The sequence below is a fragment of the Elaeis guineensis genome, chromosome 9, assembly GCF_000442705.2.
Source record: "Elaeis guineensis isolate ETL-2024a chromosome 9, EG11, whole genome shotgun sequence".
Classification (NCBI taxonomy): Eukaryota; Viridiplantae; Streptophyta; class Magnoliopsida; order Arecales; family Arecaceae; genus Elaeis; species Elaeis guineensis.
The window spans coordinates 25,454,963-25,592,263 of record NC_026001.2 but is presented as its reverse complement, the minus strand read 5'-3'; the positions used below and the strand labels follow the sequence as shown (position 1 = coordinate 25,592,263).

Genomic DNA, 137,301 nt, shown 5'->3' with positions numbered 1-137,301 from the left:
TGCCTTCTCTGCTCCATCATTGGATTCATCCATTATGCCAGATATTTCCTCGTTGATGGTGCTTCTATCAGACTTGAGTCTCAGATTGGAGGGTATGGAGAGCTCCATTCTGAGATTTAGTGGCAGAATCTTTGATTTGGAGAGAGAAATCAGACAGATAGTAGCTTCTCTCTTTACTGGCATGGGCACATCGACTTCTTCTGCATCACAGATAGATGACCTAGCTCGAGAGATAGAGAGACTACACAGTCAGCTTCATTCCTCTCTTGAGCTGCTTCGGACAGACATCAGAGACTTCTGAGACTTTCTATCTGCTGGTCTTGATGGACTCCAAATTATTGTGAGAAAGATCTTATCCTAATTTGATGCCATCAGGACTCAGCTTCAGTTTAGACCCTCTGCATCTAGTGAGCCAGCCTTTGTTCAGCCTATTACTTTCCATCCTCCTGTATCCTCTTCTCAAATCAGACCCTTCGATCACGAACGAGGTTGATTATGTCTCATCTTTCTGGATCTTGTGCTCGATGTCCAGTCTCTCTGATTTTATTTTGTATTAGATTACTTAGTTATATTTTATAGGTTGGATGTATGAGAGCTTTATGTTCTTATGACTCTTGTAACCTCTATTTTGGTGTATATGAATAAGGTTGTTTCCTTTCTACTCATGTCTCTTTGGATGAATATTTATTATCATATCCCTTTAGTTGTATGAATGTTTTTTATTATGTCTCTTTGGATGAATGAATGCTTAGTATCATTTTTTGTTGGATGGATGAATGTGGTATCATGCTCTATTTTCTTGCTACTTGACTTAACACTATGAACATCCTACTCTTCTAGTTTATTCTTTTTAATGATGTCAAATAGAGAGAGAAATAATGGATCAAAATATATATATATATATAATAATGATAAAGGGAGAGAAATAAAGATAAATGGAGAAAATCATGCATTTGAGGGAGAAATAATGATAAAGTGTGAAAATGATGTAGTTCTTAAAATCTTTTGAAAATTTTTTGCTCTTTTTAAGCTTTTTAATAATTTTTACTCTGATACAGTATTTTATACTAAATGGTAAAAGCTCTGATATTGTTTTACCTATTTTCTAAAAAAAAAAAAGCTCTGATACTGATTCATAATTTTTTTTAAACTCTGATACATCCATTTTTACATTCATTTTGATACTATTTAAAAAATTACTCTGATCAACCTATTTATCTTAAATGCTTTACTAATCTTACTTTTGCACTGATACTCAATTGACTCGATACATTCATTTTTGATTCTTGCTCTAATTGTCTCACTCTTGCTTTAACATCAAGACAAGAAAAAAAATATATATAACTTCTCATATCTATTGCTCTGATACTAGAATCAAAAAAAAAATTTATATACACTCTTTATATAAGAAAAGAGGAAATTTGTTTTCAAATAATCAAAATAATCTAATCCACACAAGAAAGAAGAAGATTTTGATTGAATAAGGATAATCTTTAAAAATTCTCTAATTTATTCATAAACTGTTTGAGCTAAATGAGTTAATTCATTAAAGTTTGTATATCATGATCCTTTATGATTGAACTCTTGGCATAGTTCTTTTAGTGCTTCACAAATCCAAATTACTTGAGCTTTAAAGATATTTTTTATGAACACTCAAATATTTTGTCATCATCAAAAAGGAGGAGATTGTTGCTTCAAAAATTGATTTTGATGATCACAAACCATTTGAAGAGACTACTAATGAGTTTTCTATGTTTGAAGATTATTTTTATAATATTTCAGGTAGTCTAAGAGATTGGATTTGAAAAATTTCATGAAATATGTTAAAAGTTGAAGTTTCAATAAGTTGGTGAAGTTTGGAAGGTTTTTAAGAGTGTCCAAACTGATTTGAATTTATTTGAGAGCGTTTGGATGAGTTCTGATAAGTTTCGAACTTTAAATGCATGAAAAACTATGTTAGAACATGATAGGACGACCCACCTGGGTCATCCCCTTCAGTTGACAGCCGGCACACAGCATTTTGGATCATGGCATGCTGTGGGATGACCCACCTGGGATGTCTCATATAATTGGGATGACCCCCTGAGATCCTGAGACCAAAATAGAAAGCAGGACTTTCTGTCTGGCCATTTGGGATGCCCAAATGTCAGTGGGACACCCCATTCTGGGTGAGTTGTACAACGACTAGTTTTTAGTCTATTTTTTATGCATTTAATATGTATTAAACATACTCCAACGGCTCTAAACCAGCTCTAAGACATTCTCAAGGGTAAATGGCAACTATAAATGCTCTATTCAAGTGAAAAATTAAAAGATTTTTGAAAACTCAAAGATTAAATTCGAGAAAAATCATTTTCTGCCTTAAAAGAGAGATTGAAGCATTTAAGCACCTCACCAACCACTCTCCAACAGCAATCAAATGTGGAATTCATTGAGAGTGTACAGTAAAGACTTCCACCCCTTAAGTATTATATTTCTATTACTTTTATTGTATGTATTTAAGGGGTTTGTGTGCTGAAATTTGTATACTCTATTTTTCTCAAACAGTTTTTAGGTGTTTGAATTTTGGGAGGTTCCAAAACTCATTTGGATTAATCCGAACTCTGAATCGGAGTGTTAAGGGTTGGTTTGTACCTGAAAAATAAGTATTCTTGCTTGGAAGGTAAGGGTCAGAGGTGTTCGATGTGGTGTAATCCATTGTTATCCATTTAGTGGATTGAATTTTCAAGTAAGAACTTGAAGAGTGGATGTAAGTACAAGGTTAGCACCGAACCACTATAAATTTTTTGTGTTTATTATGCTTGCTTCTCTTATCTTGTTCTTTGTGCTTATTACTTACTTACTTCTTATTTGTGTTTGATTTTGTTTCTATTGCAAATTGATATACTTCAATCTTCACCTTGGCACATTGCTTAAATAGTTTAATTTTTAAAATTTTAAAAAGATCCAATTCACCTCCCCTCTTGGGCTCCATATCTAAGCAACAGGAGCGCTCGTTAGCTATGTCGCTGGCCTTTACTTAACTCGTATGAGGATAAGGAGTATCCGTGGTCATGTCGCTAGCCTTCACTTGACTCGTACAAGGATGAGAAGTGCCTGTTGGCGATATCATGTCACTGGCCTCCGATCGACTCATTCGAGGATGAAAGCATCCATTGGCCATATCGCTACTCAACTCATACAAGAATGAGGAGCATCCATTGGTCATGCCATGTTACTGCGCTCTGCTCGACTTATTCAAGGATGAGAAGCATCTGTTGGATGTATCGCTGGCCTCTGCTCGATTCATACAGGGATAAGGAGCATCCATTAGTCGCATTGTATTGCTGACCTCTGCTCGACTCATTCAAGAATGAGGAGCATCCATTGGCCATGTCGCTAGCCTCCACTCGACTTGTATGAGGATAAGGAGTACCTGTTGGTCGTGTCATATTGCTGGTCTTTGCTCGGCTCATTCTAGGATGAAGAGCATTCATTGGTTATGTCGCTAGCTATCGCTTGACTCATACGAAGATGAAGAGCATCCATTGGATGTATCATGTCATTGGCCTCTGCTCGACTCATTCAAAGATGAGGAGTGCCAATTGGCCATATTTTTTGGCCTCCATTTGACTCATCTAAGGATGAGGAGAACTAGTTGGCCATCTTTTTTGGCCTCCACTTGACTCGTCCGAGGATGAGTGCCAATTGACCGTCTTCTTTAGCCTTTGCTCGACTCATCCGAAGAGAGGAGTGCTAATTGGTCATCTTTTCTAGCCTCTACTCGACTCATCCAAGGATGAGGAGTGCCAATTGGCCATCTTGAGGGATCCTCAAAGGGTTAGCCCCTTCATTGTCATCCTTGGCTGCCATTTTGCTGTTGCCATAATCCAGCCTGATCAAGACCATCTGGAGGGTACTATTGGATCTGTGGTTATGAAAAATAATTTATATTGGAGCCATAGATTTGTACATAAAAAGAATGAAAATTTTCATCAGATTGGCTCCAACTGGGCCCTCTAATTCCTAAGTCAAGTCAGGCTTAGGAGTACAGTAAAGAAAATGATAGATGATTAGAGTCATGATACTTTGTTCTTGTTAGTTTGCCTCTAGTCTGCCTTCTCAGGTTGGCATTCTCAAGTGAATCTTTCACCTTGACCTCTAGAGCTCAACTTTGGGAGCTCGGCTTTGGGAGTTCGGCTTTTAGAAGCTCGACTTTGGGAGCTTGACCTTTGGAGGTTGGCTTCGAGAGCTCGACCTTTAAGAGCTTGATCTTGTGGAGCTCAGCCTTCTTAGATCGGTCTTGTTAGATCAGCCTCCCGAAGTTGACTTTGTGCCTTAGCCTTTTGATGATTTGATCTTCTCAGGTCGATCTTCTCATGACCTTGGCCTTCTAATTATCTCAATCTACTCAGGTCACCCTTTTGATGACGTCGGCCTTCTGGTGACGTCAACCTTTTGAGATTAGCTTTCTTATGATCTCAACCTTCTGATGACCTCAGCTTTAGACTTAGTTTTTACCTCGGCCTTAGGCTTGATAACTCATCTCCGTCTTAAGCTTCATTTCGACATCGAACTTCACTTCAGCCTTTGTCTCAATCTTCACCTTGGCCTTGAGCAGTTCACCTCAATCTTGATCTTTATCTCTTTATCTTCACCTCAACCTTGTGTTTAGTAGCTCAACCTTGATCTCGATCTTCTAATGTCCTCTCCCTTCTGATGATCTCAGCCTTGGATCATCTCCTTGATCTCGACCTTGGATCTCACCTCAGCCTCAGCTTTAGGTTTCACCTCGGCTCAATCTTGAGTGCTCATAGACCTATGGATCTGCAAGAAGGAAAGAAAATAGAATGATGGATGAGGGCTTGAGAACTTCTCACAATAAGAGCTTTGAGTTATGGGAGTCACTTCCTGATTGCGAGGTCGGTGAGTGCCTACGTTGTTCTTGATCAGAGCTCCCAGGTCGGCTATGTCGACTGTGCCCCTACATCAAACTATATGGAGGTAATTGCTAGATTATCAGTCTAGTTTGTTCTCGACGTGAAGCATCTAGTGCAGGTTGAGTTGCAGCGACCTGCTATATTCCTTATACTATAGCAGTCCTGGCCTGCACCTATTGGATAGATTATTGAATCGATCGTTGGAGACCACTGGCATAATTCTCTCTCTCGAAACAGGCTTTTGATAGTGGTGGGTGTGCCCTCCTTCTAATGCTAATATGTTATTGCCAAATCCCAAATCAAAGAGGTTGGAGCTGGAAAGCTATGCAATGGACTCCTTGGCTGAAAACTCCTCAGAAGAAGATAAGGACTAGAGGTCTTTGGCAGAAGATGAGGTAGAAGAGTTCTTGATAGAAATGAGGTGACAGGATCCTCAGCAGAAGATAAGGCAAAAGGGTTCTTAGCAAAATATGTGATAGAAGGATAGATTATATAAAAGATCATTAGAGAAATTGTAAGATTATAAAATTCATTCATATGAACTATATACAATAATTAAATATAAAATTTCTTGGCTATAGATGCACTAATATGTCAAATTTTAAGAAAATCCTAAGGACCTAAGGCATCAATTTGCATTTAAACATTAGAGTTTAATCAGGAAAAGAAATAGAGAGGAGATTAGGACTTAGGTTGCATTTGGTAGCGGACAATCTATCCAGATTGCTGATAATTTAATGTAGTAATCTGGATTACTGCGTATGGTATACTTTTTGGATGGTAATCCAGATTGTCTTAGCAATCTAGATTGCCTCATGAGAGGCAATCTAGATTGCTTTGGGGAGAGGTAGCTATCTAGATTATCATTTCTTTGGCAATGTTGCAAAAAAAAATTGGACAAAATTATCTCTCAAAAAATCGCACAAAATTCATTGCCCAACCCTCCCCCTCCCCTATCTTCCTCCACATGCGTCCTAACCCGCGGCTCCTCCATCTCCCTTTGCTGTTCGTGGCTCCTTTGCCCTTATCCCCCATACCCCCCTTCGGTGGCTCCTCCATGTCTGTCCCCATCACCATCATGGCTCCACACGCGCTGCCCCCGCACCCCCACAATGCCTGTGGTTCCCTACACCCTCGGTGCACCATTTCTCTACGCCACTACCATACCTTATCATTCCTGTTACTTTCATTAGGAAAAAAAAAACATCATGACAAAATTATTGAGGATATTTTAAATTTTATTTCACATTATCAATAATCTGATTGTTATACCAAACATATCGATCAAGATTTTAGTAATTTTACTGTAATATTATCTGTACATACTAAATACAATAATCAACATTATTGACAATTTAATGGTGGCAATATATCCTAAAAGCAATCCACATTATCTTCCAAGATTGTCTGGCGATACACCAGATGCAACCTTATATCAATGGAGATCAAAGAGATACCAAATTGATGCAGCTTACTCACAATGTAATGGAAGAAATTATAATGGTGCGAGAGCAAGGAGTTTTCATAAAGAACTGATGGGAGTTAGGGATTTGTGCGATGGAAGTCTGTCCATTTTTTTTTTTCTTTATGATGGGAGATGGATGTCTACCCTTTTGGCAATATGAGATGGATGCTTCTATGATATTTTTTTAGATAGCTGATGGAGTCCAAAACCTAGTAAAAAGCCTTCAAAAGTTTGGCGTGAATGGGAATCCCTATCTCGAGATTTTTTATATTGCACGATGCCTTGCACTATTTTTCCCTTGTTTTTTGGAGATAGGTGATGGATGCATGTGAGGTTTTTTCTTCTTATTTTTTGGTGATGGGAGATAGGCAAGCCTATTTTTTGTGATCAAAGATGGATGCACATTTTTTGAAAGGAAGTCTATGATAGATGCGGATGGAGTCCTAATCTGAATAGAAGTCTTAGGATAGGAAGTTCAGCATGAATGAGAGTCCCAATTTTGAAATTTTAGTTTTATATTTCATGATTCATGTGGGATTTTTTGGAAATGCTGATATGTGGAGAGAGGGATGCACTTTTCCTTTTTTCCCTTCTTTTTTTTTTTTTGCGATGGGAGATGGATGTGCCTTCCTAAGTCTACTTGGATGGAATCCTACTCCCAATGAAATTCTTGAGATAAGAAATAGGCATGGATGGGAGTCTTAATTTCAGATATTTTTCATTTATATTGTACGACTTCTTGTGTGATTTTTTCTCTTATTTTTTATATGATGGGTGATACATTGGCAAGATTTTTTCCTTATTTTTGTGCTATATATGGATGATGGTGGCAAGATTTTCTTTTTTTTTTAGCGATAGAAAGTAGACGCATGCATATTTTTTTAGATGAAAGTCTACGTGCCTTTCTTGGATGGACTCTTAATCTTGTCAGAATTCTTATGTGGGAAGCTTTGTGGATGTGAGTCCCAATCTAGGACTTTTTTTTATATGCCATGATCCTTATTCAATATTAAATAAAATCTCCATTGAAAATGCACTCATTTAACTTGGAAAGATATCATTATCCATGCAATGATTAGAAATGAAAGATTGAAGAATATGCTAATCTATCATCGAAGAAATAATTCACTATAATTTTTTTTATAGTAAATTATTTCTGAGGAATCAAACTAAACAAATTGGATACTAATCATCAACATAGAGATCGAATTATAGTAAATCTTACTTGGAGAAGAGATCATGGACAAATAATCATGTTTTTTTGGATGGGAATGAAATCGTGCTTCTTATAGCTGCATTTTCATTTTATGCTAGCAAAATATATATTTCTCATTTATTGATTGGTCAAGTAATAACATCTATGAACTTATGCCAGAATTTTATCATTAATATGGGACAAAATATAATTTTTCAGTGTTTTTCATAAATATGGCAAATTAATGTCATGAAAAAATTTATACCTAGCATTTTATCATAAATATGGGGTAAAATCTGAGTTTTCAATATTTTTCAAAAAAAAGCTAAATTAATATCGTAGAAAATAATTTTTTTTGTAATGATATCCTTAAGATATAAAGTGGGATAAAATCTCTCCATATAATAGCACATTTATTTGCTATTCCATCCTCCACTTTAACCAATAACCCATATTATCCTCAAGAAAAAAAATGACATTGTTGAACTTCGACAACCTACTAAGGTCAGGCTAAATAATTGCATTAATGTATTCTCAAAGAAAGAGGTGATCATTGAAGAGGATTAGCATTATCCATGGTGCAAAAAAAAATGATTGACCAAACTTCATTACCCCATGATGGGATTCCTTTAAAATCATCAAATGATCTTAAATCCATCATCAATAACTGTACCATTCATAATGGATAGATATTATTCATGTAAAGCACTAAAATATTAGAATCTTCTGACTACCCATAAGAAAAGATGAGTGTTTCCCTCTCTTTTTTGTCAAAAAAGGCAAAAGTGCTTAAAAAAATTTGTTGGCTGGTAGAGAAATACATGTTCTTAATGACCATCACATAGGTATACCACCGACACCGGATTAGCTCGAGAGGAGGATAATAAAAGATGATGATATTAGTGGCATGATCTTGGCATCTAATTTTTAAAAACTGTCATTGTCATCACACCACTATTCAAACGAGAATGATGTTAAGTGTGGCTAAGATTATGAGATATTATACTCCAACCATTATAGGTAAATTAAAATTCTATTAGAAAACTAAAGTATATAATCGAAAGGTAAAAGATAACTCAACAACAAAGATAAAGTGAACTTATTCAATTGATTTATGAATATATAAAGATAAATTGGTTTGGTTGATTGGCGAATGGTTCTTTTTTACGGATTATATTTCATTATTTATAATGGAAGCCAAATAATTCAGGAGGTGTTTGGTTGTAATCGAAATCAAAATGGGAATCGGAATGGCTAAATCCTTCGAAGCGTTTGGTTCGTGATTAGAATCGGAATTGGAATTGGAATTAGAATGAAAATTTGAATCCATATAGGAGGATAGGAATTGAGTTCTATATAGATTAAGCCATTCCTATTCCATTCTGGAATTGAATCGGAATGGACTCCTCCCAACCAAATGGGTGGAATGAGAGTCACCATTCGGATTCCAATTCCAAGCCTCCACTCTCCTAACCAAACATCCCCTCAGTACTAACCACTTCTAATAGTATCAACTCATATCTCTTCTACTTCCGACAGTTCTGACAACTAACACCAACTATCCTCCACTATTTATTTGTCATAATAGTCAGATTTGATATCATCTAACAAATTGATAGTCATACTCAATCAACCTTAAACCTATCATAATTAGTCTTTATTCAGTTTAGGGGGTGTTTGGTTCGTAACCAACATCGGAATGAGAATGGAAATCGAATGACTTGAATTGGAATCAAATGGTCAAATCCTTCGAAGCGTTTGGTTCGTGATCGAAATCAGAATCGGAATCGAATTGGAATAAAAATTTGAATCCATAGAGGAGAGCAGGATTGAGTTCTATATAATTGAGCCATTCCCATTCATCCTAGAATCGAATCGGAATGGAACTCCTCCCAACCAAATATTGGAATGGGAGTCACCCATTCCAATTTCGATTCCAGACCCCCACTCTCCCAACAAATATTCTCTTAATATATTTGATTGATCATAAAAAAATAGAATAAGAAACCACTTTTGAAATGACTTATTTTAGTGGAGCATTTTTTTTTAAAATATTATATAAAATATCTTTTATGCCTTAAGAAATTGATTGTGCTGAGGAAAAGATATAAACCACTCAAAAAATCTGGTGTGAAATAATTTCTCAAGCTTTGGGTTTGAGCTTAAGCTTTTTTTTTTTTTTTTAAATCAACCATGCTCGATCGAGGTGCAATCGGGCTAGCTCGATTTAAAATCTTTAGCCCGGCTCAATAACGAATCTGCCACTACATTTCTTTCCCTATTGGTATATGATATTTTCCTCTTGCACCTTGTCAAAGGCCTATGCAGATATGAAATAATGTTAGCTATTGACTTAGATAGAAAAAAAATAAGGATGATATATGGAGCAAACTTTATCATTTTTATGGATTAAATGCCTAGCAACATTATGCAGGTCAGATGGCCTTTAAAATTTATGTTAGAACTTGGATCAAATTCTTTATACCCTAAGAAGAAGTCTGCTTAGATAGAACTCTTGTATAATACAAAATGCTAGCATGTGCTGACATCCAATGAGAACTCATTGTTTGTAGCTGTGATACAAAATGAGTCATAAATAAGAACCAGACCTTGATGGCATCTGATCACCTACACATGTAATAAGCAAATTTGAAGACTAACTTCCAACAACACAAACTTATATCCATACAAAAAAATCACTATAATATCAAAGGCATCATTATTAATTATTTACTAGAAAATTTTAAATGGAAAATATCCAAGGATAAAAAAAAATCTCGTCTTTTGTTTAAAGAAAAATCTTTCTCTAATATAGAGCAACAAAAGGCATTTAAATACTTTTGTTGGTAATAAAAAATTAACAATATTATAAGTGTGTCTTATAATAAAAAAAATTCAATCATACATTCAATAAATCCAAACATGAGAAAGCAAAGCAATATTATATATTAACTACATTAATTTTTTCTCATTAACCCATCAACTTTTGCTCAAACATAGTAAAATAATTCAGTAATTACAATTATATTTCACCTTTCTATTGTTTCCACATGTAATTAAAAGAATAAATATTTAAGAATATGTGCACAAAAGAATAAGCATCTACGATCATAAATATGTATATGTACCATGAAACTTGCAATGGTTCAGCACTAAATAAATAATCATAAGAAATTTTCAGTAAATCTTTGTAACTTCATTCCTTCATCTCCATTCATCATTATTGTGAAAACCTACATTTGAATAAAGTAAATAATTAGATATGAAGAAATTAAATATGAAAACTTATAACTTTATATAGATAAAAAAAATTATAGAAATGATCATCAAGTATTCATATCCTAAATGCTCGACCAAATTGGGTGCCATCATCCTTATTTAATTTTAAAAATTCAAGCTACTTGTAACTGTTCATACAAATACCATCATAAATTTTTGAAATATAAGTATAATAAGCATTCTATAAATTTAAAAATTCATATACCTTAGCATTTACTTTGCAAAGTCAATCTTTATATAAATCAAGACCCTGATGGTAGATGGGTCAAAAGAACTGGATACTAATCCACAACTTTACCACCAATATTAAATACTGACTCTAATAAAATAGTCGAAATGTAAATAATAAGAATATTCGAGCCATTCTTGATAGTACAAGATAGACTATGCATTCTATTTTATCATACTAAGATATCAAATCTTTTATCCTCAAAATTAGAAAGTGCATCATATCCAAATAATTATCTAGATCTGATCTCTTTAGACATTTTGAAGAACTTTGACGTCTAAATTGAAAAAATCCAACCAAGTTTATTTTCTCTAAGCTAAATAAAGAAACTGAATTTGTATCACTAGTACACCAAATTTAGATTTATTTCACTTGAATCTATAAAGGACTGCACTCTTACTGCATTTGCCTACTTATTATAAAGTCTATAAAGACAAGCATGAATATCATCAATTTTTTTTGTCTCTTTTTTATTAAATATCTTTTCATAATAAAACTATATAAATATCAACTTCGATTGGGATATAGAATAGAAGCAAATTTTTTAGTAAATAGAGTAATTATTAATAAATTATTGCACTCAGAGTAATATTTGTTGCACTTCTTTTACATCTTGTTCATTAATTATTTATTATTTAGTATCTGTACTCACATCCACAACAACATCCTAATTTTTCAAACTTCTTTTACATACAAATTAGATGTGAATATTTGAACCAAAAAATACTTTAATATTATTGAGAAAGGCTTCTAAGAATTTAAAAATTATATCAATCTTTTTCTATTCATCATTGGTAGGTATACACATGAATGCTTAGTTATATATCTAATAAAAACATTTTATAGCTAAGTGCATCATACAATTTTTGATATGTAGAATTCCATCTTATAGCAATATTGAGAATAAACTTTTTTTAGTCGAAAGTCTCGTGTGTTATGCAATTTCAATAAAAATTTATATTCAGATGGGTTGCAGATATATGTCTAGCAATCTCTCTTGTATATTAAATAGTTTCATGAATTATTTTTGTCCCTTCTGAATATAATATCTGATATATGTGCACATACTCCTTACCAAACAATATTCATAATAAAAATGATCTTGGATCCTTCAAATTACAATATCATTTTAGTGCAATTATCCAAAGAAATGCACATATTTTAGAATCCAGTCTTATTCAAGAAGACACTTTATAATAGCATTTCAATTGTAAAATTGTGTGAGAATATGATAGTTTCTTGAAATCAATTATTTTTTTATATAGAATAAAATTCAAATTAATATAATGTTCGTGAATGACATGTAACTGATTTTTTGATTTAATATCTAAATATCCTAGTAAAACTAAAGCGAGAACTTAATTTCTTAAATTTATCATACATTTTTTTCTCTCCTTGATACAAATAATACAATTATTTTTTTATAGTCTTACGGTTTATAATATTGAATAATGGCTAAACGGATCTTATAAGATTCCAAAAAAATAGAAAGCTTAATAATATGAAATAAAGGCCAAATGCGATAAATTTTGCAAAAATTTTCTATTCTTTTCTTGATTCATTAGATCTTTTAAACTTACTACTATAAATATTTGATCAACCGGATTCTTTTGATATTTTTGCAAATATTTTCAGATGACTTTTGAGACGGCTTGTTTCTTCTTTAGTACTGTTATTTATTACATTTTTATAATATTTGCAGGTAGCTATTGATATACCAGATTTTTTTCCTCAATAAAGTGTTCTATATCTAAGATATTTTTTAAAAATTTTGTCATAATCAATTTATTATTTTTATCATTCTCATCCCTTATATATTCAATGGTTTTATTTTCATTTGAAATATAGTAGAATAATATATCCAAATAACAATATAAATTACTAAAAAAATTAATATTCGCAAAATCAATATTTAGTTAATCATATATGCAAATTAGATAAAGAGATGAGATATTTTTCTTGTAAAGATAATAACAAATCTATCCATGTATTCTAGTAACTAATCTTGAGTGCATATTAAGTTTCCATGTTTCTTTCTTCTTTCATATTTTTATGAAGTTCATCCAAATTGAGTGAATGGATGACTAATTCTTGTACATTAATAGAGCTTCAAAACTCAGCCAAAATAGGCTAGATATATATTAATTACAGGATAGTCATGCATCGAAATAAATCCCTTTTGATGATAGGATAATTATTTTAAAAAAAATGACCTTTTTAATATAAGGATGGCCTTCCTAAAATTTTAGAAAATTATGTGTCTATGTTAATAACTTGTTATATAGTTAATCAAGCAATTTTTAGGTGATAAGATAATTATTAAAGAAAATATGATCTTTTTGATATAAGGATGGCCTTCCTGAAATTTTAGGAAATTATGTATCTATGTTAATAACTTTTTATATAGTTAATCAAGCAATACTTGATGGACAAAACTTCCTTGTCTTTGATCATATAGATTTTGAAGAATTATTTAGCCAATCATTCTCTCTTATACCTATTGACCATATCTGAAATTAATCATGTCATGAAATCAAATCCTTTATTATGCATGTTGATTAGCTGCTTTCTTCCCAACATTTAAGAAAGTAAGTAGCATAGCAAATACATCCTTTATTTCAAGTAATAGATATTCTTAATAAAGTTAAGTATTTGATCCAAGGAGTTACCTAATGGTCAATTCTCATAAGACAGTATTAATCATCCATTATTTAGTAGTGAATTACATTATCATCTCAAAGTCAATTTATTAGATTGTATAAACATTCGCCTTAGAAAAAACAAAGGCTTTACTTGAGTTAAATAAAGTTTGATGGCAGAAAATAGATGTTGGAATATTAAAAAAGAACTTTGTAAGTAATGTATTTTGATGTTCAAATTTTTCAAGGAGCCATCAATCGGTGGAAATTATGATATCCATTTATGGTTACTCATCTGGTTGTAAAAAATTCGAATTCAAAATAACACAAAATATAAAAATGTCTTTCCAAAAAAAAAAAGTCCATTACTAAAGCAGGAATAGATGATAGTTCATCCTATGGGCATCTTGAGATGGAAATATAGAGTTTAAGAAATCAGACGTATCATGTCATATTATAGATAGCAGTAATAGTAGGAGCCAAGATAATTAACTGCTGCTGAAAGCCAAAAATTTGCAACTTCCCATCAATAAAGAGTGTAGTTTCCAAGCAAATTCTTTTATCAATTTCTCAGTAGTCTAGGACATGGAATTGCTAGATTCCTTTGTTATAATAGTTCTATTCCAAGTATATATCTTGTAATTTCAAGAGCCCATTCTTCATTCAAAATTTTCAAACCAATTGAATTAGAGGTGAGTAAGAAAAAGCTCTGGTCACTTCTCAATTGAGCTTTCATGCTGTTCAGAATCTGTCCATCAAGGGATGAGATTCAGCAAATTTTGATATGACCCAATAAAAATCAGCTCCATGAGAAATGCTAGTCCAACACCAAGTACAGTGAATAAAGAAAGCATGCAGTTGCCTTCCCCAAGTATCATGAATACCAAAAAAAAAAAAAAGGAGAAATCTCGACGCTAGTCAAACACTAAATAATGGATCCATTGTCACATTTTGGCATTTCCAAACTTTAGAACTTCTTCAAAAGTAAATTAGATCTTCCACAACATAAAATTTCACCTCATTAGTACTCTTTTTCTTGTTCTGGCTTAGAGAAGTATTCTTTTGATATTATGGAAGGAAAATATGTAAGCAAAATCAGACCGAGGAAGCAAAATCGCAAAAATGGGTACCATAAGCTAGAGAGAGATCATGGTACCTTTAGGAAACTGTGAATTGAGGCAATTGATGAATGGTGATGACGGACAAGGACTTTGGAGTGTCGACCTTTGAATAGGGATGAGGGACTTCCAGATTGGCTTTTGGAGTGGCCGAACAATGGTGGAGGCAAAAAGAACTTCAGAATCCTAGAGAGAATGGGAGGAACAGCCAAATAGGGATTCCACGATTCTATTGGACTCCGAACTCTTAAGTCCATTTCAAATCGGTTAAGTCCCTAACCTAAGTCCCTGATCCTAATCGGGCCTCATACTTGACTATTGTGGACACGATGGCTGGGGATCGGGCTTGGGCCAATATTTTGGGCTACTAAACAGCTTTTATTCAGATTCAAGCTCAGGCACATTCGAGCCCAGCCAAAAATACAAATCGATCCTATAATTAGGCCCAAGAGAAATTCTTTGTGCACCGCATGCGGTGCAATAACAATGCACCATCTTTTTTTTCATTGGTCCACATAGCCACGTTTTCTAATGCTCATTAATATGCTCATTAAATACTTGTAATTTTATTTTTTAATTTAAAATTTAAATGACGAAAATATCTCTTTATGCTAACATCCTGAAGTATATTATGATTTTTTAGATTAATTTTTAATTGCAAAAATACTCCTCTCTCTTATAATTTTTTATTTTCAAAAAGTCATAATATGCTTTAAGATGTTATAACAGGCCACGGGATATTATAAATAGGAAATGAGATGTCATAATTTTTTCAACACAAAGGGATATTTTTGTCATTTCAAATTTCAAATCAAAAAGTATACCTACAAGTATTTAATAGGCACATTAATAGATGTGGGAAAGTTTGGCTACGTGGACCAATGACGTAAAACATTATGCTTTATGTCGGATTTTCTATATCGCTCGCGATGCACAAAGAAATTTTCTTGTAGCTTGTTGAGCTTGGGAAAGAAAGAAAAAAAAAATATTAGTAAAAAAAAAAGAAAAAAAAATATATTTTTTCCTTCTGTTGTGAGTTTAAAGAAAAAAAATTTCTTTTCGGCTTATTTGGAAGCAAGAAAGAAAGAAAAAGGAAGTAACATTATAATTTTTTTTACTATTATATCCCCAGTGAAAACTCTCGTTTCGTCGGTCGCCATCGGGCTTGTCATCATCATCCATGATGGAAGAGCCCATGGAGTTCGTGCCGCACCGCCCCCCCTCCTATCCATCCCACCCCTGCACCGCCTCCTCTCCTCTCCCTGACGGTCGTGCTCCACCCCACCAAATACCTTTTGCCTCCCGCAACTGCATTGCCTCCCTGCTTTTGCCGTACTGCCATCACTCTTAACCATAGTGCCCCCGCCACTCTCTACTCGTGTCGCCCTCATCCTTTCTTCTTTCTTCTTTTCTGTCGCAACACCCCCACCTCTTCTTTTCTTTCTTCTCCGCTCCACCCTATCACCCCTATCTTCTTTCTTGTTCACCATCACCCATCCACGGGTCCTTCACCCATTGGAGCTTCCCTGCCTATGCGACTCTACCACTGCACCTATAGTGCCTTCGTCACCCCCGGTAGGTCCTCCGTTCATCCGTTCTTTGTAAGGTGTTTGAAAAAAAAGAAAATCTAAGATTCGAGTGTAATATTAATTCGATTTTTTATTATTAAAAAAATAAAATAAAAATTATAAAAAATTTACTTACTTTTTTTTTTTATTTTTTCAAATTTATTTGGTTTGAAAAAAAATATAATTTTTTTAAAAAAAATTTCTCTCTATTTTTTTATTTTTTATAAAAAATTTTAAATAAAAAAATATTATTATTATTATTATTATTTTTTCTATTCCTGTGTTAGGCCTAAATCCGGTCTAACTGTTCTATGAAAGCGAGACGGCATGTTCTCTGTTTGATGAAAAGTACTGGGAGGATTTAAAAACCGGCATTCTGCCCGAGACGTCGCACTAAACCCCATAAAGGGCAAAAACCTCCGAGGGCCCGACGGTAGCCTTTGCCCGTGCTCTCCTGTCTCTCTTCCAGTCTCCTCCCATCCCATCGCCTTCCTTTCCTTCCTCTCTCGTTATGGCGGAGCCGGTCAGGCTGCGCCTGGAATTCGAGGATCGCCACCTCCTGACCAAGTTCCAGCGGTCGGAGGGCCTGAAGCGCTGCTGGGTCCTCCTGAGGCCCGATCTCGCCACCATTGGCGACCTCGCCAACCACCTCGTCGTCTGTTTCGCCCTGCAGCGCTCTTGCCCCCATGGCCTTGTCCTTTCCGTTAGTATTTCGATTCCCCTCTCTTTCCAACGCGAAGAGATGTCGGGTTTTAGGGCCTTTCTTTTCCATTGTAATAGATGGAAAATGGTTAGGTTTTTCTGGATCGTGTTCTGAGACTGTAATTTTAGATTTAACTGAAGCTATCGGGGTCCGAGAAGTGATTTCATGGGTCTGATTGAAAAAAGTTGCTCATTTTGAGGTGCATGAAGCGAGATAAATAAGAAAGGCAACTTGCTTGGGTGTTGCAATTTTTCCCTCTTTTCATGATGTACTTTGTTTGCGATAGCTGATGCCCTAGATTTTTATCATTAAGTTACATTTGTCTAAAGGCTGTTCATAATATAATATTCGTAAAAAAAGTTCTGCCTTGTAATTACAAGAGGTATAGAGGCTGATTTGCAATCCAAATTTTTTTTTTTATTTCACGTAAGGCGGAGGAAAGATGCCTTCAGACTAATTAATTGGCACCTAGTTTCCTACGTAGGTGAAAGTTAAGTTAGTTTGTGAAAAATGTATCTGTTGAGAAAGGAGTCGAGGTTTAAGAGCTTGGTTCTCTAGATATTCTGGCCCAGCCTTGGGAAAGGGATTTTCCAACAATCTTCTATTTTTTTAAGTGTTTTGCAACATAGGCTGTGATGGATAAACTTTGCAGAATTAAAATGAGATGATAATATAAGAACAATAAAGACTGATAAAAATGTTGTTTAAAGGGAAATTTATATGTAAACATTACATAAAAAAGTAAAGACGAAGGGTGTCTTTGAGCTTAAGTTATCATAATGACGTGCACCTTCGGGTATGTTATGGATAGCTCGAAGCAAGGAAAATGTTTTCAAGCTTCTGACATATTAGGAGGCTGTTGGAGGAGATTCAATGATTAGTTTGAGAGAATATAGTTCTGTCATGATTTAAGAGCAAATAACAGGGAGGAAGAGTTTAGAGGAGCATATATATTTTGGTGGAGAGGGAGGAGATTTTTTTTTTTTAATTATAAAAGAGGAGGTTTTTCAATATTCAAATATTTTGGATTTAGATGAACATAAAACACTGAATTATGTCATGGACATTTGAATGTAGGTGGCGACCAAATGCATTAAAAGAATTGATGGCAACCCTAAAGATATTTGTGAAGGAACTGTGATTTTCTCAACAGAGCATTTTACCTCTAGTGAATGTTGAGTATAGTGGGGTAGAATTTGGAATTCTATAAAGTGGGTGATGACAAGGTTGGTAGTTGGAGATGGACTTCAAGCAGGTCGAAAAGGAGAGGCTCCTATTCAAAACCAAGCAGCATTAACTAAAATGGTGTTTGGTGAAGGCTTTCAGGACATCTGATAATACCGGTGTCTTGGTTGCTTAATGGGCCTTATCATCATTATGTTAAGGTAAGAATTACATAAATATAAAAAATTTGATGAATGAACTAGCTAAAAGAGGCATAGAAAATCAAATTAAGAGCTACAGCTCTTTGGTTCAAAGAAAATTTATACTTTCTTGTCTATTGTAAGAATGTGCCTTATCAGTCTCCCCATGATCAACATATTGGGGGTTAAAATGAGGCCTAGATGGAATATGTAGTTTGTTTGGTGGAGTTTAGAAACACATATTGTCATGTAGAATGCAGGAATAAGGGGCTTACATTTTATAAACTGAGAGGTTTGGATTTAGGAATATTGTTCTGAATACTCAATGGGTTCCCAGTGAGTGCTATGCTTTAGATATTATCTATGAGAAATTAGTAGATTGTTACATTATCGAAGACTTTTATATGGTTTCACTTGATGTGCCCAAATTCAGATTTTTTTTTTTGAAACTTTAAAATATAATTGTTCCTTGTAAGGACATCTTAACTTGTGGTGCATGAAATAAAGACAACTTAGTAGATAGTTTGCTATGTAAGGATGTCCTACTTTTTGCTAAGTGTTACTTTATCTGAGTCATTATGATTTGCAACAATGAGAAATTTTAGTTAATGCTTGCTTTTGAAGGACGTAGACTAAAACCCAAAAGCAAAATGTTGTCTGTGGGTCTTTAGAAGAAATTGGTCTTCGATCTCTCTTGTAGAGTTCTTTTTTCTTCGCTGTTATTCTTGTATTATCTCTACATGGAAGTGAAAAAAGGCCTTTTTTTCATGTTCAGGGACCACCATCTTTCAACCAAGTTTTGGTGGTAAAAAGCTTAAGCAATGCTGGCTCCTTTTGGAGCTTGACCATGTTGCAAAACATTAGTGGTGGAGCCTTGTTGTTTTCCTAAGTGTTCTGTCATCATAAAAAAGCAATCAGTTCTTCCAGTGATTTGCTTGGCTTAATTGCAACAAAGATGCAGTATCTTTTTTCAAAAGACCATGACTCATGCTGCTTTCAGAAATCAGAATAACCAAGATGATGTCTTTTTAATTGAAGGAAGCTGTCAAATTTGAGACAGCTGTTTTGCAAGATTAACAAAAGTTGGCTGGGTGTTGTGAAAAATGCCTCGAGATTCGGTCCACAATAAGCTTAGAATGAGATCCAGGACGACGAACAGAATCCAACGAGACCAAATCAATCCAAACGGAGTCCAGACGGAGAAATTATGTGTGAAAGAAGACCAGGAGGTGGATTGGCATGGCACATGGATGGCAAACAGGCCCACAGGCCGGCGCGGGGCCACAGGTGTGCGGACAGGCCCAGGCCTAGCGTGCGGGCGCGTGCAAGCTAGTCACGAGCGTGCAGCCTTTACGTGGTCCATGCGCAAGGTGTGGATCAGGATGTTTCCCTTATGCATTTTGCATGGTCCATGGTGGACCGACGGCATTTCAAGGGCGTTTCTCGCGGCTCATGCATTGGTTACGTGGATCGAGGGTCGTTTTGGCGGGATTAGACGAGCACTAAAGGTCGCGATCAGGATCAGATGGATAGAAGGCTTCTTTGAGTTTTAATAGGAGTCCAGAGATTTGTTTGGACTCGGATCGGACTTCGTCTGAGGCCTTTAAGAGGCTTGTGGACAGCAACCGAGAGCAGGACCTGAGACAGAGGTGGTCGGCAGAGAACCCTAAGGAGTAGTTCGGCAGCAGCATCCTGAGGAGCGGTTCGACAGCAGCAGCCTGAGGAGCGCCGATAGAGAGCAGAGGTATAGGGGTATCTTGGACAGACTGTCAGATTGCGATCGTTTCAGGGGTTCAGGTGATCTCATAAAGAGAGAACTTTTGTGAGGGAGAGCTTTTTGTTGAGAGAGAGATTGGTATATGAGGGTTGATGGCGTGATCTCCTCTTCTAAATTCTTTTTTCTCATAGCGAAGCTTGCATGCCTCATGGAGGCGAGCTTTTTGATTGATCCACGTATTTGATTGTGTTCTTATTTTATTTATTCTTTTTTTTGCTGCAATGCATATTACTGGATCCTGTACAACAAGTGGTATCAGAGCTAGGTGGTATCAGGGCACAGGTTATGGCGGTAGTGATCAAGATTGAAGATGAAGAAGACATGTTCAATCAAGGTGGAGATCGACATATTCGATAGAAAGAGTAATTTCTCCTTGTGGCAAGTGAAGGTGAAAGACTGCTCATCTAGCAAGAGTTGATCGATGCTCTTTTGTGTGAGAAGAAGTAGATTATTATGGAGGTGCAGGATTGGAGGCGGCTCCAGATGCAGGTGGTGAGTATGATCTGCTTGTACCTTGTGGATGATGTGGTGATCCGTGGTGATCCATGTACTTGGCAAAAATTTTTCGATGACGATGTGGTCGAAGCTCGAGGAGTTGTACATAGTGAAGTCCCTCACCAGCACTCTTTCTCTGAAGGTAATTCTACCAACTGTGAATAATCGAGGGACAGAGTGTGCAGGAGTATCTCAGTCATTTTCAAAAGATTCTCACCGATCTCCTCAGCATTGGCGAGAAAATTGAGGAGAAGATCAGGACGTTGGTCTTGCTAGCATTGCTTTCCCTTTCGTATGAATCCTTGATAACTATTTTTTTAGTGAAAAAGAGTACCATCAAGATGGACGAGGTCACTGTGACGATTCTTCGGAATGAAGTTCTCAGGATGAAAATCCAGCTTCGAGCTCAGGCAGTGGCAGCTCAGCTTTGGTGATTTCTGGAGCAGACGGAGCAACAAGAGATCGCGACGAGGGCGGTCCAAGTTCAGGACGAGGGACTTGAGCAAGATCAGATGTTACTGGTGCGACGAGTTGCCGCATCTAGTCAGAGTTGCCCACAATGAAGAGATCGGACGAGGGCTACTGTAGCGACGGTCAGTAACGAGTCAGAGGATGATGTTCTAATGATATTTAATGAGGTATCTATTTCTTTTCAGTAATAAATTTTAGATTCTGCATACACATATCATGTATATTGCAGAGTAGAGTTGTTTAACTTTTTGGAGAGCAGTGAGGGCACTGTTCATTTGTCGGATGGATCGAACTGTACGATTAGAGGCATCGGAACGATCAGTTGGAGGACACATGATGGTGCAATGAGGAGATTGGGGGAGGTCCGATATATATTCGATTTCAGATGAAATCTTATCTCACTGAACAGATTGGATTCGATCGGCTCCAAGTGGAGAGCTGATGGAGGAATCCTGAAGGTTTTGCACGATGATAGGGTAATATTGGAGGAAAAGAAGAGGACGAGAGGATATTACTACCTGACGGAGAGCTCAGTGCGAGATGGAGCTTCAAGAGTCAAGAAGAGCCCAGAGCGAGATGGAGCTCCAGATGGAGGTGGAGCAGGCATGAGACGTGAGACTCGGGAGGATGAGAGGTGATATTGCAAGGTGAAATTCCTATTGCCGCAGGAGACTATCTCGAGCATGTCTCAAGTCAGGAGGAGCACAGCATACGATGGAGATGGGATCGAGCAGTCTGGCTCAACTCCCATGTTTGCCTATCTATGATTAACAGACGTTTGCCCTAGGGCAGGGGGTGAGATAATCCAGAAAGCTTTTAAAATTAAGAGGAGGCCAAATATCGAGTAAAGGTGAAGATTGTTGTGAAAAATATCTCGAGATTCAGTCCACAATAAGCTCAGAACGAGGTTCAGGACGACGAACAGAATCCAACGAGATCAAAATCACCCCAAACGGAGTCCAGACAGAGAAACTACACGCGAAAGAAGGCCAGGAGGTGGACTAGCATGGCACACGGGCGGCAGACGGGCTCCACAGCCTGCGCGTACCTGCAGACGCGCGTGGGCGTGGAGGCCGGTCGCGGGCGCGTGCGGACGCACGCGGGTCGGCCGAGTGGGCATGCCCGTGCAGCCTTCACGCGGTTCATGCACGAGGTGTGGATCGGGACGTTCCCCCATGCGTTTCGTGCGGTCCATGGTAGACTGACGGCGTTTCGAGGGCATTTCTCGTGGCTTATGCATTGGTTACGTGGATCGGGGGTTGTTTTGGCGCGATCGAACGAGCACTAGAAGTCGCGGTCAGGATCAGACAGATGGAAGGCTTCTTTGAGTTTTAACAGGAGTCCAGAGACCTGTTTGGACTCGGATCGGACTCCGTTTGAGGCCTTTAAGAGGCCTGTGGGCAGCAACTGAGAGTAGGACCAGGGACAGAGGTGGTCGGCAGAGAACCCTGAGGAGCAGTTCGGCAGCAGTAGCCTAAGGAGCGGTTCGGTAGCAGCAGCCTGAGGAGCGCAGGCAGAGAGTAGAGGTACAAGGGTATCTTAGGCAGACTGTCAGACAGCGGTCATTTCAGGGATTCGGGGGATCTCCTAAAGAGAGCTTTTGTGAGGGAGAGCTTGTTGAGAGAGAAAGATTGGTGTACGAGGATTGAGGGTGTGATCTCTTCTTGTAAATATTCTCTTTTCTCATAGTGAAGCTTGCATGCCCCGTGGAGGCGAGCCTTTTGGTTGTTCATGTATTTGATTGTTTTTTTATTTTATTTCTACTTTCTTCCTGCTTCAATGCGTGGTACCGGATTGTGCACAACACTGGGAAGCTATATATTGAAATAGACGTTTCAAGACAAGCTAGGAAAAAGGCTATGGGTTTCTTTTTCTTCATTCTCTTTACCAACAATCTTAAAAGCCAAACTAATGTCGGCAATATATGTCCTGTTCTTTATTAACGAGCTATTCTAACATTGATCACTGCAACTAATCTGTTTTCTCAATAAAATTACTCTCGTTTATGCTGGTTTCTCTTAATTTGATTTCCAAATCCAGAATTGAAGACCTCATAGGTGCTTATAACTCTTGCTAGACTTTCTATTGAACCATACATAATTACAAAAGGTTTGTGGATATTATGTGGTAATGTAACAATTATTTGAGAATTATTATTACTATTTGTTCAATTGTTGCATTTGGGAAGAGAGTTTGCATACAGATAGTTATTTACTCTTTTATCCTTTTTCTATTCTATTGCAGATGGATGAATTTGTTCTGCCGTCATTTGAGTCAACTTGTATATTCAAAGATAAGGATATCCTCAGGTAAATTACTTGAGATTGTGTTGGCTCATGGCTTGGTAATTGCTAATAAACATTTTAGGAAGAGACAAACCTTTAATTATTTTTGATGTGGATCAAATTTTTGAAAAACTAATTGCTTTTTCTAATGGAGAAGATAATCATGCATTGATTGTAACAAGTTGTGGGACAGCCTGGCCATGCAACATAAGATAGTACCTTTACAGCCATATACTCAGTGCTGGAAAAGAAATGAAATTGTTAAATGTCTAAACATAAGTTGATGGGATTTAAAAAAAGAAAATGTGACATCTCTTAACAGTAAATAATGTAAGGAAATTGGAACTTTAGCAGTACAAAACCAAATTAAATGTCATTAGCAGATGACTGGTTATTAAGAGAATTACTTGAGAAGTCTTTGGATGGTCAAAGATAAAAAAAAATATATGTAAAAAAAACTTGGTGATGAAATGAGGAGGTACAAGAGGCAATACAAGCAAAAATATACAAAAGCACGTCACCAATTCACTCCAGAGTCTGGACTCTTCTGTACATGGGCCCTTTGCTGTGCATGGAAAAGAGTGAAGAGGGGGAAAAACTGAATGAAATTGCCAACAATGGGAGATGTCTCATAAAGGGGCACATTGGGGAAATTTAGTGATATTATTGTTAGGATAAATGTCTCAATCCTGAGCAATGCAAATTTAAGTTTCTCACAATAGTTGGAGCCTGTCATGTGTAGCTCCGATGGCAGTTAACTTGATGCATTGGGTGTCCTCTGTAGTGTCTGTCTTGTTACCCACATCTCTACTCCATTATTCAACGGTCTGCTAGTCTTCATTATCCTTTTGTTTGTTCTTATGATATTGTTTTCTCAAGAACCCTCTTAGCTAAGCTTGCAGACAACACTTTGGTAATGGCGTGTAAAATTTTGCTCTCAGCTAGATTGCTGACCTACCTTAGTATTATTTTTATATTTACTGTTCTCATGTTTAAAGCTTTGTTAAGACTCCAAAACTGAAAGCATTCTTTTTTTGGTTTTGCACAGAGCTAATCAGAAATCGGAGTTTTAGAATTTTACTATCACTGACTCGTGAGACCAAATTTTAAGCATAGATTCTTCTTTGGCTGTTCCTTTGTCACATATTGTTATCTTTAATTTCCTAGAAGCATTTCTCAAAAATCAAACTTGGACTAGTCAAAATCTGAGAAAATATGGAATCATGATAGCCGCATCAATATTATGATTATCATGTCTTTAATTGTCGTCACTTAATAAAATAGTATATGAAATTTTAGCTTTTGTTCAATTATTGTCTTTGGGCTGTTGTAGCATGAAATCATTTTCACCACACAGTCGAAGGTTAGGAACAATGGAATGAACTGTACAATGATGTCTACTTCATCTTTTCACTTTTCTCTCTCTCTGTTTTTTTTTTTTTTGTGCTTCTGTTTTTCCGCTTGATTTATCCTCGTGCATATTTTGTTTTCTATTAGTTTGGCCAAAACAACTAAAACTGGAGCTGAAACTATTGAAACAATTACTGAAGCTACAATGCATTTGGCCGCAAAAAAGTGCAGAAGCTGGTGCCTTTGTGATCTATGTATCATGGTACTGCTGGGTTGTCATTCTTCTGTTGAAAATTTGGGAGTAGGTTCACAAAGAATTTGAGGTGCTAGAGATGCTAAAAATAACAGAGTTTGGTTGATTAAATATGGTGAAATATGTGGTACATGGGTGCACCCTTTGTGAGTTGACATGCTTGTTTGGTATTGTGTATTGGTAACATGCCCTAAATTCATGCCAATACTTATCTTTCTTTATATCTTACATTTAACAGGCAAGTATTATTTGTGAGCTTGCATATAGCATGAATATATAGATGACAGGCAATATCCGTTTTTCAGATCTTTTTACTGTAGAAGAATTAGCATTATTATTGTATTCCCCCCACCTTTCCCCCCTCAAGTTGGTGATTTCAACACACACTAACTTCCACCAAACATAAACTCTGTTAAGTGAGATGATAATGCTGTATTTGTGACATTGCTCTTTGTTACCAGGGTGAAAAAGAAGGGTGGTAGACAGAAGCATGTTATTGAGATACATGATGCATATTGCACTAAAGATTCTGACGTTGTGGATAAGCAACCAATACTCTCAAATGATAGGCTTCTGGCAATTAAAGATTCTCGAGACAATTCAAGTGGATACAAAAGGAAAAATGAAGAGGAAGGGTGTGCTCTTGAAGAGAATGCAATCCATAAGCAAACTACATTAAGTGGGGATACAAACTCAAAGAGAAAAAGAAAGGAGTCAGATAAGCCCCTGAGCTCAAAGTACTTCTTTGTTTGCCTTTATTTCGATATTGTTTATGTTGCTCTTTATTTTGTTATTTTTTTTCAGAAAATTTTATATTGGCATTGCAGGGTATCTCGGCTAACAGGTTGATATCAGTTCATATCGTATTTGTTTTGTATATTCCTTTTGTTCTGTTAATTCATCAGATTTGAATCTGATAATGATGAGTTTATGATATTATTTTCTTGCTCTATTAATTAGCTTATATATCTTGGAAACATAGTCAACCTTTTTCAAAGATACAAGTGATAATTCTGGGATTTGTGCTTGCATCCATGAACTGTATTTCTGATGTTACTGTGAAATGATTTTCTGTTAGGAATGCTTGCGAGAGCAGAAATATTAATTAGCTTATCTTCCACCACCCGCGCCACCCCCACTCCCCCCCCGGCCTCCCCCCCCAAAAAAAGGGGTTTTTGAAAGAACCTTGATCATCCAAAGTCCAAACTATCTAAGTTAGAGAATAAGAAAGCATTGTATTCTAAAAAAGCATCTTTATTTTGTGCAGGCTTCAATACAGCTTAATCAATTCCCACTCTAAAATCAATTTATTATTGCATTTGCTCCAATTATTCATGATCTTTTAATCATAATTTTCTTGAGATTTCATGGCATACCAGAGATTGCTCCCTTCCTCTCAAAAGAATGTGTCTGCATGCACGCATGTTTCTGACAACTTAACTAATTAATTACTAATCTTGTTATTCGCCTATGCTAAAGTTTGTTGGATAATGCCTAGAGTTAACACAACATTCTTTAATCTGTTCTCAATCTAAGGATTTTATTTCTGACCTTTTTCCCATTTTACCTGAATTACTGCTGAATGCACAAAGTTATGCTGAAATGAGTCCCATTCTTGTCTAAATGACGGCCGCCAGGACTTGAGCATGTATGCAAAATGTAATCTTGATAAAACATAAAGTCTCCTATTGTTTCGAGTTTGTCATGATTCTAAGGGGATTAAAAGCGTGTTTTGCAAATTAACCTATTGTGCTAGATGGAATAATATGACAATTTGTCAGCCATTTTATAACCTCATCATTCATGTAGCATAATTAGTATATCTAATTATGGTTTCATGATTTATTCTTGGTGGCATTTAAAAGATTAAAAAAGCGATGAGTTCACTAATTTACTGGTTCTTAACATGATGATTTAAGTAGAGTTTGAGATGCCATAGACTGAATAACTTACTGTCATGGTGGAAAGAATAAATTGGGGAATGATATACACCTTTTAGCTTAACAAGATAGCAACTTTTGTGCTGTCAATCAGAATTCACATCTACTGCAAACAATGTGACATTAACATATTTTGGCAGGTTTGGAAGTGGGTAACAAATATTTGTTTTTAAATCAAATGCAAAATCCAAATCTCATAGATCGTATTTAGGCCCCAAACCTGGGCCTAATCACACATTGCGTGATATTCTTTAGTCAAAGCTGGACATCATCAGAGCACATCCAACAAATGATAGCTCAAAATCCTGAGTCACTTAGATCCAAGTGCTCAAACACATCTTGTGGTGAACCTGATCCCACTGAGTAACTGAAATGGGCCTAGGTCAAAATTTTAGACCTAAAAGGACAATAGAATAGAAATTGCATTTCTTTCATGATGAACCAAGATCTGAACCCATTACCCATATATTCTCTACCAGGAGAGTGACAATGGGTGAAGAAAGGAAGAGGAGAAAAACTGCTCTCTTTTGCTGTTGGATTAGGGAAATAAACACAGGCCTTTTCTGATTTACGTATATGTCAGTCCATTTGCAGGGTAACATGTATCTCAAGCCCATGTGAGTTCTATGCGGGTACATGTGCATATATAGATAATCACTCTCTAAGAAAAGTTATAATATTTGTATAGAAGGATGCATTTTCATATGCATTATATAACTATTATATGCATGTGTAGGTAGATGTGTGCATTGTATGTTGATGTCTGATACCTGCTAATATGAAAGAAATTTTACCATAAAATTAATCACTAGATGTAGAAATGCAATAATAATTAGAAACTGACTTGTTCCTTATCACAATTTTAAGGTGTCGGTGATTAATCAATATTGTGTGCTGACATCCGTTGCCTGTTGACATGATAGAGCTTGCAACATAAAGTTAATTATAAGATGTAGAAATGAAATGGTAATTATGGAACTGACATGGTCCTCACGATTCAGAGATGTCAGAGACTCAGAGTATTATTGATTCATCAGTATTAGTTGATTTTTAATATAGTTAAGAATTTGGTGAATGTTATGAAGCATGCAAAATGCTAAATATTCCTTATCTTCTTTGTGTACCTTGGAGGAGGATAGGTCTATGCTCATGACTTATCTCGTGGATCCTATTTTTAATGTGTAAATCATTTCTTTTGTAGCAAGACTGATTTCTAGAATTTTTACCTTGTTATTTATGTTGGAATCGCTTAGTAAATAAAACATGGAAACTTCTAGATTGATGGCAACTCAACTCGACTAAGCCTTAATCCCAAATTAGTTGGGGTTGGCTACATGAGTCCTTTTTCTCCATTTTGCTCAGTTAGTGCCATACTTGCTGAAAATGCTAGGGTGGATTTCCCTCTTTGCTAGTTTGCCTTGATAGCAAGAATTACACGTGTAACACATGCCTTAGTTCATATTTGCTGTTAACTAAGAAAATAATGTTGGCTGTTTGGGCTCAACTTACAAGTAGGAAGCCTTTACATTCCTCAAGCTAGTTTTCTCTATAAACCCTTGTTCCTCCCCTCTGTTGCTACACTTCCACTTGAATTAGAGGTCTCACCATGTGTCATGTCTCAAGACTCAAATTTATTCGAAACTTGAGGTGTGACTATGCAGTGCATCAAACATGGATGCAGAAATAACCAATGTATCTATAATTGGATGCCATGCACATAGCAATCGGGGGTTTTCATAGTGAATAATGGATGGCATGTGCTATGTGTTCAATGCGGGCTAAAATATATTATTATTTTTCTGTGTTTTAAATTAGCTTTATGTGAAAAATAATTTAAAAAATAATCAAGTGCTATATTGGATGTGAATGCTCACAGTAGGCTGCTATAACATATCAATATATTTCTAATTATCAAAAATCAATATTTTGCATAACTTCATGCAAAACATAATGGAAACAATCAATAGCAGAGCTATAAAACATCTTTTACCTAACATCAAAATATCAGGTCAACATCCGAAAATGCCCACAATCTAATGGCAAGTATCATCATCCACCAAACATAATGACATCACTTATAGGATAAGAATGTCCACAGTTACATAACATCCACTATAAAGCAAAGATGTCCAAATCATGACATCAACCATAAAAGAAAGATGTCCACAATCATATAACATAATTCACTAAACAGACTGGCCTTCATTCTCACTTCTCTTTCTCCTGTTGACTGTTTGGCTAAGGCACACAAAGACCAGACCAGCCCATACTTTAAACAGCCTGTTGGACCTGCTGATTGTTGGACCGGTCCAACCTACTAAGGAATAAATTGCTGAATTTGAATTTGTACCACTGCAGCTGCTATAGCAGTTTTTTGCTTGATGTGATATTGAGTGCTTTATTCAAGTGCCATGTAGGACCACTATGATAGTGTAGTGGATTTGGACCAGAACTGTTATAACGGCCATAGTGGCCAATTTTTGAAACAAGGAAATATCATTAAAATTTATGGTAACCACCACCAAAAATCTCTAACAGCAATGGGAGTAAGTTCATTGTTCCAAAAAGTACTTCGCAGACATCCCACAGCTGAGGGATGACGCATGTCATGCAGCAGACGGCAAGCAACATGAACCCCAGGAGGGATGATGCGTGACATGCAGCTGGTGGCATGCAACATGAACCCCAGGTGGGCTGTTAAAATATTAGTAATTTACATTACTAAGTACTGTACAAGCAACATTTAAGATTTTATGCAAAAAAAATAATGGGAAAATTCATCAATAACTAAGTATCTTGATTAATGTGAGTTTCATAGTGTTGTAGTGTGTACTACAAAGATTTATACCACCAGAGGGTGCCAACTAGTGTAGTTGATTCAGTGTTTGGGGGTTGATACTTAAGGCCTAGGTAAGAAAATTGACCTGATCTGACCCAATTTGGGTTGGGTTTGGGTTGAGGGTTTTTTAAGATAGGATGGGTATGGGTAAAATTTGCTAACCTGAACTTTAAACAGTGTTGGATATGGGTTAGAGCTTCGGCCTAACTTGGGTCATGATGGTAGAGTTCTATTTGGGCTGCAATAATTTAGTTCAGGTTGTTATAATCTTGAATAAGAACTTTTTGAGTGGTCAGTATTTTTCTTAATATGGGTTGTTATGTTATTTTGCAAATTAGCTGGTAACAATTGTGAGGATTAGATTTTTTCATAAGTTAGGTTAGGTCTATTAGGGCCCAAGTCTTGCAAATAGATTAGATTAGGGTCAAAATGGGTGACCTGAAATGACCCATGGGTGATATGTGTCAGGAGGTCTTAACCTGATCTTAGCTTGGGTATGGGTCGATTTTTGTATATTGCTGTCGTTACTTCACCCAACCTGAACCTAACCTGATCTCACCCTTTGCCACCCCTACTAAGTTCTAGGTTTGACCTCATCCAGATACCAGCAGGGATTTCTCCTCAGTTCTCAAAAAATATAAAAAAGTATACCATTGCCTTTGTATCTGTTAGTTATTTTTCTTGACATATTTCAGGTTTAATACATGGTAATTGTTATTTATTGTTCTTAAATATTGAACACACTAAGTTTTGTGTTATCTGATGCAGGAGGAAGAAAATAAAACTGACCAGCCCTGAAATGCCAATTACTACCATTGCAGAAGATGAACATATCCAATCAGAGCAGAATCAACGATGTTCTCGTAAAAAAGATCGTAAGAAAAGTTTAGATAGGGCAATTAAGCCATCTAATGAAGATGGCAGATCAGATACATTGGTTTCCTCTCAAGATGATGTTGGTGCTAGGAGAAGAACTAGTTCTGTACCAACAGAAGATGGGTACATGTGAAACTCTGATTTAATTCCACGTACAATTAATTTAATAGTGTATTCCATTTATTTAATTTTAGATCTGACTTGTTATTTGTAGCAGTATAACCTTCTAAAATATGTGAGAATTTCAACCCTACAATGTTGTTCCAACAAATAACTTTTTGTTTATATGCCAAATAGATTATATGGTTCAGGAAAATATCTATAAGGTAATAAGAATACTAGTGTTGGGTACGTTAGATGGCTTTATTAATGGTTAAGGACCAGGAAGCTTTTGTCAGTATTCCACATAACTGTTTGCTCATGTCCAAACCATGTGATTTGCCATTCCAGAAAAGAAAAGGTTTCGTACATGAAGAACTTTGAGCTATTGGAAGCCCCTCCAATTTCTAATAATTCATTATTTTTTTTGTCACAGTAGCATAAGCAAACTACAAAAGAAAGTTCAAACAAGACATCTATTTAATTGACCAAGGTTTGCCAGCACCTGACGGCAATCGGTTCGGCATTGTGCAGGTTCATATCATGCTGTTCTGGGGTGTATTGACATAGAGCCGGAGAGGGAGAGGGAGAGGGAGGGGGGGAGAAGGAGAGAGAGGAATAGAGAGAGAGAGAGAGAGACCTCATTGAAATAGGGATCGGTTGTTTTGTTTCGAAATAGTGGATCCCTAATTACTTTTGCTGATTTCAGTTCCCTGTTTTGATGAGGGCTTTTGTTGCTCTCCGTCCCTCCCTCCCATCTCACTCCCTCTCTCTGATGCGGTGGGGTATCCTTTTGAACCAATGGAATGAATTGTGCCAGTAATTGATTGGTTTGTTTCCGTACATTCTGAATCAATTGGTTCGATATGGTTCAGCAGATGTTGATTATTGTCGGAGAGGGATTTGTTAGAATCCACTTAATAACTTATGCTATTGGAGTGGAACATGTGAACTTAGTGTGTTTGCAGCTATTATTTTGAAGGATAAAAAGTAATCTCTGAAGGGAAAGGAAACCGTTTCTTTTCAGGTAGCTCAGGTTGCATCTAAAAATTTTCTATTAATTTACATGAATAAAGATTAAATCCTTACCTGATTACCAACAGAATTAGAGATTAAATCTCTAAAAATCTGAAACAAACCTTCGTGGAGGCATGGAAGTACAGATCCTCTACTTTGCATACACGTCAGACAACGCAGGAAAGCGGGATGAACTCTGATCAAATCACCTTCGCAACCCAATCAAACGAGGGAGGAGAGGTGCTGGTGTGATGCCTCACACCAGTAAGGAGGACGCCCAAGGTGGGCCCACGGTAAGGAGAAGGGGCGGCACCAAGGGGAGATGCCAAGGAGAGGAAGGTAGGGACTCCCTCTTCTCACGCCTCTCTCTCTCTCTTTTCTCTCAATCTGATTTTTTTTTTATGCATCCATAGGTAGAGATCCTCTCTATTTATAGATGATTTCCATGACCCAATAAGTATAGGACTCCTAACTTAAACATACTTTGAATCAGTCCAATACTTATGAAAGGACTCCTACATGAGATACAATTGCCATCACATATGGCATCCACATTGCACCCATTCCCACACTTACATGGGACGCCCACAATCAGCATCATTTCAGGTGCTGGTCGGCCCAAGGGAGAGGGGAATCCCAATGCAAGTAGGATTTCTCATATCTCATCCAAAACGGATCCGATTCGAATCCAATTCGAAGCTGGTTCGAAACAATTTCGAAAAGCTATCAATCTCAAACTCTTTAGGACTTTTGTACCAAGTCTAACTTGAAATTTTGGACCCAATTAAGTCTAATTAATTCAGATCTAATTTGAAATTAATTAGCATTTAAATCCAATCTCTCATATGCTCCATGGATCATAGATCAGAAACTATTCATCTCCAGGATCGAACCTGAATTTCATGTGTAGTGCTAGCTAGACATAGTCAACTCTTCAATCCCGTTTGACCTATAACTTAATTCTCAATCAAGTTAGCTTATATGTTCAATCAAATCAAGTACTTCCAAATTGGACACATAAACATAGGCCAATACTTTTCTACGGTGTCTGACTTGTGTGTGACTCCATAGGTTCAAACACTAAGCTGGTAGCACAGGAATCGATTCCTATACTAATCGAGATACCATCTAGCAATGATTTCCGACGTCCAGATAGGTCGAATTATCGCAAAGAAATATTTCAAAATCTATGCACATGGTTACCGCATAATTCATTCTTTTGATCCTGGATGCTCTAGGATGATCTCAGATTAATTGTCAACCGAGATTGCTTCATCCACAATGTATTTCAACCTTTCAAATCCATCTTATGGATTACCTTGGACAAGACTTTACTAAATTGAAATACAGTGATACATCAACTCCAATAATCCGGAGACGTCAATCCCATCTTGATCCATGCACAGACTTCGCAAGTACTTGACTGTACCCAATAGCCTTCCGTCACTGTATTAGAAATCTAGATAGTTCGGCACCAAAGCACAGTGAGTTGCTTGCAAGTCACTATGGTGATCTCAGGTCTGAAGGATACTTATACCCATATGCTTCGCGAGCAGTTTTTGACAGCAGAAAGCTCGACAGGCGAGTCACTTGTTCAGTGACGATGTACTTCTTACTTATATGCCATACCAGTGTCACCACATTCTTTGGTTAAGAGGACAACCAACCCATATAGCACACAACGATCTCCACTCGATAAACGTCATCATCCTGTAATGACGTATCATTTGATCGCGAACATGTTTAATAACTATACGATAAATCCTCTCTTTATCGTATACTAACATAGTTCTAAGGACTTCATCACAACACAAGAGTTCAAGGAAGATGTAACTTTGTGATGAAAAATGCTAGAATAACTATTATTCATTAATTAATAATTTATATACAAAGATGAACTCAATCATCACACGATTGGTTTCAGGATATAATTCTCAACAATCTCATCGAATCCTGCTATTGTTTTCTCCTTTGCATTGCTGGTTTAGTCGTAGTCACATTCTTGCCATTTAAGGTCATTTCATGGAGAAGACAGATATAAGTAACAAATAATTAGGGAAAATTGTAGAAGCATCCTTTCAAGTTTGGGCCAATAATACTTGGACCTCCAAAACTTAAAAAGTTTCAATTAGGCACTAGAATTTTATTTTCATTGCAATGTAGCCTAGTTGTCTGTATGAATCTTGACATCGTTAATGAAGTGAGAAAAAAAGATCAAAATACCCTTAATTAAGAGAGGTCAGGTCATAGTTTTCATGCATTTCAAAGCGCTCCATCCTATCATTCATCCATATGCATAGATCTTAAAGCGCTTTGCGCTTTGCTATTTATCCACTTGCACATATCTTAAAGTGCTTCATCCTCTATCACCATCCACTTGCACAAATCTCAAAGTGCTCCATCCTCTCATTCATCTACTTATGCAGATCTCAAAGTATTCTGTCTTCTGTCATCCATCTGCCTACATAGATCTTAAAGTGCTCTGTTCTTTATCATCCATCCGCTTGCATGTCTTAAAGCGCTCTATCTCTTATCATTCATCGACTTGCACATCTCAAAGCACTCCCTCCTATGTCATTCATCTACTTGCATGGATCACAAAACACTCCATCCTTTATAACCCATCCATTTACATAGATCTCAAAGCACTCCATCCTCTATCATTCACTTGCATAGATCTCAAAGTGCTCTATCTTTTGTCGTTCATCCACCTACGTAGATCTCAAAGCATTCCATCCTCTGCCATTCATTTTCTTGTACAAATCTCAAAGCATCCCATCTATCGTTCATTTGCCTGCATAGATCTTAAAGCACTTCATCTTCTGTCATCCATCTGTTTGCATAGACCTCAAAGCACTCTATCTGTCATTTTCATTAGTTCGTATAACAGATTTCAAATCAATCAATCCTTTATCATCCATTTGGTTGTACATATCCCAAGGCACTTCATCCTCTATCATTCATCCATTTGCATAGATCTTAAAGCAATTCATCTTTTGCCATCAATTTGTCGGCATAGATCTTAAAGCACTCAATCCTTTGTTAGCCATCCATTTGCATAGATCTCAAAGCACCCTTGTCCCTGTGACTTTCCTTTCCCCCTTTCAATTCATGCCAAAACAACAGGCTCTTGCTAAGTTAGTGGGAAGGGCAATTCTAAAATTTTACAAAAGTTTAGTTATCAGGTGACTCTCATATGATAACATTTTGTAATAGGGATAGGCGACTAGGCCACATTGTAATGAATTCAAAGTTTTGTGGCTAATTGATGCTTTTTAAGTTTTGGGGCCTGAGGGTAAACAGTCCAAACTGGGAGCGGTGTCTCTATAATTTTTCTAATAATTAAGAAACGACAACAGAGCAAACATATGCATACACGAAAAGACGAAAAGAAAAAGCTAGTGATCTTTACAAAAGTTTCCAAACAGTTTATGAGCTATTTGCAAAATTGACTAGTTTTGCTAGTAGGCATACTTAATTGCTAATTATTTGACTAGAAATGATTTTGGGAAACACTTAAGCATGTTTTCAGAAACTTTTAGGTGACTTAGCATTCACACTATTCATGTTTGGTGAATTTTAGTTTCATTATTCAGGAGTGGTCGCTTCATCTCTTATCTCATGTAAAACAGAGTCTTGATATCCAGTATTTACATCCACATTTGAACGTTGACATTTTTCTAATATAAATATGAGCAAAATTAATAAAAATAAAAACATAGAAAAGACACAACCAGATGATTATTTAAAATCTCCCCCTTCATTTGAATCACTGATTAAAGAATGCAACTTGCTTTAGCTTGTCTTTGGATTTCTTGCTTGAAAGAGGATTAATAGAATATTCTGATATGTTTGGATCATTAATGTTATGCATAACTATGATCTAATAGCAGCTGTTCAAATTTAGCTTGAGAAATCATTCGTTCATAAAACCTCCTGTCAACACAATTTCTTTTAAGTTGTTTCTTAAATGTCCATTTAAATGTAACTACTACCTTTTGTAAATTTTCACCACAATGTCCTTGCTGATCCAATTGTAATTCTGTATGGCCGTGCTATCTTCTTTCTTTTCTTCCCTGATCCCTACATATCCTCCTCATGTACTTATCCCTTACTGAATCCACATGAGACTACCAACCACCATCTCGACATTCTTATATGTTGGATTTTCATCTTGTGAACCTTGGTCCTCCTTGTCGCTCAAATAACCCACCTTTCAGCCAGTATAACAATGCAGATCATACTACCATATATGTAAGTTTTGATTTGTCACGGACTGATCACATAATGCTCCAAGAGGACCCTTTACTTCAGCCAACCCTTGCATATACATTTCTGGTTCTTTTTTCTTTCTTATTTGGAGCAATAGAATCAAGATAGCATAATTATCACAGTAGGTATCTCTGGCCCATCAATTCCAAGGATGGTCACATGTTAATTACGTTCTTACTTTTCATCGCATTGATATGATTTCTGCCAGCTTCATTTTGATTTTTAAGCATGAACGTTCTGAGAGTGTTTTCGGTTCTGTCTCCATTTAAGGAACCAGTAGTGGTGCTGTTGCCCTAATAATTTAATGTAATTTTTGGTAGCAACAACCAATAATGCAGGTGTCGAAATTTTTTTTTTCAATTTTCTTTTTTGCTGGGGGCTTCCTTCTATATCTTTGCTCCAAATTGTTGCAGTGCTGTGAAGATGAAGGTTTCAGGATAATTCTTAGTTATTCTGATGCATGTTTTATGTTATGCCTTTGGGATTAATCCTTAACAAAGAGGGTCTTAACTGTGGCCAATCATGTAACTATGGCCTTAGAACACTTACAAAAAGGGGCTATTGATTTGTTGAACCTAGGAAGGAGAAAGAAGAACAAGGTTATGCAGGTTTGCCATGAAACTTAACCATGAGGATTTCGCTTTAGTGCCTTGATCTCTTTAGTTTTATGCCCTTCTCATCCATGTTAGTTGTGAAGATAGGTTAGGATGTCTGTTTCCGTCTTTCCTCCCTTTTTCTTGTTTCTCTCTTCTCATTCATGTTAGTTGTGAAGATAGTTTAGGATATCTGTTTCTGACTTTCTTCCCTTTTTTCTTGTTTCTTTCTTCCTTGCTTTCTTTCTTTTTTCGCCCTCTCTTTCTGGAAAAAGTTAAGGATACCATGACAGAATAAACCTTGATGAATGATGACCAAAGGTGCACAGAACATTGATCTAATATTGGAATAAATCTTGAGAAGCTCCAGAAAAGATAGATCAATCAAAGCCATGGTTGTAAGAGTGAGGTCAAGGGAAAAGTAAATGCAGTCATGAAATTCATCATAGATGAGGAAAATTAGAAAAGCTGAAAATAAACTGTGATTTCATTACATCTCCTTCAATATATTGAAACAGTCTTACCTCTGCATATGTAGGAATAACTGAATAAGGATCTGGTGCCTAAGGAATCTAGAGGCAAATGAAAACGGTGATTTGGCCAGTGTAATTCCAAAATGAAAATTAGATTAGAGATTAAAAACAACAATTAGTTCCATACTTCTATCACAAGTTAATAACTCTTTCAACTTGGTTTAAGCCCAGTTTCTCATACGAACTACAAACCATACATCCCAATATAGGACATACAATACCATTGTCATGCAACCAACATGATATTGGAGGCTGGTGTGCCCTCTGTCAACACATGATGCAGCTGCTGTGCCAATCTCCAGGGGCATACCATATATTGATACTGGGCAATACTGTACCAACCTGACCTATACTAGTTAGTTACCAATATGGGGTCCAGTATTGAGAATAAAAACCTTGGTTTAGATCTATCTATTCTGTGCTTGTAACACATTCAAAGCATGCCTCTCATTGTGTCGGCGTATAAAGCTGAAACAAATCCTAATTTTTAGAACATTGGTTCATTTATTGGTTTGAGAAGAGTGATAAGGAAACTCCAGGAAAGGCTGACAGTAAATACCAACTTAGTGCTTGACTGCTTCCCACTCAACTAGAAGAGCAAATTGTCGAGTGAGGCCCTCATGTTCAAGAATTCTTCCATTGACATTTCAATTAAGAGATTTAGGGCCTGAAAATGTACAGGAAATAGGCCTTCATGCAGCTTGCTGATCTTCTGGTTTATATGCTCACCCATCTGATTTTGCCTCTATTATGACAGTTCCCCTTTTTCCAGATTCTTGAATTGCATATTTGCTTGGGGTCCCAATTTGGTCTGAGTGATGACCAAAGGCAGATTAATAACCTTCATGGCCTTATTCTACTATAGTTCCCACTGCCTGTAGGTTTTATACTTTTATTCTTTATCCTTGCTAGTAGTTGCAGAGTGCTAGCACCACTAGAAGAAAAATGGCTAAGGATTTCTTGCTTTAGTGACCTGTATGTTTACAGATAGAAAGCTACTGCAGTTAAGCAGCTGCTTGCCTATGTTATCTTTTCAGGGACTTCCAACATTTTTTCACCTTGTAAAATGAATGGACATGATCTGCCATTTCCTCATTTCTTCTCAGTGCTTCCTTATGCAACCTTCCTAGCCCATAGCGGGAAAAATGAATCATTGTTGATTTTTTTTCTTTTTTTCTTTTTTTTTTTTAAAAAACTTTCACCGTGCATCATTATCTCCTGAAAGAGACCCTTTTTAGAATCTCCAATATTGAATCCCCAAACACTAAGAGCTTGCTAATTCTATGCAGAAAACACATCTGGACTTCTGTAGTGTCTGAAGCTATGTGGTTACCTCCTATTAGTTTCTTTTGTCCTAACAAATGATTTTGAAAAGCACATATACAAGGACAATACTACACTGCACATACTTTTTAACTGCCATTTGTTAGCAGCGAGCATCTAATTGATAAGTTCTAGAGCCCAATTGAGCAGTTGCTTCCTTTTCATTTCAAGTAATTTTTTTCCCTTGTTATCTGTAGCATCTTGAAATGTCTTTTACTTGCACTTCTTTTTCTAGGCATGATCCAGTTGAGGGGAATCACCAAAAAAATACATGCACATACCATGCTGATGGTAGCACAGAGAAGGTTAGTAATTATTTAATTGTTTCTGTTTTTTTTGTCTTGATAGTTTAAGTTGATGCATAAGCTGTATGACCCTATTGCCTCAAAGCTGATATTTTCTCATTTTAGTAAGTTGGATTGCATTGTACAGTTCACATTTGGATGTCTGTTTGTACACATGCACATGCATGCATTATTTAAAGAGGGAAGTAAGAAAGCATTGTATTGGAATGGTACAAAAAACAACTGAAGATTGGCCAAGTTCGGACAACAAAAGAAACCATTAAAAAAATGATGCTTTATGTTTTCTGCTATATTAATGCCTCAATATTTTGAGGGTGACCCTTGGTGCCATGGTAAGTGACATGGAGGTCAGGAGTTTAAAACATGGAAACACCCTTGCACATGCAGGGTAAGGTTGTGCATGTGACATTCCCCAAATCCCGCAATGGTTGGAGCCTCATGCACTAAGCCGCTCTTTATTAATGCCTCAATAGTATGAGAATTCGAGAAAGCAGTTGCACTGTAGTCCAAAATCTAAAACCTCTTGATTGGTAGTTTGAACTATTTTAATGCAGTTAAGACCTGCAACAATTTCATCTTAGTCATCTTGTCTTGATTGGCAAGCCAATTTGAATTTTATAGGCCTGATCTTGTTAACTAACCTTGAGCCCAGAAGCCTGAGCTGATAGGGAAAGGATCAACAATGTATATCAGGCCTAACCAGTAACCACCATTCCGTTACAGGGCCAGGACTATGCAGGTGGAGGGATAATCAAGTCAACACATACCAGAATTAGGATACACAATGGGGGGTAATTAACCAAACCTGAGGGATTTGAACTCATGATTTTCAGCAAACCTTGACTGATACGATGTCAACTAAGCAGTTGACCCTAGAAGCTTAAGTTGATAGGGGAATGACTAAAAATGTATATTAGCTTTTTCATTTCTATAAGTGGGTGCTTCTGATTTTCCTTTAGTGCTTTGTTCATCCAATCTATTTTATTCATGTGGTTTCTAGTTTTTGGTTTATTTTTCCACAATAGTTTTTGAATTCAATGCATTTGACTGGAGGGGAGTATTAGACCAACGACTTTAAAACACAAACTATTGATCTAACACCCCCCAAGAAAACAAAAATGGAAAGAAAATGATGAGATTATTGTTTTCTCGTTCGATTGCTGGATCAACTGGAGACGAACCATGGCATCATTATGACACAATAAATATACTGTTCGTTAACTATTATAACAAAACTAGATAAAAATTATAGGCATAAGAAAAAGCAGAAAATCATTTTTTTTTCATTTTTCTGACAAAGTAAAACAAATTCTTTCCCCTTTGTTTTGTTTTACTATAATTTGTGAAGTGGCATATTACGCGATCACTAGTGTGATGAAACCTAAGTAAAAAAATGAATTTATTGATAAGAACTTATGGAGGCAGTATAAGTTTAATGATCAAATTTAAATGTAGAGAGCTCTTACTGATTTTGGATTTGAACTATACAAGAACGGCAATAATAATTTGTCTAAAATGATTGTTCTTTAATTGGAGGGCAAGACCCAACCAACAGAATCGACTAGGCTTCTGGCGTTCATTGTCCCACGGAAGTTATTTGGTGAGGGAGAGAAAGGTGCTTATTCCAGTGCTACTGGGTTGAAGGACAGCTATTGGTATGGTCTTGTTGTGAGGTTTCATCAATAGGCATGGCAATCGGTTGAGTTAGGTCCAGTTAGTATTGGGTTTGATAGCAAGTATTTTTAGAGAAGTGGTTACCTGAATTGAGCCAATTTAATAATCCAACAAGAGCCCAACTTGTTCACTTGACAGGCAACCTGACCCAATCTGTGTAACTCATTTGATAAATAGGTAAGTTTTGGGTTATGTTGAAGATCATGATGGACCTACTAACCTACCTGTCTAGGTGTCCAAGTGTCTGGACACAAAAAAGGGGGCAATTTTAAGTGTTTGGGTAACATTGCCAAATTTTCAAGTTCATAACATTTTTACTTGAAATCAGATTTTATGTCTGAAAACCTTTATTGAAGACCTCCATTCTTATGGGTGGTTCATTTAATATAATAGTTTTGTTTGGTGAGCAAATAAGCAAGATGAAGCTTTTAGCAAACTAGGTTTGTTACTGTTGTTATATCTCATTTCCTTGTCCTGAATACAGTCTATATTCAATCTTGTTCTGTTTTTTTCCCTTAATTTTTATGTCTATTTCATTTTTGATTTTGATGAATTTTAGTCAATGATAGGTCTTTTAGTTTTTTAGTGGCTCATGTTCTATTTTTGGCATTTAGTTTTGCCTACTATGATCGGTTGCATCATTAGTTTCAATTGTCTAGACATGCCTTCCAGATCCTTGGTTGGACATTTATTTCATGAGTTACGGTGTCTTTCTGCCCTGTGGTTTGTGGGGGATGCCCTACTCCCAAATAGGTTGTCACATGCCCCACTTGATCATTTAAGTGCTTAGATTAGGGAGCATGCCTGATAAATCAAAGGAGCATGGAATATATGCCAAGTGTCTTGATCAGGGGATCCATGAATTCTTTAAAGAAAATCCATGGCTCTCATGACTGCACTTGAGAATGGAGGGCTGATATGGCAATCTGCGAACTGGCCCATCTCTGCTTTCTCAGCTCCTTGGTCTGTATGTCCATATACTTTTCCTGTCTCTTTCCCACGTGTGTGCGCGCGCGCATGCAAGTGAGCATGCAAGTGGTTTTCCCTGTTTTAGTAAGTCCTTGATAAATAAGGAGAAATGTGATGCTTGTCAAAGTTTCTAGGGCTGAGGAAAAAATGGACATCTGCTGAGATTTATGAGACTTGCTGGTTGCTACCTTTTTTGTCCATTTCATTGATGGTCATGGTGTTGGATACAAAGACTTATTTCTAACTTATCATTTTTGGGCTAGCTTGATCTCTGGTCACCTTCCTAGGCACTGCGTGGCCTCGTATTCTACCACTTAGGTAGCATTTGGTGACCCAAATGGTATCATCACGGTGATCTAAAATCATTGGTGATCCAAATCCTATGGTGATCTAATCAGCAGTGATCTAAGATCCTTGTGTTTGGTAGGCCATGGTCTGATAATTAAAGATCCTCGGATATCCATTAGTATCCTGTTTGGTATTCTATGAAAATCTAAAATTACCGATTATATAATACTGAAACTATTCATAATATATTCTATAAAAATATATTTCTTAATCATATGTAATATATTATAAATAAAATATTACTGTATTTATTAATATATTAATAATTAATAGATTCTACAAAAATATATTTATTAGTCTTATGAATTATTAATTCTATAAAAATATATTAATTGTTATTATTAGAATTAATATTTTTATTTATACTTATTACATATTATTTATTAATATGAATATTTACTTTGATTAGAAAAATAAGGCAAATAAAAGTAATATATTAAATATTTTTATTATATAAATATAAAGTATAATAAGATATTTTACTCTAATTTAAAATTATTATTGAATCATAATATGACAATAATATGATTAGTAATATATTATCATGTAATATATATCATAAATATAATATATAATATCAAACATAATATAATATCATATATACAATATTGATATAATATATTAACGATATATCGATATACCAATTTTTTTGCTAGATTGAGAGGTATTTTTGTCTTTATATTTCAGTCTAAGATCATTGCCTGGGGTGATCTTGGATTCCCGATATCGAGGACGGGTATCCCATCATTGGATTGGGAGGTGATTTGATGAGTGGGACTGATTTAAAATTACTACCACGTAGGATCATTATGGTGCAACTAAGCATTGTGATCTTATCACCTTCACCCACATCATCCTTGATCTTTGGTGGATTGCCTTATACCAAATGCCCCTTTACGCAGGATGCAAGTGGGTTGGGTCGGGTCATGAGTGATCCCGATCCGACCCGATTTCTTGATCGAGTCTGAATATTAGACCCAAATTCAGCCCAATAGAAGATCGGGTCGGATTGGGTCGGATCAGGTCGCGTCCATGATCAAATTTTTTGATCCAACGGGTCATTTGGGTCGGGTCAGATCCATATATAATCCGACCCCGATTCATAAAATATGGGTCTAATTTGGATCCGGGTTTGGGTCGGTTCGGGTGTAGGTTATAAATAACAAGAGCAACAAGTATCAAATAAGGGTTATGGGACTATTTTGTATAGTGACACCACTTGAGGACTTGCTTTTCTTCAGTGTGTGCTTTTTATTGTTGGCTTATGCATTAATTTTCAAACTATCAATTAAATGCTGAATCTATTGCTTGTTCCTAATCGATATCTAGTTGTACTTATGTTTTTATTCTTGTTGATGTTTCTAATAAAGTCTACGAAGCTAAAATAAGTATCATGACCCAATTAATGAAAGCATGTAAAAATGAGTACCAAGATGTTTGACATAATTTGAAAAGCTAGTGATGACAGTTAACAACCTTTGATCAATAGAATCTTGATTTTTTTCCAACCTGTGTATAAAGTTTGAGTGAATGAAGGTAGGAGAAAGTCAGGGAGTTCTATTTTATTCATTTTTAAATTAGTATGCTTCTGTCACTTTTATAATATTAGATGAATAAATATCCAATTCTACTTCCATCATGCTTCTGTTTGATATATATTTAAAACCTTGAATGAGGTTGATGGAATAGCAGAAATATGAGTTTAAAAGGATCATCTTCCAAAGAATCGAAAGATTGTAATTATGAAAATAAATGAAGAAATAAAAGAAATAAAAAGGAATAGAGTTTTGGAATTCAATAAATAGAAGAGAACGAAACCAAAGAAAGTAATCATGGTTGGGTCTTGTATTGGGTTCGGATCGGATTGGGTCAGGTCATTTATCTCAAGACTCAAATCAACCCAAAAGTCTCTACGGGTTGGGCTAGGTCTAAATTTAGTAAATCCAGACCCGACCTAGAAAATGGATCCATGGTTCCTTTAAAATGGTTTGGGTCGGGTTTATGCGGGTCGGATCAGGTCGGATCACGGGTCAACGCGATCCATTTGCAGCTTTACCCATACGGTCTTCTAAAGCACAAATCTTTATTGACTGCCCCTCTTATTGAAATGATAGGTCAATTGATGTCCTTAACTCATTTGCTGGAATCAGTTTGTTATATGCAAAAATCTTGGTTATGATGCACAAGGTTCTTGAGATGAAACCTAATGCAGCCAAGGCATTAATGGTTGACCAGAATGCAGATGTCAATTTTTACCTAAATTTTGCCATTGGACTTGGGGGCTGTTTACAACTAGAATTTAAACTTTTAATTTGACCCCTAAAGGTTTTCTCAAATCGATTAATCCATCTCACTTTTGTTTTTGGGGTGCGGGTGTCTCAGTCTCCAAGCAGAAGTGCTAGTCGGAAGAAGGCTAAAAAACAATGGCATCAGAAGATGAAAGAAATGGCTATTCAGCAGATGGAAAAGGTTTTCTTTTCCTTTTTTTTTTTTAATGATTTTTCATTACTTAGTTTGGTTATATTTGTTTGCAGGGTTCATTTTTGTTTATTAACAACTGCTTATATGTATACCTGATTATGATATTAAATGTTTTCTCTGGAATCTTTAGGATATGCGGAGCCAGGTGCCAGCAAATGACACAAACGATGCATCAGCAAAACATCGGACAGTAAATGAGATCGCTGAAAAGGAGGATGAAATTGTTCCTGTCATAGTTCGACCTGGTCACATTCGTTTTGAATCTTCCGGTATGTTTCAGATGCTACTATCCCCAAATCTCTCCCCCTCCCTCCCTCCCTCCTACCTGGTTGCCTCAAATTTCATGATGTCGATGCCAATGAATCGACATTTGCATCGAATATAATGACTAGTTTTTCACTAAAATATGGATTGTCCTCAATCCTCATAGCATTTTTCAAAAATGTCTAGCCACTGCATATATTAGTGTATATAATTTATGGTTGTTGTAAATATGATTTTTCTATGGTTTTCATTCTTTTTTGTTTCCGTTGTTCATTTGATCATAATATTATATTATTATACATCCTACTGCATTATGAGTGAGGGTCGGCAGGCATGCTGTAGGAAATTGCAATAAGTTGCGGCGTGTTAATTTAGTTGTTTGATAACGTCAGATGATGATTGTAAATGCAAGCATTACTTCATGGATGCATGAAGGAAAACATAGTTATACATGGATATTGTTTAACTAGCTTTTTGAAGTGATGACATATAGGAAGCCAAATAACATAGTATATAAACATGGGCTTAATTTAGAAGTAATGATACATAAATATGATTCTCTGGTATTTTTTAAAACATATCTGGGACAATTTATGTCATAATTTTCTCATTGATGAAATCTAGTTGCTATAAGTGTTCGGGGATATAGTTCGACAATTAGAACCAATGATCGTTGACTTGGAGCTGGACCCTATACTGGTCGACCGGCTCATGGTATGACTTGATACGCCTTCGTACCAGATCGTATTAGGCCCAAATTGGCATGGAAACGAGGGATGAATTGGGGAGGAAAAGAGAGAGAAGGAGAGGGGGAGGAAGAGAGGGAGGGAAGAAAAAGGAGGTCTGCGGTGGCCATTGGAGGGTTGCGGAGGCTCGTAGAGGGTCATCGAGGGCTCTTAGGCTCCATGGTTGTCTGTGAGAGGAAATGAGAGCAGAGAGAGAGGAGAAGGGAGAGAAGAGGAGCAAGGGGAAGGTAGTGGGAATGCCGTCGGCCGCTGTGGTCGTTAGACGTCCCAAATACATCCCATGGTGGCCGCAAGTTTGAAACAGGGGTGACATCCCTGTTTCATTGCATTTTTTTAAAAATGCGATAAGTAATGAAGCTAGCAATGGGTTTGCTAGCTTCACTTCCCCTCTCTCTTTCTCTATTTCTCTCTCTTTTCGCATCTCGTGGAGCTCTGAAGGCGTCTGTGGCCCTCCAGCGGCCTTGGTGGGCCATCATTGGCCTTCCCTTCACTCTTCTCTCTCTTTTCCTCTCTTCTCTTTGCTTTGTTTTTACCGGTATTCCAGATCGAACATCTGAACTACATCGGTTAGCCTTTGATATGGTTTGGCACATCCCAAACCGTCTGGTTCAGGCCAATTTGGCGAATCACGATCAAAACCATTTGACAACCTAACTTGTCAGCTTATTAAGTGTATATTTGTTTTGATATTTTTGTAGAGTCTTAGCTACTAAGTTACTTTTTCTCTTTCAAGTTATTTGTTATCTAGTACTCAGGGTAGGATATACGTGTTTCTATGTATGCATGCATGTATGTTTGAACATATGAGAAAGAGGATAGTCCTGACTTGTGTCTTGTTCGAGGCATACTGATTCACTGAACCGAGTTGTTAGCAAATCAGCATGTTTTTGCCTCTTGGCTCGGAAATGGCTGGAACCAATGTGAATCATGCAGTTCGCACTAATACCGCCCCAAACTGAGCGGTTTAGAGAGGTTCAGGCTTGGTTTGGCTTCAACACTCCCTCCTCTTCAATAATAGAGAGGAAGGTGTTGAGAAGGCGTCTCGTACGTCATCAACCTCTGTCTTTCTCAATTTATTCTTTTGAAAAGCTCCAAAAAAATCTTAAAAAAATGCTGATTTTGCTGAGAGAATGCCAGATTGGCAGTCAAATTAGGTAAAATGCCTCTCCCCCTCATTTGATTTTTTTTTTTAATTGGAGGCCAAAAATGGCAAAAAAAGAAAGAAAATAGTGGGATGTTGTGCATTTGATTTTGGCATGATGTTATGATATGATGATCTATACAATGTCACCAAAATTATAATTTTTCATCACTTCTATATTTTTTAAATTGAAAAAAAAATATTTTTGGATTAGAAATTAAAAATAAATGTTAAATCCTTTTTATAAAATTAGTAATGATGATTAGGGATATGCATTCTACTCTCTATCAAAATTTGGTGTCAATTTATTCAAGTTTGGGTATGATCATGTGCATTATGACATAGGTCCAAATTTGAATAAATTTAAAAAAATAAGTGGCATGTTTTTTTGCATCTCTGTGGATTGAGAAAAATATATATAGCATTCTTGATAGAGTGCTATATGGATGGGAAGTCAAGTGAATTTTCTAAATATTTTATATTTAAAATTTATTTTTAGATAAAAGCTTAAAAATATTTAGATAATAGAAAAATTGTGAAAAATTAGTATTGTGCGTGTTTATTTCTGAACTATTTTTTGAAATAGAAAACTAATTTTTGCATTATTAGTGAAAATTCACTATTTTCTAAGAAATTAGTTAAATAATGATATTTTGAGATATAAAATATATGTAGCATTCCTGTTAGGGATATTGTGAATTAAAATAAAATTTTTAGATATTTTCTCATTTATATTAATTTAATAAAAAAATTAATTAGAATTATTTAATTAAGTGTAGATTTTGCAAAAAAATACATATTACATGTAAGTAATGTATAAATTTTTTTTGGATTAGTTTAGAATGTGCTCTACAAATATGTAGGAATGGATCTACATGGGAAGAAGGATCATAAGCATGATATTGGTTAGGAGCACGAGTAGATGCTCTTTGGTTGGCGCTATTGGAGGTTTAAGCAAGAAGAGGTAACTAGGTTGAAGCAACATCTAATCAGTAGTTACCCCATTGTGTCCGTCTACTAGAAGTGCCCACAAGAGATTCGACAGCTTCTGAAGCACTTCGCTGATTTCAAGGTTGTGTTGCAAATGGCTATCGAGAAGAGGTGGAGGTGGAACATTGGGTAGCAAAGCTATATGTTATCGGTGGGCAACATTATTATTGATTTGCTATGGCCTCCATTTAGTGCGTTGGACTGGGTGTCAATCTGTTAGGAGCGAAGACATCTGCAGTGATCTTATGGACAGTAATAAGTCAGAGTTGTAGAACTGGATAGGCTCCTATTAGAGTAGGTAGGACACATTGATAGTGATTATGATGGTTGGATAAGTCCCAGTGGGTGAAGCATTATCAACTTCCAGATGTATGGTGATATGAATACTTGTCCATGAGTTGATCGATGCTTGCAACTAGATGCATGACATTAAGTACATTCTCGGATTGATGATGTCATTGATCAGATAGAAGGGTAGAATGTTATGCAGGTGGTCACTAATAATGGATCACGGTATAGGCTTGCTGGGGAGATCTTGATAGACAGGCGCCTGCATATATTTTGGAACTCATATGTTGCACATTGCACATTGCATTAATCTCATGTTGGACATTGGGAAGATTCATAGAGTCAAGTAGATCATGTAGTTTGCCTAGTCCATTAGATGGTTTATCTATAATCGCATATGGGTGCTTGCTTTGATGAGGAAGTACACAAGGAGGGATATATTGAGGCTAGCCGTAACATAATTTGCCATGAATTATATTGCATTTGATAGCCTCCTTGAGAAGAAAGTAGGCCTGCATCAGATGTTTGTCAGTGTCGAATGGTAAGAGAGCATGTGTTCTCGAGTCGGCATTGAGGGGAGCAATATGGAGGGCTTGGTGACGAGTCAATAGTTTTGATAGTGGGTTGATAGGATTGTGAAGGCTATCAAGTCATTATATGGAGTGCTGAGTGTAGTAGATAGTAAGAATACCCCTAGATGGGCTTCCTTAATTACATGATGATGGTTGCTAAGGCTTTGATCAAGGAGGGAGATCTCAGGCATGTGGAGTATATAAACATCAACAACTAGTGATAGGGTTGTTAGATGGGTAGGGAGTTGCATCTAGTAGGTAATCTCATTCATATACCTATATGCCATGTATCATTGTGTGTTCTGAGTGCAATTGTTATACGCTTATGCTAAATCAATTGCAAACTATATGGACAATCTATTATTTGAACCCAAGGCTACACATCCCTAGGGTAGGTATGAATGATGAACTTATGGGTGCCTTGTGCAGCGTTGTTTATAAGATGGAGCTTGATTTGGAGGTCGCTACGCTAGTCTGGAAGAGGTAAGTTAACTTTGTCAACTCGTGTTGATAATTGATGTCATATAACATGTACCATTTCTATAGACTTGGATAGCTTTGGCGGCCATGCAATGGGAGCAAGAAAACAAAGAATGCGTCCATGTATTTTAAGATGCGGACTAAAACTATTAAGTGGATGTTATATAATTAGTAGCATCTGATATTTAGTTTTCGTGAATGCTTTTGCAGTTGAATGGGGGATCCACTTTTGGTGGATTCTAGGAACTTGAGATGGCTGGCGATCTGAATCCTTTCATAGACAGTCTTCATTGGCTCTGTGTGCAACTCGCCCTCATCCATAGCAAATGGAGGAATTGCCTTACATAGAAGTGGTTGAATGATCTTGTGTATGTCTACTACAATCTGCATCTATGGCTGAGGTGCATTAAACATGAAGTTGAGTTGACGTACAATGATTTACTTCAGAATGACTTCATGCATGATGAAGAGGATCGGATGATTGGATGGCTTGGGGGCTAGCAACAAGAGCCAAAGTTGGATGAGCCATGATCGCCTCTTTGATCAGCCAGTTTCAAAGTCAGAGAGGCTAGGGTGGTGGCAGAGCGATGAGTAGAATGACATTTCATGCTTAGTTAACAGCCAATATTCTTAAAATCAAACTGCATAGCAAATTGGCAAGCTATCCAGTTCTTGGGTCGATTGGTTGGACAGCTGATTCAGAGAAAATTCTTCTCTGACTTAAATTCCAACTCAAAATCTATTGGGTAGGCTGCGATCCTCTTCAACAGCAGTCGAGAGAGTCGTCGATGTACTATGAATGTGGATCACCAGTTGCAATACTATCGGATTGGAGTCGGGAGGGGGAGTAGGTTGGAGATGCATGATTTGCAGGCCTCCTTTGTGGAGGTGGGGATTGTGAAGTCTTCAGAGTTGGAGAGGCTGTGGTTGCTACAGATGAGGTTGACCTTGTCATCATTGTCACTGATGCGGAAGCTGGTCTGAGTGAGTAGGCAATGGAGCAGGCAATATCCACGCTGGGGCCCTCATTGCCTGTGGACCAGGCTTCCTAGATGTTGGCTTGTAGTCAACATACTTGGAGGGTAGTTCGGCCCTCCCCTGCGGCTGTGCTTGCTTGTAATCCATTAGTAGACAGAAGGCTGTTTGGTCGGCCAGGGTTATACTTTGTGGTTGGACACTTGCAGATAGCAAAATGATGCTGTTCCATCAATTGAAAAGAGTCCTTGATGTCTATGAGAGAAGATCATGAAATTGTTTTGGTTTCCCATTTTGACTTTTAAGTTCAAAAAAAGTCAAACCAGATTGGATTGGTCAATCTGATCAGTTTGTTCATTTTTCCTTGGTTTGTTCGAGTTTTGACCACTTTAAAAACTTCCTTTGAACTGGAATATTTAGGCAACCTCTTCCCGATTCAACTAGTCGAACCAACTTGTCTGGTCCAATTTTAAAAACATTGGTTCCACTAGTCACAGGGGTTGGAGGGTGTCAATCATTGCATGACCCCATGTCGGAGACATCCTTCCAACTGTTTGATTGAGAGATGTTGAGGAGAGACCATCATGGTACCCGATCTACTCAGGGTGGTGGGTTTGATCGATCCTCCTAGTAGAGTCAGTGCAAGAAGGTAGCTGCACAGATCAGCAAGAAAGGCAACAGAGAGGCAGCTGCATATTTTTTTCAAATGACTCAAGTAGGAATCTTTTCACTTTGTTTCAAAGGTGAGCAAGCCATTTGATGATTCAAGAGGTTCATTTGATGATGCATTTGGTGGCAAGGGAGGTAGTGGGGCACAAGACACTATAGTTTATGACTTAGTCTCAGGATGATCCTTGATTTATCGATGAGTCTCAGTTTACTCATGCTACATAGGATAGAGACCATAGTGCACAATCTGGTAGAGATTGTGAGGACACTATTGCATACAGGAGACGGTCTCCTCATGGTCATTCGGGTGGTGATGCTGCTGCAGCCGATGATATTGCATGTGGAGTAGGGGCCCTGGACATGTGGTTTGGTGTCACACACCATATCGTATTCGACACCGGCATCTTATGATCCGTATGCATATGGATATGGATTGTTTAAGTAGTCGTATTCGAGTGGATATTATGATGAGTTGGTGTGATGCTCCTCCAAATTACTATGATGATCTTGGCATTTGCGAGTCATATCAACACTCCAAATTTTAGACGTCAATATCTGTTTTATACTATTAAGTACATTAAAATTAATTCAAGCTGTTGTTGTAATATATGTGTTTTTACTTCCAAATACATTGGTTGGATAGGTCTCGATTCCATTTCAAGATAAAAAACATTAAAACAAGGCTAAAATGATAAATTGGACAACACAATAATAAAATTTGAAAAAAATAATCAAACTAGTGTGACTTGTACACCATGGTGTACTATGTGTTGGTATGGTATCGGTATTGTACCGTACCATACCACCAGTCAAATGGTATGAGTCTTGATACCGGTACAGCTAATCTTAATTGTATGTGAGTTTGTTAAGAAAGAAAGTTGTCCATACCCCTATCCCTTACTTTCCTCCCTCTCGCTATGTACATACATACATGCATGCCTGCAAGCATGTAGGCCTAGATACATAAATATGGGCAAGTTTGATATGGTAGTCTTGAATCATGTATTGCATTTGAGTTTGTTGTTAAGAAAGCTGTTTCTTTCCTCATATCTCTCTCCTTTATTTCTAATACATTGTGTTTACAATCCTCCACTATTGAAATTCCTATTTTCTTGTCCAATACATTGTGCTTACATTACCAAAACTCTACATTGTTATGGTTAATGCAGTTTTGATGCCATTTTGGGAACTTCTTTGACGTGAAGTTATTTAAGCAATAAAATAAATTAGTAAAGAAACATAGTTGGTACAAAAATTGAGTACATATATCACATTATAATTGTAGTTCAGAAAGAAATGAAGAAAAAAACATATTTTTGGTTCTTTGGTTCATGTATATGGAAAATACCCAGGAAGCTGTTCCCAGGAAGTTTGATGCTCATGTTGGAGAGAGGGAGGCAGGTGACGGGAGAAATGTTGTCACAAGTTTGATGCATATGGTAGAGAGTTGGAGGCAAGTGATAGAGGGAACAATGTGAACTGGATGGAAAGGGGAAGATGAAACATGCAAATAGTTGAATTAGAGTTTGGAAGGTGTGGTCTTTGTGGTTATTACCAAGGGCTATCAATGGGTGGGGCTGGTTAGAACCTGACCTGGAAGAAACAGTCTCAGGCTCAGGTTCTATGTCTGTGGGCTGGGCTGGGGCTGTTGTTAAGGGTTTTTGAAAAATGAACTGGGCCTGACTAATTTTCAATTGGTTTCAGACTTTAAGTCATTAGGTTTATATTTGGACTTCCCTCGAGCCTTCGACCAATCCATCCCATCGACATCCATTTTTATTTTCCATCTTCCACTGTCTAGGTTTCTTGCTTTCTCTCAAAACCCTCCTTCAGTTGACCATCTCTCTGGCGAACCAGCTTCTCTCCAGCCTGTCCGAATTTTTTCGAGCAGTTGGTGAAACCTCTCTCTTTCAGATGAACTGTGTCTGAAGTTGAGCTTGCTTGATGTTTTGATTAGAGAAAGATGCTGAACTTGAATCTCTCACCATCACCACCCTTTCTTTTTGCATGCATCGGTGCCTGCCTTGGCCCTAATGTGCTGGTATGTTTTTAAGTTGGTCAGGGCTATTTCATTAAATGAATTGAAGATAATGTTGCTTTCTTAAATGTTTTAAAAAATGATATGATCCTGAAATAAAAAAACTTAAGTGAGAGAAAACATTTGTCTAGTAATAGTCTAACAACTATTCACATAATCGTGTTGGTTTTTGACCAAAGTATGACTCTAGTACCATATTAGCCAAAAAAATGACTTTAAAATGATAATATACAAAATAATGTTAAAGCATCGCCATCTTCATACTTTTCTATTAAGCCCCAAATATGGTAGCAGTTTCACTTTCTGATTAATAATATTCTGTTTTCATCTCTAGTAATTTTACAAAAAATCAATATGAGAAAAGTTAATTCATGATTAATAGAACATTAATTCATGATTAATAGAACATAAGTCAGTATGTGCATTCATGCTGAAATTTTTAAGCAATCTAAAAATTTTTAAATAAGTTACTCCCCAGATTAGGGGAGCATCAACAGGAAAGAATGGGAACTACTAAATAGAACTGTTAGTAGACTCAGTACAGTCTTTGTATTTTTCATCCAGTTGATGGTGAAGTGGCAGCTTGAGTCGCATATCTATCCAAAGTCAGGAAGCCCTAATAGTTTGAGAATTCAAAACTTCATCGTGGATGTATTAATAGGATGTCTGTTACCCTAAGACAATCTTAACCTAGAGGAGTTAAGGTGGATGCTAGTTTGCGAATAATCTGACAAAAGTTTTGATCATTTATGATTTAATTTTCTCTGAAAAAGTATTAGGTCATTATATTTCCATTTCTACCTTTTAGTTCTTTTCACCATTCTGTCCAGACATTCTACCTGCCTTTCTGACAATTGCTGGGATGGGGAACCTCAAGGTAATGGATGTTGTATTTTATTTTTGCCTACATGATTTGCTGGGACTTGTGGAAGGACTTAGAGCAATCGAAACCTGAGAGATTCATAAGATCCTTTTGGTGTCATCCAAAAGATCTGAAAGATTTTACTACTACTTGTCATGAATACTAATTATTTTGCACTTATAAGTGGAATTTTGCTTTCTTTGCCCTCTCCGTCTCTCCAGTCAGGTATCACCTTGATATCTGTTAGCATTTAAAACCTCTTCAATCAAGCATGACTGATTAGATATTTGATACGGGCTGGCTTCTTTTTCTTGCCTCAGCGAAGAGGACTTCACAATTTGTCAAGTGATTCAGAGGAAAAAGAAATATTAAGAACCAAAGAGCTAATTAGGTTCAGGAGAGCAAGTTGTCTGACCTTCATTAAATCTGAATTCATACGTTTTTTATCACATAATTGCACTGCAAGCTCAAAGTGAAAGCAACTTTGACCCACAAACTAGAACTGGACCTACCCAGTCAGCAATTGTTTTTGGGCTAAAGTGACTCTTTGGTGACAGGCATCTATTGCTTTCTGAGTTTATCAGAGTTCACTGAAGAATTTCACCCATTTGTTATGCTTTTTACCCTAAACTTGTTTAATTTTTCAGAAATGTATCAACCAAGAAAGGATGCATGATCTCATCATCTAATCTCTCATTAATTGTGATCAGTTTCTTCTGTTTTATGCTTATGAAGTTCTTAGACTGGTTTTTAATGCTTTATAATCTACCATGTGAGTTTCCATTATGAAACATCTTTTTATCTGTTTCTGTCATTTATCATCTGATTTTAATTATTCAAGTGGACAGGTGCTTGATATGTATATTTGGAGCCACTCTTTCTGTATTTACGTGTGTAGTCCTGCAATATAGAATTCTTTGATTAATGAGAATGATTAAAACTGCACGCTACCTCATATTGAACATTTTTTAGGTGAATACATTCAAAGAGACATTGAGCTTAGTCATGTATCCATGCTTTTAATACCTATTTTTTCAGCAAAAGTGTATAGAATAGAAGCTTCAAAATCATATAATTTTAGTACTTCCATGGAGAACATGTTGTCTTTTTCTCCTAAATGATATTTATTTCATATACCTGAGGACCACGTTTTTTGCAGATGCAGAACAGAGCAAGTTGCTATCAAATGGACCGGTGGTATGTATCCATCCTTATACCAATTATGTACTATTTAGGCTTTCAGTTTGTTCCTATATTTTATTTATTTCAAGGTTTTAATTCTCCTTTCCAGTTGATCTGTATCATTGATGAAGGTACAATGTTGGATGGGTGATGTATGTTTATATTTTTATCATTGTAATTGTTGGCACTGGAAGGGACAGCTGGGATACCATAACTAATGTAAGAAGATGGGTGTCCTTTTGCTGATATGGGTGTTCTTCAAGGTTTAGATGTCAATCCCATCCTGTGGTTAGTGAAAACAAAAATAAATATTTAATATATTACGGATCATGAACTCCATTTGAACATCCATATTTATATTCTGATATTATTAATGAAAGAGTTTTGCATTACCTTTTTAGTAAACAACCGATCTATAAGGAACAACTTTTCATACTTGCATGAAAAAAAGGCAAAACAGCTATGTCCAAAATCCTCTAAATTAGTCAATTAATCTCCACTAGTTTGTGCATGTGATTGATTTAATATTTCAAATATGAGTCGTGCTTTAACCGATCTTTTCTGTGCTACAACTTGGTTCCCGTTCATGTCTGTGCTTGTGTATATGTCCACTCATGACCTAGCTTCCTTCCACCCATCTCTTTCTCTCTCACGCATGCACGCATGCTCACTCTCCCTGCCCACCTGTATGTGTTTGAAGTGGCTCCCTTTTTCTATCCCTCACCTTTATTACTTTCCTCAAATTAAAATCATGCACTTGTGCCATCTGTCTTGAAGGAGGACCAAATTATTGAATTAAACTCTTAGCCACATGCTTCCACTGCATAGAAAGTCAATGCTGTGTCTAGAATTTTCATAATTCTGCTATTTAGAGATTTAAAACATAATTTTATAGTGTGACTACTATCCATGGCTTCCTTGTGCAGAATGCTTTTTCGAACTTCAGTATTTTCATCAATGGTAAATGATGGATTTCAGTTCCCTTTCTTCTTGTCCTTTTGATGAATCAACTTAATCCAAAAGTTTGTTAACAATGCTTCAACATGCATAGTGAATGAACACTTGTATTTTCCAGTGTAACAAGGGTCTTCATGATCATGGGTATGAGAGATCTTTGGTGAAGTAGGCAAGAGTTCTTGAACATGTGTGGAAGGAATGATATCAGTTTTCTTACACTGCCTGCATGACTTTAGGTTGCTAAGATATAAAAGTCCCACATGTTTGATGTGTTTTCTAGTTGTTTCATAGATTCTCCATGGATAGTGTGACTGACCGAGTTTTAAGAGGGATTGCCGAATGTTGAATGTATTTGTATGTATTATTTGTTCTCAAGTGCATTCTTGGACATCCTTCATTGTGTTTTATTTATTGTTATTGAGGATTCTTAAGATGTTAGCAGTTCATCGACTATCACTTTGTATGTAAATTGGGGCAATGCTTTATAGAAATATTCAAGACATGTCGTTAATTGGAGGGGAGATGCATAGCCACTAGTGCTGGGTCAAGTTCTGCATCACATGAGATCCTATACCCCAGCGACACATGGCTTGTTTAATTGACTGAGGTCATTTGTGTTTGTCATTCATTTTCATTTCTTAGTAACGTACACCACGCCTTTGCGCTCCAGGAAACTCTGCAATGGAATGGAACAACCAGCATGAAGAAGGGGCAGAAGTGGGGCAGGGAGAAGACCGTAAGCAAGAGGAATGATGATAATGCTTGTAATTGGGCATCTAATAAAAAAATTGTTGCTGAAGAAGGGAAGCATGTGGACGGCCATATAGATTTTGGGAGCCTTTATCCTTTGACTCGCCTTCCTAAGGTTTGTCTTCATTGCATGCTTCTGGTGGTTTGTGTTTAAAGAACTTGGATGGTTTTTACATATATTTTATATTTTGCTTTCCACACATCTTTTACCTGTTAGCTGGAGTTCCTTAGGACCACTATGTCAGCAAAAATGTTGTTTTTGAGCTTTTAAATCCTCTCTTTATATGAATAGTTGGTGTGATGGTAGTTTGCGATCCAAAAAAATGAACCGCGTCTAGTCTGTGCTTTTTTATTTTTTTCTTTCCTGCCCAAGTTGAGAGCTTTTTGTTTATCATGGATTCAGTTATCATATTTGAATTGGTTGCAGGAAGCGGATGTGCTTGTGTATCGTTTGGTTGAGTTATCATCATCATGGTGCCCTGAGCTTTCTCCTTTTCGAGTATGGCTATTATCCATATGCTGAAAAAATTGATAGTCATATTAATTGTTGTTCTAATAACAAGAATATCACAAATTGGATTAGATTAAAAAAATTTCTTGAATTGTCACTTCATGATTATCATAGTGCACTTGTGTAATGTTCTGGTTTTGACTATTATTGTAGGTTGGAAAAGTTTCATCATATGACTCTATATCCATGAAAATTGTTCTGGTACCTGTCCCAGAGTACCCACTCTTTTCCAAACAAAATAACGACACAGTGGAAATGGCACAGCAACCAGATGTCTCACGTTACAAAGAAGATGGCTCTTTGGAGGTATCTTTCGAATTAGTGTTTGTACGCTTCCCTGTAGGCTTTATTGGTAATCTTGTCAAGTTTTTCTAGAGTTGATTTTGATGAAAGTTGATGATGACAACTGTAAATCCAGATTGAATATCCATCACTTGTTGATGTTCGTCTGTTGAAGCCAAATGAGTCAGGAGCAGAGAACATGAGTGCTCCTCAAGGTAGCAGGACCACAGTAGCAGCACCAGTAAACAACTGGGAATCCGCCTTGGCTAAAAATACTGCCATCGAGCCGGTTACCCCCTGTATAGGTATCTATCAGAATTGGATGATTAACAGTGTGCTATTTTGATATTTTGTTGCTTTATTTTATGTTGTAAAACTCTTAAATAAGTCCAATTTTTTCTTTGTAAACATCGACATTTTATAACTTATATTTGAAACTCAAGCATGACCTTCTCGTTTTGTAGGAAGAAGACCTAATATGGGCTGGGAGCGAATTGAACAGGCTTCAAGTGAAAAAAATGCCGAGCTTCAGCAGAACAATGGTTGGGGTAGTTGGACCCCAAATAAAAAAACCGGCACCACCTCATGGTCAAACAGAGCAATGAGTGGAAGTGCCCTGGGGCCTACTCTTGCATTTTTACGAGGGAAAGAAGCCAAGTATGCTAGCATGGTAAATGGTAAGCATGCTAGTTCTGCAAATGGTAGGTATGCTGGTTCGTATGGGAGGTACGCTAATTCAAATGGTAGGCACTTCAATTCAACAACTAGAAAGTACAATGGCCCAACCAAAAAATGGTAAGCGTGGGAGGTTTTCCTTGTGGCAAGGATTGTAAGTATTCTAGTGGAAAGTGAGATACTTTTTGGGTGCTAGACTGAAAGGTATTTTGAACTTGTAAGGTAAGAAGATCCATGCTATTATCCTATATCCAACTTGTTTATTTCTCAGCCAATTTAGTGTCTTCTATGTTGCACAACAAGGATCTGTTTTGTACTAATCCTGATATATTTTTTTTTTTTGTGGATGATGGGGGGCAGACTAATCAAAGGGATGTCTTGGTTATGGATTCGGGAGACAGATCCGATCCTCCATAGGACAGGATGGAAAAAGAAGCGGAGAGGATCCTCAAAAGATTGTGGATATGGAAATTGTAAGCTTTGCTGCACTTTTAACTCGTTATGACAAATGGGCTTCTCCTGATAAAAGATAAGACTTGCAGTTAGAGAGAGGATAACTGAGATGCGTCCAGCAAGTTTTGATGGCCTCTTGGGAGTGCCCTACTTGACCCTTGATAAACTAGTAGAATGGATGGCTTGTCGGGCCTTGGAGAATTCACAGCCCGTCATCGAAATTTTGAAAGTTGGAGCTCTTCCTAGATGCAAGTGCGCTCGCGGCAGTGGCTCAGCTGTGTTCTTCTGCAATGATATAGCATTGTGAGATTATGCTGAAATTAAGGTAGTTCTCCGAGCTTTGTCTGATGGAAAAACTGCTTGATTTGCTTGATATCTGCGGTTATATTGCAGTTTTTCTTTAAAAAATTCTTTATCTGGATATTGATCGGGATGAAGATCTGAAGAAAATTTAGAACTTTGAGATTATTTGATTGCTGAGAAAATAAAAAATATATATATATATTAGAAAGTAAAGAAAAGGGGAAGGCTGAAGAGGATAAGGAAAGCAGAATATTCTCGTGTTTGAAGCGAAGAAAAACTCTAGGAGAATATTCTCTTTTGACTTTGTGACGATGATTTTGGGTTGGGGGTGGGGGTGTAATTGTGTTTCGAGCGTCAGTTGGAGTTGATTCAGGATGCTAGAAATAACTCCCAGTAACTTTACCGCCACCCACTTTTCTTGTGTTCTCGTAGAAACATTCTGTTTCGGAGAATAAAAAAATTGTGGCTTCTGGCAAAGAAATTTTGAATTTTTTATCTAAAATTTATTTTTTACCGTCAAAAAGAGAGAAAATTTCATTCCTAGCAAAGCTTTATTTTGCTTCATTTTTTTAGCAAATAAGGAAAACTTTAAAGTTGGGGGCCACCCTGTCCTGGCCCCTTTTCTTGTGTCTGGCCTCTTGCCCAACATTTATGGCTCTTTGTTCGTGGCTCGTTTTGCTCAATTTGGCTTTTGATGGTTTGTTTTTTCCTTTATTCACCCTCTCTGGGTCTCTACTGCCAGCATCTCCCTTCCTCGTTCCTCGACTAGCCCCGTGTTCTCTTCGTCAGCCGGTCAGCATCCTTGCACCTCGGGGTAAAGCTTGAGTGTTGATGGAGTTCGGCGTTCAAGACCCGGGAGATCAGTGGGATATATATATATATATATATATATATATATATATAACAATTACTTAATGTGCAAAGTAGGATAAAGTAAATATATATTGTAGCATGATTGTTCTACCAGTAAAGGATAAGATTTTTCACTTCCAGCCAACAAGTTTATTAAACACTTTATCAAAGATAAATTGAAATCAGATTGCCTAACATAGGTATACCAGATAGAGAAGTGTCTCAACTTTGACAGCAAATCCCATATAGCTATTGATTTCAGCTTGTGCAGCTTGTGGAGTCGATGGATTGAAGTATACATCGGATTTCACCAGGTTAACTCGCCGATCCGAGGCAATACAATGGTCCTTCACCGCCTCTTTAAGAATAACCTTGATGGCCCCTGCTATTAGTGTGAAATCTGGCCCCTTGGGTGCAGATTTAGGCCCGGTCCATTGACTGGCTTCGCTTTGAGGTGGGCCTTTAGACCGCTTACATGCATGCTTGAGTGGAGAAGACTCCAGTTAGGAGTCTTTTCTTCCTCTTCCGTCTTTGACATAACTGAGGGAGTATTTGGTTAGAAAAAGTGGAGGTTTAGAATCGGAATTGGAATGGGTGACTCCCATTCCAACCGTTTGGTTGGGAGAAGTCCCATTCTAATTCTGATTCTGGGGTGGAATGGGAATGGATCAATCTATATAGAACTCAATCCCTACTCTCCTCTGTGGATTCAATTTTTTAGTCCAATTCCGATTTCGATTCCGGTCACGAACCAAACGCTTCAGAGGATTTGATCATTTCGATTCACCAAACGCTTCAGAGGATTTGATCATTTCGATTTCGATTTCAAGCCATTTCCATTTTCATTCTCATTTTGATTCCGGTTACGAACCAAACACCCCCTGAAAGTATTCGGACAAGTCAAAACCTAGCTAAAGTCATAGGATCTCATCTATAAAAGCTCCTTTCCTCTTTTCTTATCTTAGATTCCATCACCAATTTCTCGAGAAATCATCACTGATTTTCATGCTCTTCTCCAAGTTTTCCTTTGGATTTCATCGAAAAAATATCTGGACTACACTCTCGGGCCTCACTAGACCTAGGTAGGAGATTTGAGCCTTGTTCCCTTTTCTTTTTTTTGGACTTTTGACGTCGTTTGCAGTTGGCAATCACCCGGAGGTCGTGAATGGGGTCTTCCCCGATTTTGAGCTTTGTCTCTTTTGTTTTAGCTTTACCAGCTCTTGCTAGCCACGGCTGCCATTGAGATCTTCATCGGAGGTCTGTCACTACTATCGGTTGCCGTTGTAGGCTGTCGGTCCTAGCCTCTTTGGTGTTGTGTTTGGAAAAAAGGGGAGGAGAGTTCTCCTGATTCAAAGAAGAGATGAGAGCTCTCTATTCTCTTTTTTCTGTTCTCCCTTCGCTCTTCTTTCTCTCTTTCTCTTTCTCTCTCTCTTTTTTTTTCTTTCTTTATCTCTCTACTCTAACTCTACATGGTTACTGATCTAGTGGAAAAATTTGGACTCTTATTTTATGAATCCCAAGTTGATCCTAATAGAAGGTCTGGGAACGATATTAATATGACCATCTATTATATTGATCACTATCCTAGCTAGTTTTTATTGACTGCCTATCATTGGCAATATATATTATATTACCTTTGAACTTGTTAAATTCTTGCGTCATGATACACCGATTGAATCACTAGGTTTAAAGATTGAACAACGAGTTGAAGGTTGTGATTGTTGGATTTGATTAGAATGGTTAGTCCCCTTTATTCTCTGAAATTTTTTTTAAGTACATATCATGTATATTTCAAATTAAAAATTTTACAAAAAATATATATTAAAATATTTTAAAAATTAAAAAAATATTTATATTAGGCATGCTCTCATGAAAATGTTATTCAAAATTATGTACTATTTATTACAAATTGTAAGTTTGAAATAAAGTGATTTTTTTATTTTAATATTGTGTACTATTTAAAAAGGAGATTGTGCAAGCTCATTTTTGCATGAATTTTGAATAAAAATTATTTATTAGTTTTTGAAAATGAGATTTGATACTTTGAATTTAAGATTATTATAAAAATAAGTATGATTACATTATGAAAATTGATGAGAAAAATTCTTTAGTCACAATATGATCTAAATTTAACCAACAGGACTGATCGTTGATTATATATCATAAATTAATTCTGTGTCTAATCAGTCGGGACTGATTATTAATAGAGTTAATCTTTCTAGATCTAGTCAGTTGGTGCTGATCATTGGTATACGTTGGGATATCACATATTTATTTTGAGGACTTATCTAGCCATGTGAATCAGAGCTGGTTCCCTTCTAAGTCGGCCAATGAAGCTGGTCATTGGTGTACGCTGATGGATCATGTATTTTATATTTGGAACTAGTCTCTTTTAGATCTTGTCACTGGACTGATTGTGGCCGTAGTCATCAAGACTGATAGAAAATCTTATATTTTATTATCGTGCATGGTATATTTTGAAAAAAAAAATTATGTTGGTGTGTGTATATATTATTATTATTATTATTATTATTATTATTATTATTATTATTATTGTTAGGTTGCTATGTTTGGAAGAGAATTATTTTATGCTTGATCCCTCATAGATGTTAAAAATTTACTAAGCCTGTCAAGCTCACCTCCTTCTTTATTTTTTTAGAAGCAGAAGAGTATACAGAGCTTGGGTTTGAGCAGCGAGGAGTTTAAAAATTAGAAGGCACATGATTACTTATTCTTTGAAGAAATGATTAGATCTATTCATTATTATTTAGTAGTTCTAATTAATTTTTTTAATAAATTAAAATAATTATTTTTTATCACTATTTAAATTTAAAATAATATAAATGTATCGATAAAAAGACAGGCTTTATATATCGTATGGGGTCAAACTCTATGAATGCGCGGCCATTTGTTGTGCGGTCGGCTCAGGCTGTCGGCCCGGGTGTGATAGTTAGTAAATAGTTGTCCACAAACAGCACAAATTGTGGGAGACCTTTTGACCATTAAAGATCTTCTGGGTACACTTTTAGTTATCCTTCTCCACAACATTATTAGGAGCCAAGGAAAGCATTTCTGAGCACAATATAGAAAGAAATGGGGATAATAGGCATCCCTTAGTCCCATAGAAGAACCAAACCATGTAGTCGGGATGCCTCTTGCAAGAATTGAAAAAGGCAGCACAAGTGACAGATCTCCTTATCCAAGGAATAAATCGATTAGAAAAACAAAGCCTCGACAAGACTTACCATAGATAATCTATGTTTGCCATGTCATATGCCCTCTCCATGTTTGCCCCAAAAGCTTCCAACCTACGGGCCCTCTCAAAAGAATGAAGTAATTTTTGAGCCAAAAAACTTAATCAGATATGTTTCTATCTTGCACAGAAGCTCCATGATTACTTGAAATTAGCTTATGCAATAAAGGTTTCGATTTGTTGACCAAGATTTTAGCTAAAATCTTGTAAATAATATTCAAAAAGACTCATTGGTCTATAATCTTTGGTAGTAATAGGATTATCTTTCTTTGAAGCCAGAGCAGTAAATGTTGCATTTCATTTTTTTAAGCAGTAAATCTTTCTTTGGTAGTCATAAGATTGTCCTTTACTGTAGCTACTATATCTTTTTCATATAATAGGCTGCCAGAACACTTTGGAAAATGTAGGTTGGAATCTATGAGGTTCTGTTGCCTTACTAGAAGCCATACATCTAATTGTATATTTATATCCTCTATTTCATTAATGGTAGCAATAGAAAATAAGGATTCATTCCCCTCATTATTCAACTTGCATGGAATAGGAGGTGTTGGGGTGTAGAAGGGAAGACATCATTAATTCTACATCGATTGTAAGTTAAGAAAGATTTTGATTTTTATAAAATGGAACATTCTCTTTTCATGAAATATTTTTAAAAATAAAATCATGAGACTTTATACCAATGCGATCAGAGGTCGAAACGGACAATATTTCATATATGTGAGAGCGAAAATTGATTCATCCGAGCCACGAATCTTTGATCGCAACATTGATGCCCATTATAGAATTTCGAAAGGCCCAACTGTCATAGATTAGTTCTATTGCCCATTGGAAGGCTTGTTCGAGGCCATTCCTGATTATCCCATCATCCTCAATTATATTTCCATCCTTAATTATGCTCTATCTAGTCTTTCCTATACCTTTCATTCCTATTATCAAGCCAGATTCCAATCAACCCACAAGAAGTAACGAAATGCTTTGAATTCTCCTATATCCTTTTCAACGAAAGCTTGAATTAGCATTTATAACTAAAATCACAAAATATATAGTAGGAGGATGACCCAAGAATGGCTTACCAGCTATTTTAGTCCCTCAACAGCAGCCTTCTTTTGGAGCCTCTAGTACTTCACCGTACAGCAGCCAACGTCCATGGTTTGGGCTGGCGTGGCTTCTTTCCAACGATATAACGGCGTTACTTTTCTGGTACGGAATTGCGTCTTATGTTGTGACTGTCAATTAACGGTTTCGGCGGCTCCGTCCTGTTCGGGGAGCATCGGCGCCGTTTGAACCTTGCTTCAACCGCCCCCAACTCGCCCTCTCCAAAACCAAAATCCCACCCATCCTCCGTCCTCTCTCGTCCTCGAACCCTCTTGCGCTCCGTCCTGGGCCGATTGCTGGCGCTCCGATTTCCGACGCACGGCACTCTCTCCGACTGTTCTTCCTCCGGCGACGGCATCTCCGACCCTCGCATCTCCCGCGGATCGATCTCATCTCCGGTTAGTTTCTGTTGACCTTCCCCAGTGTTTTCCTTCACTCACTCGCACAAGAGAGAAAGTATTATGTCTGAAATAGTCCGGGGATTCCCCGCCTGAGAGCGTAAAACGCATTAGGTCAGACTAATAAGCTTGATTTGAAAGTTATATCGAAACAACAATCTAAATCATTAGTGTATGTTTTGATATTCTACAAGAAAAAATCACTTCGTTAAAAGAAGATTGTTGAATTTGGATAAATAACAAAATTGAACTGGAATAACCATGGTGAACAATGTCTAGCATGATTATTAGCAATATAACGTGCTATGGTGACAAAATATTTGGATGTGGATAGGTACATAATTTGCTGAAATTTTAATTCTTTCGATAGAAAAAGAAATCTCAACACGCAATCAACTTCGTCCAAAATTTAATACTTGAAGCCAAATACGAAAATGAATTTGTGTATAATGATTGTAAAAAAAAAGAAAAATCATCAGTTCCAGATTCTAGAAGAGTAGCAACCGGACAAGTGCACTATGTAGGTTTGAGTCTTTGAGGGAAGAGAGAAGAGAGTGAGCAAGTAATGGGGTCTCATTTGTTTAGGAGTTGAATTAAGGAGTCCAATCCATTTAGTAGTCAAATAAGAGAAAAAGATAAAGTCCAATTTGTTTAGGAGTTCTATAAAAGGGATCTAATTCGATTGGGAAAGGAGGAGAGAGAGTGCGTGTCAAAATTAATGCGCGAAGAGGAGTTCTATAAAAGGGATATAATTTGATTGGGAAAGGAGGAGAGAGAGTGCATGTCAAAATTAATGCGCGAAGAGGGTATAGAGAAGAGAGAATGAGTGATAGAGTCCAATCTTTTTGGGAGTTCAGGAGTTTTATGAAAGGTTTTAGAAAAAGGAGAAGAGAAAGTGTCTGTGATGTGAAAGCTGGTGGGATAATTAAGCTATTTTGTAAGATAAATAGGAGTATTCTTGGTATAAGAAATGATAGATAAAATCAAGAGTTAATATTTTCTGATCTCTATATGCAGTGTAGATAGGATGCATAAAACAATAACAGACATAATCAAGAACAAATATTCCTTAATTTCAAAGCTGTCATTTTTATACATAGTATATATCATGATTTGCCATACTGTCTTATACCGTCCGCTATGGAGCATAAGGTACTATACCAATATGGCATACTATCCCATACCCACACTATCGTACCGCATATCGATACTGTAATAGGATGGTACCGATATCGAGATGGTGAACCTTGGTATAAATAATGATTTTAGATGAAAATATTTATATTATGTTATGAGCTAAAAGCCTTTCTTGTTTAAGAAAAGGTGCTACATTTGTTTGGTCAAAGTCGGCTAGAAAGGTAGGTTGCATAACATCAGTCAAAGTCCGAAAATTGCAAGTTCAAGATTAGTATAAAAATCAACAAGAGATTAATTTATTAGTGATAAAGTAAATGGAACAAGAGAAGTGCACCATGTTAATGTGTCTTGGATGATCCACATCTCCGGATTAGACGCTGATGAGCACATTGAACTCTCCATGTGGCTGAGAGCTCTCATAGCCCAGGCACAATGATGCAATTATCAGGGTGTGCTCTACCACTGAGCTAATAGCCTATTGTGTGGGCCTTCCACTAGGAGGCTTACTATGCCAAAAGTGAGAAAAACCCCATCCCTCTTTTTCCTTTTTGTTTTGTGCCCCCATGTCTTGTGCCCCCATGTCTCTCTTGTGTGATGACATAGGGATGTAAAAAAGAGGATCCTATCAACTAACTTGTTCCGATCTAGGATAATAAGCTCACAAGGTTGGTCTTACTTCACTTTGCTATTGAGAAATGAAAAAGGACTTTCATATTCAAGCTTAGCTCAGATGTAGCTCATTTTTTTTTGGATGTGAAGTAGTGTGAAAAATCAAAATACGCAACAAGTATAAGCATTATCTCTCCTCAAGAAGGAGGTGATTCAGTCGCACTTTGTAGTACGGCTATCTTATTACGACTTCACTCCAGTCAGTAGTCCCGCCTTTGGCATCTCCCTCATTGCAGTTAAGGTAATGATTTCAGGCATGGCTAGCTTCCATGGTGTGATGGGTGGTGTGTGCAAAGCTCGGAACGAATTCACTACCATATTGACGATTACTAGCGATTTTGATTTCGTGCAGGCAATTTGCAACTTACAATCCAAACCGAGGATATATTTTTGAAGTTAGCTCACCTTCACAGGATCGTGACCCTTTGTCTTGGCCATTGTAGCATATGTGTTGCCTAGGCCATACGGGGCATGATGACTTGATGTCATCTTCATCTTTCTTCAGCTTATCACCGACAGTCTGTTCAGGGTTCCAAACTCAACGATGGTAACTAAATACGAGGATTACGCTTATTGTGGGACTTAACCCAACACCTTATGGCACGAGCTGATAACAACCATGCACCATCAGTGTTTGTGTTCCCAAAGGCACCCCTCTCTTTTAGGAGGATTCACAGCATGTCAAGCTTCAGTAAGGTTTTTCTCTTTGCATCGAATTAAACCACGTGTTCCACCGCTTCTGCGGGCCCCTGTTAGTCTCTTTGAGTTTTATTCTTGTGAATGTACTCCCTAGCTGAGATAACACGTTAGCTACAGCACTACATGGGTCTCCATACACAGTGCCTAATATCCATCATTTACAGCTAGGACTATTGGGGTATTTAATCCCATTTGCTCCCTTAGCTTTCATTTCTCAATTCAGTGTCGGTCCAGCATAGTACTTTTGTTGTTGGTGTTTTTTCCAATCTCTATGCATTTCACCGCTCCACCGAAATTTTTTTATGCCCCTACCATACTCTAGCTTGGTAGTTTCCATCATCTGTCTAGTGTTGAGTCTTGGGATTTGACGGTGGACTTGAAAAGCCACTTACAAATGCTTTACGCACAATCATTCCAGATAACACTTGCATCTTCTATCTTACCATGTCTACAAGCATAGAGTTAGTTGATGCTTATTTCTCAAATACTGTCATTGCTTCTTCTCCAAGAAAAAAAGTTCACGATCCATGGGCCTTCTACCTCCATATGGCATTGCTCCGTCAGGCTTCCATCCATTGCAAAAAATTCTCTACTAATGCCTCCCATAGGAGTCTGGGTCATGTCTTAGTTCTAATGTGTTTAATCATTCTCTTGGACCAGCTATTAATCATCACCTTGGTAAGCTATTGCCTCACCAACTAGCTAATCAGATGCAAACCCTTCTCGGATGATTCCTCTTTTTCCTCAGCCTATGGGATATTAGCAATTGTTTTCAGTTGTTGTTCCCTCCCAAGGGCAGATTCTTACGTGTTACTCACCCATCCACCATTGGAAACATCACTTCTCATTTGACTTGCATGTGTTAAGCATGCCACCAGCATTCATCTTAAGTAAGGATCGAACTCTCCATGAGATCCACGGTTGCTTTGCTTATAGTTTTTTATTTATAATTTTTTTTGTTTGTAGACAAAGCTACTTCGGAATTATCTTTCATTCCAAGGCATAACTTGTATCCATGCGCTTCATATTAGTCTGGAGTTTGATCCTAGCAATATAGCCATCCCTACCCTATTAAATCAATCCCACAAGCCTCTTATCCATTCTCGTTCGATCACGATGGGGAAGCAAGTCAAAATAGAAAAACTCACATTGGATTTAGAGATAATCAAGCTCGAACTGATGACTTCCACGATAATACTTTATTGCTAAGTTCCCTTCCTAACCCCATCGAGAAATAGAACTAACTAATCCTAAGACAAAGGGTCGAGAAACTCAACGCAACTATTCCTGAACAACTTGAAGCTGGACCTTCTTTTTGCACTATTATTGATAGTAAAATAATGAGAAAGATTGAATTTAATTGTCAACCGCTTTTATCAGCAATAGGATTGACTATGGATTTAAGCCATAGCATATGGTTTCATAAAATCCATACGCTTTTTCTAATCTAAATCGAGCAGGTTTTACATCAAGATTTTATTATGTATGTTTTATTCGATACTGGTAGGAGAAGCATCCGACTCGGTATTGTTAAAAAAAGAGGATAAGTAGAACTCAGTCAAGAAATCCCTTCTTGTTGTGCCCAAAATCTTACATTTCCGAAGGAATTGGAGCTACATTTCTTTCCAATTTTCATTCAAGAGTTTCTATATATTTCCACATCCTTTGTTTAAGACCTCGAAAAATAATAAGATGGACAAATTCCTTTTCTTAGGAACACATACAAGAAAGAAAAAGGATAATGGTAAGCCCATCATTAAGTACTTTATTTTTATTTATTAATTTAATAGTAATAAAAATATATGTCCTATCGAGACAAAATGTGTAACTTACTATCCTCTTGTCTAGCAGGCAAAGATTTATCTTTGTTCAAAGACTGATTCATTCGGATCGACATAAGAGCCCAACTCTATTGCATTGCTAGAATCCATGTTGTATATTTGTAGTAGATTGACCTCCCTGCTTCTTTCATGGTACAACCTTCTTCTCACTGAGCCGCTTTCTCCTCGGTCCATAGTGACAAAATGTAGGATTGATGCCAACAGTTCATCATGGAAGAAAGGGCTCATCGATCCGGGATCACTAACTAATACTAATAGTGTATAATAGAATAGAAAAGAACTATCTTTTCTGTGTACTTTTTTTTCGATTCAATTGCTATTGCGGGCCTTATGCAATCGATCGGATCATATAGATATCCCTTCAACACAATATAAGTCACTGAAAGGATCTCGGATGACTCACCAAAGCACGAAAGTCAGGTCAAAAAATTGATTCATATTTGAAGAGTGCATAATAGCATGGATAAGCTCATGCCAACCTGTCAATTTTGGATCTAATTCGAAATTTTTCTTGAGAGGTTTCAGGAAGGAATTGGAATATAATAATATTGATTTATATAAAAGAAAAGATTCCCTATTAATTCAAATACTGTACCTATGGGATAGGGATAGAGGAAGAGGAAAAAAATTGAAGATTTTATATAGCACTTTTTTTTTGATCGAAAATCAATCTAATTGATTTTGTACCCTTCGTTCAATGAGAAAAGGGGTCACATTCTACAGGATCAACAAATCTATAGGACTTAAGGAATGATGGAAAGGAATAAAAAGAAAAGAGAGAAGGAAAATCAAAATGAAATAAAGAATAAAGCAAAAAAATAAGTAAATAGAAAAAATAAGTAGAATATAGAAGTGCTCAGATTTCAAATGCACAAATTTAAACTCGAAAGAGATCTCTTTGATTCTCAAAGAATGAGGGGCAAAGGGATTGAGCGAGAAAGATTTCTTGTTCTTATTATAAAATTATGATATGATCCGCAAATATTTGGTAAAAAGAATAATCTTCCTCTTTGATTATAAACGGAAAGTGTTCAATTGGAACATGAAAATGTGACTGAATTGGTCTTAGTTACTCTTCAGGATGGAGTAGAATGGGGGAGATTCTCAAATGAAGAAAAAGATTCAATTACTTCAAAAGAATTGAACAAGGAGCCATATGAGGTGAAAATCTCATGTGTGGTTCTGTAGAGTGATAGTAAGGGTGACTTATCTCACAACTTTTCTACTATTTTTTTGTAAAGTTGCTAGAGTATGATTAATCTCTGGATTTGAAATCACTGCTTATATACCTGGTATTGGCCATAAGAACATTATGTAGTATTAGTAAGAGGAGGAAATGTTAATGATTTATATGGCGTGAGATATCACATTGTTCGAGGAATCCTAGATGTTGTCGGAGTAAAAGATTGTCAACAAGGGCGTTCGAATGCGTTATAGATTCTCTTATCCAAGACTGGTATCATTTGATGATGTCATGTGAATCACTAGAAACATGTGAAGTGTATGGCTAACCTAATAATGAAAGTTTCGTAAGGGGACTAGAGCAGACTACCATGAGACAAAAGATCCTTTCTAAAGATATTCGATTCAGAACTATTTTATGCCCAAGGTCCAATATTGAAATCATTTTAGAGGTTTTTCCTTACTTTGTCCATGTCAACAAACAATTTGAAATACATCAATTTTTTTAGAACAAGTCCAAGTGAAATAGCAATGATTCAAAGTACTACTTTTTATATTACATTATTTTGGAAACCTAAGGACTCCATCTTATGGATATATAAAATACAGGATTTTCAATCATTGCAGAAAAAGGAGGGAAACAGATACTCAATTTAAAGTGAGTAAATAGAATTTCATACTCGATCTTATAGATACATATAGAATTCTGTAGAAGTCGTATTCGATGACAATCATATGTATCGTTTGGAGGGAGATCTTTCATATCTTTCGAAATGCACCCGACAATATGGGGTTAAAAAGCCAAAATAAATGATTTGTTTTTAGTCCTTATAAAAAAATGATTTTTGAACCTCTTTCACACTCTTGTCATGTCAACGTACTGCAGAAGAAAAAACTGCAAAATCTAATCTAATTTATCGTAATTGATTAGCTAACATGTTGGCTAACTGTATTATGAAATGCGAAAAAAAATCATTGGCTTATCAAATTATCTATCAAGCCGTGAAAAGATTTAAGAAAAGATAGAAATAAATCCACTATCTATTTTACGTCAAGCAATATATGGAGTAACTTTCGATATAATAGTAAAAGTAAGACATGTAGGTAGATCGACTCATAAAGTTTCTATTGAAATAGGTTCTACACAAGGAAAAGCACTTGCCATTCATTAGTTATTAGGGGCATCCCGAAAACGTCCAGGTTGAAATATGGCTTTCAAATTAAGTTTCAAATTAGTAGATGTTGCCAAAGAGAGTGGCAATGCCATATGCAAAATTGAAAAGACTTGTAGAATGGTGGAGGCAAATAGAGCTTTTGCATATTTTTGTTAATTTATGAATAGGTTCTATTAGATGCATAGATCCATGGATCCATACATCCCGATCGGAAAAGAATCAATAGAAAAAGGATCGGATGATATCATTCTTGAAACAAACAAAATGAAAAAGAAAGATGAAATATAAATCATGATTAACTAAGCCCTCTCAGGTGCTTGCTTAAGAATAAGAAAGAGGAATCTTATAGAAATATTATGGAATAAGATTTGCTCTATTCATGGGGATTCCGTAAATATCCCATTCCAAAAATAAAAAGTTCGCAACAATTGGGACTTTTTTTGGAGATTGGATGTAGTTACTAATTCATGATTTAGCATGTATAGAATGAAAACTTCATTCTCGACTTTACGAGAATTTTTATGAAAGCGTTTCATTTACTTCTCTTTCATGAAAGTTTCATTTTTCTGGAATGTATCTAAAATTTTAGCCTAATTCTTCTTCTGATGATCGATTCAACTTTTGATCAAACAGATAGACCTTGCTTCTATTTCATTGTTCAACAAGTTTAGTAATAAGCATAATGTTCCATTATTCTGATAGAGAGAAGAACCTATAATTAACTTTTTGAAGAATTTTTAAACGAACAATTTCAATGAAATCTTTTAATTTCTTATTTTAATATGTTCAACTCTATGTATTCTTGTCTTTGTAGAGTACATTGAATTTACAAAAATGCTATAACAGAGTTTCTGTTATTTGTGTTAACAGCTACTCTTGGAGGAATATTTTTATGTGGTACTAACCAACGTTTGTCGAACGATCTCAAATTAGATAGTTCAGGATGTTTCGAGCCATATCGGCCGTAAATCGGAATGGTTCAGTCGGCCAAATCGGAACATCAGACGAGGGAGAGGGAAAGAGAGGTAGAGAGAGAGGAGGGGAGGAAAAGAGATGGCATCGTCAGAGGGCCGATGGTGGTCCATCGAGGCCATCGGAGGGCCATAGAGGCTTCATAGCTTTGTGTGGTCCGATAAGGTGTTTAATCAAGAAAGATAGAGAGAGGGGGAGTAAAGGTACTGGAGGGGTCGTAGCCAACGGAGAGGCTATCGGAGGGTGCTAGATGGCCGTCATGGGCTCGTGGTTACTAGATGGAGGAAAAGATGTGGGCGGAGTTGCAACCGTGGAATAGGAGCGATCGTCCCTGTTCAGTTCATCATATTTTTTAAAAACGAAGATGAATAGTAAAGCCGGCAATAAATTTATCGGCTTCATTATTTCAATTTTTTTTGAAAAATCGGAGAAATCGGTGTGCCAGGCTCACTTAAGTAAAGTCGGCAACCCATTGCTGACTTCATTATGGTTGGATTTTTTTAAAAAAAATCTCATGAAATAGGGGTGATTGTCCTTTTTCACGTCCACGGAGCCATAGGCAGTGATTTTGCCATCCGATGGCCATAGCAGCCGGCTGGAGTACCTTCAGCAGCCTTTTTGCCGGCTTTTCATCCCTTCTTTTCTTTCCCTCCCTCCTCTCTCTATCTCTCTCTTTGTCGGTCGAGATTTGGTGGAGGAAGCGGAGGCCTTGGTCGCCCTCCGAGCGTGCCAGCAGCCCGCTTGTGGCCACCACTAGTATCTCCTTCGGCCACCTGTCCCTCCCTCTTTTTCTCTTTTCCTCTTTTTTGGTTCTTTCACTTCTGTATTGGTTAGTGCTAGTCCGATCTGGTACGGATCTGTATCGACTCATATCGTCAGTCGGTCAGCACAGATCTTGGTTCCGATTCCGCAGACCTTGGTAATAACAATTTAATAACCATCTTTGTAGGTCTAGAATGTTTCAATTTATGTTCTTACCTATTATTTGAATACACCAAGAGAGATGTACGATCCAATGAGGCTATTGTGAAATATTTACTCATGGGTGGGGCAAGCTCTTCTATTCTGATTCATGGTTTCTCTTGGCTATATGGTTTATCTGGAGAAAATCGAACTTCAAGAAATAGTGAATGGTCTTATCAATATACCATCGCTCACCGAACTATCCCGAATGAGACGGTTCGGGATGTTTTGAGCCGTACTGATGGCAAATCGGGACGGTTTGGACGGATAAATTGAAACACCAGATGAGGGAGAGGGAAAGAGAGGGAAAGAGTGGAAGGGAGAGAGAGAGGAGGGAAGGAGAAGATGGGACGATGCCGTCGGAGGCCAGTGGTGGCCCGTCGAGGTCGCCAAAGGGCCGTGGAGGCTTTCGCGGCTCGGTGTTGTCTGATAAGACATTTAAACGAGAGAGAGAGAGGGGAAGTGATGGTTTGGAGGGACGTGCAGTTGGCGGAGAGACTGTTGGAGGGTGTCGGGTGGCCGCCGTGGCCATCGAGCAGAGAAAAACATGCGGACGAAGCCATACCTACGAACAGGGGCGACTGTCCTTATTCTCTCATCATGTTTTTTTAAAAATGATAATGAATAGTAAAATCGACAATGCATTTGCCGGCTTCGTCTAAGTGAAGCCCACAAATCTATTGCTGGCTTCACTATTGAATTTTTTTTAAAAAAATTAAAAATAGTAAAGCTTGCAAATCCATTGCGGGCTTCACGGTAATCAAATTTTTTTTTTAAAAAATCCCATGAAACAATGTCGATCTCCCCTGTTTTATGCCCGTGGCACCACAGGCATTGATTGTGCCGTCTGATGGCTATGATGGCTAGTTGGAGGCCCTTCGATGGCTTCCTGTCCCTCCTTTTATTTCTTCCCTCCTCTCTCTATCTCTTTTTCTTTATTTTCCTCCTCCTGCATTTCCTTCTTCTCCTGTGTCGGTTTGCACCAGTCTGGTCCAGAACGGACCCATATCGGCTCGTACCGTCGGCTGGCAGGCACAGGCCTCGATTCTTGATTGGCCTTCCTTGCAATACACAAATGTATAACTTCTTAGGAATTTCAATTGCATTTATATCCATCACTGTAGGAATTGGGTTTAAGCTTTTCCCGGCACCTTTTCATCAATGGACTCTTGACATATACGGAGTACGGTTCTTTTGACAAATTCCTACCTCTATATCTATCTTTGAGATGTTTGGATTTTTCAAAACTCCATAGACATGCAGAAGAGAAATGCTATCCTCACTTGGATCAAGACATAACTTTTACTAAAAAAAGTTTATTGTGATCTTTTTGTTCAAATAACAATTAAGATGAAGCAGGGTCTAGAACAATGAATCTCTTTATGATAAACAGATCTATTTTGCAAATTCGTTATTATGGGTAGTTCTTACAAAGGATCGGACTAATGATGTATACAATGCTTGAATTATTGATGTAGATGCTATATAGTTGGTTCTCATCCTTCAAAGACTACGGTATAATAAGAGCATCCGCTGACAAAGGATCATTCTAAGATGATCATCTCATGGCTATTGATAGGAATTTGATGAACGAACCGCACTCCTTCATATATGTCGGAGTCCATTGAAGAAAAAGGGTGTTAAGGATATTTAAAGATGCCTCTTAATGAGTTCAAGATACATAATCTTGAGACCTGAATGGATTTGAAATAGGAAGTTTGTTAAGGATATAACAAAGTTTAAAGATGGTCATGGTAAATTTGAAAGCATAATCTTCAAGATAAATAAGTAGAAGTTTTCAGAGTTTGAAGAACTTTTGGGAGTATCAAGTGCGTCATTATTGAACTTAGAGGCATTATTATCATAGAAGGCTTGTACCAACTCTAATCTGTGTTGATATGGCAATGAAATTTGGAATTTATTTTGCAAGTCCTTGTATTGATTAGGAGTCTGAGCTCCTTAGAGTTATATTCTAGGAAGGTACTTTTGTAGTGTCATCAAGGAGATCTAAAGTTCTTTAACCCTAAGTGAGTTTAAGAAAGGATCTCCAACTAATGGCATCACCATTTTAGTGTGCAAGGTGGAGTTTTCTTTTCATAAGAGGGTTAAATTATGATATGGGAAAATTACATAATGCTTATAAAAAAGAATGATTATAGATATGTGTCAAACATGCATAAGACATGCAGTTAATTTTGAAAGTCCGATACGGTCCTTTTAATTTTTTTTTGTTAAATATAAAAAGAAGGGTGTCTATCCCATGAACAGAGAAGTCATTGTGGTTTCAATAACCTTTTTGTTACCGGACAATAGCCATGGTCTAAGTCAATTATAGGTTGTTGGAACAATATAGCTTCTTCTCAAAAAACAATGTAACAATTGCTAAGAAATTTAAAAAACTTCCAAATTATTTTATTGATATGTTGCAACAGTTATTATTAGCCAATATAGCATGTAAGTGTAATTTGATTTTATATGGCTGTATTATGAATTTGTATTTAAATAACAATAAACTATGTACATCTGTATTTAAATAACAATAAATTATATAACCAATGGTATTGTCAAATAATGAGTGTTATGACTATTTTGTATAATGCCGTTATCTCAACCATAGTGATTGTAGAGTGATTCTAACAGAGGTGCTCCAAAATGTTAAAATGACAAATACTATTTAGCCATTATTCAAGTATTCTTTCTCACAACTCTATCATGTGACTTGTACTTGGCCCCTGTCCAAACATACGTCATATGGTTCTAGATATGAAATAGTCATCTCCATGAACCTGTTGTTATCTTTCCAAATCTAAATTCTATATGGGAGACCGCAAATAATTGTGATTATTTATGAATAAGCAGCGAACTAAGTAAATGCACTATGAAAATATCACAATCTGCTCTATGTACGAACCGAAAAAAAGATCAAAGAGATGGATTATACTCATGTCATTTTTTGGATAGAAACTGGTAAGTAAAACTAGTAGAAAGTTGGATAGAGACATTCTATCATCTGTTGCATGCAGTCTCAAACAATGTTACAGATTCATCTTAAAGCTTATTATTCAACAGTCCAGAAATTATATTTTGATCCTATTGGTCATTATATGTCATGATTGCATGATTAATCTCACACAGAATTTACTCAAAGGACAAGCACAAGAGATAAAAATCAAGAATTGAACAATCCCGTATTTACTTCAGTATTAGAAGAACTTGGTCTGAACAATTAATCATTTTCTTTAATTGACCCTTTTATTACTTTTTTTTGTTTGTTAGGTTCTGATAACTTGCAAAGGACTCAATACTCATAGGCATGGCAAAACACGAGGGCAAGGAGAACAAATACAGTATAATTATCCCCACATACAATGAGCGCCTTAACATTGCCATCATAATCTACCTTGTCTTCAAGCATCTCAAGTATACCTTTCACTCTTGCTCTAATAGTTATTAGAGTACAGTCTCTGGTTTGTTGCCTTACATATTACAATTTTGTGGATATTTGCCATGTGATTTGGTTATTACAGTAGGAACTAATTACTGATTGTTACCATCCTGTTTTTAATTGATTTTTCTATCTTGAGTATGATTTGTGGGATGAGCATGCTTACTGGCAAATCCTTTGGGTGTGTGTGATGGATGAAGTTATATTACATTTTCATTGACTTGTCATTGAGTGGTTTACATCATCTCACCTTCCCTGTAGTATTAATATATTTTCTTCTTTTGTCATGGCTTTGAGTTGTAGAATGGAAACAAACTTGGACATCATTTTAAAAGTAATGACGTTGAACTATATGTTCTTTTGACTTCCTTTGTGCCTTGAACTTTACATGCATTCATAGCGCTTAAACTTTAATTTATTTGGGCAATTATGTCTTTATGTGTAGATTCCTTTATTCCTAGTGTATTTCTATGCTTTTGAACCTGATAGTTAAATGGCAAACTATTAGGGAGTGGGTGGTAGGATGGATAATTGATATTGTCATACATTGATGATGCAAGATACTTTGTTATACTTGTAGAATATGTGACTCATTCAGAGAGTTGATCTGTTGCCAAAACTAGTAGATATGGAGCAAAATACCTTGATTTTATCCTGTATTAACAGATTTAAGATACAATTTTTTGTTCTTTCTGAACAGTATTTTGTCTGTTTCATTTCTTTATATTCTGAGTGTGCATCAGTTTTAGTCTCCTGTTCTCTTGGGCTTGTGCTTTGGAAAATAATCGTGAATGGCATCCTTTGTCCAGAGACAGAGATGTTTTATTGGACTTTGACCGTATGTAAATTTATTTAGAGTGCTGATAACATGTTTTTAGGAAGTAGAGATGACAGTGAGTCCAGCTTTAGTGGCTAACATGGCAGTTGCTGCCAAACCATTGTATGAAATGCTTGATGGGCTTTAGAGGATAGAGGTAATGATGAGATGAAGTTTTAGGATAAAAGTTGAATGCATTTCTTTTACAGGTCATGAATTATTGTGTTTGATTTGCTCATATTCAAGGATCGAAGACCTGATCATACTAGCATGTCCTGCCATTACTGCCTTTCTCATGAGAGAATGGTGCTTAGATAGCTGTAGGACACTGGTTCTATCTTGAGGTGGGATGTACCAATCATCTTAGTTGGTACCTATTGGGATGGGCCAGGATGGTTGGGTCACAACACTTGATACAAATGACTTAACATGTCCTCATGCAATTTATTTTTCTCTTTTATTCTTTTTGTTAATGACTATTTCAATCTATCCTAGTCTGTCTCGACTTGTTCCAATCCCCTACCAACTGAGGACTAGATTGGAATGGACCTTAGTATGGGGATTTAAACCATTTCTCATATTAAATATTAAACACTAAGTCTAAACAACTGAGTTTAATGGGTTGTTTTTTCCTATTGGAACTTGAAGTAGTTGGGTAGTGGTTTAGTTGGAAGTTGGAGATCCCTAGGCCATTGGAAGCTGCCTCTGCATTTTTCCTCCAGTGCCTCCCTAAGATGCTGCCACTATCCTCTTCCTCTCTTCTCCTCTTTTTTCTTGTCTCTCCTTTCTTTTCTTTCGTTTTCCATTATCCTCTCCATAATCTTCTCTTTCATTGTCTATGATTATACATGTTGGGTAAGGTCATTTTTTTCAACCCACCAATTGGTTTGGTTTGACTAGCTGTTGGTTCAGGGAGGCCTAGTTGTCATGACTTTTGTAGTCGGAGCATGTAATTAGAGAGACAAGTTCCATCATCTCAAGAATAGGGAAGAAAACTTAAGGAGAATAGATTTCAATATTATTATCTGAGACAGCCACTGAAGATGCTGAATCAGATAACCAATTCAAATTTTTTGAATCTCATGAGGAAGGGACACTTGTGGCTAGTCAGTCTCTGTTCATGTGTCATGCATGGGCAGAAGCAACAGCGTCAACATGATTGAAGGACTAATATATTTAGGTGTGTGACATGCCAAAAAGGTTTTGTAATGCGATCATTGACCGAAGAAGCATAGAGAAGGTAGTCTGAAATGGATAGGTTGAGAAGCTGAGCTTAAGATGGAGTTTGAGGTGCACTTGTATTGGTTATAATAGCTTAATGACCATCTACCATGAGTGCCTTGTGGTGAAACATCGATGGCTGGATGCTCAACTTAACACTTAAGTTAAACAAAAACAAGCATTAAAAAAAAAATTACCTTGTATGAGTGCCTTATGTGTGTGTGTGCGCACGCACTTGTCTGTATAACCTGGGTTCAAATCATCTGGTATGGTGTCCCAATATAACCTAGGTTACATGAAGAAATTTCCAACTCCCTCATTGACATCAATGTAAGCTTGTAGAGTATCATGTAAATGAATTCAAATAACAGGAATACTTTTTCCTATAAGAACCCTTTTTAAAGTGCTTTTCACCTGTCACTTCCTGATTTTTGGCATGATGTGACAGTAAATGAATAAGATACTGACCACTACATCTAATTCTGATCCTTTTCTGGTAAATTTAGTCTTGCAGCTCCTTTTATTACATTCATATCAAATTGATTCAACTGATACAGGGAACTGGAATAATTCATGTAGCCATTACTAAGCGATCTTTGTCCATTAATTTGTGAAGTTAATCTTTTATTAGAAAATGCCAGGTATTAGAGCACCTTTGTTCAACCCTGGCAGGCCAATGTTCGGGCACATGATGCTAGTGCAATATACTAATTTGAACAAAATCTACCATTTGTGAAGCTAACTCTCTTTAGGCATGAATTAAACGTCAAATTTTCAGATTTATTTGCTGTTCTAGTACTAAATTCCTTGAGAAACTTTCTAGTCCTCTATAGTTTAATATTATATAAGCTTTTGGGGCATGTTAACTAGCGAATCTTTTGAAGGGTTAAACTACACAAATTCAGTCTATTTTGAGCAAGTTATGATGCTTTGAGCAATTCCACATTGGCTGGTGAAGATTTTCTTTGTAGATAGTTTTTTTGGTAACATTTATTTAAGATAAATTCTATTGAATTTAGTTGTTCATATTACCTTTTTGAGATTATCCTTTTCCAGGGTAGGCATTTTGTAAGAATGAAAATTGTTATTCCAAGAAAGTTGTATTGTTTCCATAACAAGGTTCCATTGGCTTGATTGACTCAAACTATCATCTTGCATTTGCTACTTATCTGGTACCTGTGCAAGTGTCTTGTGTCTGAAAACATAATGATCCAATACTTCAGACTATTTTGATGATTCGATATTACCCTCGTTGGGAGGGGAATTTCTCTTTGATTATGTCCCATTGCTGCATGATTGTAATTAAATTTATCCTTTTAGAAGTTAGAACTAATATTGGCATTCCATCCTTCTTGCTTTGATCTAGGGATGTTGATTTTGAAGTCATTGTTGTAGATGATGGAAGTCCTGATGGGACTCAAGATGTCGTTAAACAATTGCAGCAAGTGTACGGGGAAGATCGTATTGTAAGTATTTAGGTTTAGTCTTTATGTTTGAAAGGTTTAATCTTTGTTTTTGATATATGGAACCATTTTTCTGGTTTTAATTGCTCCTCCCATACTTAACCATTTCATTTCTTCAATAATACCAGCTGTTACGAGCAAGGCCGAGGAAGCTTGGTTTAGGTAAGTCTCTAGAATTTCTTTCAACAAGGAAATAAAAGTGTAGTCCCTGATATGGTTTACTGTTCAGGAACTGCTTATTATCATGGACTAAAGCATGCATCTGGGGAGTTTGTTGTAATTATGGATGCAGATCTTTCCCACCATGTATGAGGTTTTTTCCATTTTTCTCTCAAATACTAGCTTATCTAGCTTATTGAGTTTTCTAAAATCTTAGCTCTAGTTTTCTTGCTTTATTTCCTTTAATTATGTTATACTCTTGTTTACAGCCCAAATACCTACCAAGCTTCATCAGGTAAGACTTCCAACAAAATACATTGTAATAATTTCTACAAATATCCACATATTTGTCTATCAGAATGTTCCTTCTCCATAGAGAATATTGTTATAGGAATTGGAGGGCCTAGTTCTTTTAGTGGTTCCCTCATTTCAACAATAGACGGAAAATGATTACTATAAGGTTTTCATAGACTTGTGTATGAGGATTCATCACCCATCTGCCTAACTTATTAGATACGAAGATTCCTCATTCATTTGTGGCTTATTTATTTCTCATATAATTTCTAAATTAGATTTATTATTGCCAAAATTATAAACTCATAATGTAAATTGTTTATATTTTATAATAAAGTCCTATATACTACTTGTACAGATGTTTTCTCATGATTTGAAGAAGCTGAGATGGTCATTTCATTTACAAGAATAATGATAATCTGAGTGTAGTTTATTGTAGCATAGAAAGATACAACCAGACAAGTTAGCTTGGTACCACTGCAGTCATCATCTGACCATCTTATGCTATTAGGAAGCAAAAGGAAACTGGTGCAAATATCATTACAGGGACCCGTTATGTTAGAAATGGTGGTGTCCATGGATGGAACCTTATGCGCAAACTGACAAGTAGGGGAGCAAATGTGCTTGCACAGACACTTTTATGGCCTGGTGTATCAGATTTGACCGGTTCCTTTAGGTACCTTGTTTCAGTTGGGAAAATCATGCAGCACTTTGGTCTGTATAACTAATCTGTGTTATTCTTGAACAGGCTATATGAGCGGTCTGTTCTTGAAGATGTGATAAGCTCATGTGTTAGTAAAGGTTATGTCTTTCAGATGGAGATGATTGTGAGAGCTTCGAGGAAAGGATATCACATTGAAGAGGTAAGGACAATAGCCTTATTTTTTGTTGCAGCATACCTTGCTTGTCGTGCTTGGCCATGTTTTGACTAAAGCAATTCTCATTTAAGTTTGAGCTTTTTGCATTAGGATCGGTTTGGTTGCTGGATAGCTCACTGGGTGTGGATAACCTAAACTATCAGTATCCACCACTTAACCAGTTAACCATGAAGCTGAACAAAAATTGCTGTTTGATTGCTGCTCACTTAACTGATCCTTTTTGCTGACATGACAACAATGCTATTTCATTGGAAAAGGTGTAGGTTAAATACCACTTATTGTTTGAGTACAAAAAAAGCAGTGGGGAAGAAAGGGGCAAAATATGAGGAAAGAGGGGTAAAACAGGGAAAAAAAATAAGGGGAGGGGGCGTAACTGGGTATCCATCCGTTCCCCTTGAAATATCTTTAAGTGGGTAAAATGGCATGGATTGGCTAACTTTAACTACCAAGAAAGTGGTGGTTTTTGGCTGGTTAATTGAATAACTAGCACTGAACCAAGGGTTTACCGGGAACCAAATAGGGCATCAGATAATAGCCATGTTGTTGTTTTCGAAGAACTTTGTTACTGTAATTTGTTCATTGCTGATCATTTCATTTATCAATTAATCAAGAAGATGAGATTGTTAGTTTAATATACTAACACATCTCCAGATTTGAAAATAATGTTATATGCTTTGCTAATGCTATAAATTCTGTAATTCCTTAACAGCAGAAGCACCTCCAATTCTAAGATCATGTCCAAGTTTGACGTTGTATTTGTTGCAGGTTCCCATTACCTTCGTTGACAGAGTTTATGGAAGTTCAAAACTTGGTGGATCTGAAATTGTGGAATATCTTAAAGGCCTTGTCTACCTATTATTCACGACATAGGGGGAAAATTGTTGTGAGATACTCTTCTTTGATTTTGGCATTTATGTGTCATCTAAATCTTATTTGGAAAACTCTCCTTGTTTAAAAATCAAATGAGGCTTCTAATACGTTTTTTTGTGGGAAGGTGTCACTCATTGAAGTTTTCCTTGGATTCTTTCCCAGTGATTTCTAAGTTGACATTCATTAATGAGTTTCTTTCTCATAAATATCAATGACTAGTTAATTTTATAGCTTCTTCTGTTAGTGAAGTTCAATACAATACTGGGACTTAGATGAGGGATGATTTTGATACTTTCAGATTATAGGTGCTATTTATATTTTTGTTGTGTGCGATGCATTGGAGCATAGCGATACTTGTTTTCTATTCTTGCAAAGATAAAAATGATATAGTGTTCAAAAGATCATCCAGGCAATAAATAAACACTCATTAAAGCATACATGAAATTATTTCATCATAATATAGAGCAAGACATCTATCACAACATGACCCTAGAGGAGGGAGAAGTTGGAGGTCCCCTTCCATTACTCTTGAAGCCTCTGCACTTGGATGCTCCAACCGGAGCAAGCTGCCAAATTAATGAAAGAGTATTGAAAACAATTTGACAAGCTCTCCCTTCAAATTTGATCTAACAAAATCTTGAACCAATTCACCGGTCAACTTTCCAATGGCCTCTGTCTCGAGTTCTAGGATCAGATGGTTGTGGCCTAGACTGAAACTTCGGATAAGGTTTATCAGGGGGCTAAGCAGGCAGAAGATCACTTGAAGAATGAAGCCCGTAGGTTTTCCAACCTGGGATGCCCAACCTACACCAAGCTTCAGTGATCCTGAAGTCAGTCCCATTGACCATTAGCAAAGACAGTTAATCCTAGCAATGCACAAAAGAGCTCAACCAACCGAAGTACATCTAATGTGGAGTCAAATGCTGCAAACACAAGGAGAATGGTCACATAAGTGTGCAGTGTCCCACTTAACAACTCAGCTACTGCTAGCCATGTTGGAAAGAGAAGACTGAACTTTCCGAGGAAATTGAGTGCTTTAGACGACCTTGAGGAAATGCAGGGGGACAAACCCATTATGGATCGCGAGAGGGAGCTTGCTTATCGCTTTGTTGTTCTTGACCAAGTCCTTACTGCGCCTCGGAATGAGGAAAGTTGGATTGGAGATCACTTTCCCAGGATTGTTGCATCACCATCATCATCAATAATGCCAGCAATGAGAACATGGCATCCAAAGAGCTTTTGGAAAAGCTTGGGCTGATAGGTGTCCCTTATCCTTCAAAGGGGTAAGAGGACGATCTCTGGTGTGATGTCATCCTTACGACAGGCTAACAACCTACGTAGATGGCTATGGCTAGATGATCATGATGTCACGTACCACAGCAGTGACAACAACTAAACCTCCACTCTCAATGGGAAGAGAGGTTGAGTAGAAGCACCAACCATGAAACTAGCAGCTCCTTTCAGACTTTGAGGTTGTGGTCTCTGATGGCTTTCATGGGTTCTCTCCTATTAAGTAACATGCAATACGCCATTAAGATAGTCTCTAGCCCAACCTTCCACGGTATGCGATGAGCCCCCGAACATAAAAAGCTAAATAGATGGTAGAAGGATGGTTAGAGAACTAAAGTGGCTTGTGACCATCTGGCCAACATGCCCAGTGCATTTATGCAGGTCATGAACCAAATCTTGAAGCCATTCATTAGCTAGCAAACTTATTAAACCCGGCCCGGCCTTATTGGTCGGACTGGAAATCCGGTGACCCGGCCATGGGACCGGGCTGGTTGCCTAATTGAATCAATTGCATTTAAAACCTGATGAAATTCGGACGAACCAGCCGGTTGGACTGTGAACCGTTGGACCCGATAAAATTCGGTTGAGGCAAAACCTGGTTACTGTTCATCTTATCTTTCGATCGTCCCTTCGGCTTCGACTTTCCGATCTCAGCTTCCCGAGTTCAAACTTCGCCAGCATCTTCCCCTTTCTCGATGATCAAATCGGCAGCAGCGGCAATGAACGGAGAGTGTGGATGGGCCGACGAGGACGAGGATCGAGCAAACGGCAGTGGTCGAGATTGGAGACGAGCCAACGAGAATGATCGGAGCTCCGGTGAGTAACAGTGGTGTAACCCTCTTTTTTTTTTTTTCAAATCTCCGATGAATAGGCTCAAGATCGGCTCCTTCACCTCCTCCTCCTCCTCCTCCATTCGCGACCTCCTCCCTCCGCTCGACCCACTCCGCCTCCTTCTCTATCGACCGAGACCTCTCTCTGCCTCCTCTTCCTCCACTCGGCCCCCTCCCCCCTCCCCCTTCTCCTCCTCCGCCATCCGGGACATCTTCCCTCCGCCTCCTCTTCCTCCGTTCGACCCCCTCCGCCTCCTTCTCCCCATTCGGGACCTCCTCTCTGCCTCCTTCTCTGCTCGGCGTCCTCTCCCCTCCGCCTCCTCCTCTGCCATCTGGAACATCTTTCCTCCGTCTCCTCCTCCTCCGCTCGACCCCCTCTGCCTCCTTCTCCTCATCTGGGACATCCTCTCTCCACCTCCTCTGCTCGGCTCCCTCTCCCCTCCGCCTCCTCCTCCTCCTCCTCCTCCGTATGAGATCCTTTCTCCGCCTCCTTCCCCTCCGCTCGGCCCCCTCCCCCCTCCCCCTTGCTTCCCTCCTCCTCCGTATGTATTATGCATTGACCCATCGGTTCAACCGTTGATTCGACGATTGGACCGCTGATCCACTGATCCGATGTCTTGTCCGGGTTAAAGTTCGGACCGGATTTAATAATTTTGTTAGCAAATTTGTTGTTGTCTACTTTGACAACATCTTTAGCTATAGCAAGATTTCGGAGGAGCCTCTGGACTATCTTTGGGAAGTCATAAGGATTTTGAGATCGGAGAATCCGAAGAAGTGCGCCTAGACGTAGCTTGAAGAATCATTCTCACGTTCATCGTCTCCATCGATGGCATCAGGGGGGCAAAAATCAAAATATCTCAGAATGGCTATCCGATCAACAATAATGAAGTCACAAGATTCCATGGGTTGGCTACTTTGTATCACCCATTCATCCACAACTTTGACATCGTGATTGCTCCAATCACCAAATACATGAAAAGAGGAGACTTCATTTGCACCAGCGGTTGAGAAGCCCCAACTCGAACACATCAACCAATGCATGACAAAGCGCCGGTCCAATATCTACCCAGCTTTTGAGAGGCCCCGGTCCTACGCCCACCCAACTTTGAGAACATCGAAATCTCATGTGATGTCTTTTATGTTGAGACTAGAGGAGTCCTTGGCCAGAAAGGACATCCAATGTTATGCTTGAACGAGAAGCTCAATGACGCCAAGAAGTGGGACTTGATCTATGACATTGAGCTCTACACTACAGCGAAAGTCAAAATTATGATGCCCAAGTCCTGTAAATATCCATGAAGTCAGAAACTTTCGTGGGTTGGCTCCTTTCTATCATCGGTTCATCTGCAACTTCGGTATCGTGATAGCTCCAATCATTGAGTACATGAGGAAAAGGGGACTTCAACCGGATCAAAGTCATTGATTGAGCTTTCAAAGATATTAAATAGCGCATGTGTCACGCTCTTGACCTGATATCATGAGCTAAGAACGATAACAACTACTGTATATTTATGAAAAACTCTCTCCACAAGTATACAATATGCCAACTTATAACCCTATTAGTAGGATATCAATATGCCAACGTATAATCTTCGTTGATAAGATGCAGATATACCAATGCATAACTTCCATTGAAAGTGTATCGATATACCAGCACATAATTCTACTGGCAGGATATTGATGTACCAACACATAACCTCCACTAGTAAGATATTGATATATCAGCATACAACTTTTACTAATAGGGTATTAATGTACTAGCACAAACCTCGCTGGCAAAATATCTATACAAAGTTAGGCTGCAAGTCAAAATCTATCTCGAATCAAATCTAAATTTCGATAAAATCAGTTTCATATTTCAATCAAATAATATATAAAAACCATTTGAAATTCAAATCAATCGATCATAATTCCGTAATAGAATCAATAGGTTCAATAATGTATCAAATAATATTTTATAATAAAATAAATTTAACAAATAAATATCATATTCATAAATCACAAGCAATATAACTCAAGATTCAATGATATAAATATTATATAATTTGTCGATAAATCTAAGAAAGTGAAGCATTACTCATCTTATAAGTGGAACCGATCAACAAGTTGAATTAATTATGAGAACATATCTCAAAGTCTGTTACCATTGTATTGGAGGTCCATGCATCTTGTTGCATAAGAGCATAGACTCTTTCTTGAGTTCGAGGTTTCAAGCTTCTGTCCATGTTTTGTTCAGCTATTAGGATAGGCTAATTCTCTATTCTTTGTGAGCAATCAGTTATTTTGTGGTCTTTCTGACCATAATCAAAACATACACCAATGTTCCAACGATAATCACTTATTCATGATTTTTACCACATTGGGAACACTTAATGTTATTAGTTAATCCAGACCATTTATTTAAACCTCAATGTATTTATTGTTCTACTCTTGAGATTCGTTCGACATATTTTTTTCTTTTAATTTTTTTTCTTTCCGCACATTCTCCATTAGCTTCTCTTTCAATTATCAATACTTTATTCATTATATCTGTATAGGTAGTTAATTTATATGGTATCACTTGCTTTCAATTATCAATACTTTATTCATTATATCTGTATAGGTAGTTAATTTTATGCTCATCCTTAACCAACCTCGGAATAAATTTGGCAAGCTCCATAAATTCAGCTTCATATTCTGCAATTGTTATATTCTTTCGTTTTAGATAAATAAATTCTTATTCTTTCTGAATCCTTTCACTTTGAGAAAAATACTGGTCATAAAATGCTCTTCGCAATATTTTCAAATTGAGTTATTTTTCATCTTGTTCATATTTATGTTTTAGTCTTTGTCACCAATTAATTGCCTTACCTTGCAACATGTATGATGCATACAAGATCTTTATAGTATCACAATATCTCATGTAACAAGTGCTTTCTCTATCTCCATAAGCTATTTCTTAACTTCTAAGATTCTGTAGTCCTTTAAAAATCAATGAAGATAACTTCTTAAATTCTATAATATTATTTTTATTGCTTTTGCTGCTCTCCAGATTCTTGTGGTGGCAGTGTTTGTTGTTGAACTTACTGTTGTTGTAGTAAATATTGCTGCAACTGCCATTGTAATTGCATCAAGCCAACTAAAGTCTGTATTATCTAAGCCATGCTTGGTTCTTATTACTCCATCTACATTCTCCTAGTAGGATAATAACTCCTTCCTACTGAGAGATGCCATTAACCTTGCAACTTGTATGATGCATACAAGATCTTTATATTATCACAATATCTCATAGCAACAAATGCTTTCTCTATCTCCATAAGTCAATTCTTAACTTCTAAGATTCTGTAGTCCTCTTAAAAGTCAATGAAGACAACTTCTTAAATTTTATAATATTATTTTTGTTACTTTTGCTGTTCTCCACATTCTTGTGGTGGCAGTGTTTGTTGTTGAACTTATTGTTGTTGTAGTAAATATTGTTGTAACTGCTGTTGTAATTGCATCAAGCCAACTAAAGTCTGTATTATCTAAGCCATGCTTGGTTCTTATTACTCCGTCTACATGTTCTTAGTAAGATAATGACTCTTTCCTATGAGAGATGCCATTAACCTGCCGAGGAGTACCACTATCTTATTGATTTGATGTCTCTTTAGCAGCACCTCGAGTGAATTTTTTTATCTGAGTGGAGACATCTTAATTTTATGTGAATAATAAATCTTTTAATTTTTTTTAAAAATCTAATATCTAAAGTCATACTTTTATCAAAATTTAACCATGATTATTTTAGAAATAAAAATCTTAAATCTCAAAATCTTCATAGGACTGGCCAAGCAGTAGTGCCTGGCATCCTAGTCGGTTCAATTTAGGATATCCAATTGATCAACTATAATTTAAAGTTCAAGCTAAGATGTTAGGATGTAATTGATGGTGAAATGTAATGATACTCGGCTCGATCAAGATGGAGGTCGGTAGGCTGTCCAACATTCATTGATCAAGATCCCTTCATTAGAGTCTATCAAGGTTATTAAAAGATCTTTCTAAGATTTAAAAAATCTTAGAAGAGAGGCATAATCTAAAGAGAGATACTTTTAGAGAGAGAAAGTATGGTAGAGAGAGGAGACAGAAATTAGGGAAGAGAAAGGAGAAAGGGATGAGAGAGAAATTTTTTCTTTTTTTTCTTTTCTTCTTTTTTCCTTTTCTTATTTCTCTTTTCTTGTTTTCTCTTTTTTTTCTTCCCTTCTTCCTTTGGTTCTCGACAAAATAGGAGATATTGTTCCTCTTCTATTCTCTAAATAAGGGAGCACCACCAGCATGGCTGTGGCCAGTGGTAGCTGGGGCTACGATGGTGCATCTGGAGGATCTCAGATCGATGGTTGTCATCACCGGCACCAAAAAAATCCAAAAAAGAAGGGGCGAAAATCAGGAAAAAAATAGGATAGGGATTTTTAGAAAAAATTTGGTGATTGCTGGTCATCGTAGGCTAGGAAGGATGCATGGCTAAGTAGACTAACTTGAGATTGGAGGATCCTTACTTCTTTTCTGATGGTGTTTGGGCTGAAATATGAAGGGCATGTTGAATGGCTTTTAGAAAAAAACAAGAGAAGAACTCTGACGAACCCCAAGCTTGAGGCCTCGATCTTTATAGAAAGAAATGGGAAGCCCTCTTCCCTTTAAATAGGATCACAGGGAAGAAGTTTGACTCCCCACCAACAGTGATTTTTGACTCCGATTGGGAGTCCAATGGGGTAGAAGACTCACATCAAGAGCCTTCTTTCAATTTTTTTTTAATCGCTTCTTTAAAATTCTTGTGGCTGATTTGGATTAGGTGATGGGTTGGGGTATCACAGCATGACAGAAGCCCCATTTCTATGCATATCAGACTTTGGGAAGATGTTTGAAGTAGCATATTTTAGCAAAAAGCTCAACAGTGTCAATAAATGGTACTTTACCTCTAATATTGAGTTCTACCTGTGATATTATGTTCTCACTTATGGACCCAAAAGAGTCAAGGACCAAGACTGAAGCAATTAAAAATTTACTAAATCACCATCAGAATATTTATCATTTTTTATTTTTTAACCTAATTAATAAAGTAATTGGCAATATTTCATAAAAGTTTCTCCCCTTGAAGCAATATCTACTACATGCTTATATGAATCTTGTAGTATAATGACACTCTTATGCCTTTGCATTGATGCATGTTGCTTCTTGAATTGATTTTGATGATTACAAAGTATTTGAGGAGATTACTAATGATTTTAGCTTGAAAAAATATTTATTATTTTTCATAGGCAAAATCATAATTTTACCAAGTCCTAATTCGAAAGCCTTAAGAGCAAGAACAGAAGATTTGTGATCTATTAGAGAAAATTTCATAATTTTTGGATGTATATTTTGAAAAAAAATAATATTTATAAAATTGAGTCGACCCATGAGTCGACTCATGTCAAATGGGGCTGAACGGCATGCTGTTTTTTGGCTGGCACATCCAAATTGAGTCGACCCCATGAGTCGATCCCTGTGCATGAGTCGACCCTATGAGTCGACCTCTGTTGCTGTGCACGTCAAAATTACAGAACAATCATTTTCTGTTCTGTATCATAGTAGTCAATCCCATGAGTCGACTCATGTGTATGAGTCGACCCTACGAGTCGACTCCTGCGACGGAAAAACTCCGTAACGACTAATTTTTTAGCTCGTTTTGGCGTATTTAATGCTCATTTAATGATCTCCAATGGCTCTAAAACTACCTTGATCACTCTCCACCATCATTTGAACCTATAAAAGGCACTTAAAAGAGAAAATAAATAAGATTTTTCAAGCATTCATTTCAGTCCTAAGTAAAGAGCCTTCTTGAAGTTAAAGAAGCTTTCATTTCAAGTTCACCAACCCCTCAAGAGTTCATTCAAGTCTTCAACAACCTTGAGGAGAATCAGAAAAGCTTTTTCATTATTGTGTAAAGTATATTTAAAGCTTTATTTGCTCATTAAAGGAGCTGCATTTGTATTTTCGTGTGATTAACTGTTATACTCTATTTTTGAGTTGATCTTTAGTTTTGGAAGGGTTGCAAAATGTGAAAAGATTGATCTGAACCTTGAATCGGATTGTATTGAGTTGGCTTGTACCCAAAAAATAAATATTCTAGCTTGGGATAGCTAGAGTCGGAGGTACCGACGTTGAATTTTTATTGAATAAGGTTTAGTGGATTTGAATTCTCAAGTAGGAGCTTGGGGAGTGGATGTAGGTGCAAGGTTGGCACCAAACCACTATAAATTTTGATTGTTTATGGTGTGCTTACTTATTTTCTATCTTATTTTTTTTTTCTTCTTGCACTCTTGCATCTAATATCTTCACTTTGCTTAAATCACTCACTTTAACTAACTTGTCTTTTATTACTTAATCCTTGTGGTTCTAAATTAATTTTAAATTTTTAAAAATCCAATTCACCCCCCTCTTGGATTGCATAGCTAGGTAACAAGTGGTATCAGAGCTCGATGCTCTAGTCCTACTTTGATTTAACCATCAAAGAGCTAAAGATCTATGGCAACTCAAGTTGGTGCTTCACTAGCCGAGGGGCAGTCCACAAACCGACCTCCACTTTTCAATGGGTCAAATTATACCTATTGAAAAGCTCAAATAAAAATCTTTATTCAAGCACTTGACTATGATATGTGAAGTAGCATAGTAAATAGACCACACACACCCACTAAAATAATTGATAGTGTGGAATTAACCAAATCCGAAAAAGAATGGGATGAGGTTGACAAGAAAATGGCTCAACTTAATGCAAAAGCCATGAATATTTTATATTGTGCTCTAGATGCTAATGAATTCAATCGTATTTCAACATGCATGTCAGCTAAGAAAATATGGAATAGATTAGAAGTAACTCATGAAGGAACTAATCAAGTGAAGGAATTAAAAATTAACATACTTGTGCATAAATATGAACTCTTTAAAATGAAGCATGATGAATCAATAACTGAAATATTTACTCATTTTACTGATATTATTAATGGTCTAAAAAATCTTGGTAAGTCTTATTCTAACAGTGATCTCGTGAGAAAGATTCTTAGATCTTTACCAAAGACTTGGGAGGCCAAAGTGACCGCAATCTAAGAAGCCAAAGATCTGAATATCTTACTCTAGGAGGAGCTTCTAGGATCACTAATGACACACAAGCTAAGCATGAAACAACATTAAGAAGAAGATGTCAAAAAAAAGAGGACAATCACCCTCAAATCCACTGCTCAACTTGATAAGGAATCTGATGATATGAAAAATGAAGAGCAGGATGAAGAAATGGCCCTCATTACTAGAAAGTTTAAGAAGTTTTTGAAGAAAAGAAGATAAAGAATGAGGAAGAGACCACCTACAAAAAGAAAATATAGCAAAGAGAAGGATATGGAGCAACCCCTTATTTGTTATGAATGTAAGAAGCCGGGACACTTTAAGTCTGAATGTCCACAACTTAAAAAGGGTCTCAAGAAGTATAGAAAAAAGGCTATAATGGCTATATGGAGTGAAAGTGATGAGTCAAGCTCCAAAGAAGAAGATTCAAATGAACAAGCCAACTTGTGCCTTATGGCACATGAAAATGAGGTAAATACTGAAACTCCTAATGACTTTACCTTTGAAGAACTTCATAAAGCATTTTATGATCTAATTGATGAACTAAAGAAGCTAGAGGTAAAGAATAAAAAATTAAAATCAAAGAATCAATCTTTGTTAAAAGAAAATGAGATTATTTCAAATGAAAAATCAATCTTGTCTCAAAAAAATCTGAACTTAAAAAATGAGATTGTCAAGTTAAAATCAATGGTTGAATAGTTCACTTTAAGTTCAAATAAACTTCAAATGATACTTGACAATCAAAGGCCATTTATGATAAAGTCGGTCTTGGATATAACCCTTTAAAAAAATAAAAACTTCTGAAAAATATCTTTGTAAACTCATCATGCAACAAGTTTTCAAATATTACTTACTTTAAATGTGGTAAAGTAGGACACAAATCCTATAAATATTTTTTTAACAAATCTAAAAATTCTAATGTGAAGAAAATATGGGTTCCAAAAGAAGCCATTGTGACTAACCAAAGAGGACTCAAGAAAACTTGGGTATTTAAAGTCAAAACTTGATTTTTGTATGTAGGTGTGTCTTGCATCCCAAGAAACAAATCGAAAATGATATCTTTATAATGGGTGCTCAAGATACATGACTAGTGATGAATCTCAATTCATCACACTTGATGCTAAAGATGGAGGGATGGTCACTTTTAGAGACAATGATAAAGGAAAGATCATCGGTATAGGTAACATTGGTATCACTCCCTCCAAGTATTTTAAAAATATTTTATTAGTAGATGGTTTGAAACATAATCTATTAAGCATCAGTCAATTTTATGATAAAGGATACAAAGTCATTTTTGAATCTTCATTATGCATAGTAACTAGTCCTATTGATGAAGACATTAAATTTATTGGGCATAGATATGGTAATGTCTATATGGTAGACTTGAATGATCTTTCTAAAATAAACATGCAATGCCTAGTAGTTTTGAATACCAAGATTAATGAGTCTAATTGACTTTGGCATCGTTGGCTTGCATATATTAGCATGCATTCACTTTCAAAATTTATTAAAAAAAAATTGGTTACCGGCTTACCCAAATTGAATTTTGAAAAGGATAAAATTTGTGATGCATGCCAACTAGGTAAACAAATAAGAGTCTCATTCAAATCCAAAAATATTATTTCAACTTCTAGACCATTAGAACTATTGCATATGAATTTATTTGGACCCCCTAGAACTACTAGTCTAGGTGAAAAACAATATGGCTTTGTGATTATTGATAATTTTTTTCATTTTACATGGATCTTCTTTTTGACACATAAGGATGAAACTTTTTATGTGTTCTCAAAATTTTATCGAAAAGTCACTAATGAAAAAGATTTTTTAATTTAAAATATTCGAAGTGATCATGGAATCAAATTTGAAAATCAAGATTTTAAAAAAATTGTGATGAAAAAGGTATTGACCATAACTTTTCAGCACCTAGGACACCCCAACAAAATGGGATAGTAAAAAAAAAAATAGAACCCTTGAAGAAATGGCCCATACTATGCTATGTGAAAGCAACCTCCCAAAATATTTTTGGACGAAAGTAATTAACACGGCATGTTACATATTAAATCATACTTTAATTAGACCAATTTTAAATAAAACTTCCTATGAGCTTTGGAAAGGAAGAAAATCAAACATTATATATTTTTATATTTTTGGTTGTCGATGTTTTGTTTTGAATAATGGTAAAGAAAGATTAAAAAAATTTGATGTAAAATCCGATGAAGCTATGTTTCTTGGTTACTCCTATTCTAGCAAAGTTTTTAGAGTTTTCAACAAAAAAACTTTAGTAGTAGAGGAGTCAATACATGTTATTTTTGATGAAACTAACGATCTTCCTTCAAAGAAAAATGAAAGTATTGATGATGCAGATCCTCTTATAGAAGGGATGAAGGAGATCACCCTAAAAGACTCAACAATTCAAAATGAAGAAGAACATAAAACAAACAAAAGGATAAAGGTGAAGAACAACAAGAACAACCTCAAGGCTCAAATGATCTACTTAAAGAATGAAGGTATGATCACAATCACCCCAAAGAATTGATCATTGGTGATCCTACACATGGAGTAAGAACTCGTTTCTCTCTTAGAGATGCATACAATCATTTTGCATTGGTTTCTCATTTTGAACCTAAAACCATAGATGAAGCTGAAAAAGATTATAATTGGATAAATGCAATGCAAGAAAAACTTAATCAATTCGAAAGAAATAATGTATAGACTTTAGTATCAAGATCTAAAAATTATCCAGTAATTGACACAAAATGGGTCTATAGAAATAAACTAGATGAACATGAAAATATAATTAGGAATAAAGCAAGATTAGTTGCAAAGGATTATAATCCAGAAGAGAAAATTGATTTTGATTAGACCTTTACACCTGTTGCTAGATTAGAAGCAATTAGATTTTTACTTGCATATGCTTGCTTTATGAATTTTAAGTTATTCCAAATGGATGTCAAAAGTGCTTTTCTAAATAGATATATTGCTGAAAAAATTTATGTAGAACAACCTCCCGATTTTAAAAATCATGCTTTTTCTAATCATGTTTTTAAATTAAACAAAGCATTATATGGTTTGAAACAAGCACCTAGGGCTTGGTATGAAAGGCTAAGTAAATTTTTGCTTAATAATAGTTTTTCAAGAGAAAATGTAGACACAATCCTTTTCATTAAAAAAAATCAAGATGATATCTTAGTTATACAAATATATGTTGATGATATTATTTTTGGGTCTACTAATGAAACTCTTTATCAAGATTTTGCTAAGCTCATGCACGGAGAGTTTAAGATGAGCATAATGGGAGAACTTACATTCTTTTTTGGACTTCAAATCAAACAAACAAAGGAAGGAATCTCCATCACTCAAAGCAAATATACAAGAGAACTACTCAAAAAATTTGGAATGGAGGGTTTCAAAGTAATTGGTACACCCATGAGCCCATCATGTAAACTTGACAAGGATGAAGGAGGTAAAAATGTAGACTTAAAATTTTATAGAGAAATGATTGGTTCTCTATTGTATTTAACTACTAGTAGACCAGATATTATGTTTACTGTATGTTTTTGTGCTCGCTTTCAATCAAATCCAAAAGAATCACACTTGAATGCAGTTAAAAGAATCCTTAGATATTTAAATGGTACACAAACTCTAGGACTATAGTATTCTAAAGACTCATCAATTGACTTAATAGGATATTCAGATGTCGATTTTGCTGGATGTAGATTAGATAAAAAAAGTACTAGTGAAACTTACCAATTTCTTGGAGTTAACTTAATCTTTTGGTTTAGCAAGAAGTAAAATTCGGTGGCACTGTCTACGATCGAGGTCGAATACATTGCAGCTGAAAGTTGTTGTACTCAAATCTTGTGGATTAAGCAACAACTTGAGGACTTTAGCATCAAACTCAATAAAACTCCCATAAGATGTGATAACACTAGTGCTACAATCTAACTAAAAATCTAATTCAGCACTCTAGATCAAAACATATTAAATTAGACATCATTTCATAAGAGAACATGTTCAAAATAATAATATAATTTTTGACTATGTATGTACTGAGAAATAATTGACTGACATTTTTATCAAGATCTTAAGTGAAGATAGATTTTGTAAAATTAGAAGAGAACTAGGAATCCTTGATCCATCAGCTTAAGTATTTCTCTAATTCCAAGTTCTTAATGCCAAACATTCATTGAACCAAATTTGTTGAGCTCAATTCTCATCTCTTCTTTTCTCTTAAAAGTTCAAAACTGTACTTCACATGATCAATCTCTAGGTAGATTCTTTTCTCTCAAAGTTTTAGATTTTTTCAAATTTTTCATCATTCTTATGAATTTTTATGTGCCATGAGTCGACCCCCAGGGTCGATCCTAGGATAAACTTGTAATTCTATTAAAACCCTTCGGGTGCTCTCTTTTTATTGAAATTTTTTTTTGAGCCGACTTAGCCCTTCTTCTTCTTCCTCCCACTGAACCAAAAGCTCTCCCTCTTTTCTCCCTCAATCTGAAGATTTCTCTCAAATCTCTCTTTCCACCGATTTTCATCCTTCAAACCATTCGTTTAGGAACCAACTTTCTCTCCTCTTTCTTTCTTGTTTGGACGGTTCGAGCTTGCCTTAGATTCTACCTCTCTTCTCCAAATCGGCGCTTTACCTCTCCAAAATCTTGGCTTTTCCACTAGAATCTTTTTCTCTCTACCTTATTTAGTCTCCTAAACTCCTTGCAAGTTCTTCTTGTCTAAATGGCTCCCAAAATGAAGCTCCCACAGAGAAGAAAATCTGTTCGTGGGTTGGAAGAGACTGAGCGCAGAAAAAGAATGGCAGCCGAGTCCTCTCCTGCTCCAATCCCAGCTCCAAGTCCTGCTTCAACTTCTACACAGTCCCCAATCAGTCCAAGCAAGGTACCTCTCTCTGATCGAAAAGTGAATCTGGGAAGAATATATATTTTAAGTTTTTTAAAAAAGAAGGATTCTCTATTGGATCAAAGATTAAAAATCAAGGATGAAAGTTTTACTATCTTTTGAAAGAAAACACTTATGTTGATCTAGTTAGATAATTTTATTTGAATTTAAGTTACTTCAATGGAACAGTAAAGTCTATAGTGAAAAGTGTTAATATTATTCTTAATCCTGTGCATTTGGGACAAATCCTGTGCTTGCCTTGCGAAGGCTATACTAATATAGAGCTCCCAATTAAAGAAGAAGGAATTAATGTTATCTTAGGGAGAATTTTTACTGGAAGTTTGAATAAATTAGAAGCAAAAATTCTTTCTGTTGAGATGAGGCTATTACATCACATGGTGACCAAGCTTTTTATCCCTAAGAGTGGCAGACATGACCTCCTATCTGGTAGGGACATTTGCATCATGTACCATGTGATCACTGAGATCTCCTTTTACCTTCCTGCTTTAATGTTTGAGGCTATGAGAGAGACCCTGAACAGGTCTAAGGCTCACTTGTCTTATGGTATGGCACTCACCCTGATCTTTAGGAGGTTCAGAGTCAGTTTAGAGGGGGAGGCAGTTATTAGGTTGTCTCATTCTGACACCATCAACCGTCACACACTGCACCGCATGAATTCTTTAAAGACTGATGGCAGTTGGTCAAAGGGTGTCGAGAAAAGAACAGAGGAGCCAGCTAAAGAGAGAGAAGAGGAGGAGAGACCATCTTTACCTCCTTGTGATCACAGAGCATCTTCAGATATTCAGTTCATGTCTGATCACAAGGCTGGTCTTTCAGAGTCTGTAAGGAGGCATGTTTCTGTATCGCAGTTTGGGAGCAGAGTAGATCATTCAGAGATCAGACTGGTAGATGATCAAATTGAGATGATGTCCCAGCATGTTGTCTCCATTTTATCTCAACAGTTTGCCACCTCAGATTTTGTTCAGGGGATGACTTCTCAGGCTATTTCAGATCAGACTTTGATCCCTCATATCTCTACTATTTTTTAGATGTTCACAGCTCAATCCGTACGACTTGAGGAGCTTAAGGGATATGTTCTAAGACTGACAGGCAGAGTTCTAGATTTGCAGAAGCAAGTATTAGCTTTAGCCCATCTCCAGCCACATGAGGACATCACGGAGGTCTCAGACCTATCTGCAGAGGCGGCTAGACTTTGAAGAGTTTTAGAGAGTGGATTTGACTTTTTGAGGAGAGAGATCAAGGGCTCCAGTGAGACTGTCTCTACTCAGTTTAGTACCTTGATGCAGTCTGTGTCGAGAGCCTTAGATCTTTTGGACACCATCAGACTTTCTCTTCTAGCACAGTCTGTAGCTTCCCAGACTCCAGGATCCTCTCGCCCCTCTACTCATGCTGGTACTTCTACCCCTGGTCGAGGTAGACGTGGTCGAGATCGTACTCATGGATTTGATCCTACATCTCCTCATCATATCTCTGACTCTTCAGATTCTGATCCCTCTAGTCATGATATCTATTAGATCTAGAATAGTTAATCTTTTTTATTTTTATCTAGGATCAATCTTATGGCCTTTGTATTTTGTTGGCTGATTGACTCTTGGATAGTTGTTATCCAAGATTTTTGTATGATCTATGTATTTTGACTTAATGTATTCAGTCACATTTTGATATATACATTTTTTTTATGCTTTGAATTTCAATGAGTATCTTTGGATTAATGTTTATGAATGGGATCAATTAAAATATTTTAATTATAAGATATGAAAAATGACTCATATATGTGTGATGAAATATCATGAATAGCAATATCCTCTAAATGAGCAAATTGATATGTCTTTTATAATTGCTATAGTGAGGGGGAGTAGAGAAATAAACAATGAAAGAGGAGGAGTAAAGAAATAAAATATGGTATCAAAAAGAGAGAGTAGAGAAAATATGTCCTTTATATTATCTTTTTTTTTTCTCTCTTCAAAATCTCTTAAAATCTTAATTGATGCTGTCAAAAAGGAAGAGTAGAGAATCAAAAATCGAGATCGAGCAATAAGCAATAGAGAAATAGAATTGAGAGCAATAAGCAAAATTGTCAAAGTAAATGAGCAAAATTGTCAAAGCAAATGTGTCAAAGAACCAAAATTGTCAGAGCAAAATTGTCAAAGCAAATGTGTCAAAGAATCAAAATTGTCAGTAATTTTCAAAGCAAATAATCTAATAAGCAAATTTTAAATTGATCTTCAAACTACTCATGATGCATTTCATTCAAATAACTAGCTATGATGTTTAAGTGATGCATCTTCATAAATTTAAAATTTATGTTCAATGCTTTATATATGTTATACTCTGCTTTTGCTCAAGTATTTTGTCATTATCAAAAAGGAGAAGATTGTTGCTTCTTGAATTGATTTTGATGATTATAAAGTATTTGCGGGGGTTACTAATAATTTTGGCTTGAAAAAAAAATTATTATTTTTTAAGGGTAAAATCATAATTTTACCAAGTCTTAATTCGAAAGCCTCAAGAGCAAGAATAGAAGATTTATGATCTATTGGAGAAAATTTTAAAATTTTTGGATGTATATTTTGAAAAAAAAAATATTTATAAAATTAAGTCAACCCCATGAGTCGACTGATATCAAATGGGACTGAACGGCATACTATTTTTTGACTGACACATCCAAATTGAGTCGACCCCTGTGCATGAGTCGACCCTATGAGTCGACCTCTGTTACTGTGCACGTCAAAATTATAGAATAATTATTTTTTATTTTGTGCCACAGTAGTCGACCCTATGAGTCGACTCATGTATATGAGTCGACCCCTACGATAGAAAAACTCCATAACGATTAGTTTTTCAGCTCGTTTTGATATATTTAATACTTATTTAATGATCTCCAATGGTTCTAAAATTATCCAGATCACTCTCCACCATCATTTGAAGCTATAAAAGGAACTTAAAGTAGGAAATAAATAAGGTTTTTCAAGTATTCATTTCAGCTTTAAGCAAAGAGCCTTCTTGAAGTTAAAGAAGCTTTCATTTCAAGTTCACCAATCCCTCAAGAGCTCGTTCAAGTCTTCAACAATCTTGAAGAGAATCAGAAAAGCTTCTTCATTATTGTGTAAAATATATTTAAAGCTTTATTTGCTTATTAAAAGAGCTACATTTGTATTTTCGTGTGATTAACTATTATACTTTATTTTTGAGTTGATCTTTAGTTCTGAAAGGATTTCCAAATATGGAAAGGTTGATCCGAACTTTGAATCGGATTGTATTGGGTTGACTTGTATTCAAAAAATAAGTATTCTAGCTTGGGATAGCTAGAGTCAGAGGTATCGACATTGTATTCTTGTTGAATACAGTTTAGTAGATTTGAATTCTCAAGTAGGAGCTTGAAGAGTGGATGTAGGTGCAAGGTTGGCACCAAACCACTATAAATCTTGATTGTTTGTGGTGTGCTTACTTATTTTCTATCTTATTTTCTTTTCCTTCTTGCACTCTTGCATCTAATATCTTCACTTTGCTTAAATTACTCACTTCAACTAACTTGCCTTTTATTACTTAATCCTTGTGGTTCTAGATTAATTTTAAATTTTTAAAAATCTAATTCACCCCCCCTCTTGGGTTGCATAGCTGGGCAATAATGCGTTATTATTTTTTTTGGTTTCATGAATATCTTTTGTTGTTAGGACACACTCCCAGTTCAAGTTCATAGCCAGTCAATGATATACTCAATGCCAAGATGGTGAAAGCAAGCCACTCTCAAGGTCATACTTGGTGCTACATTTTTATAGGAGAAGCCTAGCCTAATGTTGCTCCTAGAGTTAGAGGTCATAGATGACTAAGTGGAATTAAGCCAAGAAAATCTCAAGATCTAGCTACAATATCCGCCACCTTGGAAAGAAGTCACTATCACTGGCGAAGCCCTATGTTCTTAGCTATACAATCCCTGGAACCTTGGTCAAGTCCTATAGCAGAAAGTTGTACAATCTTTGATGCTTTATTAAATTCAACAAGCTAGTATGAGCAAGATAGTGATTCTATAAGCAGAAGGAGTTTTCATTATGTTGTATTGTACTTTTGCATTAGAAAAATATAGAAACCACTAAAAAGATTTATCCATCCTCTAGTAGATGCCTTAGTTGGATATGGATACCAAATGTTGTCTCTTATTTTGCCTCATGATTGTCTAAATCTTATGCAAAGAGCGACATATTTTAGGCACCCTTGGATATCCACTCTTAAGCTCTTAAGCCTAAAAACAATAAGTGATCATGCTCCTAAGCTAAAAGCTCTCTATTTTCGGTAGATCTTCATCTCACTAACCTCTCTTTCCTTGCCTCAATTAGCCCAATATTGAACAATTCTATCTTCAATTGATCAATTACATTCTCAATTAGACTTAATCAAATCCAATGATACCAATTGATCTACTTCCTTTAATTTTGAAGCCTTAATCTATTCATTTCGATTGAATTCCACCTACGTTGATTTATTTCAAGCCTAATCCTCTCCATTCTCTATGTAATTCTATCTTAAATTGATCAAAATTGTAGATCTTATTGAAGATTCTAATTAACTTCCATCAATTGACTTGAACAAGTGAAGTCGAATTCACTTGAATCAATTCTTAGCAAATTACCCATTAATCTCATTTATCCCTATCCAAACTAATTATTTTGGGTTTAGTTAGACTTTTCAAAACCTAATTTGACCAATTTTCTAACATTCAAGTTGATTAGACTTGGCTTTTTTTTTTTTAAAAAAATTTGAGCTTAAATTTGATGATCTTTGAAATGGTTCAAACGAGCTTAGATTGGCTCAAAACTGAAATAGAGCCTACATACCTTTATAGCTTAGGTATCCCAACTGAAATTATTTATTTTTTTGGAACAATTTTATTTTGCCAAACAAAATCACCCAAAAAACATGTAAAACTTTATTCAAAAATCATCAAAATATGGACCAAGGGGTGGGAATATCAAATGGTCTAGAGATTTTGAGCTCTCATAAAATTTTCTCCTAAAATTAAGAGTATTGAACCACTCCTAGCCATCACATCTAAGAGACAGGCCATTGAACCATCCTTGATCCATGGCTCTCACTTGAGGCCAATCCTAAGTAACTTGGCATCATCTCCATCCTTCTCCATTGCATAGAATTCATATTGTATCATTTATTTTCCCCTTCTCCATATATAAATTCTCCCTTGGAGGAGAGAATTGGAGCCTTCCATCATTTTGAGAGTCCTCTATTTGATCCCTTAGCTTTTGCTTAGGTTTTTCCTTGGCTTTAACTCTCTCATTCCATTTGTGAATGATTAAAAGTTTCAAGTGAACTAGAAGGCCACTAAAACTCAAAAAGTGTAGTTATGCAGTTGCACTAGGCTTAAGGCAATATTCTTAAGGCGAAGACTGTAGATGCTTCTAGGATGGTCGGCGGTGCGATGGAGATGGAGGGTCAACATCACTAGAAGTATTGAAAAGGAGGTAGGCAAGGGAGGGGGGAGATAGAGAGGAGGATAGGAGGGTGGTAGAGGATCAGAAAAGGGATGGCATAGGAGAGAATGAGGAGGAAAGTAGAGAGGGTGGTGATAAGGAGAAAAATAAATAAGTAGGGGAGGATGAGGGGGGCGACGATAAGGAGGGCAGAGGATTGAAGTAGGTGAGGGGTAGTGGAAGAATAGAAGAGGACAAGAAAGGGAGTAGCAAAGAAGGAGAGGATAAGAAAGAGGGTGAGGAAGAAGGTAGAAGATCAAAGGGAAGGGAGGTGGTGAAGGAGTAGGAGAGAATAAGTAGGGCAGTGAAGGATGAGTAGGGGAGGATGAGGAGGGTAGTGATGAGAAGGGTGGAGGATCGAAGTAGGGGGCAGCAGAGGAGTAGGAGATGACACTTGAGTTAGTCCAATCTTTAGGGCTAAATGGGATAATTTGAGTCAGCCTAGTTGAGTCTCAGATTAGGCCTAGGCTTGAACTTGGGTCCGAATTTTTAAAATATATTCAAGCCTATGCTTGGTCAACAATTTAAAAAAAAAAGTTAGGCTCAACCAAGGATGTGGCCTAACTTGATTCCAATCCTGATTTTTTATTACAATTTTTTTTGAATCGAGTAATAATTCATATTTAATTTCTCTTATGTTAAATTGATTTAGAACCACTATAAAAAGAAGCTTCCTCAAAAAGGTTGACCTAGATATTTCTTTTCCTTTTGATGTAAATGGAGGTTTGATTTAGAACAACTTTGATGTAGATGGGATGTTATTACTACTATTATTTAGTAAAATTTTGAAACGAGAGGAATTGTATCATATCAAAAATGTCAACTAAATCTTATTTCTTCCTCATTGATATGATTATCAAAACTTTAAGGGAGTGGTCTTTTATGATTTTAATCAAACACTCCTTTGTGATTGCTCATTAATTTCAAACAAGTATTTATTTGGTCATTATTAAGTTCCCATGGCATGTGCTTTTGTTAAGCATATTTGTATACATTTCATCATCTTAATGAAATGTTCAATGAATTATCCTTTTTCATAAAAAAGAAGAAATGTATGTCTATTGTATGAATGCTAGCATAATTTAGAACAAAAGCAAGTCATTGAGCTCTAAAATTTTGTCATATAGGATTTGTTTTCAATTATTGCTTTAAGAAAGTAATATGGTTTGAGAATTTACTTACCCCTACCTTTCCCACACTTAAATAAATAAATAGAGCAAAATCTTTGCTTTATTTGAAAATTACTATAATATATTGAGAATTGTTAGTAATAGAAATAAAATTTAATGTATAAGGCATTTTAATAAATAATTTTGAAATATAAATTTTTTTATCATGAAAGTGGAACTGATGTACTTTGGATGTTTAAAAAAACCTCACTTCTTTTTTCTCCATTGATGCTATAGTTTAAATGCTACAATCAAAGTTCAAATCCTACACATTATCTAAGTACAAAGAGATGCTTGCTAACTAAAATAAGACTAGTTGGTCATAAGCAATCTTAATTACAGAAAAAATGGATCTAATTGACCTGTGACCTAACCCGACCCGAACCCATTTAGACATGATCCAAATTGCTTTATAGGACCTATGGGGTTAGGTCAGATTCTAAATTGGATCCATTCCATTATTTGGTTAGATCTGGGTTTATTAATTTCTGATTCGATCTGTCTTGTTTAATTTTTGGATCAATTTTGGATCTTCTATTATATAAGTTGACTTGATCTGATCCAAACCTGATATACTGTCAAGGTCAGTAGGGGGTGGTTAAGTTAGTATCTAGTCTCTACTTTCTTGACCTAAGTGCTCGACTTCATGGGAACTGTGACTCCATATCTATGAAATTGCACTCACTTTGTTTCCAAGTACTCATTCCAACTCCTTCCCCTTGCCCATCTCATTCCCGATCGATCTTCCCATTAGGTCATGCAAAACCCTAGATCCTATAGCGAATTGGTCTTTTTGATATTCGACAACTTTGGTGTCTGGTGACTTTGATGTTGACTTCTTTAGCATGCTTCATCCCAAGGTATCCCCTCCTGCAAAATCCTAGATCTTGCTGCTTACCCTACCTTCCTCCATCATGATCTCATGATATTACTCCATCCTTCTTTTGAAACCTTAGGTCTTCACCTAACTTGTTCTACTCCATCCACCCTTTGTCATCCTCTAGATATTACTTTGATGATTTTGATTCGCTGCTTACTTTCTTTGCTTCTCATGTTTTTGATGCTTTCTACTTATTGAAATGGTGGAATTAGTTTACCAACATACGTAGCATATTTGTCAAGTAAACAAAAATGTTTAGTATCTTGCCATTAATTTTCTGCCATTGCTTATATCTTTAAAACATCCTATTTCTTTAATGTGCCTGGGACCATATGAACTATTTGAAAACTGTGGTGATGTTTATTAATCATAAAGAAAGCCAAAAAGATTTTCTTGTGATTTTGGTTTATAGGATTGCTTCTGCTTGTGTCTCACAAAAGGTCCGTTTTTACATTACAACTAGAAATGTCTTTGTCTATAATTAACTATCTCATCTGGCTAATATACTTTATAAATACAAATAATAAATATTTTGACTAGCTGCTTTAAAAGGTCAAGGTGCCTTTGCTTGAGCAACAAGTTGTTCTTTAACTATCCAATATCCATATTACCTTTTTTGGTGTCATAAGCAAAATAAAGTATGAATTTCTATCCTCCTATATCTTACACTTATCTTGATGATCTAGTGAGGTATTCTTATCTCTATTTTGATGGTTTAGTTTTTTTTTTTAAATTTCATTAAGTAGTCTTCATTCATTGTCAATGCCTTTGTGAAGAAAATTTGTTTATACTTGTATAAATTTGCTCTTTTATTGCATTATGCATATGTTGGCTTACGAAGAAAGATAAGGATTGGACATCCACTATAGATTTGCTCGTCAATTGTTGATATTTATACCTGCACTTGCTTAGTGCAGGGACTTTTTCTTTTAACCATCCAATATTTGCAAGATAAATAAGGTTTTTGATGCTTTCTAGCTTAATTAGTTTCCACTTACTAAAATGGTGAAATAAGTTGTACCTACATACAAATAAAATTCATAAGTATAATTGATAGAATTACAAAATAATTAAGATTGGAATAAGAAGATGGCATTTAGATATCTTTAGATTTTGATACACACTTTTAGTAAGTATTTTAAATGTCTTATCTTAGTGAGATAGTGGAGCTGCCTATTTCTATAGATCTCTTCTTGTTATTGTTCTATATTTTGAAAATCTACAATGCTAATAGTGTCAACTTTATTTTTTTTCCTTTTAATTTATATTCTTGATAATGTGGAGAGATATTTCTATCATGATACCTTATTGAATGCTAAAATTTCTTCTTCCGTACCATTATTAGTAATCTAAAAACATAGTTGAACCAATTTTTTGCTTTAATCATGCTGAATTAAGTTTTTTTGGTCATTTGGACTATCATTTTTTTGGTTAAGTTTTAGGCTAATATTTTACCTTTAATATTTTTGGAGCATTAAGAGATTTAGTGATGTGTATGGTTATACTATATTATATTAGATATTACTAGATCTTAAAATATTTATGATGTAGTTGTAGAATCTAGTGTGGTGCTCCAAAGCCTCAGAGGAACAAGAAGACCAGCAAAAGGATGAAGCTAGAGAAATGACAGCAGCAGCAGCTCAGTCGAGTCACCCTCAGACTGGATCGACTAAGTTAAAAGGTGGATCGACCCAATTTCAAGATTAATCAATTAAGTTTGAGAAAATCGTCAGATAGAAGCATGGCGTATCGGAGTCCTAACATGACACGATAACTTAATTGATCCAATTTTTGGATGGGTCAACTCAGTTCAGGTGGGTCGACACAGTCATGATCTGGGTCAGCTAACTCTAAGAACAGACAGAAAGCTTCATTTTTGGGAGTCTGTAGATGGTAGCAGACTTAGTCGACTCAGTCTAGGAATGAGTCGACTCAGTGGTATACTGAGCTGACTCAGTTTTAACTGAGCCGATCTAGTTCGCAGGCTAAAGCTACATGGAGTTTTTATTTTGATTTAGGATTGGATTTTATCCTAGGGACTTTAGGCCTTGATCTGATAGGTCTAAAGAGGGGCTAATCATATAATTGGGCTGGGATTTAGTTCAATGGGGTGTGTGCATGTGAGTCATGAGTGTATATAGGCTCGAAGATTGCATTGCATCGGATTAGCCGTTTGGGAGTTTTCTTAAGCATTGGGCTTGACCCTTTTGTATAGTAATTATACATTGTAAATTAGGTCAAGAATGGATAGTGAATGAAATTTTGGCTCTTTCTCCCAGTCTCTTATCTTTTTCTTCTCCTCTTGTATGCCTTAGGACATCATTAATCTTCTTCTCCCTTATTCTTGATTAATCTCAGATGTACCACAGCAGTTTGAATTTTCATAACAGTTGGTATCAAAGCTGTTGGTTTGTGGTAAAGGGAGGAATCAAGCCAGAAGGAAGAAGATTTTCGAAGGCTGAAGGTTTCAGTGATCCTCTATTAAGGTATCTTTCTTGATTCATCTTTGATTGTGCTGTGGATCCAACCATAGGAAGTAGCATTAAGGTGGATTTTGAAATGTTTGATGGGAAGTGGAGCTTCTCAATATGAAAGGTGAGAGTGAAAGATCTTCTGGTTCAGCATGAACTAGATCTGGCATTAGAGGAAAGGCTAGATGGGATGCCAGATCGACAATGGTTGTCTCTGAAAAAGAGGGCATGTGCTGCTATTAGGGGTTGCTTGGCTGATGCAGCTCTATATTCGGTGTTAGAAGAGAAAATTTTGAAGGGACTTTGGTCAAAATTGCACGCCCTATATATGCAAAAAAATATATGCAATAAATTAATGTTGAAGAAGCAACTCTATAGCCTTCGGATGCATAAAGGTGGGGATGCAGTAGTACATATTCAAAGGTTCGAGCAGATCAGTAATGAATTGCTGAATGTCGAGATGAAGTTAGATGAGGAAGATCGATCATTATTGTTGCTGCATTCCTTGCCCCAATCTTATGATCCCTTGGTGACTTCATTGCTCTATGAGAAGAAGACTTTGTGCTACGAGGACATTGTCTCGATGCTTCGATCCAATGAGCAGAGGGAGAAGTTGACTAAGGAAGGTGTTCCCCAGGAAGGCCTAGCTGTAGGGGAGAGATCAGGTAGAGGTCGGAACAAAAGCAAGTATAGGGGATGGTCAAAGTTTTAAAAGGGCAAGAAGGAAGTGAAATGCTATAAGTGCTAGGAGTTCGGTTATATCAGGAGAGACTGTCCTTTGTTGAAAAAGAAGTAGGGAGAAAAGGCTGCAGCCACAGCTACCACATCATTAGATTCGGTGAGTGTGGTGGCTGATCGTGAGGTGGAGGATGACCTCTTAATTGTGTTAGATAGTCACAGGAGTGGTTTTGAGGTTTGGACACTGGACTCAGCCTTCTCACATTATTACACCCCAAATAGGTCTTGGTTTGCCACATACACCAAGATGGATGAGGAAAGTGTGACACTAGGAGATGATCACTCATGCAAGGTTACTGGGATAGATATTGTTTGAGTGCGGATGCTTGATGAGATTGTGCAGACCCTGACTAATGTGAAGCACGTTCCAGAGTTGAAAAAAAAATAGTATCACTTGATTATTTAGAGAGGATTGGATGCAGCTTCAGCAGTCATGCTAGGAGTGGTGTACTGATTATTTCCAAGGGGGCCATGGTTGTGACGAGAGGAAGAAGACTAGAGAACAATCTATATAGATTGGAGGGTTCAATGGTGATCGGAGATTCTAATACGGTAGCTGTGGCATAGGACCAACAAGATCTGCATCGTTTGTGGTACTACCGCCTAGGCCACAGGGAGATCGTGGGATGCTGGAGCTGAGTAGGTACGAATTGATATCAGACACAGAGGGTGGTGTTTCAGAGGTCTATGAGCAATGTCAGATGAGCAAACAGAAGAGAGTACAGTTTGCCATCAGTACAGTTAGGAGTGCTTCCCTGCTAGAGCTTGTGCATACAGATGTGTGGGGACTAGCACCGGTGTTGGCTAGAAATGGAGTCAAGTATTTTGTGACACTGATCGACCACTTCTCAAGGAAGGTATGGGTTTACTTTTTGAAGAGAAGTCTAATGTATTCTCCAAGTTCAAGATGTGAAAGGCCGAGGTGGAGAAGGAGAAAGGGCTCAGTGTTAAGTGCTTAAGATCTAATAATGATGGAGAGTTTATCAGCAGGGAGTTCCTAAGGTTTTGTGAGGAGTGTGGTATTAAAAGATACTTCACAGTAAAGAAAACTCCACAGTAAAATGAGATGGCTGAGAGGATGAACAGGACCCTTCTGGAGAAGGCAAGATGCATGAGGCTACAAGCAGGACTTCCCAAGATGTTTTGGGTGGATTTGATGGATGGAGCATACTACCTGATGAATTGGTCACCTCATACCAGACTAGACGGTGGTATTTCTGAGGAGAAGTGGTTTGAAAAGGTGGAGTTGAACAATCTTAGAGTGTTCAGGTGCACAGCCTATATGCACGTGGCTGCTGATGAGTGGAGCAAGCTGGACATCAGGTCATAGAAGATGGTGTTCCTAAGCTATTCACGAGGTGTTAAGGGATAGAGGCTATGGGATCCTTTGAAGAAGAAGGCCATCATTAGTAGAGATGTGGTCTTCGATGAGAGCTCAGTCCTCCACAGGTGAGAAGACATAGAAGTTCAGCAGGAACAGCAGGAGGTCCGGTTGGGTTATGGTGGACATGGCTAATCTTCTATTCAATTTTGCCTTTTATAAGTACACCTAGAGGACATGACAGTCAGGTGGAGCACTCTCCAAAGGTGTCTCCACTATTGGAGAGGGCACAGATAGGTGGAGGAAATCAAGAAGTCCAGCAGGAGCAAGTTGGATCTAGGACAGACATTGGGATTGCACTCCACAAGTCCAAGAGAAATATGTGGCAACCAGCATGATATGCCTTCAAGGAGTCTGTATCAAATTTCCTAGTGATTGTGAATGGAGATCCATATATCTATTAGGAGGTAGTGGAGAGCCATGATAGAGATAGGTGGGTTCAGGATATGTCTGAGGAGATGCAGTCACTCTATAAAAATATGACCTGACGGTTGGTGGAGCTGTCAGAAGAAAAGAGGCCCACTGGATGCAAGTGGGTCTTCCAGCGCACAGAGGGGCCTTTGGAGCAAGGAGGCATCAGGTATAAAATGAGGCTGGTGGTAAAGGGATACTCTCAGAAGGAAGGTATTGACTTCAGCGAGGTCTTCTCTCCTGTCATTAGACATATGTCCATTCAAGTACTGTTGAGTATAGTTGCAGCTCAGGACTTGGAGCTAGAACAGATGGACGTCGAGGCAGCATTCCTCCATGGAATTTAGAGAAGATCATATATATGGAACAACCGCAGGGATTCACAGAGCTAGGGTCAGAAGAAAAAGTATGTTTGCTATAGAAATCACTGTATGAATTGAAGCAGGCTTGTTGGCAGTGGTACAAGCGCTTCGATTCATACGTGAAGAGCATGGGCTTTTTAGATGTGAGCATGACCCATGTATCTATGTGAAGACTATGGAGGATGAGTCTAGGTTGTACCTACTCCTCTATGTGGATGACATGTTGATAGCTTGTAGGAGGAGTGTGGTGTAAGAACTGAAGGCAGCATTATCTCGAAAGTTTGAGATGAAGGATTTGGGGCCTGTTCGGAAGATACTAGGCATGGAGATCCTCAGGGATATAGTGAGAAAGCTGCTACATTTATCTCAGGGTGACTACATTCAGAAGGTGCTTGAAAGATTTGGAATGAAGAAGGCGAAGTCGATGGCACTGTCACTCATCAGGCACTACAAACTTTCGAAGACTATGTCACCACTGTTTGAGATGGAGGCTCAGAAGATGGAGAGGGTGCTGTATGCCTCTGGAGCAGGTTTATTGATGTACGTGATGGTATGTTGTAGGTCAAATCTTTCCCATATAGTGACTCAGGCAGTAGGTTCATGGCACGACCTGACAGGAAGCACTGGAGAGCACTGAAGGAGATCCTCAGGTATTTGGTTGGCACTGTTGGAGTCAGCATTTGTTTTGGATAGCAGGAAGGTGCTGACAGAAATCTCAACTTAACTAAAAGAGCTTTGAGGCAGATTAAAGGTTATGTGGATGCTGATTTTGGAGGAGACATGGACACCAAGCAATCTACTACTGATTTTATTTTCAATATGTAGGGGGGTCTAGTCTCATGGAGATCATGTCTGCAACCTATCACAACCTTGTTCACTATCGAGGCTAAATATATTGGAGTGATAGAGGCAGTCAAGGAGGCATTGTGGCTGAAGGACTGTTGTCAAAGATGGACTTCGCACAAGAGACTGTCAGGCTACATTATGATAGTCAGAGTGCATTGATGTTGGCTCAGAATTCTGTCTACCATGCTGGGATGAAACATGTAGATATTAGATACCATAGAATCAGGGAGCTTGTGGAAGAGGGTGATGTAGAGCTTGTGAAGGTGCATACTTCAAGTAATCCAGCTTTACAAAGGTTCTTCTCCAGGATGGCTTCTACAAATGTGTGGGATTGATGGGACTGTTAGATAGGGAGGAGCTTGCTTAGGCTATGAAGCACCAAGATGGAGATTGTAGAATCTGGTGTGACATTCCAAAGCCTTAGAGGAACAAAAAGGCCAGCAAAAGGAAGAAGCCAGAGAGATGACAGCAGCAGAAGCTTAGTTGACTCACCTTCAGACTGGGTCGACTAAGTTAAAGATCGATCGACCCAGTCTCAGGATGGGTCGACTAAGTCTGAGAAAATTGTCAGATAGAAGCATGGCGTATCGGAGTTCTGACATGGCATGATAATTTAGTCGACCTAGTTTCTGATTGGGTCGACTCAATTCAGGTGGGTCGACTCAATCATGGTTTGAGTCAGCTAACTCTGAGAAAAGATAGAAAGTCTATTTTTGAGAGTCTGCAGGTGGCAGTAGACTTAGTTGACTTAGTCCAGGAATGAGTCGACTAAGTGGTATATTGAGCTGACTCAATTTTAGCTGAGTCGATCTAGTTCGCAGGCAGTAGCTACATGGGGTTTCTATTTTGGTTTAGGATCGGATTTGATCCTAGGAACTTTAAGCCTTAGTTTGATAGTTTAAAGGGGGCTAATCATATAATTGGGCTAGGATTTAGTCTAATGGGATGTGTGCATTTGAGTCATGGGTGTACATGGGCTCAGGGATTGCATTGCATCAGATTAGCCGTTTGGGAGTTTTTTTGAGCATTGGGCTTGATCCTTTTGTATAGTATTTATACATTGTAAATTAGATCAAGAACGGATAGTGAATGAAATTTTGGCTCTTTCTCCCAGTCTCTTGTCTTTCTTCTCCTCCTCTTCTCCTCTTGTATGCCCTAGGGCATCATTAATCTCTTTCTCCCTTGTTTCTGATTAATCTCAGACATACCACAGCAGTCCAGATTTTCATAACAGTAGTCACGTATTTGCATTTTGATGAACTATTTTTGAATACAAATGGTTGTGCTTAAAAAATTAGGTTAGTATGTAAATTGGAGAATTTGGTTGAATTCTATTAAAAATCTTTACTTGTTAACTTACTTTTTTGGTGTTTCTATTATAGTTAGTTGCATTTCATGCATATATATTTTATTGACTTCTATGTAAAATAAGTTAATATCTATGATGTGTAGCAATAAAATTATGGCTAGAGTTCCAAATGTGCTTGGTTGCAGTAGTGTTCTCAAGCTATAGAGCTCTTTAATACAGATAGCTCTAAAGCAAGTAAAAAAAAAGGAGGTCAGAGATAAGGAATCATTATGTTGAGGTAAAAAACCAAAAGGACAAGGTTAAATATAATTATTGCCATTTTATTTTTTTAGTCAATTTTAAAAATGGGATAAATCATCTTCACAAATGTATAAAGAACTGTAAGTCAAAAAAAATCTTGATAGTAGGTAGAAATAGTTAATAGATAATATAACTTCAAAAAGATAGTGTTGCATTGAATGAGTTGACTCCCTATTTATTTGATCAAAAGAGAAGCCATGAGGACCTTGCCGGAATGGTAATTCTCCAAGAGTTGCCATTTGCAATAGTTGAACATCTAGCTTTTAAGATGTTTATTAAAAATCTTACACCTATACTTCATATAGTTGCAAGGACAACGTTGGTATTTGATTGCTTTGATGCATGTGAAAAGGAAAAAGAACATTCAATGGGTTGGTTAAGGCAAACTATGAAAGAATTAGCTTAACATCTGACATGTGGGCATCAAATTAGATATCAAGATATATGTATCTCACTACATATTACATCATTAATGATTAGAAACTTAAAAAGTATATTATCAACTTTAAGATGGGTTCCTTCACCACACATGGGCTCAATCACTAGCTGTATTTTATCTTGGAATTTTGAGAGAAGGTTGGATCCAATCATTCTTGATAATTTATTAGCAAACACATTTATGGCCATGGTACCATAAAGATAATTTAGAAAAATTTGCTTTTGAATGGTATGTTCTTTAATGTATGTTGCTGTGGACATATCTTAATTTGATTGTAAAGGATGAATCGAAGGTAGTAGAGGGTGCTACTGATGAGATCCATGAGACTATTAAATATATAAAATTATTTCAAGCAAGACTAAAAATATTTATGAAAATTGTCAAACACTTAAATATGAATGATAAGAAAAAAATATGCATAGATACCTACTTGTTGGAATTCTATGTATCTTATGTTCAATGATGCTATAAAATTTGAGGATGTGTTTATGTGACTTGAGGCCTGAGATTCTAATTTGGAAAATATGCCAATTGAGGAAGATGGGTCTTAAGGCACTATTATTTGTAATTTTTCAAAAATTTTCTATCATATAATTAAAACTTTTCACAAACAAAAACCCAACTGTAAATTTATATTTATATAAAATTTAGAGATTATAGATGCTCTTGATTCAAGAATCTAGGAGTTCAAATGGAATTGTGATGATGATAGCCTTAAAGATGCAAGAAAAATTTGATAAGTATTAAAAAGAATGCTCTTACATTCTTGCCATAAGATGTAATAACCTAAGACCTCACCCAAAAGGCTAGTTGGAAGGTAGTATTTAGATTTCTTCATCTTATATAAGCATCCAAGATTTTTTCAGCAAATAACTGATGTGGGACTAAATATACACTTGTACTAGTCCTCACATACTCTCCCATTTAAGTTTTGGTGTCCTTACCAAGTTAAAGATCCAAATTTATGCATCCATTCATAAGCACCACAATCAGTCTGTGGCCAGTCCAATGAACTTATGCTGCAATATCCTTTAGTTTATATGAGTTATGAGTCTGATCCAGTCTGATACCATTTGTGATAATTTAGAATCTCATCCAAATAGAGTAGTCGAAAGGTATTATTTTGATTTCTTGATCCTGTATAAATATCGAAGATCTTTTCGGTAAATAATTGATGCGGGACTAAATATACGCCCTCATGGATCCTCACACAGGGGTTGTTCTTGATCCAAGACATAAGATGAAGCTTATTAAGTATTGCTTTAAGAAAATATATGATAATAGTTATTGCATTTCATTTGAGATCAAGCAAGTATATGATATTCTTCAAAATCTTTATTATGATTATATAATTTTATATGGTGCATATGCTCTCATATTCAAGTAGAGATGTTTATATCTCAAGATAGAGGAGATGAGAGTCTTTCTATGCAAGACTATGAAGAATTTATCCAAGAAGAAGAAGTTGCCCAACCATCCAAGTTAGAATTAGAAATCTATTCAAAAGAGAATGTATTTTATGATCTCTAATTTAGATGTCTGTATTAAAAATTACTAATAAATATAATTTGTAATGTATAATTTTTAAGCAGGTTCATCCACAAGGGGATCAATGAAGGGAAAAATTCGATCAGAATTGGATCGCCCAGGTGCATTTGAAAAATTTTATATTCTAAAGCCTATAACCTTTATAAATTACCTTGTATGTAGTGGAATAAGGATCAAAATCCTCAGAGGGTTATTTGAATCTGATGCCTCATAAGGTCTGAAGATACAGACCCTCTACTTTGCACACAAGCCATGCTCGACAGGAAAGAGGGATGATTCTGGAACATCGATCCTTCAGAAGGGAAGCAAGAAGTGTGGAGATCCAATCTCGGATGGGAGTCTTCACACCAAAATTGGAGTGCCCAAGATGTCATGCCAAGAAGAAGGATGCCTCCCTTTACTTGGTCGCACAAAACCCTCTCAATATCATCGAGTATTTTTTGTTTTGTCGCACAAACCAACTCATAACTATCGGTGGCTTGAGTCCCTTCTTTAAATAGATGAGACCCCAGATCCTTGCGTGTCATGACTTTTCACATGTGCATACAAGAGAGGGGTTGAAATATTCAGTGCTCCCTATCTTTCTTGGTCGGCAACTTATGAGGGAGAGTCCCAAGGTTTTAGGACTTTATGGAATTAATCCAATTTGGATTCAATTTGAGTCTAATTTGAACCTGATTCAAATCGGATTTGAACCAAACTCGAAGAGACTATCAATCTCAATTTGATTAGATATAGATCCAAGTATAACTTGAATTTTTAACCCAATCAAGCCTAATTAAATCAAATCAAATTTGAAATAAATAGCACTAAAATTTAATCTCTCATAAATTCTTTGGATCATAGATCTGATCATTATCATTCTCAAAATTAAATCTGTACATCATATCCAGTGCTAGCTAGACATAGTCAACTGTTTAATCCCGTATAATCTCTAATTTAATTCTTAATTAAGTTAATCTATTTATTCAATCAAGTCAAGTACTTTCAAATTGAATGCATAGACTTTGTGCGTGACTCTATAGATTCGAACACTAAGTCGATAGCGTAGAAATAATTTTTTGTACTAATCGAAGTTATCATCTAGCAATAGTTTTCGACATCTGGATAGATTGAATATTTACAAAGCAATATTCAAGAACCTAGGCATATGGTTACTACATAATTTATCCTTTTGATCCTGAATGCTCAAGGATGACCTAAGATTTTACTGTCAATCCTGAATGAGTTATCCATATTGTATTTCAACTTTTTAAATCCATTACATGAATTATCCTGGTCAAGATTTTACTAAATTAAAGTACAGTATTGTATTATCTTCTAAAATTCGAAGGGATCAATCCTATCTTGATCTGCACAAACTTCGCAAGTACTTGATTGTATCCAGTAGCCTTCTATCATTGCATTAAAAATAAAGATAGTCCGGCATCAAAGCACAGTGAGTTGCTTGCAAATCATCATGATGATCTCAGTTTTAAAGGATACTTATGTCCATACACTTCGCGAGCTGCTCTTGACAAACATTTAAACTAAGACTGACAAATACCTTAGGACAGTCTTTTTGAAAAAAAAAATTTTTGAGAGAGGAATTAATGCCTCTAAAGTTGAACTTGATGAAGTTCAACAGGTAGAACCGACATAATCTAGTAACCCATAGAATCGAATTTGAGGGTATCAAATTCGGATCCTATTATAGAGGCACCATTAAGAAGATCCGATAGAGTATCGCATCAACTTGACAGATACTATAATTTTTTGATCCGAGATGGAGATCCTATTAAACTCGATGAGAACAATAAAGATCTGATCATCTATATAGATGCAATGCAAAGGTCCAACTCTGATAAATGGCTTGAAGCCATGAAGTCCAAAATAGAGTCCATGAAGACCAATGATGTGTGGACGTTAGTTGACCCACCTGAAGGGGTTAAACCCATAGGGTGTAAGTGGATCTTCAAAAGAAAAAGGGGCACAAATGAAAAGGTGGAGATCTATAAAGTCCATCTCATTGCCAAAGATTATCGTCAGCATTATGGCATTGACTATGATGAGATATTTTCCTGTGGTAATGCTTAAATTCATTCAGATTATGCTTGCGATAGCACCACATATGGATTATAAAATCTGATAAATAGATATGAAAATAATTTTTTTAAATGGAGAGCTAGAAGAGGAGGTGTATATGATACAGTCTGAAGGTTTCACATCCATAGTTAAGTATAAGATGTGCAAGCTTCAGAGATCTATTTATGGATTGAAGTAGATATCTCGAAGTTGGAACATGTATTTTGATAAGGTGATCAGAATGTACGGCTTCATTAGGAATGGAGAAGAACCCTATATTTATAAATGGATTAACAACTTTGTGGTTGTATTTTTTGTTCTGTATATGGATGACATTCTTTTAATTAAGAATGAGTCCCTACGTTATAAGGAATAATGGTATGATTATCATCTCAGTTCTCTATGAAGGATCTGGGAGAAGCATTCTACATCCTTAGAATGAAAATCTATAGAGATAGATCAAAAATATTGAATTTCAAGAAAGGCTATCTTCCAATAGGCCATGAAATTTTTCTCTCGAAGAGAGACTATCTGACAACTCTTCAAGAGAGAGAGTGTATGAATAGAATTTATATACTTTAGTAGTAGGTTCCATAGTGTACGCCATGATATATACAAGATCAGACATGATATGCTCACTAGGGGTAGTAAGTAGAAACCAGTCTGATCCAGAATAAAATTACTAAAGGGTCGTGAAGATCATCCTTAAGTATTTGAGAAATACTAGGGACAGTGGCTTGTTTATAGAGAATCTGACTTGAAACTAATGGAGTTCACCGACTCCAGCTTTCAGTAAGACCATGATGATCGCAAGAGCATGTTGGGATATATTTTTATCCTGAACGGTGGAGCAATTTGCTAAAAAAATTTTAAGTAGCACACCATGATCGACTCTATTTACGAGGTAGAGTATATCACGGCATCTGATGCTGCAAAGAAAGCTATGTAGTTGCAAAAGTTCATTGGCAAGCTTAGAGTGGCACCCTCCATTGATGGCCCTATCCTGTTGTACTGCGATAGCATTGGAGCCATTGCTCAACCAAAAAGTCGAAGTTCTATCAATGCACCAAGCATATTCTATGCTGCTACCACCTTATCTAAAAGATCGTGGATCGAGATGACATCAACCTTTAAAAGATTGATGGAAAGGAGAACCTGACCGACCTATTTACTAAAGCTCTTGGAGTCAAGGAGTTTGATGATCATAAGTCGAAGATGAGTATATGATACCATACTGATTAGCTTTAGTCTAAGTGGGAGTTGTTGGAAATTACGTCTCAAAGTCAATCATCAGTCTGTTGACGGTTGTGCTCATATTTATACATTATATATGAATTTTATTAATAAATATTATTTGGTTTTTTCATCACATTTTATCCATCTTCTTAGACCTTCTATGTTATGATGATGTCCTTAGGACTATATTTTATCGATAAAGGAGGATTTATCGTTTAGTCCTTAGAACTCCTAAGGTGTGAGAGCATCGACTTACACCCTGTACATATCTCATATGGTGTTTTATTGACAAACTTGCTGGAAACCTTATTCAACATGTAGCAAGTAGTTCAAGAGTGTATCTCCAAAAAGAGATTGGCAGAGACGCAAAGCCCATCATGGATCAAACCATGTCTAACAGTATTTGATTCCTCCCTTCAGACACCCCATTATATTATGGTATTCTGAGAGGGGTCCATTATTAAAAAATTTCATTCTTCTCTAGATATGTCAGAAAATCACTGGTGAGGTATTTACCTTCTCGATCTAGCTGAAGAGTCTTAATACTCTTTTCAGTCTATTTTTCTACTTCACTATGGAATCATTTGAATATTTCAAATGATTCAAACTTATATTTCATAAAGTAGACATTTTCATACCTCGATAGGTTATCAGTAAATATAATGAAGTAATAGTATCCTCTTCTAGCACCTATGTTCATAGGTCCACATACATCACTAGGTACTAGACCTAGAACATCACTGGCTCATTCATCTTTTTTTTAAAAGGTGACTTAGTCATCTTACCAACAAGACAGGATTCATAGGTTGATAATGATTCACAATCATTAATATCGAGGATACCCTCTTTGGTCAACTTGTCTATCATGTTCCTATTTACATGATCTAGTCTATAATGTCAAAGATATGTATCGCTGACATTATCTATTCTAGGCCATTTGTTCATTGTGCATATTACACTAACAGGATGTGATAAGAGGTATATGCCATGTTTCAATTGTCCTTGTATGATTTTAGTATCATTCACAATAATATCATAAAAATTATCTTTTATTAAAAAATTTAAAACCAAGTTTGGCCAAAAGGCCTACAGAAACGATATTCATCATTAAGGAAGGATAATCATGACACTCATCTAATATGACACTACTAGACTCAAAAACAAGCTGCATAGTTTCTAAAGCTAGAGCTGAAATAAAGTTTTTATCTCCAACGTTCAGGAACCACTCACCTCCTCTAAACTTTCTACTCACCTGTAGTTCCTACAATGAATTATAAATATTAATTAAATTTTTGATATCCAATATCCAGATAGTAGTATTACTGACAGAAAAATTATAAGGAGTTATTATATAAGTACCTTGTATAGCAACTAATTGCTTATTTTACTTCTTTGGCCTATTTGAGTTAAAGGAAGCTATATATGCAGGATAGTTCCTTTTTCAATGACCCAATTTCTTGCAAAAGAAGTATTCTGTCTAGCTTTTGTCGACTTTTAACTTCTTGCTTTACTTCGGCTTTGGATCGACGGCAGACTCTTTTGGATCTTTTTCTTCTTTCTCTCTTAGAGGATCGACGACCTGCTGATGAACCTCCCACTACATGCACCGGCTCCTTCTGAAGCTAATGATCCTTTTCAAATATCTGTAGCAGTTCTAGCAATTCACTACAGGCTTAGTCATTCTATAATGACTCAAGAAGGGTAGGTAGGATTTCAGTAGCGAGTTCAAGATAGCATTCTTGCCCAACTATTCATATAACGGAAAGTCAAATTTGCTCAAGCATTCAAGCTGCTCGATCATATATAATACATGATCAATGACTGATGTCTCCTCTCGCATATGGGCATTGAATACAGTATAGGAGGTTTTATGTCCCTCAGCATCCTCAGGGGTGCCGAAAGACTCATTCAATATTTGAATAATTTGCTCCGATTGTGCATCCTTGAACTCTCGATTAAGTTCATCGTTCATGGTTGCCCTCATAATATAATGTACAGTCATGCAATTATTGAGCCACTGCAAATAAGTATCTCTCGTTGCATAGGGTGCATTGGCAGCATAGTCTTCAGGTGCTGGATCTGTAAGCATGTACAGGATCCTCTCGTGCTCAAGACGATCTTTAACTTCTGATACCAACTATCGAAGTTGGGTCCAGTAAGCTTGTCACTGTCTAGCAGTGAGCGAAATGATAGTGTATTAGCTATTACTGAAAAAAAAAACCAAAAGCCTATTAGTATATGAATCATGTTAATCCTAAAGATATGAACTTTAGTCTAAAGATTCTCTCATTATTTTATACGAATTGATGGTCTCTATCTCTAATTAAAAGAATTACATTAATCTCTTAGTGAGTACGAGAATCCACATAGACTGCATTCAGGCTTGATTATGACTCGGCCAACCTAAGTCATCTATATGTAGGTTCTTAACCAATTGTTTCTCTAAATAATTTTTAGCAATTAGGTTTTGCCCCAGATCTCTCTTCAGCAGGTGTGGGTGCCTCCACTGAAAATTTCAATTGGGTCCAACCATTAACATGATCACACCATTGCATCCAACAAATGAATGCCTAGGCTCGAGTGTGTCTCGACCAACCTGACCATTGATCTGAAAGACACAACTAGATCATCATACGATGAATGATAATTTTAATACCCAATAAATACCTGGTGTGTGGCACCTCCAATGCTTATTTAGATTATTGGATCCATTATCATGCACCTTAATGGGAGGCTATGAACTGTTATCTCCATAATTGTATCATTTTAAAGATCTATTAATTTAGAAGATTTGATTTAATAATTTAAAAATAAGAGAAGAAATTGATCTGTAAGTCATAAATCTTTTCACTGACTTCACCGAGTCATGAAGAAGATTGGAGACAAGCTGATCCAGAGACAGCTAAATCAGTCAAACTGATTTACCTTAATGGCATGGATCGCTCGAATCATTCAGTGATCTAATTAAAATATAATTTATCAAATTGGCCAGATAAATGAGATCGGTGTGAGAATCTGTCTCGACTTGCCTTAGACACTATCGAAATGGTCAGATAAGCAGACTGTCATTTAAAAACCATCAGTCTAAATGCCATACTTATCTTAATCACCAATTGATCGATTAGTTTCAATTCGATCAGCCAAAGGGCTCGGGCTAGACCACTGAGCCACAATCAGGTCCATTTGGTATGATAAAAAATATAGACTTAATCAAGCTATAACTATTGAGATTGATCTAGAGAAATTTTGACCTAATCTAATTTAACTTTTGATTAGATTTAATTAATTTTTTTAATTAATTCATTTTATTTCTAATCTTAAGTCTAATTCAGTTAGACAATCTGATTCAAGCTAACCATTGTTCATAGATTCATGAGGTGTCTTAACATCTTTAATTCTCAAATCTAGATCTTTTAAACTTAATTTTAAATTAAATATGTGAAATATATATTTCAATTTGTAAAATTATTTTACTAAAATTTTATGTGAAACATACATCATATATCATAATTCAGATCTTAAAATCTAATTTTTAGATCTAAGTTTAACAATTAAATATGTATGAATCTAATCTAAATTTTATATATACATCATATGTATGAAAGAAAAATTTAGATCTCTACATATTACATCATATACAATATACAATTCAGATCTTAAAATTAATTTTTATATTTAAATTATTTTTGTTAAAATTATAATTAATCATAAATTATTTTAGATCTAATCTAAATATATTCATGATTAAAATTATTTTAATTTTTTTTACTATTCTTCTTCATGATATTTGATCACAGTGGCACCCCTACTCATCATAAAAGAATCCATCGAATGGATAAGAGAGGGACTTAATCTCTGCTTTCTCTTATGATCGGATGGCCTGATGATCATCTCAATTCGAGTACTGAACTACTAAGATCAAAAATCTAATTTCAAAATTAATTGCATCTATATATGCAATAAACTAAAATTTAGGTATGCACTCATATGAACATGATCACATCATACATATTATGCATCTAATCTAATTAGATCACATCATCATATAATATTTTAGATCTAAACTTATATTTGTACAATATATAAAATAATTAATTTTAGATCCAGAATCATATAGAAAACTATTCAAAAACACATATGAATGTATAGAATATAAAATTTAAGTTAAATCTATTTTTATGTTGTGCAAAAATTTATTTAAAATCAGATTTAAAAATCTGTCAAAATAGATTCGATTCAAATCTAGATTAAGTCTAACTTTCAACCTAAAATAACTTCATAAAATTTTAATAAACACTGATTTAAAATAGATCATAAACAAGTTGTTATTTCAATAAAAATCTATAATAAAATTTTTATTATAATAGATTTATAACTAACCATAACCAACCATTGATTAGGTTCTTGAAATTAGATCAAAAAATTTTAGATAACAGGTCCAAATTAGATTCAATATCTAACATAAAAATTTGGTTACATACTTGATGTAATCTCAATAGAATAAATTATCTATGCATCCATATTATCAACCTGACTTTGATACCAGTTGAAGGAAAAAATTCGATCAGGATCAGATCGTCCGGGTGCATCTGAAAAAATTTTTATTCTAAAACTTTATAATCTTTATAAATTACCTTGTATATAGCAGAATATGGATCAAAATCCTCAGAGGGTTACTTGAAGCTGATGCCTCATGAGGTCTGTGAAGAAAAAATTCATCCGATTTGATCAAATCGTCAAGGTGCATCTAATTTTTTTTTTGTTCTAAGGATTACATAACAATTATGGATGACCTTGTTCACACTGAAATAGAGATAAAAATCTCCTAAATAACTTGAATCCAATGCCTGATGAGGTTTGAATGCATAGATCCTCTACTTCGTACGTACACTAGGCTCTGTAGGGAAGTGGGATGATCTCCTTGGCATCAATCTTTAAAAGGGAAGCAAGGAAGAGGAATGAGATCTGATCACATGCTGGATGGGATCTCGAACAAGGGCCTTCATGCCAAGAAGTCAATGCCCAAGTGGAATAGAAAACCCCTCACTAATTTTTAGATTAGCATCCGCCCTCACCCTCTCTTTGTGTCACACACAATACCTCTTCTTTTATCGATGTTTTTAGTTTCTTTTTGTCGCACCCAACCATAACAACCGATGGTTGTTGGTCCCTCCTTTAAATAGATGCCCACATGATCTGATTATGTCCTAACTAATTTAAGACTTTTAACCAAGTAAGAAACCAACATGAGAAAGGAGAGCACCTCATCTACTCATGCGGGAACCCTTCTCACGCATCAATATGGGGTAGAAATAATTTTTGCATTCCTCCTCTTTGGTCAGCCACAATATGAGAGAGAGTCCTAGGATTTAGGAACTCTTTGGTTCTAAATCAATTTGGCTCAAATTTGATTCGATTCGAATCCGATTCAAATTTGATTTGAACCAAACTTGAAAAAGCTATGAATCCTAACCTAATTAAGATTCTAGTCCAAGTCTAACTTAAATTTTTAATCCAATCAAATCTAATTAAATCAGAGCTAATATGAAATTAATTATCATTTGAATTTCAATCTCTCATAAATTTTTTGGATCATTGATCAGATCATAAGCATCCATGGAATTAAACTTGAACCTCATGTCCAGTGCTAGTTAGGCATAGTAACTATTTAATCCCATATGACCTCTAGCTTAATTCTCAATTAAGCTACTCTATTTGTCCCATCAAGTCATGTACTTCCAAATTGAGTACATAAAATTAGGTTAATTCTTTCCTACTTTATCTGACTTTGTGTGTGATTTTATATGTTCAAACACTAAGCCAGTAGCATAGAGAATTATTTTCTATACTAATCGAAGTTATCATCTAGCAATGGTTTCCAACATCAGGATATGTCGAATATTTGTAAGGCAACACTCAAGAACTATGAAATATGGTTATCGCATAATTCATCCATTTGATCTTGAATGCTTAGGATGACCTAGGATTTAATTGTCAACCCTAAATTAGTCATCCACATTATATTTTAATCTTTTTCAAATGCTGTGACCTATCACATGGATTGTCCTGATCGAGGTCTTACTTAATTGAAATATAGTGATGCATCAACTTCTGATATATAGAAGGATCAATCCCATCTTGATCCACACACAGACTTTTACAAGTATTTGGCTGTACCCAGTAGCCTTCCATTACTGTATTAAAAATACAGGTAGGCCGATATCAAAGCACAGTGAGTTGCTTATAAGTCACCATAGTGATCTCAGATCGGAGGGACACTTATACCCATATTCTTCATGAGTTGCTCTTGACAACAGAGCACTCCACGGATGAGTCACTTGTTCAGTGATGATGTACTTCTACATCTCATCTGTATGCCATATCAGTGTCTCTATATTTTTTGATTATGAGGATAACCAACCTATATGACACACAACGACCTACACTCGATAAATATTATCATCCTTTAATAATATTTTATTTGGTCCGAACATATTTAAGAACTATTCAATAAATCCTCCTGTATCGATTGTCATATAGTTCTAAAGACTTCATCACAATACAAGAGTTCATTCAAAAAAGATGTATCTTTGTAATAAAAATATCAAATAATTTTTATTATTTTATAATTTATATATAAATTTTAAAGAGCATAATCATCCAAATGATTGGCTTTAGGACACATTTCCTAACAACTTCCACTTGGACTAAAGCCAATCGGTATAGTATCTAATACTCATCATCCATTTAAGTTCGTCAAACTCTTTGATTCTGAGGGCTTTAGCAAATGGGTCGGCCAAGTTATCTTTTCTCTTGATCTTTTGAAGATTGACGCCACCTCAATTCATGACCTTTCGTTCAAGTTGATAGCGATGCATAGTCTGTTTAGTTTTTTGATGGTACAACTATTCATTAGTCTGAGCTATGGCTCCGGTGCTGTCAATACACAAAGATTGGATCATGGATGGAGGGTGCCACTCCAAGCTCGCTAATAAATTTTTCACAACCAAATTGATTCCTCAGCAGCATCGGATGCCGTAATGTACTCCACCTCACATCGGCTACAGTATGATGCTTGAAACTTTTTTAGCAGATCGCTTCTTCATTTAGGATAAATATATAATCCGATACACTCTTGCTGTCATCATGATCCGACTAAAAATTGGAATCACTATATCCCATAAGTTTTTAATCAAATTCTCCATAAATTAAGCCATTGGTTCTTAGTATTTCTCAAATACTTAAGGATTATCTCGACAACCTTCCAATGGTTATCTTTCGGATGAGACTAGTACCTACTTACTATCCCTAGTGAGTATGTCACATCCAGTCTTATACATGTCATGATGTATATTATAGATCTCACTGTCAAAGTATATGAAATTCTACTCATATGCTCTATCTCTTGTAGAGTTATCGGACAATCTTTTTTAGAGACAGTAATTTTATGATCTATCGAAAGATAGTCTTTCTTGAAATTCTCTATGCTGAACCGTTTCAGCAAGGTATTTATGTATGTGGATTGGACAACCCAAGCAACCTTTTAGATCTATATCTATAAATCTTTATCCTTAGAAAGTAGGATGCTTCTTCCAAATTCTTGATGGAGAACTATGATGATGGCCAAAACTTTACACTTTGTAAAGCATGAATATCATTTTTCATTAACAGTATATCATCCACATACAGTACAAGAAGATGACTATAGAACTATTAGTCCATTTATATATGTAGGGTTCTTCTTTGTTCCTAATGAAGTCATACATTTTGATCTTATCAAAATACATGTTCCAACTTTGAGAGCTTTACCACAGAAGAAAATATCTCATCATAGTCAATACCATAATACTGACGATACCCCTTGGTAACCAAACGAACTTTATAGGTCATTACTTTTCCATCTGTGCCTCCTTTTTTTTTAAAATTTATTTATACCCAATGAATTTTATTCCTTTAGGTGGATCAACTAGTGTCCATACACTAATGATCTCCATGGACTCCATCTTGGATTTCATGACATCAAGCCACTTGTCAGAGTTGGATCTCTGCATGGCATCCGTGTAGGTGATCAGATCTTCATCATTCTTATCTAGTTCAACAGGATCACCGTCTCAAACCAAGAAACTATAGTATCTGTCCAGTTGACTGGTACTCTATCAGATCTCTTAAAAGATACCTCAATAATGGGCTCTGAATTTGATCTAATCAAATTCAGTTCTATATTTTTACTTATCTGTGTCGGTTCTTCTGTCTATCAAACTTCATCAAGCTCAACCTTAGTGACATCATTTCTTCCCAAATAATTTTTTTTTCAAAGAAGAATGCCTCAAGATCCATGAACACCATTTATTCATTAGGAAGGTAGAAGTAATATGCCCTAGACTCCTTAGGGTATCCTACTATTAAGCACTTATCGGACCAGGATCCAAGCTTATCGATCTGTAAATATCTTATATAAATCGAACAACCCCTGTTGGTGTAAAATTCTGCCGAATCTGGAGTTGCTGGAGTCGAGATGATCGCGACCGCCATCGGAACCTGCAAGGGAAGTCTAAACTGGAGTTGGGGGTGCTCCGACAAGATCCTCCGACGCTCAAGTCAGTACTCTGCTTCAACAGAAATGGAGTGCTCGAGTGGAAATTTTAGCAGAGTTTTGAGATAGAGTTTTGAGCTTAGAGAAGAACGTATTTGAGGGTCTTTATTTATAGATGGAGAGCGTAACTGATTGACAGCAACATCTGTAACCACCTGATAGTGGACTGTTCAGAGCCGTCCGGAGTTTGTTACAGAAAATAGTGGCATCAGGGGTCATTCAGGACCACGTAGAGTTTGTTACGGAGAGTGGAGTGGTGTCCGTTGTCGGACTCGCCAGAGATTGGTGGAGCCATATGGAATCCATTACAGAGAGTGAAGCAGGGTAGCGGCCCTCATCGTGGCTTGCCAGAGAGTGGTGGAGCTGCATGGAATCCATTGCAGAGAGTGGAGCAGGGTAGCGACCCTCGTCGTGGCTTATCAGAGAGCTTGGATCAGTCAGCTGAAGCTCGGTTGGGATATCTGATGGAGCAGAATGACTCTCTGTCTCATCGATCTAGGAGAAACTCGGACATTTTCGAGGTTGTTGATGAGTCTACTGTTGTCGGAGGCCTTGGGCGCTGAGGCTACAGGTGAGAACCATCTACTGTAGAGGCTTAGATGAAGACTTTCTATTGGCGAAGTCCGGTAGGAGTCCAGTTGCTAGGAAAGTCCGTCTGGAATTTGCCTAATCGGAAGCTCGTCTAAAGATTATCCACCGGAGGAGTCCGGTTTCATAAGGAATCTGGCGGAAGGTCGGTCGGTGGTGGACTTCGGATGGTGTTGGGGAGGCTCGTCTGCTGGAGGAGTCTGAGGAATCCGGAGGCGAACGGTCGTTGTAAAAATCCAGCTGCTGGAGCCCGTCGTCGCAAAAGCTCGATCGGAATCCATCCGCTGTGGAAGTTCGGACAGAGTCCGGTTCTTACGGGAGGTCGAAAGGAGGCCGCTTATTGTAGGAGCTCGATCAAAGATCGGTTATCATGGGAGCTTAGAGTAACGACCTGGCCAGTGGATCCTGCCCCATGGTAGAAGCTCGTCTGGGATCCGACTACGAAGAAGCTCGGCTGAAGTCTACCTATAATAGAAGTTCGAAAGAAATTTGTTTACAGTAGAGGCTCGAATGGAATTTGCTTACAGTAGATATCTGGGGTAGATAGCCCGCTATAGAAATTCAGAGTAGACCGCTCTTAGTAGAAGTTCGGCTCTCACGGGAGCTCGGTTGGAATCTTGAAGGCGGTCGACCGTTGTAGGAACTTGGATGGAGTCTGATTACTGTAGAAATCTCGTTGTCGAAGAAGCTCGAATATTGATGAAGTCCGAAAGAAGTTTGGAGAATAGTTGATCACTATAGAAGGTCGGCTGATAGTGAGGTCTAGAGAGCCTGTGGAGCAGCCTGGTAGATGGATGGAGAGACTCCTTGTCGGAGAAGTTCGGAAGCTCGGACGGTCGAGGGGGTTCGGAGAGATGCCACACACAAGGTCGGAAGCCGGAAGAGCCCTGAAAGGGTCGGTCTTTTACAAACTTCGATCGGAGGGTATTTTATACCCAACACCAGTCTCCCTACTTCTGAGTCAGGCTTCGAATAAAGAAAGTACAAAAAAATTCTCACGGTCGAAGTTGCCCGCCTTCGGAGGCAGTTATCTGAGAGAATCCAGCTCGCCTCTACATAAGGCTCCGACGAGCTCCGCTCCTTGAGGGGGACTATGGCAGAATTGTCTGTGGCCCTTGGGTGGGAGGAGGCCGAACTGCAGCGGCTGAAGATTCAGCTGGTCCATGAGCAACAGGCGGTCAAAGATCCCTAGGTGGAATCTGAGGTTCTGAGGAAGAGGCATTGAGAGTCAGAAGGTGAGAGCCGACGGTTCCACCAGATGTATCAGGATATGCTGCTGAGAAAGATGGAACTAGAGGAAGAAGTTGAAAACTTAAGGCAATCCTTAATAAGGACTGAAATCGAGAGCTCGAAGTTGGAAGAAGCTGGGCTTCCTTAGAGCTCCTTTCTTCTTTTTTTTTTCTTCTCTTTTTTTTTTCATCGTCTCTCTTTTTGGCCTTCAAGCTTTGTAATATATACTTCACTAATGAAATGAAAAGAAAATTTTCTATTACCTTATCCATTTTGGTATTGAGTTGTCGTTTACCGAACTCTTTTGTCTTTCGTCCTGTTTGATGTCGATGTTGTTTGAAGATTCTAGATCGTCGCTATGCTGATTCACCCTTAGGGACTGAAGATTTTCGACAAGAGTTTTTTTCCTCGTTGAGATGAGGTCCCTTGAGTCTCGACCTTCAAAGGCTTTGTAACGCATGCTTTACTAATGAAATGAAATAAAATTTTTCTCATTACATCGTCTATTCTTGCTTTGAGTCGTTATTTATCGAGCTTCTTTTGTCTTTCGTCTTATTCAACGTCGACGTTGTTTGAAGATTCTTGATCGTCGCTGTGCTGATTCGTCCTTAGGGACTGAAGATTTTCGACAAGGGTTTTCTTCCTCGTTGAGATGAGGTCCCTTGAGTCTCGGCCTTCAAAGGCTTCGTAATGCTCACTTTACTAATGAAATGAAAATTTTCTCATTACCTCGTCTATTCTTGCTTTGAGTCGTTATTTATCGTGCTTCTTTTGTCTTTCATCTTATTCAATGTCGATGTTGTTTGAAGATTCTTGGTTGTCACTATATTGATTCGCCCTTAGGGACTGAAGATTTTCGACAAGGGTTTTCTTCCTCGTTGAGACGAGATCCCTTGAGCCTTTGATGTAGTTCATTTTTCACTTATCGCTGGCGTAGTTCATCGCTTTCTCTTTTCATCTCTCCTTTTCTTCTGTGTTCGAGTGAGGGTCTTCCCTCTGCTCTTGACGAGGTCATGAGAGTGTAGAGGAGTCGTTGAGGAGGCTTTCCTCCTTGTCCGATCTTGATCGATCGAGCCTTTGTTGGCATCAGGACGGGATTCTCTTCTTGTTCTCGACAGTCGGTTTCAGCTCATGTTAGGATGAGATTCTCCTTCTGTTCCTAACAGGGCTGTGGGGGCACGCAAGGGCCATTGCGAGGGCCTCTCCTCCCATCCGATCTTTATGTAACCGGACCTTCGACTTTGCTCATGTTAGGATGAGGTTCTCCTCCTATTCCTAACAAGGTTGTGGGGGCACATAAGGGCCGTTGCAAGGGCCTCTCCTCCCATCCGATCTTTAAGAAATCGGACCTTCGACTTTGCTCATGTTAGGACGAGGTTCTCCTCCTGTTCCTAACAAGGCTGTGGGGGCACATAAGGACCGTTGCAAGGGCCTCTCCCCCCATCCGGTCGTTAAGAAATCGGACCTTCGACTTTGCTCATGTTAGGATGAGGTACATAAGGGTATCCTACTATTAAGCACTTATCGGACCAAGATCAAAGCTTATCGATCTGTAAATATTTTATATAAATCGAACAACCCCAAATCCTAAGATAAGAGGGTACCGGTCTACTCCTAGTCCATATCTCATATGGAGTTTTTGTGATTGATTTGCTCGAAATATTGTTCAGAATATTGTATGTAGTCTCAAAAGCATAACCCCAAAAGAAGTTGGCTGATTCGCAAACTCCATCATAGATCGAACCATATCTAATAGAGTTCGATTCCTCCTTTCTGACATCCCATTTTGTTGTGGTGTCTTAGGAGGAGTTCATTATGAGAGAATCCTATTTTCTTCTAGATATGTTAAAAACTCATTGAAAAAATATTCACCTCCTCATCAGATCGAAGAGTTTTAATATTCTTTCTAGTCTATTTTTCTACTTCATTATGGAATTGTTTGAACATTTCAAATGATTCGGACTTGTGCTTCATAAGGTAGACATACCCATACCTCGATAGATCATCAGTAAATATAATGAAGTAGTAATACCCTCCTCTGACGTCTATGTTCATAGGTCCACATACATCAGTATGTACTAGACTAAGAATATCACTGGCTCGTTCGTCCTTTTCAGTAAAAGATGACTTGATCATCTTTTCAAGAAAATAGGACTTACAGATCGGTAATAATTCATAATCATTAATGTTGAGAATTTTCTCTTTAATTAACCTATTTATTCTATTCTTATTTATATGACTGAGCCTATAATGTCAAAGGATAGGCATCTATGATATTACCTATTCTAGGGTGTTTATTCGATGTATATATTACACTAACAGACTGTGATGTAAATATCATCTTTTAATTATCCACACATAATTACGACATCATTCACAAATTTTTTTTATTAAAAATTATAACCATCTTTAGCCAAAAAGCCTGTGAAAATAATATTCATAAGGAAGGATGGACAATAATGACAATCATCTAAAATAATGATATTTGAATTGAGAACAAGCTGAACTTTTTCTACAACTAGAACTGGAGTAGCTCTTCCATCGCCAACATTCAGAAATCGTTCATTTTTCTCAAATTTTCTACTAATCTGAAGTCCTTGCAATGAATTATAGATATAAATTAGACTGTCGGTATCCATGTAGGAACCAGATCTAGGGTTTCAGGGTTAGATCTTAAAACTTTTTCAAGATCATACAGCGGAAGACTAAAATAAATTAAAATTATTTTTTAAAAATAGAGAATCCCTAGATCTAAGATCCTATTACATGATAATTACACAGCATTAAATCAAAAATTAAAATATATAAATATATCATAAACTACATGTTGATCATATCAACATGTTTCTATACTACATCTAATGTATGTATTAAACAATAGATCAGATCTATTATCTTGCAAGTTAGATATTCTAACCTCACTGATCTGGGCTTAAGGATGATGTTGCAAGCCACACACGCATCCGGCCTCTAGGAGTCATCCACACGAGCCCACGAATCTCGATCAGAAGTCCTGCTTCAGGAAATCAGCACAGTATGCTAGTACTGCGCTGATCCTTCTTTGATGGTTGATCAGGTGCCTCCTTCTTCTTGATTTGGACTCTTCCAAAGATGAAAAGTAGAAGGAGGAGTTTCAGATCTGAGACACTCTCAGAAAACTTAAGATGGAGGGAGAAAAGATATGAAAAACAAACAACCCTAGAAGAAGACCCTCTTCTTCTTCTCGTTTCTCTCTCTAGACACCCTAACTTGTATCTTTTATATCTCCACAACCCAAAGGTATTTCTATCTAATTTTTGGATGACTCAAAAGTCTCTCAAATCTCTATCTTCTTAAAAAATTTCATGAATAAACTCATTTTATACAGAGAGATATGATAGAGTCCTTGTCTAGGTCAAATATCTAGTCAAGGCTTATCCAAACATGTCAAGTTAAGGGGCGCCCAACTCTTGAGCACCTCCTCCATATTTTCATGCATGGATCATCAGCAAAGGATGCACAATGTATACTCTAAAAGCCATAAAAATTTTAAAAATTTTTGGATAAATTCAGTGCAAAATTGAAAGAGTTTTGATTTCTAAAACTCTATCTCATAGAATTCGAAATCCAAACTTATTCCTTTTTGATTTGATCCAAACCACCTTCCATGTAAGAAAGAAGAGAGGAAACCTTTTGTGAACGTGGGAGAGACCTGGGAGAGGACTTTTGTCACATAAAATAAGTGGAGATTGGCGTTGAATAAGAGAGAGGGCATGGGGAAGGCTTATGTGGCGCAAGGTGGAATCCTAGTCTTACTAGGATTCTATCTCATGACTTGTTTTAATTTGGTTTCTCAAACCAAATCAAACCAAAATTAGATCAACCTAATTAAAATAGATCTTAACCCAATTAAAAACTTAATTTAATTAGATTAAATTAGATTTAAATCTGATTTAATTTTTTAATGAAATTAAAAATTAGATTGATCCAAGTCCTAGTTGAACTAGGACTAGTTTTTCCTTGCACTTGGCTTATCCAATAAACTAATTGAACTTGATCCAATCAAGCCCAAATCAAATCTAATTAAATCATATTTAATTAGACTTAATCTCAGCCCATTGGCTTAATCAAATTAAGTCAATTAGCAATCGAATTGCTAATCGATCCTCCTGCAACACTTGCACTGGGTTGAATGTCAATCGTATTGATCATTTAACCCTAGAATGATTCTTAATCGTTGATCAACCATCCGATCGGATCATGAACTCTAATGTGTGTGACCTCATAGGTCCGAACCTAAGTCGGTAGCACAGAAATAAATTTCTATACCAATCGAAGTGACCATCTAGCAATGGTACCCGACGACCGGATAGGTCGAATGTGTAGAACAACATCCTTAGAACCCATGCGGATATAGTTTTCATATAATTCATCCCCTTGACCAAAATGATCATAGGACATCCCAGAGTTCAACTGTCAACTCTGATCAGGTTGTCCACATTGTATTTCAAAATATCAAATCCATCTGATGGATTACCCTGGCCAAGGTTTTGCTAAATTGAAATACAGTGACTCATTCTTCTCCAACTCTTGGAGTGGTCAATCCCATCTCGATCACACTCTGACTTCGCAAGTACTTGACTGTACCCAGAAGCCTTCCATCCCTGAATTAAAAATTCAGTTAGTCCAGTACCAAAGCACAGTGAGTTGCTTGCAAGTCACTGAGGCGATCTCAGGTCTAAGGGATACTTATACCTATATCCCATCAGAGACATTCTCGACAGCAGAATACTCTGGAGTTGGTCATGTTCAATGATGATGTACCCTTACATCTCACCTGTATGCCATACCAGTGTCTCCACACTCCTTGGTTAAGAGGACAACCAACCCATATGGCTTACAGCGACCTATGCTCGATAGAAGCTGTCGTCCTTATTAACAGCTTATCATTTGGTCGTGAACAGTTTTAAGGACTAATCAATAAATTCTCTCTTTATCGAACTTAAATAGTTCTAAGGACTTCATCATAACAACGGAGTTCATTAGAAGATGAAAGCTTATGATGAAGATGCCAAATATATTTTATTTATTAACAAATCAATTACAATACTTGGTTGCTCAACCATCAACAGCTTGACGATTGGCTTTTGGGACATATTTTTCAACAACTCCCACTTGTCCTAAAGACACTCGGCACAGTATCTAATACCCATCTTCGACTTGTGGTTGTCGAACTCCTTTATTGCCAGGGTTTTAGTGAAGGGGTCGGTCAGGTTTTTCTTTTCGTCGATCTTCTGAAGGTTGACGTCACCTCGATCCATGATCTCCCAGACCAGATGGAAGTGGTGCAAGATGTGCTTCGTCCGCTGATGTGCTTTGGGTTCCTTCGCCTGAGCTATGGTACCAGTGCTGTCGCAGTAGAGCAAAATCGAACCATCGAGGGAGGGTGCTACTCCGAGCTCGTTGATGAATTTTCTCAGCCACACAGCTTCCTTCACAGCATCCGATGCTGTGATGTACTCCGCTTCACAAATAGAGTCTGCCACAGTATGCTGCTTGAAACTTTTTCAGCAGATGGCTCCACCATTCAGAGTAAAGATATAACCCGACACGCTCCTGCTGTCATCATGGTCAGATTGGAAGTTGGAGTCTGTGAACCCCACAAGTTTCAGATCTGACTCGCCATAAACCAACTATTGGTCCTTAGTATTTCTCAAATACTTAAGGATGGCTTTAACCACTTTTCAGTTATTTTCTCCAGGATCAGATTGGTATCTACTCACTGCTCCTAGTGAGTATGCCACATCTGGTCTTGTACATGTCATGACGTACATGATAGATCCCACAGCTGAAGCATATGGGACTCTACTCATACGCTCTCTCTCTTCAGGAGTTGTCAGACAATCCTTCTTAGAGAGAAAAATTCCGTGGCCTATCGGTAGATAGCCCTTCTTGAAATTCTTCATGCTGAACCTCTTCAGCACAGTGTCTATGTACATGGTCTGGGATAACCCAGGCATCCTTTTAGATCTATCCCTATAGATCTTCATCCCTAGGATGTAGGATGCTTCACCCAAGTCCTTCATGGAGAACTGTGATGACAACCAAACTTTTATTCCCTGTAGTGCGGGGATGTCATTCCCGATTAAGAGAATGTCATCCACGTACAAGACAAGGAATACCACAACTGGACCATTTGCCCATTTATAGATGCAGGGCTCTTCTCCATTCTTAATGAAGCCATACGTTTTGATCACCTTATCAAAATGCATGTTCCAACTCCGAGAAGCTTGCTTCAGTCCATAAATGGATCTCTGAAGCTTGCACACCTTGGACTCATCTGTAGATGTAAACCCCTTAGGTTGTATCATATACACCTCTTCAGTTTGCTCTTCATTCAGAAAAGCTGTCTTTACATCCATCTGTCAGATCTCATAATCCAGATGGGCAGCTATTGCAAGTATTATCCGAATGGATTTGAGCATTGCCACAGGGAAAAAATCTCGTCATAGTCAATACCATAATGTTGACGATACCTTTGGCAACCAGACGGGCTTTATAGGTCTCCATCTTTCCGTCTGTGCCCCTCTTCCTTTTGAAGACCCATTTACACCCAATGGATTTAACCCCTTCAGGTGGGTCAACCAATGTCCATACATCATTGACCTTCATGAACTCCATTTTGGATTTCATGACTTCAAGCCATTTCTCGAAATCAGGTCTCTGCATTGCTTCCATATAGGTGATCGGATCCTCATTATTCTCATCAAGTTCGATGGGATCACCATCCCGGACCAAAAAATCATAGTATCTGTCCGGCTGATGCGGTACTCTATCAGATTGCCTTAATGATGCAGGTACATTGGGCTCCAGATCTGATCTAATCATATCCGACTCAGGTTCAACTATTGGTGTCGGTTCTTCTACCTGTTGAACTTCATCAAGTTCAACCTTAGAGGCAACGGTTCCTTCACCAAGGAACTCCTTTTCTAAAAAGATTATCTTAAGACTGACGAACACCTTTTGTTCATCAGTATGGTAGAAAAAATATCTTTTTGTCTCTTTGGAGTACCCTATGAATGAGCATTTGTCAGACCTAGGTCCAAGTTTGTCTGTGACTAATCGTTTGACATAGGCCGAGCACCCTCAGACCCTAAGGTGTGAAAGTGCTGGCTTACGTCTCGTCCATATCTCATATGGAGTCTTAATTACAGACTTATTTGGAACCCTATTTAACAGATAACAGACCGATTCGAGTGCATATCCCCAGAAGGATATCGACAAGCTAGCAAAACCCATCATGCATCGGACCATGTCTAACAGAGTCCGATTCTTCCTTTCAGACACACCATTATGCTGTGGTGTTCTTGGAGGAGTCCATTGGGAGAGAATCCCATTCTCTCCTAGATATGTGAGAAATTCACTAGAAAGGTATTTTCCTCCTTGATCAGATCGAAGAATTTTAATACTCTTTCCAGTTTGTTTTTCTACTTCACTTCGGAATCGTTTGAACATTTCAAATGAATCCGACTTATGTTTCATCAGATAGACATATCCATATCTGGATAGGTCATCCGTGAAAGTTATGAAGTAAAATATCCACCTCTAGCACCTGTGCTCATGGGCTCGCATACATCAGTATGTACTAGGCCCAAGAGCTCAGTAGCTCTCTCACCTTTTTCAGTAAAAGGTGACTTGGTCATTTTACCAAGAAGACAGGACTCACAGGTTGGAAGTGATTCACAATCACTGACTTCGAGGATTCCCTCTTGAGTCAACCTGTTTATTCTGTTCTTGTTTATATGACCTATCCTACAGTGCCATAAGTAGATATCTGACACACTATCTAATCTAGGGTGCTTGCCAGTAGAATAGACTCTTATCAAGCTTGATCTTTTTGGTCTGGCTTTGCACTGATGTCCCAGCCTGAACTTGCACCTTCTTCACTTTCTTCTTCTTGTTCTTCTTCCCCTTCTTAAAAGGTCGAGAACCAGAAGACGAACCTCCCACTAAGTTCATCGACTCCTTGTGAAGTTGGTGATCCTTCTCAAAGTTCTGAAGCAACCCCAGTAACCCGTGGTAGTTCTCTTCAGGCTTTGTCATTCTATAATGAGTGAGGAATGGGAGATAAGACTTGGACAACGAGTTCAGTTTTGCATCTTTCCCAAGCTGCTCATGCAAGGGAAAGCTGAGCTTGCTCAATCGTTCCATCAGCTCGATCATGTACAATACATGATCAGTGATAGAGGCACCATCCTGTATTTTGACGTTAAAGATGGCACAACTAGTCTTGTGCCTCTCTACGTCATCGGGTGTGCCAAAGGCATCCTCCAACACTTGAAGCATGTCTTTTGGCTAAGCCGTCTTGAATCTGTGACTGAACTCGTCGCTCATGGCTGCCAGCATGATACAGCGCACCGTGGTCCAGTCACTGAGCCACTTCTGGTAAGTGTCTCTGACTGTTCCACATGCATTGACAGCTGGCTCCTCAGGTGCAGGATCCATTATCACATATAGGATCCGTTCATGCTCCAGGACTATCTTCAACTTTCGGTACCAGCTACCGAAGTTGGGTCCCACCAACTTATCATTGTCCAACAATGATCGGAGCGATAGGGAAGTGGCCATATTTGCACAAAGGAGAACCATAACCTAATTAGTAATTGATTCATTAAACCTAAAGATTTGGACTTTAATCAAAAGGTTTCTCTCACTATTTTATTCGAATTGGTAGCCTCTACCTCCAATTCGAGAATTACCCTAATTCCTTAGTGGGTACTAAAATCCACTTAGACTGCACACAAGCCCAACTTTGGTTGGCCAACCCATGTACATCTAAGGATAGGTTCATAACCAATTGTTTCTCTAAACAATTTCTAGTAATTTTAATTTTGCCCCAGAAACCTAATCAGTAGGCTTTGGCCTCCACTGTAAGGATCCAGTTAGGTCCAACCATTAACATGATCATACTTGGTGTATCTAACCAATGAATGATTAAGCCCAACTTTGGTTGGCTCACCTAACCACCATTAGAGAGACACTTTCAAGTCGTCATATGATGAGTGATAATTCCATTAGTCAACAAGCACCAGGCCTTTGGGTCTGCAATGATTATTGAGTTAATGGACTCATTATCAAACACCTTAATGGGAGGCTATGACTCAGTTATCTCCATAACTTTGTCATTTTAAGGATCTAATAATTTTAGAGGATTTAAATAATTTAGAGGATGAGGTCAGATGAACCAGCTTATCATGATCCTCCCACTGGCTTCACCAAGTCAGCTTAAGGAAGACCATTAAAAGGGCTGGTCTAGGGGCACCTAAATCAGTCACACTGATTTACCTAGTTGACATAGGTCAGCTCGAATAGTCAAGTGATCCGATCAAAACATAATTTCATCAAGAGGCCAGGTAAGTTCGATCAGTGGGAGGGTCTGCCAAAGCTTGCCTTAGACACCATCAGAAATGGCCAGGTAAGCGGGCTCCCAATTAAAAACCACCGGTCTGGTTTACCTTAGACACCAACTGGTTTAATTAGTTTCGATTAGATCAACCTAACAGTTCGTGCTAGACCACTTAGCCAAGAATCAAGTCCATTTGATTCTCGTTAAAGACATGACTTGACCAACTACAACTATTGTAATTAATCTAGAGAATCTTTGACCTAATCTAAGACAACAATTGATTAGATTTAGTCAATTCTCTAATTAAGTCCATCTTTAATCTAACCATAGGTCTAACCCAATTAATGGATCTAATTTCCACTAACCCATTAACCCAATGTGTTATGATTTGTGTCTTAGGTTCTTCAATTCACAATCCTAGAACCTAATCAAACAACTTCTTAATTCTTAATTAAGTTTTGGGCTGAGGGTTGGGTTCGGCTTTTCAAAAAATAATTTTTATATTTGTAAAATAATTTTGTAATATGATTCTACCAATCATATTGCATGTTTGATTCATAATCAAGATACAAGTGAAATAAACATGAAACTACTTTAGATCTAATCTAAACATGTTCATGTAATTGAAACAATTTCAACTTTAAATAATTTCTTTGCACAAAAATTATTAACAAAGAGATTTTATTTCAGATTTAAATATCTTTTAAATCTAATAAATCATAAATTTAATCTAGATCATATCTAACAAATTTATGATTAAAGATAGATCTACACAAACTAGGACAACCTTTGCACTGTAAGGGGTAAACTTTACAGCAGGACAACCT

General features: G+C 36.8%; 2 protein-coding genes and 1 pseudogene across 5 annotated transcripts; all 3 read left to right on the top strand.

Annotated features, from left to right (window-relative positions):
* The first annotated feature begins 16,795 nt into the window (after nt 1-16,795).
* Nucleotides 16,796-58,246, top strand: LOC105051277 (coilin). 3 transcript variants are annotated; one of them, XR_012134521.1, is made up of 14 exons: nt 16,797-17,115; nt 23,467-23,531; nt 25,572-25,847; nt 30,658-30,888; nt 38,838-38,907; nt 44,281-44,367; nt 44,510-44,648; nt 54,564-54,601; nt 56,214-56,408; nt 56,721-56,792; nt 56,958-57,110; nt 57,223-57,391; nt 57,551-57,983; nt 58,122-58,246. XR_012134521.1 is itself a non-coding variant. In XM_010931620.3 (13 exons), exons 1-13 carry the CDS (start codon nt 16,924-16,926, stop codon nt 57,883-57,885), a joined length of 2,022 nt encoding a protein of 673 aa, XP_010929922.1. In that variant the 5' UTR covers nt 16,797-16,923; the 3' UTR covers nt 57,886-58,036. The 3 variants fall into 3 exon arrangements, 2 of the variants coding, with proteins under 2 accessions (XP_010929923.1, XP_010929922.1); XM_010931620.3 differs by lacking the exon at nt 58,122-58,246 and having other exon boundaries at nt 57,551-58,036; XM_010931621.3 differs by lacking the exons at nt 30,658-30,888; nt 58,122-58,246 and having other exon boundaries at nt 16,796-17,115; nt 57,551-58,036.
* Nucleotides 58,247-58,401: 155 nt separating this feature from the next.
* LOC105051278 (dolichol-phosphate mannosyltransferase subunit 1) lies at nt 58,402-82,045 on the top strand. 2 transcript variants are annotated; one of them, XM_073243908.1, is made up of 9 exons: nt 58,402-58,539; nt 76,030-76,173; nt 79,603-79,702; nt 79,828-79,861; nt 79,929-80,005; nt 80,128-80,153; nt 80,664-80,828; nt 80,901-81,015; nt 81,796-82,045. In XM_073243908.1, exons 2-9 carry the CDS (start codon nt 76,067-76,069, stop codon nt 81,898-81,900), a joined length of 729 nt encoding a protein of 242 aa, XP_073100009.1. In that variant the 5' UTR covers nt 58,402-58,539; nt 76,030-76,066; the 3' UTR covers nt 81,901-82,045. The 2 variants fall into 2 exon arrangements, with proteins under 2 accessions (XP_073100009.1, XP_010929926.1); XM_010931624.4 differs by lacking the exon at nt 58,402-58,539 and adding an exon at nt 63,786-64,115.
* A 29,560-nt stretch (nt 82,046-111,605) lies between these two features.
* On the top strand, nt 111,606-113,360 carry LOC140851532 (zinc finger BED domain-containing protein RICESLEEPER 2-like; annotated as a pseudogene).
* The last annotated feature ends 23,941 nt before the right edge of the window (nt 113,361-137,301 follow it).

What these genes read in the sequence shown, in the direction of transcription:
- LOC105051277 (XM_010931620.3), top strand. Translation starts at nt 16,924, where the DNA reads ATGGCGGAGCCGGTCAGGCTGCGCCTGGAATTCGAGGATCGCCACCTC. An exon ending in CATTCGTTTTGAATCTTCCG is followed by an intron (nt 44,649 to 54,563) that starts GTATGTTTCAGA and finishes CGTTTTTTGCAG; the next exon opens with ATGCAGAACAGAGCAAGTTG. An exon ending in GCCGGTTACCCCCTGTATAG is followed by an intron (nt 57,392 to 57,550) that starts GTATCTATCAGA and finishes CTCGTTTTGTAG; the next exon opens with GAAGAAGACCTAATATGGGC.
- LOC105051278 (XM_073243908.1), top strand. Translation starts at nt 76,067, where the DNA reads ATGGCAAAACACGAGGGCAAGGAGAACAAATACAGTATAATTATCCCC. An exon ending in TGTACGGGGAAGATCGTATT is followed by an intron (nt 79,703 to 79,827) that starts GTAAGTATTTAG and finishes CAATAATACCAG; the next exon opens with CTGTTACGAGCAAGGCCGAG. An exon ending in GCCGAGGAAGCTTGGTTTAG is followed by an intron (nt 79,862 to 79,928) that starts GTAAGTCTCTAG and finishes TTTACTGTTCAG; the next exon opens with GAACTGCTTATTATCATGGA.